The following is a 106,813-nucleotide window of genomic DNA, read 5'->3' as shown; positions in this document are numbered from 1 at the left end:
TATCCTCTGATCAAGGTTTTTCCATGTGGAATTTCTTGAATAACATGTAGAATCTGTACCTATTTATGTCTGAATGACGTCAGAGCGACCCTTTCGATAAAAAACAAACATACTTGAAGAATCATTAAAGAACTGAAAGAGTGGTAACTTTTATGTACTATATGTATGTAAGTATTCAGATGGTGCGACTGAACCTTAGAGTTGTTGGTGTTTATGTGAGTTTACAGTATTTTATATAATTTGAAAAGTTCACAAAGCTACACGTATTTTGTTCGTATATGCGAAATTTTAGTTGGCCGATAAAGTCAAAGTCAAAGTCAAAGTCAAAGTCAAAATCATTTATTAAAATAGGCTAATACGATTAGCACTTTTTAACGTCAAAATTTTACAATGACAGCACCCCCAAAACGCCCCCCTTTCACCACTTCCTAGTGTTATGGCTGGAAAGAAGAAGTGGTGAAGAACAAACTTCCCAGCAACACAGCTGTCTATTACAATTTAATTATTATTAATTTATTTTACAATTATACAATTCTATTTTATCAATTATTAATTTAAAACACCGAAAAATACAAAATAAAATAAAGCACTTTTGTTCCACTTCAGAGCTGCCATCTGCGTTTATCTGTGAAATAATCATTAACATTATAATATGCCTTTTTAACAAGAATTTCTTTGATTTTATTTTTAAAAGAACTGTCCGTTAATTCCAAGAGATGAACCGGAATCCTGTTATAAATGCGTACACAAAGCCCCACAAATGAACCGTGCACCTTATGTAGACGATAATTAGGTGCGGTTAACTTATGTTTATTTCTAGTATTAAAATGATGTACGTCGCTGTTTTTACTATATGAATCTAGGTTTTGCCTTACGTATATTATATTGGCATAAATGTATTGAGACGCCACAGTCAGAATACCAATATCCTTAAACCTTTCCCTAAGGGAGACTCTAGCACCAAGTTTGTATATAGCACGGACAGCGCGCTTCTGTAGTACGAAAACATTCTCGATATCGGCAGCATTGCCCCACATAAGAATTCCGTAGGACATGATGCAGTGAAAATAGCTAAAGTACACTAGACGCGCCGTGGCTACATCGGTGAGAGCTCTTACTTTCCTGACAGCGTACGCAGCAGAGATAATTTGATAGGGCTCATAAATCCGTACCTATGGAGATAAATGAGATCAGGTATCCGGAGGATACAGACCTCTTAAAAAGTTTGAGTTGATGGACTTCAAAATCTGTCAATCTAAGCCAAATCTTGCCCAACTAAGAAATTTTAATCTGTGGTGTGCTCTTAAAACATTAACAAGGAAATATGATATCTTTTAATCCTTTTTGTCTCGAAAACATGATGGATTACAAGATATTTTTTGTAACCTTTTCTAAGTAAAACCTGTCTGTATAATCTTGTTCTCGTTTGGGTCTAAAAGCTTTTAATTTTACCTACGTATAAAGAGAAGTACCTATGTGTGCCTATTCTTCATCATCTGCTTAGTCTTTTCCCATCTACATTGAGTTCGGCTTCCAAAAAAAAACTGCCTATCTGATCTCCTCAACCCAATTACCCGGGCAACCCAATACCCATAGGTAAGACTGGGTGTCTGACTAACTGGCTTCTGAATAACCGTAACGACTGCCAAAGATGTTCAATGACAGCCTGGACCTACAGTTTAACGTGCCCTCCGAATCACGGAATGCTGCGTCCCGTGTGAACTACTGTACGTAACGGGATAAAATATAGCCTTTATTACTCAGGAAAAGTGTAGCTTTCCAAAAGTGAAAGAATTTTTAAAATTGGTTCAGTAGTTTCGGAGCCTTTAAGGTACAAACAAACAAACAAAGTGTTACAAAAGACTAAACCCAAGGCCACTCGGAAGTTACATAATAAAATAACATTGAAAACTATACCTCTAAGATTGTAACGGTTCAATTTTGTTTTGATTATTATTATTAGTTCCTAGTTTACCTTGAGCAATGAATATTGATTAATTTATTTACCTTTAGAGGTTAAATAAGATTTGCAATCTATATCAATAGAATGTCGTTGTCACAGCCGAAAAACGTCCACTGCTGGACTGCTGTCTTTTCCCAAGGATTACAAATGACTAGCGGAGATGCCATAACGGAAAATCTCCTAAGAAAGTAACGCGCCAACATGCGGGTGTTCGGGGAACGAGAAACTTCGCAATTTGACGTCTTCTTTGGAACCAGCCCATTCATTGTAATATGTATCAAAAATCTTCACACAAAAACCGAATGCTTCGTTAGTTCACTCGTAACTGCTCGTTTTGGTAATGCCCACCATATGTACCTATTTGAGCTACAAGAACGTGCCTGCCCTATCTCATCTCATCCTTCCTTAGGTACTCCGTGGTTTGTCCCCTTTATAGTGAAAGGATTGTTAAAAAAATGGGGTACCGACCCCGACCAGACTGCATATTCAACGAATAGGATATTTCATTGATTCACCTGCATAGTGTAGTTGTTCATTTCACAAGTGTAAGGCCTATTAGTAGTAATAATTACAAGAAACTGGTTCGGTTAACTAGATTAGTTATTATCTAGTTCAAGCTATTATTCGGACTGAAAATCAATCTTTTGTAGGCCAACAATTTGTTATGAATTTGATAGAAATACTTACCAGTTATTTGATGAACGTTCTAAATAAATTATGTATATAAGTACATCTGAATAGTCTTTTCCCAAATTAACGCTCGACTTTCAGTCGTAACCAGAAACCAGTGTTTTAAATGGAGCGTGTATTTCAATAGTTATAAGAAGACATTTAAATGCTCCCATTAAATAAACAACACTATCGTAGTAACTTCAATTTTACTTCAATCTATTTACTAATAGGAAGCCGACCCCAACATAGTTGGGAAAAAGGCTCGGAGGATGATGACTATTCGCTAATATTCTACTAGTAGCGACATCTGTGAAACAATTTTGTAACATGAACATAGGTTTCACACAAATGTCAATAGATGTCGCTGCTTGTTATTTAATTATTTTTTACAATATTGTTGATTAAAATAAAAAATAATTTAGTACGTCAATATTACCTACACATGTTTTGGTTCGAAGCAGTTACTTACTAATCTATACTACTCAAAATATTTGACCCACATCATTCAAGCAAACAAATAAACCTCTTGAGCTAGAGTAAACTTATGTATTTTCCTAGTTTCCTATAATTTAAATAATCCAACATAAATATGTTACTGGGTTAATAACAATGATTTTATGTACTTTTTATGAATAGATCTTTTATATACTTCGTGCTGCAATTCAGTGAAAACTGAATGCCCAATTTTATTGTAAGGTAAAATTACAAGCACAAATCGGACCTTACACCGAGGGTCCCGCATTTTTGAAATCTCTCTGAGCGTCAAAAACTAAACAAGTTTTCGCCGTTACATCCCCATCCTATGGGAACTACTTCGCCAACCCGAACAAATAGTAGCCTTCCTCAATAAATGGGCTATTTAATACCTGAAACAATTTTTCAAATCGGTCGAAAAGATCCTTAGATTTGCTCTTCCTGAAATTTTATATTTTCTTTACGCTAAAATACGTGACCTTCAACACACTCCCATCACCTGGCCAAAAAATTCACCACCCGTTCCCACCCATCAGATTCCATACCTCGCTTAGCTTAACCTGCCCCACCGCAAAAGAAAGTGCCCATAGTCAATAAAAGTCTCAGCACACATTCGCGCCATTCAGTTAACCTTGAACGCGGCCGAAAGGCGGCCATATGTAAAAAAAAAGCAAAAAAGCGGGAAAGAAAAAAACATGGCGTCGAAATTAATATATTTATCGATTCTTTTGCTGTTTTCTACGCAAGTTCAGAGTGTTACTTTGTTAGAAAAAGGCTATGATTATTTTGTGAATTTAGGCAAGAGTTTGGCACCGAATTTGTTGTCCATGTTGGAGTGTGTGGGTCAGAATGAAGCTTGGGAGTGTGCTAGGGAGAAGGCGGGGAAGATGTTAGACGGCTTTGAAGAAGAAGTGGAGAAGGAACGGAGAAGTTGGGAAGGTAAGTTCAGTTATTTATTTGTTTAAAAAAAATGGTGGTTTAGATTTTAACAGATATGAAGTTCAGGATAAAATAGTAATAAAATGGTTTTTGATCTACTATTAAAAAAATAGGCACAATTATAATAGAATTACTTATGCAATAATAAAAGCTAAATATTTTGTACACTATCAAAATGGATATTAAAGATATCTGACCATCATGCATTATTTCGTATATCATAAATATTATTAGATGTCTTTAAATAAGAGTAGGTAACTAAAACTATGTAAACACGCAAATAAGTCACTTATTTCTTGTAGATTTTTACCGGTTTTATTATAAAAATCTAAACATTTTTAGTCTGACAAAACTAATTGAGAATTTCTTTCGTTATTATTTTATTTACTACCTCAGCCCGGACTTTAACGGGCTTCCTAAGCGAACTAATTCCTGTACCTAGATAAAAAGCCTAAAGCCTACATTTGTGGCTATTCTGGAGTATAAGCTAAAATCTATATTACTTCCAAGTTTCATCAAAAGACATACAAACACACATCAACAAACATCCTTAAACTTTCACATTTACAAAATCAGTGAGATACAAGATCAAACTAAGACATCTCCTTTTTTCAAATCGGTTAATTAGGAAAGCTTCACCAATCAGTTAGTAGCACTATTATTTACTTATACATATAGTCAGGCTATCCCTTAAATGGCGAAACGTGAACATTACCTTTCATATACAGGTTGTGGAGAAATTAAAAGGCATGCATTCTTGATGAGAGAAAACTTGTTGGCATATATACAGGGAGTATAAGTTTATTCAGTGCCTATTTTCGATATATCAGGTGTAGGAACTTTTATTTTATGTCGTTTTTCGACGATTTGTAAGGAAAATTAAAAAAGTTGAATAGTTTAAGAAAATATTAATTATTAGTAAATAATCATCAAACCTACTGTCATTGAACATCCTTGGCAGTCGTTAAGGGTGGTCAGAAGCCAATACGTCTGACACCAGTCTAACCAAGGGGTATTGGGTTGCCCGGATAACTGGGTTGAGGAGGTCAGACAGGCAGTCGCTCCTTGTAAAGCACAGTGTAGTCAGCTACATCCGGTTAGACTGGAAGCCGACACCAACATAGTTGGGAAAAAGGCTTGGAGTATGAATAATCTCTACACCATTGAAATTGTCATAAAACTACCGTATGAAGTTTATAACGTAACCATATAGACTAAAATTTCTTTCTCATTAACATAGCTGACATCATTTTTATTACACAAATAAAAAAATTTGAAAAAAACTCTCTCATAATAAAACAATGAACATACCCATAAAAAACTGTCCAAATTATATTATTTACCATAACCACACTGAAAACTGTGAGAAAGAAAAGTGCTAATACTTTGATCAAACAAAAGAAAACCTTACATATTTGTGACTAATATTTAGTAAGAGCGTGTGAAATATTGCAAAATCTCTTATGTATACACTTTCTACATATATGACATTTCTATATTTGCGTAATATTATAAATTTCGCATCTTTTTAAATAAAATTTTAGAAACGTCGCTTGAGACTGATCGCATTTTTGCTTCATAACTTCATTTTCATTAAGTTATTTTTTATGTGACAATGTTCTTCAGTGTAAAAGATAATTGTAGATTTTTTTTAGTAAATAAGTTTGAAGTTTTTTTTAATAGTTTACACCATATAACTATACAAACTTTATTTTTATAACTGAGGAAAAAAATTTGAAGGATCCTTTAATTAACTATTCTGCGACATTCAAAGTATATAAAACACACATAAGACACTTAAAGTATATAATTCTATGCCTATTATGTAATCTGTGCAATTATTTTACAATTAATCATTTAAAGATAGAAATACAAGTTTCCAGTCAAAGACACCTTTTAATACATTAAAGAGTTGTTTATTCCTCTCAATAAAACACCGGAAGTAAACATAGACAATTTCTTAACACAATTTCAACCTTTCTAGCCACAGCCTTGGTGTGTAAGCGCAACGATTTAGCGTTTAGCGCAATTTAGCGCAACGATAGCGTTTAGCGCAGAAGCGTCACAGTTACTTGCTTACAAGACATTCGAGATTTTATTATTAAATATAATATTTATAGGGTTGGCACGAGGTATATTTTAAGGTGTAAAATTAAAAATCTCGGTTCAGTAAGTGTGATACCGCAATAGACAAACAGACATTAAATATTTTCGCTTATAATGGCGTCCACGGCCGATTTCGGCCACGGCGGCTGTTCTCATCTAAGGAGATCAGCCAGTTGCGCAGGACATGTTATAGTGCACGAGTATTTGCGCAGACACAGGTGCACTCACTATTCCGTCACTCTCATAGCGCGATGGGACGACAATCCGACACCACCGGAAAGAGATCAGATTCATCAGATTGCATTCGTATTGACGAGACTTTATACCGAAATATGTTATGACTACCATTCAGACAATGAAGGCAAAGTGCAGTTTACTTAATTCCTTAACGGTTGATAGAATCTAGTTTGTGTTTTTGCACATTTTATTTACCTATATATTCGTAACGACTTTCCATAGTTATGGGTTACAGCTGCCACTGTGGGTTTTAAACATATTATAGGCCCAAAAACTGAAAAGCGAAAACGTTATAAAGTTTTATACAAAAAAATAGAAACCGACTTCACAAAACACTGAAAAGGACTTCAAAAACATCGAGAGACCAAAAAAACTACAATTACAAATTACTTTAAAATAAATTTTGTAGGTATGTACTTCCGTAATCTATCTATCTTCTATATAAATAAAAATGAATTGTTGTTCGTTAGTCTGATTAAAACTCGAGAACGGCTTTAAATTTTTTTTTTAATGTTTGTAGAGGTCCAGGGAAGGTTTGAACGAACGCGGAATAAGCTAGTCAATAATAAAAATGATTAAATAAAGTTACATCCTCTATACAAACTTTTATATTTTTTATTAGCCTACGCTGTCCCACTACTGGGCAAAGGCCTCCCCCATAGCCTTCCACTTTTCTCTATCCATCGCTGTTTGTGGCCAATCCGCGAGGATACCAACTTCAATGTGCTAAAAAACAAACAAACACTTATTATAGATATAACAAAATATATAAAATTATTAGTGTTTGCTAACCCTAACACTAAAGAGAAGCATCATAACAGTAACTCTTCGGTATCGTAACCGCAACTCTCGGGTTCCGTGTCAGGAACCGGGTTCGAACCCAACACGATATGAAAGTGATAAGACTAACCGATGCGCTGGTGTCGCTTGTGAGATACTTATTTGTATTAATTTGAAGGGAGGTGTTAAACACTATTTTTGTTTTTGCATTAGTATAAATAACTAAAAAAGGTTTTTGTAATTTTAATAAAAGGTTCATTAAAATTATAAAAAACTTTCAAAGGGTATTACAAGCTTCATTAGAAGCTACTGAAATAAATGATCATATGAATTATTCCCTATAGTGAAACGGTTTCAATGAAACTTGGTAGGTACGCAAATAGTCACGAGCGAGAGAAAAGACATAGGCTACGTTTTATCCAGGTGCGTGAAGTTGTAACTCCTGAACAACTAGATTAAAGTTATAAAAAGGGTTGAGAAATAAATGCCTCCTATGTATAAATGTAGTACTTATACAACATGAAATATTTTGTCTATCTAATTATAAACTGCACTTACAAGTCCTTCGCCGCGTCTCTCTGTCTATTCTTGATAATCTTAAAAAAACCAGATATTCATTCCTTAAAACTAAAATCTTTTCGTGGTCTGGGTGTTACAATTGTGTTAGCACCCATAACACAAGTTAATTAATAACTTACCATGGGGCTAACCGGCCGTGTGTGAAAAGGTGTCCCGACATTATTTATTTATTTATCTTTTGAATCAGTCTGTCAGATGTTTCTCACAGTAACACGAAAGCTTAATCATTTAATCAGTGTGTAATTTCTACTGCACACCTACTTAATTACTAGATTCTAGTAATTATCTCCACATTTGTAACGCTCTGGTTATCTGTTTAATTAACTAAAATAGTAACACTTAGAAGTAGATTTGACATTCACTTGGAAATAAAAAGTTGTTTCGCTTTTTTCCTTAAAATAAACTATTTAACGAATAATTTAGGTATTTACCCTAAAGGCTCCTAAACTATTGTACTGATTTGAAAAATTCTTTCACAGTTGAAAAGCTACACTCTTCACGAGTAACATAGGCTATATTTTATACCGATGCGGGCAGTAGTTCCCATGGGACACGAGTGAAAACGGCTAGTGATTTAATAAAAGTGAATTATTCGAATTATGATAAAGTTGAAATCAATATTTGCAAAGATCTTTTTGAAAGTTTTTGAACATCTTTATTGGTGGCTTACCTTTCATTTTCAAGGAAAAATTAATGGTACGTAAATTTGAGTAAACAGTTACTGTTACGGCCTTTTTATCGTCCCACTGCTGGGCTGCGGCCTCCTCTCACACGGAGAAGGATTGAGCATTAATCACCACGCTTGCTCAGGCCCGCCGTAAGCGGGCGTGCAGCGCGTGCACCGCACGCGGGCGGCACGTCCTAGGGGGCGGCAAATCGAGCGAGTTATCACGTAATATTTAAAAAAATACAATATCTTTTTACCAATGATTTGATTTGCAAATGCCCCGGGCGGCATTATTTAGGGGGCGGCCAAATTAAACCATAATTACGTAATAAAAATATTTTTTTATAAAATTAGATGAGTAGATTAGCAATAAAAGTTCAGAAAAAGCCGCCCCTGCTTTGGTCATGTCCTGTCAATTTTGACGGGTTCACCCTTTGCATCCCCAAAAAAATTCGCGCTCGCTGCGCTCGCGGCTCCATGTCAGGTGTCACAAATTGTTTTTGTTTAATTGTTGAGACATTCTATTCCGAAAAAACATGTGCGCGAAAAATGTTTTTTGTTATGGCTTTTTGTTCACTTTGGCTTTTTATGACATGTTTCATGAAAACTCTAAGGAAAAAATCGCGCTCGCTTCGCTCGCGGCTTCGTATTCATTTACACTTCGTTTCTGTGCATATCTCACTATTTGACATTGCTTTGTTCATTTACACTCGTTTTTATTTGTTTTGTGTCCTTAGACTGAAAAATTTTCGCGCTCGCTTCGCTCGCGCTTTCTTACATGTGAATTGTGTCTTTTGCGTTGACTTTTTCAACGAGAAACCCACCAAAAACCATAAATAAACTATTTTACTCAATTTAAACATTGTTATAGATACATATCGTTAGTTTGAGTTACCCATAATCTGTTCACTTTGATTTACATATGTTGGTACCTGTTAATCAAATTTTTCAATACATAGGGGCCACTTGGGTAATGATTGCATAAGGGCGCTACATAAGCTGATTTACGGACATTGGCAAGGGATACCATTGGCTCCAATTACTTTTGCAGACCATAAACTATAAAATTTGCGCGCTCGCTCCGCTCGCGCTTATTTACGATTGCGTCTCTTTTCTTGCATCGCACCAGGCGCACTACACAGAAGAGCCAAGTTTTTGTAATGATTATGTGGCTTAGTTTTACGCTTCAGTAAACAAATATAATTATTGTACCTAATTAAAATACATATTTTATAATCATAACGATTTTTTCTTGTTTTGACAATACCCAGTATAATATGTAGTCGTAGGGCGGCATAATCAGTTTTGCACGCGGGCGAACTAACAGCTAGCGGCGGGCCTGCGCTTGTTCAATGCGGGTTGGTGATTTCAGACTTTATAGTCCAGGTTTCCTCAAGATGTTTTCCTTCACCTTTTTATCAGCCAGTGGTGTCCAAGATATAATAAGAAAGAGGATAGATTGTAACTAGTTTTTAAAGTACACGATGTCAGATGACTAAGTAATCTTTTCGTGACTAAGCGAATCTTAAAACTGACCTGACTTAAACTTTCACGGTCGAATAAAACTAGTTTCCGATCTAACGATAATCTCAAAATTCACGCTTTTACTTTTTGTCCAATTAGAATTTTGCATTTTCACTTTTTATTTTGGAAGATTTGTTGGACTATTTTATTGATGAAGTCACGAAATATTTTTAGGATGGCATTACAGTGATCAAATTAATGCTAGCTGTTCCCTGTGTCCTGAGTGAGCTATGTACTTCTAACACTAGGATTAAAAGTAGCCTATGTCCTTTTTCAAGCCTTAGACTATCTGTGTACTGAATTTCATTTGAATCGGTTCAGTACTTTGAGTGTGGAGACAGATCGACAGAGTAACTTTTTTATTATACATCATACCTGTAATTAGTAAGGGTCTTGGAAAAAAATGCATATGTAACTTATGTATATAAAAGTTGACATTATGTAACATAGGATAGTTTGCAGATGTTTTGATTTAAATGACATTATTATTTTATGTAATCTCAATGTTTCGAGTACCTATGTACTAACTAACTATTTGATGATGTCGCCAAGTGATCAAAAATTAATCATGTGAAAGTTATTTTACAAGTGCAATATCACTATTACTTACTGGGCCATTTTATATATTATCTAATATACTAAATAAGGAATTTAAACCACACAAAATAAATTCCGAAACTTTCCATTTTTATTTTTATTGTTATTTCCTACTTTCACGTGCACGTACTCATATAAACATTAAATTAATTGATTCCTGTGGTCAGTTTATGGCCATATATCTAGTTATTTTTATTACAGCTCATAATTCTTAAAAACCTAATAATTTGGTGTATCGTTTCTACTTTTACTATTAGGTATATCTTCACTTCCTCATATGATTTGACTAGCCTTTTCCCAATTATGTTGGGTCGGCCTCCAGTCTAACTGGATGCAGCTGAGTAGGTACTAGTGTGACAAATAGCAACAAAATACCTCTTGTTTAAGACTGGTTGTCAGACTTACTGGCTTCTGACTACTCGTAACGACTGCCAAAGCTCTTCAATGACAGCCGGCACCTACAGTTTAACGTGCCATCCGATATACTTTGGATTATTTATTTGTTGTGTAATGTAGCATCTTATTTTTTCGTCTTTTTTGGGGTTCTACGTGATCTTCGCATTCTATAATTGTACTACCTGTGATTTTCTGACTTCTGACTACCTGTAACGACTGCAAAATAACAATCAATCGATTGACACGTGCCTCTCGTTTTTCTAAAAAGTTATGTCAACTTAGTACTAATACGACACAAAATGTATAATAACACAATTGTCCTAAAATTTCTCACGATACAGCGAAAGTTATACCTGCGTAGTATGTTCTTAGATTTAATGTTACCGACAGATACCTAAGTCAAATATTTTCCCATAATACAATGTGCTATTTTCAATGGTATACGATAGACATTTTCTACTCTCAAGTTGCAATTGGTTTCCCATGATTTCATTGATAGACATTCCCAGATAAAGATTATGGATAACTCATTAAGTAAAATTATAGGTTTAGTGTTATTGTCAAGATAATAATTGTCTTATACAAACGAAGTTATAAAGCTGAAAGTGTTTCTTTCAATTAATCTCCTAAACGTATTAATAGTTTATTTTCAGTAATTACAAACTTGAATATTTACAAGATATTTACAAACTTAAACTACTTTACTAAATTTAAATACTATATACAAAAAAACGTATTAACGAATTTCGATGAAACTAGTGGCAAGTAATGATAACAAAATACTTGACTTAAATAACATAGTATTGTTACTTTAATTTCAGATATATAACCCACTTCTATTCGTATTTGAATTTTTATTTACTTTCTTTGGAAAATCTCTTGGGAATTTATCAACTGGATTTCCAAAAAGTAGCAGCTTTCATAACCGTTTTCATCATCTCTTTCCCCAGTATATTTAGAAGATGTTTTTTAAGACATTTTATTCACACACTTCTTGCCGAAAAAAACATCAACGACACATATTTTTCTTCTATCCATAGCACAAATCCGTTCCAAATCTCTAATACTGCACATAATACCTCAATTTTCACACTTACTTGAGAACTGCCGCCGTAGCCTATAATACGGCTAGGATTACATACAGCAACAACAACTAAAACGTTAGGAAAATACGGAGTGGATGTAAGACATAACAAGACCATTTTAATAATATTTTTCCTAACATTTTATGTCATGGATTTCCGCAAAGTAACGCCTGATACCATAATTTAACATCACTAAGTCTTTCTCCTATGTTATACCTACTTACCTATTAATTCGTCTTCTTCTTCCACAGAGGCAGCTGATGCTGAGATCAGGACTTCAGGGCGCTCCCTGGAGGAGATGCCTTCAGCGATCGGCCGAGAGATCACCGACTCCATAGGCAGCGTGTTGGGACGAGGGATGGCCAGGTAATAACTACTTATCTAATCTTATAATTATAAAATATAATCCTTACCAATGCGTTCTACATAGGGACGGTTTTTTTATTAATTCGTTGTCATTTATTGTATAATTAAATTAGGTTATATATAATATATATAGTAATCTTAAACTTTGTAAATAAGGGTAACTTAAAAAATGCAAAAATAACATTGTCCATTGAGCTCTCACACCAAAAATACAGATAGGCACGTGGTACACCTAACACTCCTTGTATATTGGTATACCCTAGAACCCGATAAAGAAAATAGTTAACTTTAAGTACCTAGTTCCATTTGGACGCTGGTGGTTCGTATCTGTAATATTCTTCAAGGCATTTTGAAAAAATAATCAGTTTGTTGATCGTTTCACAAATTACATACCCACTGGTCAAACTCATTTCTCACAACACCCATTTCTCACACTCGGGTAACTCCTCCAAATAACTAGGAATACATATACATAAAAAACATTTAGCCCCACATTGTCTTAAGCAATTTGCATGATCGAAGTAGGGCAGTGAAAGTGCCAGCTTTGATGTCCGGTCGACACACGTGCTTTGAATCATTTCACTTCCGATACATCGATTCTGTTGTGGTATAAATTTTTATGGGTTTACACTCGTTTTTTTTTTTAAATTTAAAAGAAAACTTCCTTTAGTTAGACTACGAATATGTACCCATCCATCATCATCATCATCATCATCTCAGCCATAGGACGTCCACTGCTGAACATAGGCCTCCCCCTTAGATCTCCACAGATCTCTCACCCATCCATGAAGGTATACAAATATTATAAAGCTGAATGAAGAATCAGTTTTTTTGTTTGAACATGCTAATCTACGGAATTACTGCACCGATTTTATTAATTCTTACCATGTAAGATAGCTATATCGATTTCGCTAATATGAACTGCTTTAGAGTTCAAGAAGTTTTCCTAAGGGACGCGGGAAATATCGCGACCGTAATATAGTCTGCTTATAGAAGGTCAAATGCTACGGTCTTTAGGTTAAGACAGCAATAAAAAAGTTACAAAATGTCGACGTTAAATAAGGTTAATGACCTGCAAGGTAATCGTCGCCGCGGTCAAAACATGAACGTGAATTTGTTTGTATATTTATTTGACTAGCTTCTGCCAGCGGTTTCACCCGCATCCCGGGGGAACCTCTGCACGAACCCGGATAAAAAGTAGCCTATAGCCTTCCTCGATAAATGGGCTATCTAACACTGAAAGAAATTTTCAAATCGGACCAGTAGTTCCTGAGATTAGCTCGTTCAAACAAACAAACCATATGTTAAGGCGAGGAAGTGGTCAACAATAATTCCATAACCGGCACGCGCATCTAAGGCGCCAAAAGGGGTCGGAGCGTCTGAGCGGGGCGAGGATAACAATACGCGCGCTAGCTTATAACTAAAAGTCGTAAGCGACAAAATGGTTTTGTAATTTTATTATTTAGAAATGATAATTTGATAAAAAATCCTACTACAATTTTAAAGAGTATGTATATACTCAACTACTAAAAAAGTTAAGAGGCTTTAATCGGTCCCGTTTGGCCATAATATGTGAATCTCTTTTTAAAAAGAGGTATGTTTGATATATTTTTCTCTGTTATAAAAGTTACCTAATCATGTTTCTACAACTAACAAAATAAGGTTTATATCATGAACTTTCAGGTAACCAAGTTGTATTTTGATCCGTTTTGTATTTACTGAGAAAAATTGACATCCTTGGCGCCAAAAATTCCAATTCGTCCTCTTAAGGTGTGTTCTTAACTTTAAATCAGGGTGTGGCAACCTTCTATGGCTTCAATGAATATTTTATTTGTATTTCGGAAATGAGCTTTTATTTTAAATTAGATAACAAGTACAAAGGGGTGGCAGGAGTAGTCAAGAAAATCAGAAGCAAAAAAGGATAAAAACGTTTATTTCAAAGAAAAAATAGCGGAATGCCACATACGCTTCAAACCCTTCAGCTTTATAATATTAGTATAGATAGGCACTGTAAACCGTTGGAAACAGTTAGCTCATTACAAACTTCTTTTAAGTAGAATTCTAAAGAAATTAATTTATTTGAGTGCAATAAGTATTTCAGCCCATAAGAGAAACCGCTGTAAATACCTAGTATATTATACTATTATATGTAAATATAGGTAATTGCATAAATAAATAAAAAAAAATTATTGCGCTCCATCTACCATAAACCAATATTGAAAAGTAAATAGTTATTTAAAGTTAAATCGAATAAATTCATGCGAGATTTTATTCGATTAAATCCCATAATTATTCGATTGAAGTCTCGGATGTTGGTTGTGCGAGAAAATCAATGCTTTCTCTGTATCTGGTTAGTTTTCTCTTGACAAATATTGGCTGATTCACAGTTGTTTCACATGTTTTGTAGGTAACCAATAGTTAATGATTACTTAGAAACAATCAGGTAAAGTGAATATCGAATTACTCTTAAGCCTATTTTCAATGACAGCAATAAACTTCCAGTCTTAAAACAACTGTTTACTGTTTAATACTGTTATTAATTGAATGTGAAAAGTCTGTGAACTTGAGTGTTAGTTGTATTGGATTGTAGTGGTCCATTCCAAAAGAACTGTAGATTATAGATACATTAACTGAATACTATATTAAATACATAAAATAAATTGTCGTTAAGTTATGAGACAATTTAGTTTCTTGTCCATATAGAGTCTATATATGTAGTGCAATTTGCGGTGTAAGAGCATGTTGGAATGAAGTATCTGCCTACATTCTAATTTAAAGTTCCCGGAGAAAAGGTAGCTTTAGTCTTCCTCGATAAATAGGCTATCCAACACAATCAAATTGGTCCAGTAGCTCCTGAGATTAGCACGCAAAGAAACTCTTCAGCTTTTATAATAGCAGTTACGGACTGTCATGTCCTCATTTGGGAAATACATACCTACTATCAACTTTGATGTTCAATTTCAACCATTTCTTCGCAGGGCACTCGGCAAAAAACACGACAGCGGCGGCGGCATAGACAGCATCACAATCTCAACAGGCGGAGACAAAAAGAAAATGAAGAAGAAGAAGACCAAACCACCTAAGATCCACCTCATCCATCCAGTCATGATGCCTCTTCGGAAGGCTCCGAAAGAAGAGAAAGGTCGTTCCTTCGGCCCTGGAGTGCAATCCTGGGTGATAGGCGAAAGGGCGTTACCAGTGCCGGAGAATGCAACAGAAGTGGCGCGAAGCATGGTGGATGATGTGTGGGCTGTGGGAGAGAAGGCCCTGGATTCTTTGGCTGAGCATGTCATGAAGAATGAGGAGTTAGAGAACGGGGTTAAGGATAGGAGCTCGGTTGAAGGTTGGTTGTGGTCGTAGTTTGTATGCGGAGGTAGAATTTTTGTTCTTTTAGTGATTTGCTGAGTACAGAAGGCTTTGGTAGGCCCTTTGTAGTATAGATATTTTTTTAATGTTTATTATAAGACAAGTGAAGGTCGTGCCTAAGTAACAACCCCAGGCGTGGTAGATCCTTGGATAGGTCACAATCCTGTCAAGACGTTGAAGGATGATAAGGTTAAGCCATCCTTAGCGTGGTTGGTTCGTAGGTATGTACCTATATGGGTGACCATCTATGCCATAAGGTGTTCCTCCGTGTTTCTGGAGGCACGTTAAATTAATGGATCCTGGCTGTCATTTAAACATCTTTGGCAGTCGTTTCGAGTACCTAGTCAGAAGCCAGAAAGTCTGACGACCAGTCTAAAAAAGAAGCTAGGGTTGCTCAAGTAACTGGGTTGAGGAGATCAGATAGGCAGTCGCGCCATGTGGCACACTGGTACTGAGCTGCATTTGTTGCGACATAAGAAAAAGCGAGACAGGTGGTAAATAAGACCTCATTTCTTAAACCAAAATTCATTTATTTATATTTTCTGACATCATTGATCCTTAAAACTCGTATACCATATATAAATAAGTAAAACAGAGAAAGTTAAACACGAGAAAGTTTATCAATTGCAATTTACGGTAAGAACAACATGAATTTGCAAAAAAAACCGGTACAACATGATTTTACTTGGACGTAAATGATGAATCGGAAAAAGATACGGTTTTTTGAAGTATCACCATGATTTTGCTGTGTTTAAAGAAAACTTATTATAGGGACCGTTAGATTTGTAATTTATCTATTGAAGACAAGTTGGCGAGTAAGCAAGCGCGAGCGAGGTAACTATTTCCTGCATCTGGCTAAAAGTACCCTATATTATTCTTATGTAGGTATGAGCTGTATTACTGCCAACTTTCATCAAAATCCGTAGACCCGTTAGAGCATGATAAAAGCACATATGTATATTCAAGTTCACATTAATATATTGATATTAGTAACATTTTCTCTCCCTTTTTTAACCGACTTCCCAAAATTGTTCCGTGTTCCGACGAATTGATAACCTCCTGTTATCAATTCGTCGGAATACTTTAATTGTTTTTATTAAAAGTCCGATTATAATTTTCCTATGTTCATTTGGTATTTTCAATTAATGTTACAGGATACATGATTTTCAATGACTAGGTAAAATAATCATAAGTTTGTTATAATAAGCATTTTGTACGCATGGATTTTTTTCATATATTTAAGTTTTTGAAATAAGCACGGAGCATGCTATTATAAGCATGAAAATACGAAACGTAATATTTTTGTAGAAAAGCATGATTTGTTAAATATCCCATTTTTTAATGAATGTGCATAAAATATTTTAATTTTTTATATTTTGAAAATGAGCACGAGAATTTTGTAGCATTATATTTTTTTATATCAGAAAGAGAGCATGATATTTTTTTTTCTATATATTTTTTACTCCGGATTTCAATAACCTACCCATTGGACATTAGTTATTTATGTGTAGCTAATTTCAAAATTCAAACTCTAATCTTAAAATAACGTAAGGATGGGTTATTAAAATCCGCAGTTAATCTTCTGTATTTTTCTAACTTGTTCTTTAAACTTCTAGAACAAAGAGGCAAGAAGAAGAAGAAAAAGAAGGCTATCCTGAAACTGTTGATCCTGGGAGCTGTTCTTAAAGCCAAGATCGGAACCTTGCTGCAAATTCTTACTTTCAAATTGCAGGTGAGTTTGTTAAAGCTTTTAAATTAAATTACTCTCCTAGTATTCTTTTAAAATAATAATGCAAAATATACTTTTGAAGAGAAAATAAAAAATATAGAGAAAATAATTATGTAAATTAATAAAGTATATTAAACTTAAAATACTGTTAGTAACACAAACGCATTTTTGGTATTCAAATCATTATCTTCACCATCTCCCGAGCCTTTTCCCAACTATGGGGTCGGCTTCCGGTCTAACTGCATGCAGCTGAGTACCAGTGTGCCACAAGGAGCGACTGCCTATCTGACCTCCACAACCCAGTCGGGTCTCTCAACTAACTCGGGCAACCTGATACCCCTTAGCTAAACTGGTGTCAGACTTACTGGCTTCTACCCGTTACGACTGCCAAAGATGTTCAATAAATTATTGTGAAAAATATTATAATTTCAGGTGAAATTCTTCATAGTGGCTGTGTTAGGCTTGGCCATCAACTTGGCTAGACTCTGGATAGACTTGAAGAACAAGCATAGCCAGCAACCACAGAAGGTAAGAACCACTTTTTATTACCCGACTGTTAAGAACGGTATATGTTTTTCTCACGTATCTTGTATACGAGTTTGTGGGCCCAGTAATAGGTACAGTCAACTTCAGGTCAGTGGTAACAGTTTTATAGGAAAATCGTACTAATTACTATTGAGTTAAGGTGCATGACAGTTACCACTGATGTGCAGTCTATCGTACCTATTCTTTATTAGCTTACATCTTCGAAACAGATTATAAAACTAAATTAATGCAATTCAGACAGAAAACTAATTATACATTAAATACAAAAATATCGTATTCGGGAAAAGAAGTAAAACTAACCCCATCTACAAAATTTCTTGGAGTTCACATTGACAGCAATTTAAAATGGCAAACTCATATTGATTTTATATGCAAAAAAATATCACAATCCTCTTACAGCCTTTACCTCCTCTCCAAGAAAGTAAGCCTCCCCACTCTTCTGGTTGCATACCATGGATATGTTGTTTCCAGATTAAAATATGCAATAATCTTTTGGGGCAACGATACTAATTGGGAAAGAGTTTTTAAATGTCAAAAGAAATGCATTCGTGCCATGTGTGGTTTGAAAAAGACAGACAGTTGTAAAGAATACTTTAAGAAATTAAACTTACTTACTGTTCCATCAATATATATATTAGAATTGGCTCTATTTATAAAACAAAATCCTACATTATTTACTTTACAATCTGGATCACGCAATAGAAGTAGATTATATAATAACGTCAGCAGAACATTCAAGACAACTCTGTATGAAAAAAGTGTGTTTATTATGGCAACTAAAGTATATAACAATTTACCTAAAGATATAAGGGATTGTGATAATGTTAACATTTTTAAACATAAATTGTCCAACTTTTTGATAACCAACTGTTATTATTGTATTAATGATTTTCTATCAAAATAATTAGTGCTTATTATCATAGATATTTAGAATTTGTAACATGCTTATGTAATTAGGATAAATCTATACAATTATAGTTAGCTAGTAAGTACCATATTTGTATGCCCCATGTGGCTGATCACGGCATGAACAATTGTATATATTTCTTTTTTTAAGATCTTTGTACCATACCCGTGTTTCACAAATAAACCATTTGATTTGATTTGATTTGATTTGATTTGATTAATGAATAACGATAATCACGGTATCACGGAGATTTTTAAGTCATATATGGAAAACCGTAAACAAATAGTAAAAATTGGTAACTACGAAAGCAATCCATGTGTCCTGAATTTTGGTGTCCCCCAGGGATCAATACTCGGTCCCCTAATGTTCCTTATTTATATTAACAGTATTAGTGGATTGGGTCTCAAAGGAGATATCTCCCTATATGCAGATGATACGAGTCTCTTTTACTTTGGATGCTCAGTCGAAGCCATGATAGCTGACGCTCAAAATGATCTTAATCTATTAAATGAGTGGTTTCAGTCAAATCTTTTAACTATTAATATTTCAAAAACTAATTATGTTATCTTTGCGGCAAAAAATAAAAAGATAAATAATAATTTCGAACTTAAAATTAATGACCAACTACTTGAACAAAAACCTAAAGAAAAATATCTTGGACTAATCTTAGATAGTAACCTAACCTGGAAGCCACATCTAGAAAAAATTCAACTGAAACTAAGAACACTAACAGGGGTCCTACGCAATATAACAAATTGTCTTCCTCGAAAAGTACGATATCTTATCTATAACTCTCTGGTGAAGCCTCATATCGATTATCTCGTCGAAATTTGGGGTACTGCAACGAAAACTAATTTGGATCCAATTCAATTAGGTCAAAATAAATTGATTAAAATTTTATTCAACTATAAATTTCGGACATCTACTAAAAAGGTATACGAAGAAACAAAAATAATGAATATTAAACAAACGTACATATACTACACGTGTATTCTAATACGTAAAATATTAAATAAGGAAATCCACTCTAACATAAAATTCGTTACTAAACAACAAACCCGAAAGATCAACCTAAGACGTGCTAGTTACTTAGTTACCCGTCCACCTAGAACTAACTATGGGAAAAGAAACTTGGAGTTTGAGGGTGTTACAATTTACATATAATAAATTACCATCAGAAATAAAAAAAGAAAAAAAATATGTCCGATTTAAAAAACTACTAAAAAGTCACATAGTTAATTCATACAAATAATTTACATAAACTAGATAAAAATGAAACACACATGTAAAGATACATAGATTACTTATTACTACATATATAGATAATATATTACATCACTAAATATTATTTGTAATTACTTAATTAAACCAATCAAGAAACTAATAACTCAAAAAAAAAAAAGGGAAACATAAATATATATATATATATACATAAAATATAAAGTAAACTAAAGACTTAATAAAACCATACTATACAAACATAAGAGAAAAATAACATAATACTAATATGCCATCAATGCCACATCCAGTGTCTGCAAACCTGCTTCATGCATCTATGTTGTGATTTGGTTCAAAAAGTTGTGTGTTGAGTTTACTGTCAATCTACCCACATTTTTGTATTTATTTCTTTTTGTTTGTGTTATTTCTTTATAGAAGTACCTACCTTTGTGCGCTCGAATCATTTATGTTAGTTTAAAATATTGTTTCTCAGTAAGTGAATTATGTAATTCTTTATGAGAAATAAAGTTGTTCTTAAACCTAATTACACAAGACATTGCTCTTATTCTTGTTTTGTTCATGCGACTTATAGTTATCGGCACGGATATTGAGCCCTGACCTTCACCTGCGCAGAAGTGATTTATTGGTTTATTGCCTTATGTGTACAGTGCGCAAAGCGATCCCCACTCTTCCACCGAGAGCTCAATATCCGTGCCGGTATCTATAAATAACTTTTTATTTACTTAATTGACATAAATATTCTCGTAATTGAACTTATCTACGCATACCATACATACTATTTTCGGTTACTGTTGAAAATCAAAACGCCGTATCCAACATTACTATTTTGTGAATAGTTTGACAATATAAACTTTCCCACTTTATTACTACGCATAATACATACTTACGAATACTACATATTTACGAAAAACTTATAATTTTACAAATTTTCAATTAATATCAAACCATGCTCTGTTAAAAATATCATGTAGGTGGTCGATTATAAAACGCATATTTTAATCTTAGCTCTAAGTATGTCAAAGAAAAGACGCATTAGTCTATATATTTAACATACATAATCATTCTATTTGTGTTAGTGAAAGTGCTCAAACGTATTCATAGCATTAACTAATTAGTAAATCTTTTAGTAGTAAAGCTGTATAAATTATACCCAAAGATTTCTGTAGAATGAAAAAATATTAATACAAATAGATAAGATAGGTTGCGGGATTGTTCGCGCGAGTTACCGCGGCGCTGGTACATACAGGGCTTAAGAAGGAACATGATGGGGTTTAGTCAGAAAGAGTCTGACACTCCCTCCACTGTGCCCACAGCGGGAGTCGTCATTTAATGATTTCTCACCAAAAAAGGAAAGACTAGCTATTTCCATTCCTTTTGAAGATTCGTAAGCCTGAACATATTACATTCCGCCAGTCGATACCAAATTCCACCTCGTCCCGTGGAACGTATGTACCTAATTCATTCACACACAAATAATCTCACAAATCGGACCAGTGATTCCTGAGATTAGCAACTAAACAAACAAACTTCTTAACTTTATAGACTACCCACTTACAGAGCTACAATAGAAGAAAGGCTTAGTCTATAAATGCCTCATTCATATTAATTCATTCACTCAATGAATGAAAGTGAGTGTTATAGCACTTTCACTACGAACAATGTAAGGATTAAACTATTAATCACTTAAAGCGTACAATAACCTGCTTAACAGTGTAACTTAAGGTATAGTTGTACCACGTCTAACTCTTTTAAGCCTTTGTAGAGTTAGTATTTTAATTTTGTCATAGGTATTTCAGAAAAAAATTATGATATCGTCCAGTGGCTGAGAAATAAAACCGACTTCCATAATGCACCTAAAACCTTCTCTGTGTGAAAAACAATATAGGTATACTGAAAACCACATCAAATCGGCTCAGCCAAACGTAACATAATCGCGCACAAATATACCTACATACATACAAGTCAATTTTTTTTTTTTTAATTTAAAATACTCTAAGTAAACAAAGTTCAAGGACCAATTTTTTGAGATGATGCCCTAAATACCAAAGATTAGTGTTAGATACCTATAGATCTTTAAGGTTAAAAAAACTTTTTGCAGTTTCCTCACAGTATACAAATCTATGGGAAATAACACCATCATATCATGGTACAGAGGCTTAATATGTTATGTTTCGAATCCCACCTCTTTGTGGTAGGGAAAACCAGATCTTAAATTGAGGTTAAACCATGCATTGATCTAGTTATTGAACATCCAATGAACCAGTTCGTTGTACCTGCATTTAAACACGAAAAAACTGTTTTGTTTGTTACGCTTTTTACTTTTTAGGGTTCCGTACACGTAGGGTAAAACGGGACCCTATTGTAGACTAGACCCTAGAGACTGAAAAAACACGTGAAAATGCGAAAAATAGTACATTTGTAGGTACAGGAAAAATATTGTGTTTTATCAACGATTTTTTGCTTGTATGGTAGATTCTCTTATGATAGATTCAAGATCTCTGAAGATACTGAATGTAAGTATAACAGGTAAATATAAAATAGAAAGATAAAATATAAAGAAAAATAGAAAGTAAAAACTATTATATACTCGATAAGCTATCTAAATAACACTGAATATTAACCGATGACCCTAGGCAACTAGAAAAAAGTGTTACTTTTTATTACAGTAAGTACTAGAAAGTCAAATACTTAGTCAGATTCTAAAACCGCACTAAATTAATTACTACATTTACTTTATAATACTTCCGAAGCAATCGTAATTATCGTGTCAGCAACTTTGAAAGCATAAACCCGTTATTTGTGATGTCGGCTAAATATTTCAAATGTATGTAATTTCACATTTTTTACGACCGAGTAAAAGTTGTTTGTGGTTCTAGTATGATTCACTAAAATTGTTTGAAGAAATACCTAGACTTATGTACGTTTACTAAACATCTATTAAAGTCAGAATTCATTTAAATCTAGTTTTAGTACGTGTATAAAATCTTTACATTATTATCTTTAAAATTAATATCAATACTTATTCTTATCTGTTGTACTTTCACCATGATGGTAAATGGTCTAAATATTTATAAATAGAAATCTGTCAAGGATATATTTATTCAGCTACTTAAGATATTTCTCATATCACAATAAAATTATGGCTTCAAATAGTTTATAAACTAGGTATTTCTTCGCGCAGCGTAATAAAATTAACTCAAAATTATAAAGTCAAAGTCAAATCATTTTATTATCTTTACTTATGAACATCAAAAATATAAAAAACCGGCCAAGTGCGAGTCGGAATCGCGCACGGAGGGTTCCGTATCATTATTTTGAAAATGAGCAAAAAAATCACGTTTGTTGTATGGGAGCCCCCCAAAATATTTATTGTATTCTAGTTTTCAGTATTTGTTGTTATAGCGGCAACAAAAATACATCATCTGTGAAAATTTCAACTTTCTTACTACCACATTTCATGAGATACAGCCTGGTGATAGACTGACGGACGGACGGAGGGACAGAGGAGCGAAAACAATAGGGTGACGTTTTACTCTTTTGGTAAGGAACCCTAAAAAGAAGCTATAGGTCACCTACTTACGATGAAATCTTAAAATATTACACATAAGATAGACGATATTCATACATAATATACTAACATAACAGTTATTTTCTCTTAAACTGACCACAACTACAACCCGGTATGCGACAGTTTACTACATACAGTACCTACATAACTACATTCCGCCTGTCTATCACATAAGAATAAAGTGTCAGTGTTACAAGTTAACTGTCACATACATAAGACAACAAAAATATACAGAAGTTCTACTGCGATCAAATTAAATCTGATGCAATTCTAGTTATGGATATTACTGTCTTTGTTTTTTGAAAATTTTATAACATTATAATTTGTGATTGAGTTGTTTGATAACATTGTAATAAGTTTGAAAACATGTAGACAGTTTTTACATGACGATGTCACAGTCAAGTTCACATTCTCATTTTCAATGCCTACAAGAGAGTTAGAGAGTATACAATATTATGCAAGTTAATGATTGCAAATGCACTTTCGCTCATATTTATAACGTTAGAATTATTAGCTTCCTATTTTCACTGGCACTTGTGATTAATATTAATGCATCAACTGTCTACCTTAATGCATAATAAAGACCTTTAATACTTAGTCACTGAGCGTGAGTATTGTTCTTATCAAATTACTTTTCCACTCTTTAGATGAACTAGAAGACAGCCTAACTTAAATCTAAGTTTTATTTATTTAACCACACGAAATCACTTAAACTTAAAATATCCTAAGCCCTTTACTTTGTAATACTCAAAACTTAAAAAATAAACCAATTTCAATAAAGTACCCAAAAGTAACGGTCAAACTGAGAGTTCTCCTTTTTTGAGGCGGTTAAAAATACAGTGGAACTTCTGTATTTCCTATACATTTGTCCACAAACGATGAGTTTCGAATGTAATCGAATGTATTGAGGTATTTAGTGCGTGCGTGTCTCAATGTTCAGTTGTCACTCTGCGTATCAAATATTAATGAGAATACCCGCTTGATAATATAATTGATCAGCACTCAATCTTTTTTGAACTGTAGTAAAAAAATAATGATAGGCGAATTAAAATGTCAGTTACTTACTACGTTTTTGTTGTTCAGAGACAACGATTGAAGATAATTTTTGTGTAATTTTTTTAAGGTTAAAATGATGATGAGAATTTTTGTGTAAATTTTTAAAGTTGGTTACTGTGTTTTAGCGGCAATCGTGATTACTATTGAAAGGTTGGGAGTTCGGGTCGAACATTTTTCAGGGTTTTCCGTGAGATCTATTATGGAATTCGGTACGATTTATGTAATTTTTATGTAAAAGAAAAACAATATTTCGCCTGTGACTTCGCCCGCTTCCCAAAAAATACATTCGAGGCCAGATTTTGCACCAAGTTAGTTCTCCAGCTTCCTCTGTTACAAATTTCGTCTTAATTGGTTTATCCGGTGTAACGTTAAGTGGAACAAACATACAATTTAATATTAGTGAGATAAGTTTAAATTAAATACTTAGAGTTGGATTATTTTCTCTCACTCTTTGTTCTCAACAAATGAACTAAATAATGTAATTTAATAAGAGTAATGAAGAACAATTACTTAACAACTGTTGAGATACCAGGGCAGCATGAAGTTGAGATGATCCAAAAAGAGATTTGTTTGTCTCGAACGTGCTTTCTCGCCACTCAAACTAGTTATCATTTAGTTAGGGCTGTCAAAGATTAAAACAAAAAGTAGAATTATTATTGGTTTGTAAAATAAAAATTAAAGGTCGTGGTTTCCTAGGGGGTAAAGAACCAACCTCTCAAGTCTCAAGTATGAGTGTGGATTCGATTCCAGGGGCCCGATTCTCCTAAGTTAATATTGTCAAAATCGAATATTTTAATCGCAATAGCAGTTTTAACCTTATCGGGCACTCTGCTACTAATATAAGACCAATCGTATTCCAATGACATTCGATTGGTTTGCGATTGGTCTGCTATTTTGGTGATTTTGGTCTATACGGTAGTTTGCTGTACATTTTGCAATCGTAAATCATTTGCAGACAAAATGATTCATTATGGACCCAATGGACTTTGTCTGAATAAAAACATTTTTATTTTATTATTTATTTATTTATTATTGAATGACAGAAAAGGATAAAAACGTTTATTTCAAAGAAAAAATAGCGGAATGCCACATACGCCTCAATCGTAATCGAGTCGGGATTGGATCTCAGTCGAACCGAGTCGAACGTGAATCGTATGTCGCTTAAGTAAAATTAGGAGAATCGGGCCCCAGCAGAAATTAATTATCAAAAAATCCAAACATCCAAATTGAGAAACTTTTTTGGGAAGTCGGTTTAATGTGTGTTCGCGGTCGAATTTTATACTCCTTCTTTTTGGGAAATCGGTAAAAAAATACACATTTATCTAGCGACAACCCTACATAAGTAATGAATACTGGTAGAGCAACGAGAAATACGTGCGATTAAGGTCATTGCCCTCCGTATGGGTCACAGAGAAAGTGACCTCCGCGGCTGGGGTGCGGGGTTATATCCAACTGGTAAACAGGTGTTTATAGGATGATTGTTTAATTTAATTATATATTTGTAAAGATAGGAAAACCTCGTATTTGTGTATACTACATTTTTTAATGACTCGGTTAAAATAACATATAGACATAAGTCGTCATCGTGTCGGCCGAAAAACATCCACTGCTGGACAAATTTAAGGCAACACGCATCCACTGCACATAAAATAATAATTTAAAAAAATAAAATTATTTTTTGGGACATATAGAGACAATATGAACAACTAAATAAATTGACACAACTGCAAAAGAAAATTGTTCCGCAGTTGCCAAAAGCCATAAAAGTTTTGTGCATTTTAGTCGCTACGGCTATCTTTATGTTCATTTATTCAGGTTTGTGTTAAAGCAGCTCAACTAGTCTCAATGCAATGACGTTCAGAAGGACTTTTCAAACATCTTAGTTTTAATGAAATTCATATTGAATTAAAAGTACTTAGCTAAGTGTGTTTTATCTCCGGTCACCAAAGAAACTACCTAATTTATTTTATCACCAAAATACCTTAAAATAACTTTCCACACTCATTCATTCATATATTCACGAAAAACACGAGAGGCGGAATTAATAAGTTTTCTCCTAAAGGTTCGGAAACCCGTTATTTTCCAATACGGTGTGCATATAATTTAAAAATACCGCGGGTTCACCCGCAACCGGTATCCGGGTGTCACGGTGAAAGTGGTTTAACCCGGTAAATGACTGTTGGCTTAAATGGGTGACAATGTTAACTGAAGTTGGGTAGGAAATATCTTTGTTAGTTTTTTGAGGTCAGAAGGTTGTTTTACTAGGCTCTGTTGGCGGGTTTGTCTTGTTAAGTATGTTGGTTAAGGTTGCCTATGTGTTATTTTGATGTATGAGCTACTTAGCTACGTAAAAACGGTTTTGATGGCGCCCCGAGGGAACTTCGCATAGTTGCACAAATAAAGAAGACTATCCTATATTATTCCTCTATAAACCTAACCTAGAGCATTTTTGGTGAACTCGCTATCACTCAAATTAATTCGGACCTCAGATGAGCGTAATAGACCAGTAGTTCTTGAGATTAGCACGTCCAATTAAACAATCTCTTCTCATACTTATATTAGCACAGTATCATCAAAATCCGTTCAGTAGCTTTTACGTAAAAAAGTAACAGACATACATAGCTACTTCTTATTCCATCCACACAAATAAGTTACAAGTCTGCCATTTGTATTTGAAGGTCAAGGAAAGTGATAGGTAGTGGGTTTTTCCATGTTGCATTTACCTAGTGAGCATCTAAGTAACACAAAGCTTGTATCCGTATTTATTCTATGCGGCAGACTTCTGGCCAAAGGTTACCGACAGCAAAAACGTCAGATTTTCTCAAAATCAACTGTTCACCATGAATTTTTAAGCTTCAATTGTCAAAGTAAACCGTTGTTTTAAGAGAAACTTATTTTTATGTTGTCTGTGAACTTTGGTCTAAGTCTTACCTCTTATTATAAACCGCGGTAGGTATCAAACAAGTATCGGCTTTTGGTTAACACATAAAGGGGCTGCTTCAAACAACTGTTTACTATGATTTTTTCCGTTCAATTTCCAAACCAATTAGTTGTTTAAAAAAAATAAATTAACGGTTATATTGTCGATTACCTTAAACCTAGGATGGATGCGGGCTGCTGAAGACCAAGATGGTTAGTGTTTGTTGGGAAGACGTACGTTCGGCAGTGAACAGCAATTATCTGATATAAACCAGTCGAACCATTGTATCCCAAGCTCTCCACCAATATTTGGCTCTCTGGAAATTCTTGATACTTACCCACAATTTTGACGGACCGGATCTATTGTCTTTCCTATCTATATGTAGCTATAGCTACAACTTTCTTATTGCATTTCATATTCATGTTTGTATGGTCTTGTCTGCAGATAATCTACTACGAGCATGCTCAACACCAGCATCACTACGACCACGAAGAGGAGGAGCACGGCTGGGGACCCTGGTCCAGGAGTATACTGCCGGATGACGAGGTAACTGGCATATAAAGCTTTTCTTTGTTTCTAGCCCTAAGGCTCCGAAACTGAACCGATTTGAAAAAATCTCTCACTGTTGGGAAGCTACACTTACGGGAAGTGATTCTTTCGAGACGAGGGTGTAACCACGGGCATAATCATCGGCAAGGATATTGAGCCCTGACCTTCACCTTGACCCAGAAGTGGTTTATTGCCATAAGTGTACGGTGTGCAAAGCGATCCCCACTCTTCCGCCGAGAGTTCAATATCCGTGCAGAAAACTATACCTCGTCGAGGAGTCATAAGGTGGACGTAAAAATGTAAAACTAGCTCTGTCTATCACTTTTCCACGCTAAGACTACTGAGCCGATTTAAATGAAACTCTGTATCGGACCTGCAATAGGTCAAAAGCTACTCTATATACTGCTACTTATTTATAATGTTTGACGTCCATAAGTTCTTGTAAAAGCCCAAATAAAATAAATGATTTGACTTTACTTATCTTGGTTTTGCATAAACGACTGACTATCTGACCTCAACAACCTGGAACCCTTTAGATAGTCTGAGGTCAAACTTTCAGGTTATTGCAGACCCCAATAGCCGAACAACGCTGGGTCAGCAGTAAATTCGAAAGCAAAACATTACCTCAATATATGCAACTCTAAACATAAAGCCACTTTTCACAACACGTTTTTGTCCTCAGGAAACGGAAGTTGACGCCAGTGAGATCTCACCTTACAAAGCTCAAGAAAGAAACCCGCTGGCCTATCCCCGTCCTTATCTAACGCGAGTGTAAAGTAACTCCATCTCTTTCACTCCAGTCATAGATTAAGAACTTGATATGTAAAATGCGACACTGATTTGAAACTTCATCATCTGGCTGACCTTTTCCCAACTATGTTGGGGTCGGCTTCCAGTCTAACCGAATGCAGCTGAGTACCAGTGTTTTACAAGGAGCAACTGCCTATCTGACCTCCTCAACCCAGTTACCTGGACATCCCAATACGCCCTCGTAAAGACTGGTTGTCAAACTAACTGGCTTCTGATTACCCGTAACGACTGCCACAGATGTTCAATGACAGCCGTTGATAAATAATTATCTAGCCTAGTTACAGTTACAGCCTTTTTATCGTCGTACTGCTGGGCTGCGGCCTCCTCTCACACGGAGAAGGATTGAGCATTAATCACCACGCTTGCTCAATGCGGGTTGCTGATTTCAGACTATATAGTCCAGGTTTTCTCAAGATGTTTTCCTTCACCTTTTTATCAGCTATTGATGTCCAAGTTATACTTAGAAAATCTAGCCTAGTAGCAGTTATGAAAGAAAATAAATTAATACGGCAATAAAAATTGCGTTTTTACCGCGTAATTTTATAGTAGCAACTGTATTAAGCGATATATCAAGAAGTGATTTCTTACTACTCACGGCATTGAAATTGAATTAGTAGAAAGTAATGCTGGTTTTTATAGCATTTTCTCAGAGTAAAGAAACTCATAAATTAGTTCACTGTATATTTTCTTATTTATCAGTTGTTAGTATGTTTTCTTGATTAATTTTAATGCAATATTAATTGACTACTTGTGCTTGCGATCTTGGCATTATACATATTAATATAGGTACCTGCTAGTTGAGCAAAAATTATTTTTTGTCTGCGATTTTACTCATCTGACTTTATTATTTAGACTTTCGTAAAAAAAGGAATTATGAATATTCCTATATGTCTAAAGAAGTATATTGAAGAGTGTTGTTTGTTGTGTAAGGGTCATCTCCAAAATTACTGTTTTCTTAGCTACTACTTATAACTGTTTCTGAGCATAATTTACAGAGTATTTTCTACGCCTATTAATATGCCCTTGAAACTATAGACTTGACTGTACCTAAAAAAATATATGTAGAAATACCTATTTAATTTTCAAAATGATCGCACGCAAGTAGTCAAGTGTTGCCAACAAAAGGTCAGTGTTGCAAGCGTAATAAATACAGTAATACCTAAGAGTTAAGTGTAATTATAAGTAAGGCATTATTAATTAAGTTGAGGCCATAGTATGACTGTTATTTATTGTATGTTTGTGTGTGTATGCCTTTATTTATTTTAATATTATGAATAAAAATATTTTTTTTGTAATTTCATTTGTTTTTCTTTCAATTTCCTATGTACCATGTTATATCGGGTGTGTATTAAATCCTATCACATAAACAAACATTATGATAACATGAGATATTATGGCGAATTGTAAAAAAAAATATCCTAATCCATTCAGTGTTTTTTTCGTTTTCAACACCATGTGTAAAGCAGAGTTAAAGTTAGGAATATCGAATTTTTTGACCAGTTGAGCTGTCAGTTTTTAAGGGAGAATTTTAGTTATTTGTAATTCTCGCACCTTTTTATTCTATTTACTTTGTTTGAAATAATATTTATTTTATTTTTACGTTTTTTTTTTCTTTGTGTACGTTTTTTATTTATATTTACCAGTATATCAACGTATTTCATTTAATGCGATTAGGTACGACACAGTCTGTATATCCATGTTACTCATAATATATCAGGTGAACAAATAAAAACCCAATATTAGAAAAACCAAAAATATATTTTCTCATTAATACATACAGTTAAACAAACAATCATTACATACAGGCACTAAAAACAAAAACCGACGACCGATTACTACGCAACCTAATCATTCACGGAAACGCCCGAACATTGCCGATGTCTCCCGAACTCACCCGAAGTATGCCGAACTCACCCGAGTGCTGATCCCGAGTTTTGAAAGTCAACGCTCTCGATACGTAATTATAAAGCCCCGTATGAATGACAAACATTTGCTTAGAAACAAGAATTTTGCTGGAAACAGGTTGTTTCTAAATTGTTATTTTTCTGCAACAAGCAGTATTCATCATCTCCCGAGCCTTTTCTCAATTATGTTGGGGTCGGCTTCCAGTCTAACCGGATGCAGCTGAGTAGCAGTGTGCCACATGGGGCGACTGCCTATCTGACCTCCTCAACCCAGTTACCCGGGCAACCCGATACCCCTTGGTTAGACTGGTGCAGCGAGCAGTATTGACAGCAACATAGCAACATGTTGATGCAACTTTGTTTATAAACAAAAATTTACCATGAATACGGGGCTAATTCGACTAAAATTACGAGTCGTATGATACATCAAACGATGTGAATATTACATCTTATTCATTTTGTCGGATAATAACGTTTACTTTTTCGTCAGTGAACGCGTTAATAATACGACCAAAAGCCGTTGTCAGCTCTATCAAATAGACAGTTCTAAAATTAAAGCTATGTAAATAAGCTGTATCATAATTTACGTATCGAGAAAGTTGACTTGCAAAACTCACTAGGTAATCCGAACATTGCCGAATTCTCCCGAAGCTTACCGAGGCGAATATTTCGGATTATCAGGCGCATAAGTAAAGCTCCTCAATTCATAGGAGACGCCATTTTGATTCTCATAACCGAATTCCTTTTTCGAATCGTCGTATTCCGAGCTGCCGCCGAAGACGCGGTTCGGTTTGCGATCGGGTGTATTCGGGTCGCGTTCGGCTTTGTTCGGGTCGGATGGCGCGCTGCCATTGGTCGGGAGAGGGCGGAATATGGCGGAGTGGGCGGTCGCTGTGTCGAGATCGGCTTTTCTTGATACGATGATACGTATGTCGGTGTGTAGATACAGTTTTCCGGATTTCGATGTCATAAATCTGGAATAGAGAAAAATATGATTATTTTTCAGTAACAGATAAAATGCTAAAGTAAAGCATGGCTTTTTGGTACTATTTCACTGATTGATTCTGTGCCTTCAATTTAAGGACGAGAAAAATATGACTGCGATATTTCTCGTTCAAGTACATTATATGTTATTTTTTGATTTCCAATTATTTTTTGACGTTGACACAAAATAAGACATTGATAAAGTTCTGGGCTGTAGTATGTAGTATAACATGCACAGAAAACGTCAACAATAGGCTCTAAGTATGAATTAAAAGCGATAGAATTTTTAATTAGGAGCATTTAAATCATATTGAAGGCTAGCTTAAGTTATCCTTTCAGAGAAGGCTGTACTCTTATAAATGAAATTCGGTATAGAAATAAAATAAAAGTCTTCATCGCAGAATTTCAAAATTATTTGGAGCTAACTATAAGACTATAAAATTAAAATAACATTTAGCCCCTCACCTGAGATGTATAAGATACCGCAGCCACTTATGCGGAGCCACAGGCGGGTTAGCCCCTCCATGCACCGGGTGAGACGGGTCCGTCGGCATATACAACGTGCGTTGGCGCAGAAAAGTCCTGGCCCCGGGCGGCATCCGGGACAGTTCGTATAGGACCACGAACATCTTGACCAGGGTCCCATGAGGGTTGAAGAGTGAGAGCTGAATGGTGCCTGAACGGGCTACTCGGTAGCCACCTGGTCCTAGGTTTATGTGGCCCTGTGGAGAGAAAGATTGGTTTGTTAGCAATTAGTTATTTTAAAAAAATGCGGTTAATATTGATTGGTGAATAGTATAGAACCATTTTTACAACAGAAATAAAAAGTCAACCAACAAACATAAACGTCAGTTTTTTTTTAAATAACTGTAATTGAAAATTCATAGTAAATAGTTGTTTTATGGAAACCAACGTTTTTGTTGTCAGTGAATATGGACCTAACAAAATCCTGATAAGACATGGTTTTAGTTTTAATTTGAATCTAATTTCTATAAAAAATCATATCATTTAACATCAATATCAATACAATATCAATTAATATTGTTAAGTACCTAAACAAATGAGATATATATAGAAGTACCTAAACAAATGAGACATATGTAGATTACTTGATCAAAGACTAATGATAGAACAGTTTTTGGAAAACTAGATGGCAGATGTGTTTCCGTACATATGTTTTCCCTACTTTTCGTCACCTTTTTTCCTGCCTTTTTTCCCGATTTTATTTGGGATTGGCGTCTATTATATATTTCGCTTCCATTCCTCTCTTTCCAGTAGTTGGTGCCATTTTCTCTTTTTTTTGTTCATGTTATTTTTTAGGCAATCCATAATCATTACTTAGATTTTCCTCTTCACCTATCTATATTCATACTTCACACACACTTCCACACACAATTTTTTCAGTTTCGTCAATAAGTGTGTCTCCCCTCACCATATAAGGCGCATTAGTCCCTCCTGGCGCGTAAAAGAACACGGTGACCGGCAGGCGCCGGTGCGGCGGGCAGAACGCGCCGTACGCGCCCAGCTCGGCTGTGAACCCGGCTACTGTCGCTACAGGCTCCAGCCGGCCTTTCAGAGCTGATTCTTCGAAACTGCCTGTGGGAAGGGAAAGGAAGAATATATTAATAAAATGTCGCTAAATAGATGGTAGGTGAGGAACGTCAATGTTTAGAATCCTTTAAGATCTCATACTGTTGTATTTCAATAAAAACTTTACAAATATTATAAGTAAATGTATTATTATAAATGCTGCTCTTTCATGAAAAATCGACTGGATAGATTTTTAATGAAATTTGATAGTGATATAGCTTATGTATTAGAAAAAATATATAGGCTGCTTTTTATCCTAGCATAAAAAGTAAGTTAAAGCGAGTTTCTGAATGAGGTCGCTGACAGAAGCTAGCATTTTATAACGAAATTTTGTTGTATTCAAATGAAAATATCATGGAACCGTTCCATAAAAATAGGTACCGAAAATTTTTATAACAAAAAAAAACTTTTCCTGTGATTTTCTAAAAGCTAAGCAGTTACTCCTTCCTTATTCCTTCTTCCATCACATATTTACTGTGTACGTAAATATAAACTGTGGCGGTGAGGGAGTGTCAGACTCTTACTGACTAAAAATCGTCGTGTTCCGTCATAGGCCTTTTATGTACCAGGGCCGCGGTATCTCTTTCGAACAACCCGCAGCCCCGGCAGGCCCTGGCCCTACTGGGCCCCGCTGGACAAAAATATAAGCTTACCCAGTAACCCCGAGCTAGGCCGCATGCGTATCTTGGGGCTAGTCGTAGTGGCCGGCGCAGGCGCAGACGCAGTGGCAGCCGTGGCGGGCGCGGCGCGGGGCGCGGGGGGAGGCGATGCGGGGGAGGCGGGCGACGCGGGGGTTGAGATCGGGTGGAAGAGGGCGCTGGAAAACAGTAAATGTTGGAGATTATTTTAAAGTTTCAGTTAGCAAAACATTAGTTTGTCTTTATTGTAAGAAGAACATTTATGGAAGGAAAATTATAAACATCAAATATTACACTCAAAAGGTTCGTACTGTTTGGCAGTGAAAGGCATATAAAAATTGGTCTATATGAATTTATGTAAAAAGAAAAAACTAAAATTGGTATCATGAAAGCAGACCTTTACTATATTGTCTATTAAACATACCTGCAATTTTAGGAATTCCACAATATAGATTGACCAAGTACATAGATGGATTTTAATGAAACTTGACAGAAATCTAGCTATATATGAAAAAAAAATGTCTACTTTTATCAATATTCTAAAGGCAGTAGCGTCATTCAGCGACCATAGTCCATAATATTTTATGTTTTTTTCTAGAATACATAAAACCAATAAGTTAAAAAGTTTTAAACCGTTGTACCACAAAAGCTTTTAAACGTCTGTTGAACACTTGTCAAACAAAATCTGATTATGACGTTGAAGTAAAGTCCGTTTTGCAGCCATACTTTTTTAAAACAAGTGTTCAACAGATGTTTAAGTTTTTGTAGTAAGGCTGAAAAAGTTCACTCACCTCTTAATACCAGAAATGCCATTAATTGAATCATCGAAATCGAAGCAGTTATTTCCCCTTCTCAGAGGAGCAGGGCTCGAAGTCAGCGGCAGACCAGTCTTCGTATGAAAGACCATAGACGCCGCAGAATCGAACCGCCAACGAAACCTATCCATCTCCGTCGGAGAAGGCACCTGGTTATCCACCTTCCGAGGATCAGGGAACTTAAAACCTTCCGAAGAACCTTTGGGGGAATCACCCCCCTCCCCACTCTCACTACACTGGTCAAAGGTCCCGTAATCACACTTTTCATACAAAACATAATCTTCATCACTTATAGAGAACGTCTTCTGACGCTTAGAGTCTCTCGGACGAGAGAAGACCGTATCTTCCTTCTCTAGTTGCAACTCCTCTATATCCTTATCTCTTTGCGCGAATCTGTCCGTAACAATCTTCTCGATTTTGTCCACAATAGGAAAAAATCTTCTCAATTTAGGTCGTTTTATTATGTCACTATTATCACTAATACTACGATTATTATCACAAAATGTATCACATTTATGCTTTTTAATCTTCTTATCGTCTTCTTTCGTAATACCATCGCTCGCTGACGCTAAGTTATAATTGCCTTCCGATCTGACCATCCCTCTGTCGTTACAATTTTCGCATTTCATCTGAAGTACACTGCCGCACTGACATGACAACTCCTCGGTCTGTGTGGACACTGTATTGGTCTTCTTGAACTCAGCTGGTGGTGGTACATCTGTGTCAATGAACGGTGATTTGGTCTCGATCCTGGTCGCCGGGAGCGTCAGATATGTTTGATTTCTATAGCACCCTATAGCCCGAAACCTATCGAACCTCGAAGCTTGTAAAATCGGTATTGACGTGTGAGGTTCTTTGCTCTTCTGTAAACTATCTCCTTCGGACGATGTGCTATCGTGGAGTTTTTTAATCTTACACTCTTTGCGAAGCCTGCGTTTGTATTTAGCGATCTCTTTGAGGCGTCTGTCGTCGAGTTTCTTGGGTCGATCCTTGCCGTCAGACTCGTCATCACAGCTGCACTTGTGTTTACCACTCTCGCTGCAAGGAGTCAGCATTCTGTCGTCCACAACATTTGAGTTATCAAACTTATTTCCTATAGTGAGATCATTGAGTTTGCCGACGATTTCTTCGTGTATATTAGGCGGAATATCCTTGCTGGACTTTCGTTTTTGGCAGGTGCACTTTATATGAGGGATATCGTCCAGTCTGGGTAAGCTTTCTAGTATGATATTGAGGTATAGGTTGTTGCCAATGTCAGTTACTGGGAATTTATGGTCGTTAGGAGGTCGGGCGAAGTCGGATTTCTGGTAGCTGTCCTGAGATATCTTGATGGAGTAAACAACGTTTAGTTTGCGATCCGTGTCGTCGTCACAGTTGGCTTCTATCTTCTTGAAGTTGCATGTTTCGCGGCTTAGCTTGCGTCTGTGGACAAAAAAAAATCATTTTTTATGTCAAGTTATTAAAATCAAATCATAAAGATTCTCGAAAAGATCACATAACAGAATTGCCAAGAGATCGCCTTACTACAACGATCATATCTACCGATCTCCTTGAAAATGGTAAACCATGGAATGCCTTTTAACCGCGTACAATCCAAAGATATAGAAAGGGCCAACACAGTCTTTTGCCTTCCTTATCTCCTAGTACGTTATAGTAAAAGGTGATCTCTATTACCAATAATACATAGTTTTTTTGTTTGTAAGTTCCGCTACGGGCAGTAGTTTCCAAAAAGTAGGTAAATAATAAAACCGAATGATTTGTGTTGACAGCTGTCAGTTTTCAAATGGATAATAGCGTTGTTTGTACTGACTGATAGCATTTGCCAATTGCACCAGAAAGTACTGGAAATATATGAATTAGATAAATGTATGTATTACCTGCGTTCCGTGGGACTGTCATCACCGCTGGTCTCCTTGATCCTGGCGAGCCACGCGGACAGCTGCGAGAAGTGCAGCTGCGACCGGACCGCGTTCAGCAGCCATTGTGAAGTGCTGAATGCTGGGCTGTGTTCGCCTCTGGAAGATACGGAGAATTTTGATTAGTACGAGTAATTATCAAACGTTATGACCATCACTTTGTAAGGAGTCTAACACAGCTATGTAATAGAGATAAATTATGATGTCCTCCTAGCCGATTATCGGCTACGGTGGTTGTTCTCATATATGGAGATCAGCCAGCTGCGCAGGACATATTATAGTGCACGAGCATTTGCGCAGACACAAGTGCACTGACTATTCCCTCAGTGTCATAGCCTGATGGGACGACAATCCGTCACCACCGGAAAGAGATCAGGCGCAGGACCGACATTTACGTGCTCTCCGATAAATAATAAGGTAATTGGAATGGAAAGACTAGCAAAACAAAGCGAGGGGTTCAGATATCAAAAATATGGTACAAAATTCGCCAAGTCAGCGTCTGACAGAGAGGGCGCAGTACACCTTCTTGTTAGATATGGACTCCTGGTACTTCTGTCATCTTTCACTTATAACTGAAGAAACAATATTTTTTCACGCCACTGCCAAGGAAGATCACCCTCGCGGCACAGCGACGAGTAGCAGTCCTAGCAGTGGCTAGCAGCACCTGCAGTACTACACTCCACTTACTTGTTAACTTGCTGCGCAGTCATAGTCCAGCGCTCGAGCAGCAGTGCCCGGTGCGCGTGCTTGTCGCAGTCACCCTCGCGGCACAGCGACGAGTAGCAGTCCTGGCAGTGGCTAGCAGCACCTGCAGTAACTTCACTTACTTGTTAACTTGCTGCGCAGTCATAGTCCAGCGCTCGAGCAGCAGTGCCCGGTGCGCGTGCTTGTCGCAGTCACCCTCGCGGCACAGCGACGAGTAGCAGTCCTGGCAGTCGGGAGCTAACAGCACCTGGAAATATACGTCAAACTCATTAAAATACCATGAAGACATTGAACATCCTTGGCAGTTGCTACGGGTAGTCAGAAGCCAGTAAGTCTGACACCAGTCTAACCAAGGGGTATTGGGTTGCCCGGATAAATGATTTGAGGAGGTCAGATAGGGCGGTCGCTCCATGTAAAGCACTGGTACTCAGCTGCATACGGTTAGACTGGAAGCCGAGCCCAACATAGTTGGGAAAAAAGGCACGGAGAATGGATGAAAGATATTGAACAAGACATCCAAACTGTTCTCCATGGTTGTAGTATATGGAATGGCAATCCCTTAAAGTAAAAAATCGAAACAAGCGACTGTCGCAAGCTGTGCCTCTCGGAAGGCGGTCCTTAGCCAGAAGAGGTCAGGCTTTGACTCATGGAAAAAGCTTTACTGACCTAAAAAGGCAGAAGTCCTGGAAATTCCTCTAGATAATAGACAAGGACTCGCAAAGACTTGGAGTTTAGGTTATGTAGTTTGACGTAAGATGAATCTATTGTATGAACACGGTTTTTGTTTATTCTCCGCAAACTCAGTGGTATGCTCGAGCGGAGGAATCCTATTGTTTGTTTAAAAACTTCTCCGTTTCTCTTTGGTGACTTATCTGTCTTTATAATTCTTACGAACATGTTGTAAAGCACTGGTACTCAGCTGCATCCGGTTAGACTGGAAGCCGACCCCAACATAGTTGGGAAGAGGAAGATGATGATGTTGAGTGTGCAACTGACCTCAATACAGACGGGGATCTGGTCGTCCCACAGAGCCTGCACGCGCGTGCTGAGCTGAGCCTCGACAGCTGACTGCGGTTCCTCAGTCTCTACTGGCTTCGGTTGGTTCTGGACCTGGAAGTGGAAAATAGAGTAAGATATAGTACTAGGAGACCATGATATCAAAGCAAATTCTTCTACTTCTAGTTTCTCTAATAAGTATAATGTAACAGCGGTTTTTGAACAGGCTTAGTTTTTTTTCCAAGATTCAGGGCTCAGAAGCTTCATAAGAAAGAAGCTTCGAAGTATCAACCGGGAATTTTAAAAAAGTCGCTCACGATGTGCTAGCAAAATACTAGGGCCACATAAAAGCTAGAAAGTATAAGTATCTGTATGAGAGCTGCAAAGTGCGGTACTAGGGAAGGGATTAGCAATAATCCATGTATGCAGTCGATCATGACGTGGTGCCGAACTACTAGGACCGCATAAAAGATAGGAAATACAAGTACCTACGCGGCAGCAGCAAAGTACTAAGGATTAGCAACAATCCACGTATGCAGTCATGATCTGCTGCCAAACTACCAGGTACTAAGTGTTACTAGGGCCACATAAAAGCATAGAAGTACCTGTGTGCTGGTGGAGGGGTTAGCAGCGATCAACTTGGCGTGGATCAGTCGGTCATGGGGGGTGCCGCGGGCCGCAGGGCTAGCGCTCCGCGACCTGATGATGAGCCGTCCTAGTTGCAGCAGGAGGTTTGGCCCGGACGCCGGGGGCGCCGCCGCCGGCACGGGCTCGCAACTATGCATCTGTGGAGAAGGGAAAATTGATAATTAGTCATTTTGCTAAAAAGATGGTCTCCAAAATGGACCCTTGTCGACGCATTTTGAAAATATGGTCCGCAAAACGTACGATTTAGAACAAAGGATTACAAATTGTCAACGCATTTTGAAAATATGATCCGCAAAACGTACAATTTAGAACAAAGGATATTGCTCAGTTTCCCCAAAAATGAGCATTTTGTGAGTGTCTTCACCGATATTTGTTAGGTAAATTGCAGGAGGAATAATTTCGAGGTAAAAAAGATCTTACGAGAACATGCTTTCCAATAAAAATAAAAAAAAGGAATTAATTGGTCGTTTAATAATCATGTAACATGCTGTGTCAAGGAAGAGTTAAGATTTATGTACTGTATGTTGTCTTCACTATACTTATTGTCCTAATCTGTCTCTGTACCTATCAAAATAAAATAAAACAACCAGACTAGGAACACAAAGCATTCTCATTTAATATCGACAGAAACCTCAATATTAAACAACAAACAACAAAAGACCAACTAACACAAATTTGACCACATTTTCTCAAAACCCTTCGAACTGCCAAAAAACTTTTTTACAGCCACCAAAACAACAGAATAAGTAGACAAAGAAATTACGGTACCATTCCAGCGAGCCGGGTCATGAAGACCAACCAGGTCAATAGGAATATAGGTCAGCAGGGGTGGGTTGCAACGGAAACTGGGTCAAGGGTAACCGGGCCTAGAAACTGGGGCTGTGCTACGTAGATTAGAAGCTTGGAACAGACAACTTTTTGGGGATATGTGTCAGCTTTTTAATTTCGGACAAAGGTTGGGTATGTGTTGGTTTTTGGCGTTGTATCTCGTAAATGGATGGAGCGATTTGAATGAGGTTTTCTTTCATTGAAAGGGTGTGAAATGGGGATGGTTTTAAGCTATGATTGAAGAAAATCTGACAATTGGTTCAAAAGTTATGAGCAGTTAAAAATGTTAATGGTATTTTTATGTTTGCTGTTAAAAAATACTAATTATTAACCAAAATCAAAATCGTGTCAATTTCATTATCTACGCTAAGCATTTACAATACATATTGAAATGACTAAATCAAAAATTTACATAAAAAGACGTGACCAACGATAAACATAAAAACTTCATTATTGCACTTGACAACAGTGCGATAAGTTATTGGTTTAGAACTAATGTAAAACGTGTTGCACTCCCCACTACTTGAGCCTAGCTGATTTGAATAGTCGTTGCGCAATAATATGGCTTCCTTGTAATCAGCTGTTTTATTACCACATATGTGTGGCCATTTTATTAATGTGGGTAGGAGTACTAGATGTTAATTCTAAGACAAGGTTAACTTAACAATAGTCTGTGCCTTTCATTAAAATCGGCTCAGCCGTTTGAATTACAAGTCTAGTTTATTCTTTCATATACGTATGATGATTTTGGTATCTTAAATTACTTGCAGTGCAGAGAACGAAAATATTTGTAGATTTGTATGTACGTTCAAGCGTTGAGTCTGGATCAACTAGAGTGATTTCAAAGTTGCTTTCTTGATTAGAAAGCGAAATTATTTATCCCTATAATTAATGATTAAACGCGCATTACCACGTGTATTGCCTAGTTAAAATTAACCCAACGAAAGTTTAGCGTTTAACCTCTATTCTTAACCCAAGGAACGAATATTTTAACTATAAGAGTCCGGTAATACACTTAACACGCATTTTTGGATGAGTTCCAAAAACGTGGACCAAACTACGTGTATTTTGGTTTATTTATTTATTTATACGCAGTATGTCGGAAGTGTTGTACCTATAATATTTTATTATGCTTTTAGACCTTGCGTAGTTTCATCATCATTTACTGCCTGTCAGTTACAGAAGGCATGATAATCACCTTCTGAAAGCAGAAAGATTTCAGATTTTCAAATCCAGGCGTTCACACACTAATTAATGGTTTCCAAGGTCAGACATTCACACATTGACACTTGAAGACATTCATTCTTGGTCAGGAATTCTGATAGGTAATAGTTGAAGCTAAGAGTTGAATGGTTTCACCCAAGAATCATTAAAGAAAATGGGAAACGGCTAGGCAAATTACTAATTATCAAATGATTCGTTTAATTTTGTGCTACAATTCATTCATCATCCTCCGAGCCTTTTTCCCAAACTATGTTGGGGTCGGCTTCCAGTCTAACCGGATTCAGCTGAGTACCAGTGCTTTACAAGAAGCGACTGCCTATCTGACCTCCTCAACCCAGTTACCTGGGCAACCCGATACCCCTGGTTAGACTGGTGTCAGACTTACTGGCTTCTGACTACCCGTAACGACTGCCAAGGATGTTCAATGACAGCCGGGACCTACAGTTTAACGTGCCATCCGAAACACAGTCATTGGTGTCTAAGATATACTTAGAAAGTACATACAAACTTAGAAAAGTTGCATTGGTACTTGCCTGACCTGGAATCGAACCCGCGCCCTCACACTCGAGAGGTTGGTTCTTTGCCCACTAGGATATCCAAGGATATTCAATATTGACCACGAAATTGACCATATAGCTTTTAGAAATATGTACTAGGATAGCAGAAGCCCTAGGATATATATTCAGGTTCATGGCAAATGATGACCACGAAGCGGCAGTGGACGCATGACGACAGCATAGCAGAGACACCGTTTGTGTTGAAACGCAAGCTACAAGCAATCGTCAATTGCCGATTGCTTGCAGTTTTCGTGAATAGGCCTTTTCATATTCAATGTTATTTCTGTCAAGCAATAGGTTTATTATTCTGCACACTGCACATTAATAAATTGGTAATGTATTTCAGAATCGATAGCTTATCACTAACGTTATCGCCGATGGTATCGCAAGGCCGTCTATGTTTGATAACAAATATTTATTTTATTCATGCAACTCAAGCTCAAAAAAATCTTACTATTCTAATACCAGTCCAGCTAAAGTACTAGGGCGACAGAAGCTTCTAAGATATTCAACGTTACTCCAGCACGCTCCTTTTAAAGACATTGTTACGTGTTCCAAATTCAAAATGCAGTGCGAAAAAGAGACGCAGGTATGCAAAATGTATATCTTTATCCTTTTTGCACTCAGGAACGTGGATGTGGAACTTTTGTATAGAAAACAGACTTTAGTTTTGACCGTACCTACCAAGGCCTCATAAGTTTAAAGAAGATAACGTAAAAAACAGCTGATTTGCACGTGTCAGTTCATTTATCTACGGAGTCATTTCGATTGGTTATCTTTGTATGGAAACGATACATGCACATTTATCTTAGATCGCACGTTTGAATATAGTGGAGAAGATAAGATATTTTTGTAGATAGAATCTCTAGGTAAAATGCAGTATACCAGTATACCGACGGCATCTGAGGGCACGGCAGTGCCCCAGCCAAGACTCGAGCAAAGCGGGCACGGCCGTACCATCTTTTCTCGAAGCGTTTCGCGGCTATTTCAGCCCCCTGTATCTTCCATGTGAACAAAACTAGGAGTTTAGGTTTTCGATGACCAAGAGTAAGTATTAGAACAAGCTCAGTCCCAAAATTACAAGAAATTTGAATAAATAGTTTACGAGTTATGAGCGATCAAAGTTACACCATTTTGTCACTGACTCACTCACTGACCGATCATCAAAAGTCTAAGGTACTTCTAGCAAACTTAGAAACTTCAAATTTGGCACCAAGATAGGTTATTAGCTACATATAAAGGGAAAATTATAAAAACCTTAAAACTTAATAAAAAAATAGGAAACAAATTTATATTTGCGGTTTTTCAAGAACATTGTGTATGAATTTTGACTGCATTGATAACTTTGTTATTTATTTATGTACAAAATGTTACTATTTGTTTTATTGTTACGTAGTGTGGTATAATGTTATTATGTATTAAATATACATACATATGAATAAAAAAGCTAGGTCAAAATAAAATGAATAATGATAAAATCTTTCATATTAATGCAGTGCGATAAATACTGCATGCTCGCTCGATAGATGGCGTTGTCCTGGTCTAAATCGCGCTACGGTTTTTAGTTAAAAAAAAAAAAAACAATTTCATGTGATAGCGCCATCTACCTCTGAAATAAATCTCTTTTGTTCTAAAAGATATTTGATTCAAAAATTCGACAATTTCGAAAATTATTAGTTTATTTTAAAAAAATGTTGTTTACGTGCTAGTTTAGGTCTACATATTTAGTTTGTTATATATTTAGTTAGTTGCATGTAAGTTAATTTAATTTGTTATATTTACTTAGAGAAGAAGGAGACCTACAAAAAATAAATAAGATCCCACCAAAAACATTAAATGTAAAAAAAGCCAATCCTCTACGCAATTCCTCCACCGTAATAAGTTTTGAGATCGCATAGAAGCCAAGTCCTGTTCAACTTTATTTGTAATAATAAATCAATATTTTGTGACTATATCAATAGTTTTGTTCACATTACAATAATATTGTCTTGGCCATGAGCACAAGTTAATAGTCGCTCCCTGAAATAATGTGTAAATACCATTGAATTGATACATTCTATATGGACATGATTTTACGATTGGACTGATTGGAATTTGAGATCACCATGGACCAAACATGCGCCATAGTAAATGTGCAGTTCATGATTTTGGATGATACTGACTGTCGGTCATTTAGTAACAATTGAAAAAACTAAAAGTATTTAATTCTGTGATATTAAACTTCATGATTGACTTTCACCTCTCCAAGATATGCTGTATTATATTTGTAGTTTATTGTGCTCATGGCCAAGTCAATATTATTGTAAAGTGAACGAAACTATTGATATGGTCACAAAATATTGATTTATTATTACAAATAAAGTTGAACAGGACTTGGCTTCTATGCGATCTCAAAACTTTTTACGGTGGAGGAATTGCGTAGAGGATTGGCTTTTTTTACATTTAATGTTTTTGGTGGGATATAATTATTGTAGGTAACTAGTTAGTTACAATAATTTGATTTTCTGATGAGTCATAGCCCTGGTTAGAGGATAGTTTTCCTAGGAAATTACTCAGTGGCAGCCCGAACTTTGGCTTTGTGGCCATAGGCTACTTCGTAATTCGTATTGATAAATTATTCGAACAATTCGGAGTACATAGATAGACCAAATTTCACTATGATGTTCAGGTACTAGGGTAACAAGAAGAATAGAATACCATCATGTCTAGGAAAAAGGAAAAAAAAACTTGGAACATGAGGCAGAGGAAGTAACAAAACAAACATGGATTACTGAAAAAAGGATTTAAATTGTTTCAAAAAAATCTAATCTAATCGAAAGGAATATAATAGAAATACTTTCTGTGAAAACCCTAAACAATTTTAAAATTAAAATGGTAATCTCCACCAGCAAGGTACTAGGGCACCAGAAAACGTAGGATAACACTGGAACACCGCATTACATCATCATGCCCATATGATATGGCAAGTCAATACCCCATCTGCGCAGTACACAAAAATACGCAACACCTCGATATAGGAAAACTTGTTTATTTATAATTCAATCAACGTATATTTTTTTGTATTTCCAACGCAATACCCGAAAAATAGGTCGCTGTACTCATTACAACACTTACTATAGGGCCAAGCTTATACACATGTTTTTTAAAACGTAAATAAAAATACATAGTAAGTACAGATTTTATTTTCAATTTCAGTACAGCTGATGTTCGAACAAAGAATTGGGCATTGTTCGGACGGACGATATTTATATCCTCAAGGATAAATGACGAATTCTTACGTTTTATGACAGCCTAGTACTTGTGTTACGATTAAAAGTGAGAACAAAGAAAGATAGAATGAGAAGTTTTCCTAACTTTTTCAGATGTTTTCAGGCTATTCCAAATGTCAGATTGTAGGTATTTTATTTAATTTGAAGTACAGTAAGTATTTTATGTTTATATATATTTTGTATATATAAACATAAAGTTTTCTTTTCTAAGTTTGTATGTACTTTCTAAGTATATCTTAGACACCAATGACTGTGTTTCGGATGGCACGTTAAACTGTAGGTCCCGGCTGTCATTGAACATCCTTGGCAGTCGTTACGGGTAGTCAGAAGCCAGTAAGTCTGACACCAGTCTAACCAAGGGGTATTGGGTTGCCCGGGTAACTGGGTTGAGGGGGTCAGATAGGCAGTCGCTCCTTGTAAAGCACTGGTACTCAGCTACATCCGGTTAGACTGGAAGCCGACCCCAACGTAGTTTGGGAAAAAGGCTCGGAGAATGATGATATATTTTGTATATAGTAATTTATTTTTAGTTTTGTATAAAGATAAGTAGTTTAAGTTTGTATATATGTATAGTGTGTACATTGTAGAAATAAATAAAACTAAAGACAATAAAAAGTTGATTTGAAGTTATTTATGGAATGTTTCATCCATTACAGGAAAGTTGTCTATTTTCTAAAACAGGAAATGAGTTATTTATGTAGGTACATATCGTCCAAATAATAAGTACCAATGTGATACATTTTGCTAAAAACAATTTTATTTTTATTCGCACCTCTACATAACAAAGGCCTTTGACCAGCAAAACAAATAACAGACCTCTATTATTATTTATCATTCACAAAACCCCGATAACACTTTTCCCTGTAAACAATTTACTACTAACCTATATAAAACGATAAAAGTGATACACTAATTTACACTTTTATCTAAACCCCGCGGAAACACTATATCTAAAAATACACTCCTACATGTTGACAAACATTCTGTCATCTCTTTCTAACATACGAGTTTATATCACCCATCTCTTTCCCACGTAGTCACAACACTGATGTGATAATTTTTCAGCAGTGGGGTTCCTATATTGTTGTTTGACGGTCAGTTTCAATATTTGATCTATCTGCTGTTTTAGATCTATTATTGGAAGTAGCTGTTAGCAGTTTGTTACCAACCTAATGTTGTTTTTTCTGTTGTTTTTGTACGTTAATCTATGTGTGATTAATATAATTAGGTGGTCGTTTTTATATGAACTGTCATTTCTTTTCATATCGGAATAAAGTTCAATGACTAGTAGTACCTAACTTTTTGTACTTCCCCAAACTCGTGTTTGTAATCTAGTTTTACAAGTTCCGTTTATAGAAATGAGCTAGGTATAAACATATGTAGAACAATAGTGATAAGACTAATTTAGTTTAAGACTATAATCTATGTTTGTAAGATTATTTCTAGCTCTCGATGGTTCTATCTCTGTTACTTAGCAGCTGACTGAATCTAAAGTTACACAAATCCATCCATGGTTTCTTTGGTCGTCCCTTTCTACTTATCCATACATCATCTGCCGAGCCTTTTCCCAACTATGTTAGGGTCGGCTTCCAGGCTAACCGGATGCAGCTGAGTACCAGTGCTTTACAAGAAGCGACTGCCTATCTGACCTGCTCAATCCAGTTACCCGATATTGTTGCAAAATTAAAAAATGTGGAGTTTCGAGCTTAACCTAGTGCAGTATTTTACCGTGGAAAGTAACAAGACCACATATAGATATACTTGTTGACATAATAAATAATGATTTCTGAGAACTTGACGTAGGAAATACATACGTCTATTATATAAGAAGAAAGTATGGTCTGATACCATGCCAAATGCGAGTTGCTATGGTGATCCGGGCTTGACGCCAGAGAGCTGTCTTTGAGCAAAATATTATGATCTGAGATCAGTCGCAGTTTTCACCCGCGTGTCGTGAATACTACTTGCCGTAGTCGGATAAAATATAGCGGTGCCGTACTCGGGGATAATGTAGCTTCCCAACTGTGAAAGAATTTTCAAATCGGCTAGGAAGTTTCGGAGACTTTTGAGTACAAACAAAAAAGTGTTTCCTCTTTACTATATTAGTATGGAGAGACAGAAAAATGTGGAAAAAGACCCCCAAATAATAAATTGGGATACGGCCAGTGATATGATGATGATGACAGTTTTCTGAAATTCTGAGCACAAATTCGCGGGCTGAAGCCTAAATATGGTTGACGACAAAAAGTTTGGTGACATCTAACCACAAACGCTGACTCTTCAAACTAAGCACGTGTTAAACAAGTGATAATAAAACCCACGCCACAGGTGTTAGTAAACCGAACATTATGTAACTGCGCACTAAAGTACTAGGCGAGCAGGAAGTAAAGAAGTTGGACTATACTCATTTGAATAAACCTTCGGATAACGCTGCGGAGGAAAACCGACTTTACAACGCTTGAAATAACGTACCAATTTGAATGCATGGCTGTTGATTACCAAAAGCGACTGGAATAAATTAGATTTTAATTTTTGAAGCTACTCGTTCCAGTTCTTATTTCAAAAATAAAATTATGAATTTAAAAAAACCCCCGACCCAAAAAAAGTACGCAATAATTATGACAAATGGTTAAAAACGCTAAACTCTATAAAAAGCAAAAAATAACTTTTAACACTACGTAAACTAAATTTTGTCGTGTCGGGGGACCGCTCTAATTCATTAGTTTAGATACGTGTTTTTTTTAAACGAATGTTGTAATTAGGTAGGTATCATTTGATTTATGTAAGTATTTATGAAGGTAAGAAGCGGTCCCCCGACACGTCAAAATTTAGTTTACGTAGTGTTAAAAGTTATTTTTTGCTTTTTATAGAGTTTAGCGTTTTTAACCATTTGTCATAATTATTGCGTACTTTTTTTGGGTCGGGGGTTTTTTTAAATTCATAATTTTATTTTATTTCATGCTTTTTAAAGGAGCTCCTTAATTTTTCCTTCTTTCATTTAATTTATTTTATCTTAAGATGGGGTCGCTATATGCGATCTCGGCCAAAGGAAGCTGTTTAACAATCCTCATGACAAACTGGCTCTGGGAGAATTGCACAGATTCAGAAACAATAAAGATTAACCTTTGGACATTCTAGATTTTCAGCAAAAATATAAATCGGTTTATCCGTTTCATTCCGGCATTCCAGGGTTTCATCCACCACATCCCATTTCCAGCATCAGGTTCTCGTCAATCAGAAATATGAAGAGAACTCGTCAAGACAAATTCAACGAGCCCAAACTCGATGGGTTTACTAAAAGGCAGTTCAGGGTTACGTCTCCTACCTTCGTGCCCTAACAGCAGACCAGCTCAGTGGTTCCAAAAGACATTAGTGTTTCAAATTTCAGATCCCACATATGCTTGCAAGTAAACTGAGCGTGTAACATTCCTATCACATCTAGCAAACGAGCTGATGACCTTGAAGACCTGAACCGATTTCCACCAAACATAGCTAAGAACACTCCCGACTGACATACCTTTTAAACAAAAAAAACCGCATTACAATCGGATCATCCGTTTGGGAGCTACGATGCCACATACACACACACACACACACACACACACACACACACAGACACGTCAAACTTATAACACCCCGTCGTTTTTGCGTCGGGGGTTAAAAATGTGCGTAATTTACTGAGGATTGCTACAATTTATCCATCGTTTGTTTTGCGATTGAGAGACATAATTTATACGGAAAATTCAATCTCTGGTTGAAATCAACGAAAAGATGGACAGGTTACAGAAATCTATTTTTATTTTTAGTAACAAAATAACATTCCAGCATTTTCGTTGATCGTTTATTTACAAACATAAACTTATTTTGGAGGCAACTTAATTGTTTTGGAATTCAATTTATTATTGTTTATCTTATTGAGTTGTTTTCAATATTTTGGTTTGGCTATCGATGAGTTTGGTAGTTATTTTATCAACATTTTGCAATAGTAAAAACGGTTTTTAGATGAAATTATTGGAGCACATATTGGGGTCAAAAAACAGAAGAAACCAAAACAATTTGTATCAAAAAATGATCTGGTAAGGTGACTAAATAGGTACGGCATGTATTTAACGCGGCGACTAAGTAAAACGAATATAGGTTTTAAAAAATAATAGAGTGGGTACCATTTATAATGGGTTGGCAGCTAAAAAGGAGTATCATAATAAGTAAAAGGTAGCATATTAATATATCAGTTATGAGGTCCGTTTTAATTTAAACTAGCATCAAGTTTTTCTTTTGGCGACTGAATTAATATCTAAGCGAAAACTTAATGATGACAATAAAATAGAAAATGGGCATTCATAAATAATACAAATCAGGTTCTATTTAAAATTGTTTGGATGAAGAATAAATATAAACTAGCTCATATTATAAATATATTGTGCGACTTTTTAATAGCTTTAAATAAAGTCTAAAATGGCATGAAGAAAAAATATTTTGCGGCTGTTATTTTCAAAATTATAGGTGAATAGCATGGAAGTAAGCATGCAACATGCAGCAAGCATGGCTTCTGTCACGGCTCCGTCGCTGCGGGGCTACGGCGGTCCTATGCGAGCTTATAGTCGCAGATGGTTTCCACCACCGCAGCTTCGGCTTGCTGGCCGGCAGGGCCGGCCAGCCTCAGCCGCGGCGGCGAGCGTTAAAACTACCTGCGCCTCAGCTCGCAGGCCGCCTCGCCCCTCCGCGCCTACGCGGTTTTGAATTGCACTCTAGGGGTAGGGCAGACAAGACTACGTGGAGTCGGTTTTGCAGCGATTCGTTTTCGTCACTAACTTCAATTTTTAATACAATGTTTTTTTAATTGAAGGTTATAAATGGCAATATGCTAAATAAAATGAATCCAAATTAAATTCTACCATCTTCATAGTGCGCCAAGTGAGATAATACCACCGCACCTTCCGCCGTTTTCATGAAATTATGATACACAATATTAATAATTAACTCTTATTCCTTTTTATTGTACTCCTTTTAATATTTAGAGCTATCCACAAAGCGAAGCCTGAAACTGGGTTTTTAGTCGGCACGAAATAGTTGGTAACATATTATCTTTGCCATCCAACTAACATTATTACGCAGCTTCGGCTTGCTGGCCGGCAGGGCCGGCCAGCCTCAGCCGCGGCGGCGAGCGTTAAAACTACCTGCGCCTCAGCTCGCAGGCCGCCTCGCCCCTCCGCGCCTACGCGGTTTTGAATTGCACTCTAGGGGTAGGGCAGACAAGACTACGTGGAGTCGGTTTTGCAGCGATTCGTTTTCGTCACTAACTTCAATTTTTAATACAATGTTTTTTTAATTGAAGGTTATAAATGGCAATATGCTAAATAAAATGAATCCAAATTAAATTCTACCATCTTCATAGTGCGCCAAGTGAGATAATACCACCGCACCTTCCGCCGTTTTCATGAAATTATGATACACAATATTAATAATTAACTCTTATTCCTTTTTATTGTACTCCTTTTAATATTTAGAGCTATCCACAAAGCGAAGCCTGAAACTGGGTTTTTAGTCGGCACGAAATAGTTGGTAACATATTATCTTTGCCATCCAACTAACATTATTAGTCGCCAAGTCATTATAAATAGCTCCTCACCTAATATTTCAATTGACTGGTATAGTTTATTTGCTACCCAAACGCAGCTGCTAGTTTTTAGTTTTTATAACACCCTTAATTTTGAACCTTACATATTATAATAGTCGCGAAAATATTTAATCGCTGGCAAGTTATTTTATTTGTTGCCAACATTTGTCGACTTTTAAGTTATTAGTCACCAGGAATATAATAAGCCAATAGGTACTAGGCAATCATATCCTTGAAGAGCTAGGCTATGAAAATATTTTCTCTAAGAAATTAAGCCTAATATTGAAGAAGCTGCACTCCAAAAGATTTTGAAAGTATAAAATGCATTATAGACACGCCCATACCAAAATGACCCGGTAACCTATTTACCTAGATTTTAGGATCAAAAGTAGGCAGCTTCGCAGGTACATTGTTGTTTTTCTAGTTTTTGGAAAGCTTAGATAATTTTTGGGTATTTGAAATAGTTTTTTGGGGATATTGACCTGCAAGAGAATTTGGAAAACTGGGACTGATCTTAAAATAGATTTTTTGAATTTTCTTAGGCTTACCGATGCGGGAAAAATACTTACAAATAAAATAGTAAAGAATGATGAACAAATCAGTAAATCTAATATCGCGCTTCGCCGATCACACGATGACAAAGTACTAGGTGCACATAACGTTAAAAGAGCTTTTGTATGTTAATAAGACCTTCATAACATGCCAACATAACGCAATAGGCGAGCCCATTCAAAACCAAACCTAATCATAAGCACATAAGATTCAATTTAACTATTAAAATAAACGATTTATACGACCTTTGTATAGTAAAATAGAAGCAAGGTAATTCGTTATTAAATCGGGAAATTTTATTTTCATCTTTATACGTATGGTATAGGGTTAATTTTAGTTTGATCGAGGTTTGTACATACGTCGTTTTTGGACTGAGGTCCAATGTTCGAATGCACTATGACGTCACATCTCCCCGAGCCCTTCTGACCTAGATAAGTTGTCGTCAAGCGGAAAATATCACACCGTTGCAGCGGAAAGCGCTTTGCAGCGCTGAGCGTCTAGTGGAACAAAAAAATGCGGGAAACGAGCAATTTGTAAATAAAGCGATTGAAGCTAACAGCCGTTTAATAATAGAATTGTAGTGACGCGCTGCATTCGCTGAATGGTCAGTCGGATTTAAAATATGGCGTCGTTAGGTCTAGACTTATTACTAGTGATGGGCGTTCGAGTAATCGATTAACTAAATAATCGTTCTAGTTTCGATTACATTGTTAGTGATCTAGTTTTTTATGTTGGAGAAAACTCAATCTGTACACACTTTCACTTGGCGATCGGGGGAAGTTGATAAAATTTTACTCTACAGGAGAGTAACCACTATTCAACAAAGTAAGGTTTTTGATGTGTCAAATAACATTTTTTATATCGTAGTATGTATACGTTCTTGTCATTTATCTTTCAATGTGAATTGTGGTTATCCAGAAGCCTAGGTATGAAATATTGTGTATTTTGCAACGATTTTCATGTTTCCGCCAACCCATTTCTCTCACTTTCTCAGATAACTGAAGTATAAAGCTACAATTGGAATTTAATTTCAATCAGAATCCTACTCCTATTAAAAACTAGTGTGCCTATTGACCTAAAAAACTTAAAAGCTACCACCCACGGCTTAGAAACAGGCTATTTTCTGCTTAAAACCCTCTTTATGCTACACTTTCATATTCCCCCGACAATGGGATAAAAATAGACTTTCTATTTCAGGCTTTTCTCTGAGCTTTATTAATCCTCCGATATGGATTTTAATCTGAGTGACTGAAATTGCAACTCCCACACTTAGATTCTAGCTATAGTATTTTATATTGACTTTTATCTGTCGAATCTAACTTTATCAGGCATTGATAGACATTGACATAAAAATCGAAAAGTTATCTATGCATTTAAATTGGTTATCTATGTATGTGTATAATACTAATGAAACTGAAGAGTTAGTTTGATCCTGCAAATCTCAGGAACTACAGATCCGACTGAAACAGATGTTTCAGTGTTAGATACTTAGCCCATTTATTGAGAAAAAGCCCATTTATTGAGAAAGTTTGACACATTTGACGTTCAAAAGGTGATGCTAATTTTCACCCCACTAAGCTTTTTTTTTCATATTGAAGGCTATAAACTCCTTTTTGTCCGAGAGCGCGAAGTAGTTCTCTCGTGGTGCGGATGAAAACGCTGGCAGCTGTTTTTGTTTTTTCTAAAGCGTATCAAAACGTAAACACGAATTACATAACAAACTTTCAAACCACTATGAATCGATTCACAACAAAAAAATCGATATAAAAACCATCGCTCACTCCCACCACTAAGAACGCGTGCGTAAAAGGAATTGACGCAACACAGCATCGAACCTTGGCACCGATTATGATATACCGATTACCGATCACGATTCGAATTGAACGCGTGTTCATATCTAGACACACGGCAGTGTGTCCGCCAAGTTCGAGCAAAAAAGGCGACACACCGGCCGTGGGTTATATTACACGAACCATTTCGAGCCAAATTCGACCCCCCTGTAACTCAAAATCTATTTTATTTACGCATATCAAATTTCTAGTATCTGTTGAGACCACCTCACTTATCTAAAATACAAAATTTCATTAATACACCTATTGTAGGTCTTGAGATATTGACGTCAGAAAATCGCTATTTTTACTATACACTCACTGACTGATTCACTGATTCACTGATTCACTGACTCACTCATCAAAAACCTAGACCACTTCCAATGGTCGTATTGACTTGAAATTTGGCATGGAGGTAGGTCTTTATGTCAAGGTAAAGGGAAAAATCTGAAAATGGCCAAGTGTGAGTCGGTTTCAAAATAATGAAGGTGTTTTATACCCGGTGTAAATTTATACCCCTAAGGAACTAAAACGAACTAAATTTATCTATATTTATATAATATATCTTCGAATGGTACAAAGGTTTGTATTTAGTCAAAGTAAAGTAAAAATCTGAAAACGGCCAAGTGTGAATCACTTTCGAAAATAACGAATGTGTAACTTTGATCCACGAACATAATATATGATAACATGTCATGTCAGTCAGTTGGTAAATCTAGTCATAGTTAATCTAGTTCATTTCTTTGTAAGAAACATAGTGCATATTAAAAAATCTAAAAGATAGTATAAATGAGACATTTCTTTAACTAACTTCATCATAAGAAAAAAATAAAATAAACAACCTTACAAAATAAATGAAATCCCACCCAAAACAAAATGTGAAAGACTGCCAAGTTCGATAATATGGGAATGCTTCGCCTATAAAGAAGTGAGATCTGAATAAGTACCAAGTTCCATACACATACCTCAGTTAAAAATAGTTACTTTTTAATGATGATTACTTGGCAAGTTTTAATAGAAAATTAAATACTTGATTCATTGCGTTTAGTAGGTTTATAACAAGGTGTATGAAAACTTGCCAAGTAACATCATTAAAAAGTAACTATTTTTAACTGAGGTATGTGTATGGAACTTGGTACTTATTCAGATCTCACTTCTTTTATAGGCGAAGCATTCCCATATTATCGAACTTGGCAGTCTTTCACATTTTTGTTTTGGGTGGGATTTCGATTAGCGATTCTCGATTAATGCGAGAACAATAATCGATAGTAGACACTTGAAATTAGTTATTGTGAATTGACTTTTAGTTAGAGAACCCGTGGCTAAGTCATAAGGTTAAGCAACGCTTGGCGCTGTCAGTTCGTGGATGGGTGACCATCTTATCATGACGAGTTCTTCCGTGTTTCGGAAGGCACGATAAATTGGTGGGTCCCGTCTGTCATTTGAACATCTTTGGCAGTCGTTACGGGTAGTCAGAAGCCAGTAAGTCGGACAACCAGTCTTACCAAGGGGTTTAAGGCTGCCCGGGTAACTGGGTTGAGGAGTTCAGACATGCAGTCGCTCCTTGTAAAACACTGGCACTCAGTTGCATACGGTTAGACTGGAAGCCAACCCCAACATAGTTGGAAAAAGGCTAGACAGTCGATGACTTTATAATTTCCTGTAATGTATGAAGAAATCGGACAGCAGGTATCCGATTTACGCAAGATAGGTTGCACTGGTATATTTCCAGTCATATAACTTTGCTTCTGAAACTAACTTTCCCCTTTATAATGTAACTAGCTTCCGCCAGCGGTTTCAGCCGCTTCCCAAGTGTTCTACTACCGGTATCCGGATTAAAGTAGCCTATATAATATTCTGAGTATTATAGACTATACTAGCTTCCGCCCGCGGCTTCGCCCGCGTCAAGTTCGCTTATATCGCGTTTTCAAGAGAACTCTTCAAAAGTCCGGGATAAAAACTATCCTATGTTCTTTCTTAAGTTCAACTCTATCTCTGTACCAAATTTTATTAAAATCAGTTCAGTGGTTTAGACGTGAAAGCGAAGCAGACAGGCAGACATACAGACAGAGTTACTTTAGCATTTAATATATTACCAGGGATATAGGTACGTAATTGCCAAGTTTTATCAAAATCCGTTCAGCCTTTTGCCCCTTAACAAGGCACAAACATACATACAAACACAAACTTTAGCCTTTCCAATAAGTTCGAGAAAAATATCTGACGATAGAAAACGGGCTTCAATGCATATAATGCAGTGTTATGATGCACAAAAGTGCATTTAACTGTACTTATAGAGAACGGCGAGTGCATAACGGGTAATTGTGTTTTGTGTTCATCAGATCATTGATGCGTAATCATAGGCAATTGTTTTATCTATAGGGTACGTCATCTATACATAGGTACTACTAGCATCATCATCTGCGTAGCCTATTCCCAACTATGTTGGGGTCGGCTTCCAGTCTAACTGGATGCAGCTGAGTACCAGTGTGCCACGTGGAGAGACTGCCTATGTGACCTCCTCAACTCTGGGCATACCGATACCCCTTGGTAAGACTGGGTGTCAGACTTTCTTGCTTCTGAATACTCGTTACTGTTACAGCCTTTTTATCGTCCCACTGCTGGGCTGCGGTCTCCTCTCACACGGAGAAGGATTGAGCATTAATCACCACGCTTGCTCAATCCGGGTTGGTGATTACAGACTTTATAGTCCAGGTTTCCTCGAGATGTTTTCCTTCACCTTTTTATCAGCCATTGATTTCCGAGATATACTTAGAAAGTGCATACAAACTTAGAAAAATTGCATTGGTACTTGCCTGACCTGGAATCGAACCCACACCCTAATACTCGAGAGGGTGGTTCTTTACCCACTATGCCACCACGACTTTTACCTCTTTAAGCTATATTTTACATGGGTGTACGATATTAAGGTCTCCCATTTGTCCTACATCACATGAAAAATGTAGTTAGTTACAATTATAGTATGTACATATCACAATGATAAAAATACATAGCAATGGTAAACTTATCGTATCGGGACGGTCATGTTAACAATTTGACCGCAACCGCAGAAATATATCATTTATTTTTATTGATAGACTATTAATTAAGTACATTGATATTACACAGAACAGAATATACTAGCTACCCACATACATTTTTTTCATCATCCTCCGAGCCTTGTTCCCAACTATGTTGGAGTCGGCTTCCAGTCTAACCGGATTCAGCTGAGTACCAGTGCTTTACAAGGAGCGACTGCCTATCTGACCTCCTCAACCCAATTACCCGGGCAACCCGATACCCGTTGGTTAGACTGGCGTCAGACTTACTGACTTCTGACTACCCATGTCTGTAGGCCAGATAATCGGCCGATTTTTTGTTAGAAGTTCTTACTAGGACTTTCGGATTTTGAGAACTAGAATTAAAAATATATTTTAGTGGCTTTCATACAGTGGTCAGCAGCCAGTTAATCTACAATTGGATACTTTCACAAAATGTCTGGTATGCACTTATTTTGACCTTGCTTTTTGAAAGGCAGAAAGAGGTATACATATTTTGCAATCTTTGTTAATTATGAAATTTAATAAGCTTTTAAGTGGCCCAGGTAACGGCCTTGAGCCACGTAGTTTTAAAGCTAGACTCAAAAATATTAAGGTAGGTCATAGTAAGTCAAAAGAAAATTTTAAGTAAAAGCATTTAAGCCTTTATTACAAAAAATCCCTAAGCAGCTATAAAACGTACTAATCCTTTGCACTTAAAAATGTAAGTAAGATTTCACCCGAGTCGGTAATCAAACCCAAACCCTAATCTCTGTCTAGACTTAAAAATCCAGACTGAAAATCAGTTATCCTAATCCTCCCCTTTTAATATCAGTCTTCGAAGTACTAGGAGTTCATAAATTGGTAGGAGATCAACTCACGCTTTCCAATTTCTCATCGTCACAGCTATCGAACACGTTCGCACACTCACCTGTAAATAAAGAAAAAAACAATTTAATATTTCGACAATTTAAATTAGGTATTTCGATTTTATGATCGCCTGGTACCTAATTCGGTTGAAGGTTAAACATTTATTAATGAAAATAAAGTTTTGAATAGTTTATCATGAAATTAGTCTGATTTTTGACATAATTAAGTCGATTTACGAGTCTGACTAGATTTAGTATTTCAGTATTTTACTTTTATTTGACCTCCAACACAAATACTGGATATTACCAGTTAAGACCAGTATATAGTCTAAAATATTACACTATTCTAATGTTCAGTATTTGTTGTTATAGCGGAAACAGAAATCTAAGAAAACTTCTAAAACTCTCACACTACATGAGAGCCTAGTGACAGAAGATAGAGAAGTCATACGCCGCATGTCCGATAATCGGTCACCGATTTTTTGTAGGAGAAAAATAGAACGCACTGATAGCAACAGTGCAAAGCACAAAAGTCGGACGGAACATCCTACAAAATATCGGTCCGATTTATCTGTCCTACAGAAAGTCTGACGTGGGCTGCCTAATAGGGTCCCGTTTTACCCTTGGTATACCTGAGCTTAAAAAGTACGGAAAATATCCAAACAAAACTTAGCTAAACATAGAAGTAGCTACAGTTTTATATTTAAAAGGGCCTAAGGGCCCGCCTCACCACGCCAGTGAACACTTGATGAGCCGGAACGATATCAATTAGTTATAGTCTTCATCAATTTTAGCGTAGGTTTTACAAGCCAAAAGTTTATGTCCCTTGGCCATTCATTTCTTATTTATTTATTTATTTGGCTTTATTAACAAAATAAACCCTTATATAAGACTCAATTTTTTTTTAAGGCGTCGTTAACAAAAGACAGCCCCCAAAACGCCCACCCTTCACCACTTCCTAATCTATGTTTTTGACAGAAATTTCATTTGGAGTATTTTTTTCTAACACAAATAGGGGTAGTATTTAAACGCATATCAAAAAATATCCTTTTTCTATGCAATAAGATTCCGAATTCCCATCAAAATTACTGATTGCACAGCAAAATATTCAACTCAAAATATCACTAAACACACTACAATTTATTTTCCCAGCGTACAGCGATTTTTCCTAAAGCAAACGCTTTTTCATAAATGCACAGCTAACAATCTTAATGCACATTATACATGTTAACTCTTTTTCTTTTAAATATAGCTTCTATTTTTATATTATTTACAGCAGTTTTTCTGAATAAAACAGCATTTTATTAGTCACAGTCATCTTATTATTTATTAATTACCACATAATGAGATCAGAAAAAAAATATAAAATTAAATACAAAATTTTAATTTATTGAATTATTAATAAGCGTCCACATTTCCTTTTTTGCCCAATAGGCACATTTTTAGCTTCTGCAGGTGGCACCACGTACTTGAGTCGGATCGCAAGTCCGATGATATGCTTGCTTGCACATACATATAGTTCTTTAAAAAGTGGGGCAGGTGCATTTTCAGTCATTGTCAGTATTTCCTTTTGGCATACATTTCATATAAGTAGTCATTAAAAGGCTACTATTATAATATCATATTTCAGAATGTTTATAGTCAGAATCATCTTTTGGCAAAAGTAGTTTTGGAATTTTTATTTCCCTGTGAGAAGCATGCAAACAAGCCTGAAGCATGCAAGCAGGCATGCAGCATGTAAGCAGGCATGCAACATGGAAGTAAGCATGCAACATGCAGCAAGCATGGCTTCTGTCACGGCTCCGGCGCTTCGTGGCTCCGGCGGTCCCATGCGAGCTTATCGTCGCAGATGGTTTTCACGCTCACCACCGCAGCTTCGGCTTACTGGCCGGCAGAGCCGGCCAGCCTCAACCGCGGCGGCGAGCGTTAAAACTACCTGCTCCTCAGCTCGCAGGCCGCCTCGCCCCTCCGCGCCTACGCGGTTTTAAATTGCACTCTAGGGGTAGGGCAAACAAGACTACGTGGAGTCGGTTTTGCAGCGATTCGTTTTCGTTACTAGCTTCAATTTTTAATACAATGTTTTTTAATTGAACTCTATCTGACTCGCTCGCGCCACTCTACACTCCAGTGACGAAAAAGCGCGGGAAACCGCGAACCTTTTTCAGTTAATTTGTTCTGTTTTTAGAAATAATGCAATGTGACAGAATTTTTTTGTTATAATAATCATTAAACTTGCCGAGCATGGCTTCTTGAAAATTAAGATAAATATGATGAACAGGTTTTGTTATACTTACTGGATAATATGCGACTGGGATAGTTATTTTACTATGAAAAATGGAAAATTTGCTGTGCAGTCAGTATTAATGCTATGTATGTAGTATTTTTGTACAAGAATAAATTTAACTGTATTGCATTATAATAAAAAAAGCAATGTCATATTGATGTATAATTTCGAATTATTTGCAGTTTGAGTTTTGTTAAACATTTAGTTTATTTGTAGTGAAGTAAGTTATTTGATGTAAAAAAGAATATAAATGATGAGTATTTATTGATAGGCGATTATTTATTTGATATGCAATTTATAATATCCCCACAAATAGCTATATTCAAGTTAACAAAAATATTATCCTGCATTTAAGATTAGAATTCTCTAAAATATAGATCTCATAGAAGTCGCAAATTATTTTCTAAATACTCAAAAAATGAAAGTTGCATAAGAAACACAGATTTGCTAAAAGTAAGCTGACATTGCACTCATTACAAAGACCAGACCTTATTTATCATACAAAAAACTTCCCATATAAAATTCACCTGTTTTTTCAAAAACTAATAACATGCTATTTATCCCTAAAAACCATATTGAAAGTTGGGAATCACAAATTTCAATATCATTTCTCCCCAAAATTGAATGCGCTAGGGTGTAAGTCTAGACTGGGTCTAGACAGACCTAACCTAGGTCAACGTTCAGACGACAAAGGGTCTGAAAGCGTTCACCTGTACTCATATGTGTGTTTGTATGCGAGTTATGAACTAGGAAACTGTAGAGTTTTGGATGCAAAATGAATCTGTAAAAATTTTAATTTCTGCTCGCGGTTTCACCCGCTTACCGAGGTAACTTTTTTCCGGAAATGGATAAAATGTAATTTATCAATTATTCTGATATATGAGCTATATTATAGTCAAGTTACATCAAAATCCATAAAGTAGTTTTTGCGTGAAAGAGGAACAAACTTTCACGTTCATATTATTAGTAGGATTACGGATTCTTACGATGTAAGAAATACCATTTTTTACCACTAGAGTACAGGCGGCTCATCAATGATATATGCTTCTTAATGAAGATAGCGAATGGATCGATTGACTGTTCTGAGCTCGTTTCAAAACTTGAATTTAAAACTAACCTTATTGGATTGCGATGGAGACCATTACTGAGTGTGCCTTCCACCTCCACTAATTATAGGCGTAATGCTTACCTTATTAGAAGCGCTCGTTGCTTTAATGAATTATCTCGTGAGCATGATATTGACTTATTTTGCACTAAGACGAAAGTAGCAAGGAAACTTTTAGCTAAATCATTTTTTCAGAATGAAGCACTGTCTGATGGTACTCAAATACACACGTAGCAAATAAATAATATTAATAATTAAAAAAAAAAAAAAAAACACATTCAGGCATTATAATAGTTCATCGTTAATATCATATATCTGTGGAGGCTTGTTATTAGCAACTGGAAAATATATTTTTGTTACATATTATGTTATTAGTCTGTAAGCCTTCTTAAAATAAATAAAATAAAATAAAAATAAAATAAAATTACATAGGATCATTTTCATCATAGTTCTAAAATAAGTAATCTTTCATAAATAAAGAAAAAATCCTGATGAATTGAGAACCTTCTCTTTTATGGGAAGTCGGTTAAAAACACCATAATATTGCAAGAAACAAACTCATAAAGTACCTTGAAACTTGAAAAACAGTGAGCCCGTAAGTCGTAAATACATATTTATGAAACGAGCCATATACCGGGAGTATCCATGACCTTTTGTCACATTTGCAACTTAAATCATGTTATTATTCCCACACAAAAGTACAAAACAAACTTGCACTTTATATGTACACAATTCTCTTTAAATATGTAACTTTACTACTTACAGACTCTACTATAATCCACATACTCTGCCGAGCCTTTGCCCAACTATGTTGGGGTCGGCTTCCAGTCTAACCGGAAGCAGCTGAGTACCAGAGTTTTACAAGAAGCGACTGCCTATCTGATCTCCTCAACCCAGTTACCCTGGCAACCCGATACCCCTTGGTAAGACTGGTATCAGACTTACTGGCTTCTGACTAACCAGTAAAGACTGCAAAAGATGTTCAAATGACAGCCGAAACCCACCAATTTAACGTGCCTTCCGAAACACGGAAGAACTCATCATGACAAGATGCTCACCCATCCACAGACTGACCGCGCCAAGCCTTGCTTTCGCTTTGAGTACCAGGAGTGCAGAAATGAAAGGTGATTTTGTAATCATAGGCAAGCTTTGACTGTAGTTGTTAAGCTTCGGTCATCTATGATATCTTAGTATTTGAAGAATGTAATTTGTATTAAACGAACTCATTGTATGTGTTATGTATTTAATTTTTATGTACAAGTATTCTTTGTTTTGTAACCACAGACCTTGGTTCTTAGTTTATAACAAAGCGCTTTGACCTTTCAGCCAGTTGTTCTAACTGTAATTGTAAAGTTCCAGCTATCATTTGAACATCATTGGCAGTCGTTACAGGAAGTCAGAAGCCAGTCAAAAATCAAAAGTCATTTATTCAAAGTAGGCTGAAAATCAGCACTTTTTGAACGTCAAATCTACAAAAGAGAGCCCCCAAAACTCCCGCCCTTCACCACTTCCTATGTGTTTTTTCTGTCAAGTGTCAAGTTTTGTGTCAAGTGTTAGTATGTCTGACACCCAGTTTTGCCCAAGAGGTATCGGATTGCCCGGTCATCCTAGCTTGAGGAAGTCAGATAGGCAGTCGCTCCATATAAAACACTGGTACTCAGCTGCATTCGATAACACTGGAAGCCGACCCCAACATAGTTTAGAAAAGGCTGGGCATATGATCATCAATGTAAACACGCGAAACCCACAATGATCAATGGAGTACCATAAAATACCATGGCTTTTACTGATTCTATGAGTACCATGCCCAATCCACATTGAGCGCACGTGGTGATTAAAACGCTCATTCCTTCTCTATATGAGAAGACGCCTATGCCCTTTTTTTTCCGACGTCAAAAATCATCAAATGACCCCTCCCGCTGTGGGTTAGCAGCGGTGAGGGAGTGTCAGACTCTTACTGACTAAAAACCGTCGTGTTCCGTCATAGGCCTTTTATGTACCAGGGCCGCGGTATCTCTTTCGAACAACCCGCAGACGCCTATGCCCTGCAGTGGGACAAGGAAAAGGCTGATGATGATTAAAACAAAAACGACCCTGAAGGTACCTATTGTATGTAAACATACTCCTTTTGCTAAAAATGGAGCAATTCTCAACAACAGAAGAAGATTTGAAAGTGATACTTCCTCTTAGCTTTTCAATAATAATATCTATACACGTGGTAATAGAGTTCCAAATAAAGTATTTTGTTTGAGAAACCTAAATGGGATATCGTTAGTATTTTTAGTAGCATTCGAAATGGAAGCGACAACAGCAACAGGTGTTGATATGCTGAACAAAATCGTAAATAGAAAACTTTCCAAATAGATATAAACAAAAAATAGAAATATGTTTTTGGTGAAATCCGACACGACCGGAGAGAGATCAGGCGCAGGACCGACATTTACGTGCTCTCCGATGCACGGGTGTATCAATCACCAACTTCGAGACTCTAGGCTACTTTATTAAAGTTTTTTAAAACCCGATTTCGGCTCGATCCCGGAAGCGAATACACGACCCCGTGCACAGCAATGTTAGAAAAATAATTATTTATTTAATAAGAATATACTCATAAAATACTTACTAGCTCCAAACAAGCAAAACATAACTTAACTCTAACTATCACAGATACAAAAAAAAACTTATCACAGACCACGTATACGTCTAAAACTTTCAAATAACGAAAGCGCGATACGTCCGCTCAGCGCGGCGTCTGAGCGCAAACTGACAATATTATTGCAAATATTTTTGTCAAACTACCTACAGGTTGTCTAGACGGGAGGGTGGGTATCAGGTATCAGGTCTATGCACTTTTGGAAAAAGATTTTTCGTCCAATCAACGTGAACAAAGAGAGGTCAACTAAGTTTGTTTGAAATCTCAAGTTTGGTATATAAATGATTGTTTTATTAGGTACTTTTGAATTTATAATGTAGCTAGCTTTTATTATGAGAATTTTATAGTGTCTTATAAGATTTTATTTTTTAGGGGTCCGTAAGCAAAGGGTAAAACAGGATCCTTTTAATATGTCTTTATCATCATTGCAAGCTGTTTCTAATGCGACAGACAGACTGAAAACAAAGGGATCCTATGAAGGTTTCGGTTTTCCTTTCAAAGTGGGGAACCCTGAATATTGAAGAGATAAAGAAAAACAGGATATGTATCACCATCCTTTTTGCATTAAAATTAAATCATCAACTAGATAATAAACCCCATATACCTATTATAAAAACAGACCCAACATTATTTTATTTATTGATTCATTAACCAACTGCAAAAAAGGAGGTTCACAGTTTGACCTGTCTCACAATTATCTCACTTAATCTCGATTTTGATGCAATTTTCAGCATAGTATTTGTCAGACTTTTAAGACGGTTTCAGGTATACATTGAAATCGTTTTTTTTTTTTCAAAAATCTCTCAATTACATATTTAATTAACAACAAAAAAAAAACCAGAGGCCACATAATAATAATAACTACAAGCATATATACATTGTTATAAGTCAACAGTTGAAAGCCGGACCAAGCCGACCATTGTTAAAACTAACTGTACTTTAACCAGCGGGTTACAAAAACCTCGATCGGTTGCTATAGAACTGGTTATTTTCACACAAAACTACTCATCGTTGATGTAAGTACGAATAAGTTTCATTTTAAAATCAATTTGAGTAGACAGATATTAGTACATTTAATGTATGGTTTGTTTCAGAACTTATCTATACTAATATTCCGGCAATATTCCTATTTTATCATACCTATGTGTACATCTTTTATTGGAGACCCTAAATCAAAATCAAAATCAAAAGTCATTTATTGCACTTTTTGAACGTCAAATCTACAAAAGACAGCCCCCAAAACGCCCGACCTTCACCACTTCCTATGTGTTTTTGCTGGGAAGAAGAAGTGGTGGAACAAACTCCCCAGCAACACAATCTGTCTGTGTGGTTTGAAGAACCGTATACAAAAAAAAAATATATAAAAATATCACTCAAATCTAAAATCCTAAATCATCATCCTCCTGCCCTTATCCCAATTTTTATTTGTGGTCGGCGCAGCATGTTTTCTCCTTCCATACTCTTCTATCTGCCGTCATCTCACAAGTAACATTCTTTCTTACCATATCTACTTTCACACAATCTATCCATTGTTTCTTTGGTCTTCCTCTTCCACTATATCCGTCCACGTTCATACTCATCACCTTCCTCACAACATGACTCTCATCCCTCCGCATCACATGCCCATACTATGACAAATAAAATAAATATTATAAAGCTGAAGACATTGTTTGTTAGAACGCGCTAAGTTCAGGAACTACTGGTCCGATTTGATAAGATATTTCAGTGTTATATTGTCCATTTATAAAGGAGCGCAATGGGCTATTTTTATCCGATAACGCGGAATGGTTCCCACGGATAGCGAAACCGAGGACGGAAATTAGGGATTCCATTAACTATCTATTAAAACTATATCAGCCTTACTACAAAAACGTAAACACTTGACTAAAAAAGTGTGGCTGCAAAACAGATCTTATTTCAACGTCATAATCTGTTATTTTTTTAGACGGGTGTCCAACAGACGTTTAAAAGTTTTTGTGGTACGACGGCAAATTTTTAAGACCCGTAAATAGATATTTTGCGTGTGTAAAATGTCTGCTATTATGACAAGAAAATTAATACACTTAAACAAATATTTTCCAAGCCAATTCCCAGAGCAAAAGCTGACAAATGAAAGGCAAAAAAACACATAAACTGCAAAATTAGTTTCCACAGTAATATTAATTAAGTGTGTAATCAACTTCACTGACCTACCCCAACGTGAACTCAATTATAGTAAGTGATATTTCAGTACTTTGAACTTACGTTATTAATGCTTACTTAAATCAGTGTTAAGTTTAACACTGATATACATTACTTAGTGCAGTAGTTTCAAATTCATAAAGAATGTACCAAATGTACTGCCCGCAGCGGGATAAAATATAGCCTATGTTACTCGCAGATAATATAGCTTTCTAATGGTGAAAGAATATTTAAAATCGGTCCAGTAGTTTTTGAGTTTATCCATTGCAACCAAACAAACAAACAAAGTTTTCCTCTTTATAATATTAGTATAGATATCGTAGTTTTCAGCATTTTTATTAAACGGTTTTATTTAGCTTACCCTGTTTGTTTTATTTATTCTTGGGTCAAATTTAGTAATTCAAATTTAAGTACCTTGCTGTTGTCAGATTGATCTGAAATTTGGTACACACCTTTAATTCCAATGACAATACAATATACTAATATCAATAACATTGTAAATCCAAGATGGCCGCCGGTACAAAATGGCGGATTACATATTTTTTCCATAACCCATTCAATATGGGTATCAAATGAAAGGGCTACTCAAGTAGAATAATGTCAGCAACCCCAGCGGGGCCCAACAGGGCCAAGGCCTGCCTGGGCTGCGGGATTGTCCTGGTACATAAAAGGCCTACGACGAAACACAACGGTTTTTAGTCAGTAAGAGTCTGGCACTCCCTCACCGCTGCTGACCCATATATAGAATGAGGAATATTCGGTAGGCATTTTCATTAAATACTAAAAACTAGAAAATAAAAAATTGGTAAAAAAAACTTTTAAGTTAAACGGTTTTATCTTCTGTGCACTGAAAACTAGAAAATAAAAAAAACTGTTACTTACCTATAAACCTACGTAGGTGGTCCCTGTCATATTAGACTAAAATAAAAACGTGGGGCCCTCTGAAATCCTACCTATGGCAAAGCATAGCTTTATACTTTGGTAGATCGTGAGCTCGGCGTTCGCTGGTGAAGCCGCTACGGCTGATTATTGATTGTCAAAATCTCCAGTTACGAGTAAAGTAAGTAGAAATCCACACCTATTACTCCTTTAGAAGAAAGTATTACAGCAATAGTTAGGTAATGGGCCCCACGTTTTTATTTTAGTCTAATATGACAGGGACCACCTACGTAGGTTTATAGGTAAGTAACAGTTTTTTTTTTATTTTCTAGTTTTCAGTGCACAGAAGATAAAACCGTTTAACTTAAAAGTTTTTTTTACCAATTTTTGGCAAAAGAAATACATCCCCCGTAAAAAATTCATTCTACTCCGGGCACCCTGATAAAACGTAGCCTATAGATAGGGTACAGGTATGGAGAACAAAACTCCGTGACTACGTTGCTTCTATGGACTATCAAGGGCTATCTAACACTGAAAGGAGTTTTCAAATCCGGTCCTATACCTATTTCCTAAGATTCTGCAAGTTCAAACAAACAAATTCTTCAGCTTTATATTAGTAAGTATATCTACATTTGCGTCACATGATTTTAATCAACCTTTAGCCCTAAAATTCTTCATTAAACGAATTCCATTGAGAATATATTGTTCCATTTCATTTGGCAGTAATAAAACTCGGTAAGCACCCGACCTGTTTGACCTAAGGTCAAAGGTCAGGTCACCTCATCAAGATTTGACATTTGTCGAAAAAGTTGAGCAACGAACTTTTGTTTTTCTATACACAACTAGTTCGATAAATAGAGATTTGTTAATTTTGATGTATTTATTGCTTTTCAGAAAATATAGACTAACCCGCATTGAGCAAGCGTGGTGATTAACGCTTAATCCTTCACTGTGTGAGAGGAGGTCTGTGCCCAGCAGTGGGACGATAAAAAGGCTGTAACAGTAATATTTTTAGAAGCTGTAATTTAGTCACATTGGAAGACTACTTACTTGTAAGGTTACATGCGTAAATCTATGCACGAGTACGTACGTAACTCTCTCACAAAAACCACTGAACGGATTATGGCGAAACTTGACAGTATTATAGCTTAAACAGTGGAAGTAATACATGACATATATTGGCAATTTTATATCCCTACAGTTTCAATACTCAATACTCAATACTTTTATTGCTTTCCACATGTATTCTTAGGTGGTAGTACTTATAAATAGTTCACATGGACCCTGTCGGGCACAGCAAAATAAGTGGGATAGAATAGTTTCTTCAAGACACATGCAAAAACGGATCAAGACAGTATCAAATACAATTTTTTCAACACTTTCCACAAACATGTCTTCACATCCTGTATTTCTAAATGACCCACACAGTGCAAGCCACGTGCCAAACAGCAGTGGTTCAGAGGTCAACCCGTTTGAAACTGGGTCAAGCGACCCACTTCAATTTGAACTTTGTCCTGACACAATACGGAACAGGACAGGACATATGTTAGTACGGAAATGTGGTTAATTTAATTTTGTTGGTACTGAAGGTTGACGGTGGCTCATGGCTAAGTAGTAGCCACGGGTGGACTGTTCAGAGGTGGTAAAAGTAATAATATTGGTGTCCAGATAGATTGTCAGGCGCAAACACATAAAGAGTTACCGCGGTCCTGGTACATAAAAGGCCTACGACGGAACACGACGGTTTTTAGTCAGTAAGAGTCTGACACTCCCTCACTGCCGCTAACCCACAACGGGACGGACCATTTGATGATTTTTGATGTCGTTAAAAAACACACATAGTTCTAATCTACAAACAGACATGTGTTGCTGGGGAGTTTGTTGCGCCACTTCTTCCCAGCAAACACACATAGGAAGTGGTGAAGGGTGGGCGTTTTGGGGGCTGTCTTTTGTTAATTTTTGACGTTCAAAAAGTGCCGTTTTGCAGCCAAGTTACACCACTACTAACAACCAGACTTACTAAAGTATCGTATTACCAGGTAACTGAGTTGAAAAGGTCCTTATATTCAATAAGTATTTGACCAAAAAAATAATTTTAATTTTCCAAGCTTTCAGTTTTGAGGAAAATTTTGAAGAAAATATTTTTTACAATTACCTACATAATTTGCTTCTGTAAAGAATTTCAGGCAATTGTAAAGTAGTCTGTTATTTGAGAAACCGTATAAATTACAAACTCTATTAGCAAAAGTTATTACAATTTCGAGCCCTTTCTTAATCGAAATTTCGATCCGGTACTTAAAAAAGTGTAATTTTGGCAAGGTTCGTTTTGTCTAAAAAAAAATCGTTTGCCAAATCAACTGGTAAAATGGAGTACTTAAGCAGGCGGTACATACTTATTTTGGTAACATGCGCAAATCCGGGAGTAGTTTACAAAAAAATATACACGCCAAACATGACCAAGATTCGATTCCCATTCAGAACTTTCCCATAAGACCTATCTCCCAACTATGTTAGGGTCGGCTTCCAGTCTAACCAGCTACACCTAAGTACCAATATACCACAAGGAGCGATTGTCTATCTGACCTCCACAACCCTCATACGCGGGCAAACCCCATATCACTTGGTAAGACTGGCGTAAGCCTTACTGGCTTCTAACTACCCGTAACGACTGTCAAGGATGTTCAATGACAGCCGGGACCTACAGTTTAACGTAACCCAGTAAACTTGGCAACATTATACCTTCAGAAAGGTGTTAATTACATACTCAAAGATAAAAATTGACCGTCATCGTCCTTTTCCAAGTTCACGGTCAGCCGTCAGTTTTTTGTCATAGTTTTTTGGCTGCAAAACTAATTGGGGAGTCAATGTATCTGTGAGCCGCCTACACAGGTATGACGGGCAAAGATCTTGGTATATGTGAGAGGGAAACACTTATGCTTACTCATGAAGTAATTTGTGTGGTGACAAACTGTCTGTCTGTCAAGGAAAAAACGGCTGAAGATAGATTGAAAGTTGAGGTGGGGTGTGACATTTTTACAACATTCAGGAAGTATTTTTGTTGAAATAGAGAGAAACCACTTTATCAAGTCAATTTGTCGATATTTAAGACTAGATTTCACCAGCGATTTGACCGAAGTCTCAAGAGAATGACTCCGCGTACCTAGATTAAAGTCCCTGTCACCTTTTTCGATAAATAGACTATTTGAGACCGAAAGATGTCTTCAAATCAGTCCAATAGTTCCTGAGATTACCAGGTTCGTGCAAACAAACTACCAAACCATCTGGTCATCATCATGAAGCAAAAAAACTGCAGTCATTGCCTCAGGAAGGCGTTGCCAGGATACAAACAAAGTCACCAACCGAACCAAGGCCGTGAGATCAACGCACCTTATGCCAATACCCTGTAGCATGGAGAACAAAATGACTAGCGGAGGTGCCATAACGGAAAATCTCCTTTAAAAGTAGCCCGCCAGAATACGGGTGTGGGGGGGGACGAGGAACGTTACAGTCTCCGCCCTTATACGCCTTCTGTGGGACCCGCCTATTTTTCTTAATACCAAAAAATAGTTGATAGATATCCCAAAGAATCCGAACGCCTAGTTAGTTCACTCGTAACTGATCTTTTTAGTCACGTTTTTGACCTAGAAGGTGCCTGACCTGCCTACCTAATGGCACCTCCGCTCTTTCGTTACTCCGTGCCTTCGAATGCGCTTACGCATCGGCCGGCTAATAATAGGCTCGTGTGGCTGGTCCTATGACTTTCAGGAGCCAGGTGGTCAGGAACTTGGGGATTTGACATCTGGAGTTATCAAAGTTCAACCTATGGTTCAACTGGGTATGGGTATGGTTGGTAAACAAAAAAAGACTGGAGTTTGTAGGTCCTGAATTATTGTTTCGGAGGACAGTTTATATTGGGATTTGTTTATATGTAGATATCACTGATGTTACTAAAATATGATGCTGAGATCCTCAAACGGAATCTACAGTTATAGTATATAGCTTGTTCGGATGCGCTAATCTTAGCACCTTTTTTTTTAACGACGTCAAAAATCATCAAATGACCCCTCCCGCTGTGGTTTAGCAGCGGTGAGGGAGTGTCAGACTTTTACTGACTAAAAACCGTCGTGTTCCGTCATGGGCCTTTTATGTACCAGGGCCGCGGTAACTCTTTCGAACAACCCGCAGCTAATCTTAGCACCTACTGATCCAATTTGAAACATTCTTTCAGAGTTAAGTAGCCCATTTATTGAGGAAGACAACAGGCATACTTTTCAACCTTATTCACCAAGTAGGTCCTAAATAACACGGGTAAATAGACCAGTATACAAATCCTGGGTAGAGATGATGTAACCCACCCCTTGCCACCGTAACCTACCCCCATATAAATAGAATAGCACTTTATTTACGTAAACACAGAACGAACACATAACTCGATTATGTAAAACAGATTATGTAATACGTCATCATTACGTTTTTGTAATAAGATTTGTGTAAACTCAGCTGTCATTTGAACATCTGTGGCAGTCGTTACGAGTAGTCAAAAGAAAGGAAGTCTGACAAACAGTCTAACCAAGGGGTAACGGATGGCCAGAGTAACTGGGTTGAGGAGGTCAGATAGACAGTCGCTCCATGTGGCACATTGGTACTCAGCTGCATCCGGTTAGACTGGAAGCCGACCCCAACATAGTTGGGAAAAGACTCGGCAGATGATAGGAGATACGTATGAATGCGATTGTTTGTCACTCATACATTTACCCATATCTATGCTCTTCTTTTCATCCGTTTAATAGAAGTAGTTCTTTCGGTACACGGACAAAAATGCATACAACAGTTAGTAGCAGAAATAACTAAACTTAAATCGCATTCAAAATAACTTTTCTTTAAAGACAGCTCTCGAAGCCAGTGCGTCTGCGCTTCTCATTGTTCAACCAATGAAACAATAACGACATCAGTGTGTGTCCACACACACATTCATAAAATATCTCGTGTGTTTACAAACAGACAGCAATCGGACCCCGACAGATTGTCTGACGTAATACTATGTAGTATTTGTTTATGTTTTTGTGTTTAAGAAACAAAAGATAGGAAGCTAAAGAGTCCATTTGCCACATCATTCATCATCATCATCATCATTGCCCTTTTATCGTCCCACTGCTGGGCACAGGCCTCCTCTCACAAAGAGAAGGATTGAGCGTTAATCACCACGCGCACGAGATGCGGGTGATTTCAGACTTTATAGTCCATATTTCCTCGAGATGTTTTCCTTTCAACTTTCATCAGTCATTGGTATCTAAGATATATTAAAAAAAGTACATACACTCAGAAAAAGTTGCATTGATATACTACATATGTTGGAGTCGGCTTCCAGTCTAACTGAATGCAGCTGAGTACCAGTGTTTTACATGGAGCGACTGCCTATCTGACCTCCTCAACCCAGTTACCCGGGCAACCCAATAGGTAAGACTGGTTGTCAGACACGTCTGCCAAAGACTACAGGAAAATATAGCCGTAGGATATAATTTTGAGCCTTTATTTCAAACCAGTTCAATGGAACCACAAAAAACCATAGCAACACGTTTATTCCTAGAAGGTTTGTTGTAGCAAAAACACAAACAATACACGACCACTGAACTTTGATACTTTATTATATGAATCGTATTATAATATTTTAATATAATATTTATTATTTTCTGCGGTTAGTGGTAAATACAGTTCTCGTAATAAAACATAAAGCAGCCCGGAGTCTAAAAGTTGGTGATTGATACACCCGTGCATTGGAGAGCACGTAAATGTCGGTCCTGCGCCTGATCTCTCTCCGGTGGTGTCGGATTGCCGTCCCATCGCGCTATGAGAGTGAAGGAATAGTGAGTGCACTTGTGTGTGCGCAAATGCTTGTGCACTAGAGTATGTCCTGCGTAGCTGGCTGATCTCCTTAAAGAGAATATTGGTTTTCCTACAAGCCTTCTCTAGTATTCAGGAGTTTTTTTTTTTTCAATCTATTTTCACGAACAAGTATCAAGTTATAGTAGTCGTACTGCACCATAGGACATTAGCGCGGGCATTACATAAAAAATGGCTGCTTACGTCATGTAGTTTTGTCGCTCAACAGTTCATAATATTATTGATTTGTCTTTCTCGTTGTGAAAAACACACGTTTTTCAGATGCCAACAAAAATAATTTTCAGCTTTATCCTGCAGTTTTACTTGCCACCCGAGGGTTTTCAAGTAGCAGGAAAGCATAGCTACCCAGCTGTATTACATATTCTAAACCAAATAATAAGTAGGTACGGCAATCCGACACGACCGGAGAGAGATCAGGCGCAGGACCGACATTAACGTGCTCTCCGATGCACGGGTGTATCAATCACCAACTTCCAGACTTTGGACTGCTTTACCAAAACCCACATAGCGAATTTTTTCCGACCCGGAGATTGAACTTGAGACCCAGCGGGTTTCCTTAGAACCTCACAAAGGACTCCAGAAGAAACATGGTGGGTTTTAGTCAGTAAGAGTCTACGTTCAATGAGGCAGTCGACTAACGACCAATGAATGGAGAAAGGTAGAAGATGAGTGATGACGGTATAAGACAGCATCATCATCATCCCATTTCTATCCTATCCATTTTCAGCCCAGTTTATTTATAAAACAAGACAATAGATATGAAATGAGCCACGTTTGAATCGCAAAAACTACCAGGAGCACATGACTGCATAGGAATAAATGTAAAACGCATTTGTTACTAACTTAGTAGAGACACGTGTATCGATTTTATCAATAGGCAATATAATTACGTATAGTTACCGCAAAGTTCTGATTTCCTAGTATTCTTGTGTTGAAACTATAAACCCACATGACATTGTTAACCGACTTCCCTAAAAGAAGGTTCTGAATTTGGATATTTTATAATTTTCTTGATTGCTACCTTGGACAAATAGCAATTGCATTGCAGTCTAGGATTCATCATCATCATCTCCCGAGCCTTTTCCCAGCTATGTCGGGGTCGGCTTCCAGTTTAATCGGATGCAGCTGAGTACCAGTGCTTTACAAGGAGCGACTGCCTATCTGACCTCCTCAACCCAGTTACCCGGCCAACCCAATACCATTTGGTAAGACTGGTTGTCAGACTTACTGGCTCCTGACTACCCGTAACGAATACCAAAGATGTTCAATGACAGCGGGGCAACCTAGCAATAGATGTGACCTTAATTCTGAGAGAATGCGAAAAAAATTGGGACTATATCAAAAATAAACCTTAAAAATACATTTCCGAAAGCTTAATTATTGAAATAAAAACATCAACATATACAAAAGAGGTTGCCAAAGTGAAATTCGCGGAACAGAGTTGAAAAAACTGCGCTCAGGTCACAGACCCGAGTAGGGTTGTGACACATATGCAGTTTCAATTACGGTAGGGACGCGCCGCGGTCGATAAAGTGCGCTCGTGAATTATCGATGAAAGTTGTTCATACCGGTTTTTTTATTTTTTTTGTCTTCAACGTATGTTGTATGTAAAAGGTTTTTCTTTGGATTTAAATTATAAGGGATTGATTTGAAACAAAAATTGGCGTTGAATAAAAGCACAGTATTTAGCTTTTCAATACTTTACTTATACAGGATTGCGTATTCAATCTAATACAGCTAGTCTACAGCTGTGAACTAATGATTAATAGTTTTTATTCACTGGAAAATAACGTAATCACCACCGTTCAATTATTGTTTTTATAAAAATCCAGTTTCTATGAACACTGAGCGCATTTAAAGCTGTTTTTTATACATGAGATCTCTATCGGGTACCGTAATATTACATCATCATAATAAATAGTGTGTGGAGCCACAACAATAGTGTTTTTTAAGAAATAAACGAGTGGGGTATTCCATGGTTAATACTGGACTTTTATTAATTCAGTATAGACAGGAAACTTTAAAAAATACTAGGTTCAGCCCGCGGTTTCACCCACGAATGGTGACTAAATCCTAAGTCCTAAGTTACTTCCCTTCTTATTTTCAGCTTAAACGGTTCAGCCATTTTTCAGTTAAAAGCTGTGTAAATAACTTTATAATGGAGTTGCAATAAGACGAAGAAAAAAAAGGTATCATATTTGAAAATGAGGAAAAAATTATTCATGTAGACGTCTTATCTCCGAAATCTATTTAGGTTTTATTTTCAAAATGCAGACAACATTTAGTTTATTAAACAAACCCAGTTTCTTTACATTAGAAAGCGGAAAAACACTGGATATATTAATTTATTCTGCGCATGCGTGCTAGACTATGTTTCCTTAATTCAACACGTTATGTAATACATAATAGAACGGTATGTTTACTGTGTAAGATGACGTAGATTAAAACATAATAATTGTATACATACAGTTCAAATAATGTGGTGTCGTTCATGTTTTATATTATGTAAATGCAATTTAAAAACCTTCCTACATTAAAAGATTAAAGAATTTGCATGCAATATTTTTATCTCCTCGTGTAAACGGATAAAATATAAATAGACTACACTCAAAAATAACGTAGCTTCCTTTAGTCTAAGAATTTTTAAAATTGGTTCTGTAAGTTCAGAGATTACTTTGATCCATACAACGTCACGAGCTCACAAACTTTGTTTCGTTATGATACCTATTATTATAGTAATATTGATAAAACATATTATTAGATTTACATGGGAAATGAGAGGATTGATGAACAGTTTTCATCTTCATGAATTATTTCAAATCTATCTACAAGGATTTTCTAAATATTTTCTAAATATATCTATCTAAACCCACTTACTGGCCCACATTTGTTGACTCCAAAACGAATACAAAAAGAAACAAATGGGATTTCCCTAAAAAAATCCCATACAATGCAAATATATATTCTTTTGGGTATACCCTACTGTTATGGGATTTTATTTTAACCCATGGAATAAAAAAAATAAGCGAAGCCTAATCTACCGTTGTTGTCATGGTCCATTTATTTTTAAAACCTTGTCATTTGTATGATAATCTTGCTAAGTACAGGATTATGCAGTTCTTTAAGCTTACTGGAAACAGTAAAATTCTTCTTACTGTGTTTATCTACTAGAAATGAAGTTTTTGCATTCCATATTTTAGCAAAATTTATATGCGAAGATCCCAAATAAAAAAAATGGGATAACGACAGGAGGATTGTGATTTTATAATTATTTCAGTGTCTTAAAAGTCAGTCTTTATCGTCCAAAAGCTAATCCGAAGAAAACAAACTAGAGATTATACAACTCCCTTATTTTAAAACCTTGCATGAAAAAAGAATAACAGTTACATAGTACATAATACTGCATTCAAAAACGTCAAAAATTCACAATCCATTCAAAATGCCGGGTCACTATGACACATCAAACCCAAACTCCCGGAAAGATGAGTCATGGAGCGATAGCAGAAATTATCGCGAAAGCTAAATAAAAAGACCCGAATGACTGTTTTGTCTGAAGATTCCTCAAACACTTGAATACTCGTAGCATCCGGGGATATTAGTCAGCTTTAAATATCTGACTTCTGACTACCAGTAACGGTCGGATTGCCGTCCCATCGGGCTTTGAGAGTGAAGGAATAGTGAGTGCACCTGTGTCTGCGCAAATGCTCGTGCACGACTATGTCCTGCGCAGCTGGCTGATCTCCTTATGTGAGAACAGACGCCATGAATTTTATTCCAGCTTTGACTTGTGAAAGGTTTTGGGGGTGCTGTACTTTTGCAATTTTGACGTGAAAAAGTGCTGATCTAAATAGCCTTCTTTCAGTAACGTTTTTGACTTGGGCCTCGACTGGTTTATCTACCTACATGACTGTTCTTCAGCCTCCATTCAACAGACAAACAAGCCGTTATTTTCAAACCGAATACCAAGGTATTTGACCCAAAGTATCCTGTCGGGTTCGTATAACAAAACACCGGTACTCTTAAGGCATGCGATATGCCTCGTGCCTTATATGTACCACAACGTGACAGCACTAAGAATGCAAGGACTGTACCAAGGTCATGGAAAACAAAATAACTAGCGGAGGTGCTATAACGGAAAATGTCCCAAGAAAGTAGCACGCCAAAATAAGTGTTCGTGGCACGAGGAACGATACTGTCTCCGCCCTTATATGCCTTTTGGACCCGACCATTTTGTGTAACACCAAATATCGTTGACAGATGTCTCAAAGAACTTGAACTTCTCGTTAGTTCACTCTTAACTGATCGTTTTGGTCATGCCCACCGTACGTATTTGAGCTAGAAGAAGGCGTCTGACCTGCATTATGGTATCTCCGCTCATCTTTCTTACTCAGTTTTCAAGGTGGTATGAAGGACGTTATTATGAAGGAAATAGTTATTACTGACAGTTAAAGACTCTGACCTTTGCAAGACCTCGACATTTGAAAAGGTAGGCTGGTATGGAGTTTGTAAAATGTTGCAAGATTTGCATTTCTTTTGCAAGGTCCTTTACGTACCTGCCGGGGCTGCGGGTTGTTCGAAAGAGTTACCGCGGCCCTGGTATATAAAAGGCCTACGACGGAACATGACGGTTTTTAGTCAGTAAGAGTCTGACACTCCCTCACCGCTGCTAACCCACAGCGGGAGGGGTCATTTGATGATTTTTGACGTCGTTAAAAAAAAGGTCCTTTACGTAAACCTTACTCCTACCTTATTTATCTGGATATTTTTTATAATACAACAAGACTAACTCGATACTTGATGAAAGGTAAAAGTGAAAAAAAACTTGTTTTGACGTTCCAAAAACTTGTTAATAGTCAATAAAACATATTTTTTAAGGTCAATCAAATGCTAATTACATTAACGGCTAGACAGTTCTTGTGTAACTCAAAAGACCATTTTGGTACCATTGCCCTTACTAATATGATAGATGAAAAATGGGAAAGTTACTCTCCAAGTCATGAGAACATAATATGGTCTCCCATACGTACAGCTTTACATGCAGCGACTGCCTATCTGACCTCCTCAACCCAGTTACACAAACAACCCAATACTCCTAGGTAAGACTGGTTGTCTTTACTGGCTTCTGACTACCCGTAACGACTGCCAAAGATGTTCAAGTGACAGCCGGGACCTACAGTTTATCGTGCTTTCCGAAACGGAAGAACTCGTCACGACAAGAGATCACCCATCCACGGACCGACTGTACCAAGCGTTGCTTAACCTTACGATCGGAACTTCAGCTGTTAGTTACCCACGAGGTTGAATCTAGAAAACAGCTAGGTACAATAATTATAATTAAACAAGACGTAATTGACACACAAGATTACAGTTCACACAAAGATCCTTTGTGCACACGCCTACAACTGCGCCGTTTAATATATTATCATTAATTTGCATTTTGTTTCCATACTCTTATAGTATTGTAGTAACATCTGTTAGTTAGCTTACATTGTTATTTTTCCACTGGCTGTTGCCTGCGGTTTCACTCACGGCTCGGAAGAACCAACCTTCCACAACTGGGTTTAAAGTAGCCTATGTATAGTCTGGCGGTTACACACTTTCCTTTATGGGAAATCATCAAATGACGGCTCTCGCTGTGGGTGCAGCGTGAGGGAGTGACAGACTCTTACTGACTAAAACCCACCATGCTCCTTCTTAAGCCCTTTATGTACCAGCGCCGCGGTAACTCGCGCGAACAATCCCGCAGCCCCGGCAGTAGATCATGACGTTATTCTTTCAGATTGAGAATTGATGAAACTACAACCGATCAATATACTGAAGACAAAACATACAAATACAAGTAATTAGTCCGCATCTAGATAACTTTGTAATAGCTATTAATAACCCTTAATCAATCAGAGGCACAGTCCATGAGATAGTAACGTACAATATTACAATATGTTTGAGATACTAATGACTTATTTATTGAAAGACGCAGTAAACTAGGGTTCGTGCAGATGAGCGATTTCTATAACCTATCCCTTGATTTTGAAATTAGCTCGTTATATAAATTATGTCAAGCAATCTCTAATATCTAAAACAACTTAATGATAGGTTATAGAAGTCTTTACTAATATTATAAAGCTAAAAAAATTGATTGTTTGTCTGCTTGCTTGAACGTGCTATTTTCAGGAACTACTGGTCCGATTTGAAAAATTATTTCAAAGTTAGATAGCCCATTTATTGAGGAAGGCTATGGACTACTTTTTATACGGATTCCTGTCGAAACTTTGCTTGGGATGCCGGTGAAACTGCTGACAGAAGCTAGTGAACATGCATATACAGGAACGCTCGATCCAACGCATGTACCTGCATTTCGCTACGTGTACATACAAAACGTCTATTCTGAACAAACCCTTATATATTTATACTGATATCTAATAGCACACGTTGGGTTATTGTCATACAGGAGTCAAGGCAAAGAAAGTGCGTTTACACCTCTTCAATTGTCGAAGATAGTACCTCTATATCTGTCATTGTTCTCAGTTCAATAGGTATTGTTAATATACTAGCTAGTTTATAGATGGGATCACTATTGGTACAGATTTTTGGTATACAGTAAGTACGTTATAGTCGGACAGTCCTAAAATTGTTTGACATTCACTATCTAAAAGTAACTGAAAAACTAGCCAAGTGCAAGTCGGACTCGCGCACGAAGGGTTCCGTACAAAAATGAGCAAAAAAATCACATTTGTTGTATCGGAGCCCCCCAAAATATTTATTTTATTCTAGTTTTCAGTATTTGTTGTTATAGCGGTAACAGAAATACATCATCTGTGAAAATTTCAACTCTCTAACTATCAGGGTTTATGAGATACAGCCTGGTGACAGATGGACAGACGGACGGACGGACAGACGGACGGACGGACAGAGGAGCGAAAACAATAGGGGGGTTTTCCCTTTGGGTACGGAACCCTAAAAAATGACTCAACAAGCTCCCCAGCAACACTTTCCTATAACAAGTAACTATTAAGTAATCTGTGCCTTTGATATGTACATTTGAAGACTAGGTATTTTCCATAGTTTCCCTCGCACCCTAAGAGGAAGTAGGTAGTCCCTCGCACCTGGATAAAAAGTAGCCTATGTCCTTTCTCAGGGCTGTAGACTGTCATGCACCTTTTCATTTAAATAAGCTAAGCAGTTTTGCCGTGAAAGCGACACCGACCAAGTTTTTAGTAAGGATTATCATCATACATTCACAACTTTCAAAGATATGCCCCACAATTCATTATGAACTCCTGTGCAGCCACAAGTTCTTATCAAAGCCAGGGTCAAAAGTTCTTTCATGCAAAAATAGCCAATTCTAAAAGTATTGATTACACAATATTGCATATAGCGTGGCATTTCCTTGGCTGACCTCAAGCCACGCGTAGGCCGATAAGATATACTTTCAACTTGCATGATAAATGTAGACTAGACGACCCGGATTAAGATTTGTGGATGAGTAATCTGATATCATCATCTGGCTAGCCTTTTCCTAACTATATTGGGGTCGGCTTCCAGTCTAACCAGATGCAGCTGAGTACTAGGTTCTAAATCCTTTGAAAAATGTTGCTTTCTAATCATCATCTGCCGAGCCTTTTTCTCAACTATGTTGGGGTCGGCTTCCAGTCTAAACCGCATGCAGCTGAGTACCAGTGTTTTACAAGGAACGACTGCCTATGTGTCATGTTCAAACCATCAAGGGTATCAGCTTGCCCAGATAGTTATGTGGGCAACCCTTGGCAAGACTGGTTATCAGTCTCTCTGGCTACCTGTAGTCATTGCGAGAGATGTTCAAATGACAGCAGGGACAAGCAACAAACTCCGTAAGACAATTGAAAGCTAGGGACGGCCAAATTATGTCTTTTGTAGCTACAGTAAAAAGTTCTGAATGATTCATCCTTTTCGGATGATTATAAAAACAAAAACTACATGGCTCAGTCTGCTATGAAAATGTACAACAGTACTTTAAAAATATGACATCATCAAGCCCTTTAGACCTTCCTATGTATGTGTGTAAACGTATCTATGACGTAATCACAAAATATTTCTTGTCAAAACGACTTCTCCCACCTTGAAATACTTAAGAGTAATAAGCTAATCATCACTTAAAACATAATTAAGGAAATTGCTAATTAATTAGATAAGGATGTTTGTGTCTGAACGAGTTTATCGATAAATAGTAATTGGGTTGATATTGTTGGCACACTTCGGAGTTTTCGTAGATAACGCTAAGTTTAGGCCCAATGTCTTAGGTACGTCATTTTGACGGTTATATACGACTTATAAAAGCCAGGACACAGTTTTCTTGTTTCTATGCAAGATTTAAGCAATTATTATTTGATTAAAACCAGTGTTCATAGTTTGTATGTGCTTTCTAAGTATATCTTGGACGCTAATGACCGTGTTTCGAACGGCACGATAAGCTGTAGGTCCCGGCTGTCATTTAAAAATCTTTGGCTGTCGTTACGAGTCAGAAGCCAGTAAGTCTGATAACCAGTCTTACCTAGGGTTATTGGCCGGGTAACTGGGTTGAGGATATCAGATAGGCAGTCGCTCCTTGTGGCACACTGGTAGATACTCAGCTGTGTCCGGTTAGACTGGAAGCCGACCCCAACATAGTTGAGAAAAGGCTAGGCCGATGATGAACAAGAGTAGACATGTAGAGGTAGAATATTTGTTTTATGACATTAATATTGATGCTATAAAAAGTGTCTAGACATGAGCTAAACTGATAGTTAACATAATTAAGTATTCTGAGTTTAGATACAATATTTATGTCGCAATTAAATCAAAGCTAATATTAAACCTGTTAGTAGGTTTCAAAGTTATTTTCTAAGCCATTTAAACAAAACAAAAAATGGTTGGTTAATGAATCAAATGGTGTAGAAACAAAGGATATTAGATGACTCACAGTTTTCTGACGTAACATGCGTCTTTGTTGGATGATATTATGATTAATTTAACCAATGAAGAAGGGCAAATAAATAATAAAAACACTGTACGTTTAATCTTTGGCAGTCGTTACGGGTAGTCAGAAGCCAGTAAGTCTGACAACCAATCTTACCTAGGGATTTATTGGATAGCTGGGTTGAGGAGGTCAGCTAGGCAGTCGCTCCTTGTAAAACACTGCATCTTGTAAAATCTTGTTAGACTGGAAGCCGACCCCAGCTTAGTTGAGAAAAGGATAATGATTTTTGTAGCTATACAAAATGGTAGTTTGTGCATCCTATGATAAGAATTATTGAAGTAAAAAAGGCAGACAGACTCAATATTTTAACCTATATTTGGACCTTGACAGACGGTAATCGAGCTATAAATTAACAGTAGCATGTTAAAAGTCAACTAAAAATGCAAATTCGAGCCAAATAATTACGACAGTTACACTTCCTTGAGTCAGTCACGATTTTGAACGAAATCCTACAAACACAAACTACCTAATCCAATAAAAACGTAATAATATTGTCTTTGAATGCAAAAGAAGTCTTAAATACTCAAAACAGCTGTTTATTTAGGAATGGCCGCTGTTTGAGGATTAAGTATGTCATTTCCATATACTTTAGCAAACTATGCCAAGGTGAGGCTTGCAAAGGCTTTAAAGTATTCCAAAACGATTTTTAATGCTCGTATCTCCCGAGCCTAAGGAGTGACTTCCTATCTAACCTCCTCAACCCAGTTTCCTGGGCAACCCAATACCCCTTGGTAACTGGTTGTCAGACTTACTGGCTTCTGACTACCTGTAACGACTGCCAAGGATGTTAAATGTCAGTCAGGTCCTACAGTTTAATGTGCCATCCGAAACACAGTCATTGGTGTCCAAGATAAACTTTGTAAGTACATACTACATTGGTACTTGCTTGACTTGGAATCGAATCCACACTCATACGTGAGAGGTTGGTGCTTTACCCACTACGCCACCACGACTTATGCTCGTATCTGCATCAAAAATCATATTTAGTTCCCAAATCTACCGCTTCGAAACAATGGCGGTAGTGTATTTGATTTTAAATAAGGTTTGTAAACCAATTTGCTTACAATGAACATGTTTTTATGCATTATTTCGCTCCTTTTGTATAGACACAATACCTATTGATAACTGCTTTGAATAATTTACTAATATTTCTCCTATAAACGGTAAACACCGACAATTCTTCAGAGGATAAGTTTAATCGATATTTTTACCGTTACATTTCCGGTAAAGTGTGATGATTCACTTCACTATTGCGGTTCGTGAAACTAGGTTAGGCAGTAAAAGTGAATCGAGTCTCCATTTTTCTCGTAAAATCTATGGATCAATAAAGTTGTCGTTTTTTCTAATTAACACATAAGAAGTCACTAATTGAGGCGTGGTCGTGAACTTTTACAAAAAAAACTTGGCAGCATATGAGCGTACTATCAAGTAAAGGTGAGTTGAGGAGGTCAGATAGGCAGTCGCTCCTTGTAAAACACTGGTACTCAGCTGCCCCCGGTTAGACTGGAAGCTGAGCCCAACATAGTTGAGCAAAGGCTAAAAATTGGTAAGCCTAGTAACAGAATATTACCTATTACACATTACGGACATCTACAATTCATAAAACGATGGACATTGCTTTCAGTGACTTAACTTCTTCTTACAAAACCGAACCTGTGAAAATATTTAAAGCCATTTTCGAGAATGAAAATAACCAGACAGATTAACATCTATTGTTTACACAAAGAACATTCTAGTATCCTGTTGAATTATGTGTTTAACAAAGAGGGTTGCTACAAAAAACCTTCACGAATGGGGATGGGACCAAAATTACGAATTCACCTTGGACAACCTTACTAGACAAAAACTGAAAAAAAAAAAACCTAGAGGAGCCTGTATTTCTGTGGTGTTAAGGCAAAAGGGGATGAGTCAGAAATTGTGAAAAATGAGTTAATTACACAGTTGGGTAGAAAATTTTACGAACTATCATGGTAAAAAGGAGATAAGTGAATATAATGTATTTTATTTCGTGAATCTCCAATAAAAAATACGAGTCTAGTCATAAATAGCAAAACCTAAAAAGTAAAAAGGAGTTTTGTCTAGTTATCTTCTTATTGCATACGTGATCCTTTACTTATAAAATTAGGTATAATGAGATAAGTCGACTTGTGCCTAAATTCATATTCGTCGTTCCGCGTTAGTTGCATTTCGCGCGCGAAGTTGACGTCTTTTTACTAGTGCAACGGTGCAAAAAATCCTAAAATTATGGTTTACGTGGGTAATTTGAGTGTTGAAACCTACAGAAATGAATAGAATTAACAAGTTCGATTTAACGTAAGTATGATGGATTTAAAACCTTTAAATTATGAGCTGATTCGGATCTGGAGGACTACCAGTATGGTTTCCGTAAAGGGCGTTCAACAGTTGACGCTATACTGCTTCCTCCACGCATGCGCGTGAGGGTCCTGGCGGTCCTGGCGGAGGAAGCAGTCGACCGGGGCGAGGTGGTTTTGGCGGTGTCGCATGACATTGCTAACGCGTTCATCACCCTGCCCTGGAATATCATAAAGGAGGCGCTCCGTTATCATGGAGTGCCAGGGTACCTCCGTCGCATAATCGGGGCCTATTTATCCGAAAGAGCTGTCGTGTACCCGGGTCGAGAAGGATGGGGTCGTCAGAACATCTCTTCCTCAGGGGTCGGTTCTCGGCCCTCTCCTATGGAACATTGGCTACGATTGGGTCTTGCGCGGTGCGCTTCTCCACGGCGTCAGCGTGATATGCTACGCTGACGACACGCTAGTCACAGCACATGGGTAGACGTACCGGCAGGCGGCCATTCGGGCCACAGCCAGTGTCGCGCAGGTCGTGGGTAGGTCTTGGCCTCGAAGTGGCCTTGCACAAATCCGAGGCCCTTTGCTTCCATGGGCCAAGGAAGAAGCCACCTCCGGGGTCCAGTATCGTGGTGGGAGGGATTACCATCGCTGTGGAGCCGACAATGAAATACCTGGGACTCGTTCTCGAAAGTCGTTGGGACTTCGGGCCACACTTCCAGCGGCTCGCTCCTCGGTTGTTGGTCGCAGCTTCAGCGCTCTCACGCTTGTTGCCCAACCTCAGGTGACCCAATACCTCCTGCTGGAGGCTCTATATGGGGATTGTGCGGGCGATGGCGCTTTACGCCGAACACCCTGACGGCACGCAACCTTGCAGTGCTGCGAAGACCACAGCGAGCGATGGCCATCAGGGTTATAAGAGGATACCGCACGATCTCCTTCGAAGCTGCATGCCTCCTAGCCGGATCGCGAGACTTCGAGACCGACAGCCCTCGCGTCACTCTATACATGGCGCGAGGAAGCGGTGGGGCGGGCCGAGCGCCTCGTGCCTCAGCAAGTTGAGGTGCGCAGGGCAGAGCTCCGCCAAGACCCTCATTGCGGAATGGGAGCAGCGACTTGCGCGACCCACGGCAGGGCACGCCGCTCTCGCGGCGGTAAGGCCCATACTGAAGGAGTGGCTGGAGGGACGCCACGGCGCCCTCAGCTTACGGCTGACACAGGTCCTTACCGGACATGGGTGTTTCGGAAAGTTCCTGTGTCGCATCGGTCGGGAGCCTACGCCCGAATGCCACCACTGTGGCATCTGGGGCAACGCAGCGCCGTGACCTAGCGGCAGCAGTAGACGCTGCGGGCTGTCGTGTCCTGCATGGTCGGCAGCGAAGATGGATGGAACGCCGTCGCCTCCTTTTGTGAGGATGTGATGGAAAGGAGGCGGCGGAAAGGGAGAGAGAAGCTGCTTCCTCTCTCCCCGCCCGCAGCAGACGTGGAGGACGTCGCAGGCTGACTGATCTCCGGCCACCATAGGGCGCGGCCTGCGGTCGACAGACTAGGGGCGTCTTCGTCCGATCAGAAGCAGGCCTCGAAACGGTGGCGTTGTGTTGCGAGCGCCTCTTTTAGTGGAGCTTGCTGTGGCCGCTGGGTGACGGCCACAGCGGATGACGGGGCCCGCCTTTGAACATCTGGGGGGCCAATACCTGTCGGGGGTGCGGAAGAATGCTTTGGCGATACCCGTGCCCTCGACAATAGGTAATTGAAGGCAACACTGGGTGGGTTTTTAGCCGGTAAGAGTTCGGCACACCCCCTCCACCGACCACAGGTGGAGGGAAGTCCATGAGGATTTCCCCCCTGCCAAAAAAAAGGTATATAACGTAAATAATAATAGCAAATAAAGAGACGAGTCGTTCTAGGATTTTTTTTAAATTTGTACCGTGTTATGGAAAAAGGAGATATGTCAGTTATTTTAATAATTAAGAAATAAAAATAATTTTCGGGTACATAGAAAAGACGACTAAATTAATAAATGAAAATTAAAACAGAGTTGTGTTAATTATTTCTATACACTTTTGATTAAACTGCATTTTTATTACAAAACAAACACGCATTTTTTTGATTAGCCCCTGGTGAAAAGTTGTGTTTTTTGACTCATCCCCTTTTGCCTTAACACCACAGATTTAATCTCAGGTTCAAAAATACACATAGTTACTAATATTATAAAAAGCTAAGGTAAGTGTGTCACGAACATAATAAAAAAAAAATTAGTAAGTCCAGAGATGGACTATCTAAATTAATTTTGAAATTCCTAATACTAATAAAAAGATACGTTATTTTTGAGTGTCATATGTTCGTAAGTTATATTTTATCCTGATTCCGGTAGTGGTAAGTTCAGAACGCGGGTGAAACCGCGAGAAATACCTAGTGAAACAATAAAATCATAAAATATGGAAACTAAGCGTCGACTAAGTTAGTTTTTTTCCTATACATACAGAGCACTAAAAGTAGAAAGTACAGAACGCCGTATGTTTACACGCGAACGTGGTGTGAAAGTGAATTTTTTGATGCGGCAACACGACAGAGTTTTCCGTTACATCCAAAACCAAGATTATACTCGAATTTAACATGGGCTCTAAATAAATCCTTGCCCTGGTACAAGGTGACACAACATACCTATTTTATGAAAAAAGTATAGTTAATATAACCTACCTATTTCTACACAATTCATAGACACATGGTGAATACAGGTACCTGCAATTTACTGATTTCGCTCCTCAGTTTAATAACATTTAATGATTATCACAATAAATGATGAAGAAAATCAATCATTGTGGCAAAACGTGGTATTTTTTTGTAGTTCTGGGTACTGCAATACTTTAAAATAACGTAGCTCTATTTTATTTCCTTTGAATGTTTCATGATTGACATTCTTAAGCATTTTCAACACAGTTTGTTTAAAAAAAACAAAACATGTGTATAAAAAAATAATTTAAATAACAACCTCCCATTGGGTAAACAATGGACACTACTTACCATACTAAATCGTTTACTATTCTATTGAATATGTTAAATTCCTCATTAAAAAAACATGACCACAGTTTTATCATAGTAAAACCCCGTCAAAACGGTCAAAACAACAATGAATGACGTAATTTTACACGCATTGTTAATTAAACTACTCAATTAGCCTAATTTAACCTAATCTAATTTTATTGCACCAATTTTTGACCAGAACAAAGAAAAAAATCGAAAAAAAAGTATCGATATGTGAACATCGACTACTGCACTTCACTAACGGGACAGGCCGGACCCGAAACGACCTGAGACCCGTTTCAACTTGTTTAAAAAAAACATGGCCCTTACCATACGCTCACAAAGAAAACAGCTGATTTTTATTATTATTTTTCTTTAACAACTACTTAACAATACAATGTAAACTTAAATTGAAACATTACATTGCTTTCGTGAACTTATTTACGCAATATAGTACAACTTGAGTTAACACAGCCGATTTGAAAAACCACTTTTCACTACGTAAAAATTGTGTTATGCCAGCCACCATTATTGTACCGCGTTATACATGAAACTACATGTCAAATTAACTTTCTAAATCGCAGGATTACGATACCAGTGTACGGTACAGGAAAAAAGAAATACAGAAACATATGTTACGAGTATTTAAAATAGACTTACCTTGTATGGCCACAAACTATGTCGTTCAACCCCACTGGAAAACACCTGGGCTATAATATAACACTCCGGTGATCGTTTCTTTTTCTCTTAAAATACATTATTACACTGTTTAATCAATGTCCGGACGCGAAAACGCAGTCCAAATTGAGATTTTTTAATGCAAATTCGGCTGTCGCAAGAGCGAGCGTCTGAATTCCGCTCGCCACAATAGCACACTAAGATGCACAGAACATATATACCTAAGATGTCAGCTGGGTTTAGTGCGTTCTCATTGGTAAATCGATTGAAAATCTGTGTAGCACACTAGAATTTGTATCGCTGCCTCTTTCACTCATTCGCCTTCTCGCTCAGAAGCTAACGACCTTGATAAGATTTTACAGCTATCCAAGCGATATTTTTTGGAAAATTCTAGTCTAATATCCATTTTTTGGGCGTATCTTTCAGTGGGTCATGATTTTTAAACCTGAAATGGTCGGATTTTCTCAATCTCAATCATATGGGAAACAAAGCAATGTGTCAACAAGTATATGTATGTGTGTGTGCATGTAACAAAGAAAACGTATTGACAATACGAGGGGCCATCCTGATTGGCTGGCGCACAGCTGTTTTTGACACGAGGGATAGTTGTGTTAATTCTTACGCAACAACACTAGATGGCAGCATATTCTGATTAACACCAAACAATACAGCTTTTATAGAGTTTATTTATCATTTCGACAATTAATAACTCTTTTAATAAACTTCAATAACATATAAGGGTATCTTGTAACGTTGTAACTAAGCTATATTCAAATAAAAAGTATGAAACTTGAGCTCATTTTATGAAAGAGAGTACTTTGTTTGATCAAATGCAACACGTAACCATAGCAACCGAGTTTATTTGATGACATTATAACTCGACCAAATTCGAAAGGTGTTTTCGTCATTACAAAACACAATATATTGACGACTTCTTAAAATGCTATCAGTATTAAATGTTTGCTGTCATTATACAAAAACCTTATCGTTCAAGTTAAAAATAAAATAATAAAATGGATTCTATAGACTTGTTAGCTCGTGAGGATGAGTTCAAGAAACTTAACAAACAACTTGAGAAGAAAACAGAAAGTTTAATGAAAGAAATTGAAAATGCTATGGTAGGTTATATCCTGATGTCCTGATATATTTTTTTACTTGTTGATCTTGAGTTTTTAAAAGTCTTTTCATGATTTAGGGATAAACAGTAATCAGCTTAGTAACATTAGACAGTCTGTTATGGATAAAACTACTGCTTACCGAATAAGTTACAAACTTTTTCTGTTAGCATTATTATAAATAAATCTGGGTTTTAAATTATATTAGAACTGCTTGCCTAGCAACTCTTTAATCCCTAAAGATAGACTAAAGAAGCGACACTGAAATTGTCAACATTAGCTCTGCCATAAGACATCTTCTGCTGAACCTAAGCCTTCCCCATTGAGTTCCAAAAATACTAGTTTCAACTATTTTCTTTCTTGTATATCTATAAACAAGTTAATTTTATCTTTAGTTTGCTCCTTATTATGTAACATAATATTATATTCCCAATCAATCATTTATACTATTAATTTTAATATTTACTGGCATGCTGACTATTTTTCTTTTTTTTAATTAATATTCAATGTACTAAAATGACTCCTCTACAGATTTATTGTATGTCCTCATCATTAAATACATACATGAATTTGTTAGTTACAAATTGCATAAAGCATAGAGACTTTTAATTGTTTATAATCATATATCTATCAAAAAATTATAATCATTTCTTTTCTAAATTTCAGCAAAAACAAGATTTCTTCGCGGAATTCTCACCCAACCTAACATTATCACCGGTGCATACAATAAAAAAACATAGTTGTGAATCCCATAGGCCAAGACCAGTTTCACCTCCACCGCCCAAATCTATACTGAAGAAGAAAAAACTTTTTCAATCTCCCGCCTTAAACCAATTGAGCGGGAAACTTGAAAATGGAACGCAGAACTCTGACACCACAAACAATGAGGTTGAAGTAAAAAGTTTGAATGTATGTAACTGTTGTGCCAATGACAAGCAAAGAGGTAGTAGGGTTGGTGGGGACGAGGAGTTTTTATATGCATTTGTTTCGGTTAATGTTAAAGATAATGTGTTGCCGCAGTCTTTTTTGAAAGGTAATTTTTTCCTAGCTGTTAAACTCTGATTAAAATTTGCCTAAATGTTATTCTGATGTAAAAGTTAAGTACATTATATCTGCCACTTCTCATTATATTCTGCCCAGTATTACCTGCATCAAAGTATTCATACAAGTTCATCATGTGAATTTATTTGCCCACCTTCCCCAACTATGTTTTTATAGGCTCCCAGTGTATCAGTAGTAGCATCTGAGTACCAATTGTTAAAACAAAATAATATAATGTTAAACTAAATAGGTAATGCAGAAAAAATAAAAGAAAGACTAGTTTTGCAAAAAAAAAACGTAAAATATTTTAACTGTGTATTCCTAATTTTTTTCAGACAGACCTACAGTAGAAAATGTATGTAAGTTTTTATCGTCTAAGGTGAAATTGATGCAGGAACAAATTGATAGACTACAGGGAATGCTGGATAAAAGGGTATGTAATTATTCCTGTAGTCAGAATTTATTTAGTATGTTTTTGAAACAATGCACAGGTACTTTTATATAAATCAGCGCCATCTGTCGATGTAAATAGTAAAGTAGTGGTGTAACTTCTGGATTAGCTCCATTTGCACAGGTACTTTTATATAAATCAGCGCCATCTGTCGATGTAAATAGTAAAGTAGTGGTGTAACTTCTGGATTAGCTCCATTTGCACAGGTACTTTTATATAAATCAGCGCCATCTGTCGATGTAAATAGTAAAGTAGTGGTGTAACTTCTGGATTAGCTCCATTTGCACAGGTACTTTTATGTAAATCAGCGCCATCTGTCGATGTAAATAGTAAAGTAGTGGTGTAACTTCTGGATTAGCTCCATTTAAAGTTAAAAATATTGTATAGTAAGTTCAACTCAGTCGTGCGCGCGGCCTTATGTGTGGGTAACCCTTGTACATATTCAGTGACTTTGTGTGCGTGACAAGAGGTACAGTCGGGTACAATACAGTTATTTAGGGGTTATATACGGGTGTTTAAAGAAAAACAGTTATTACGTAATTTTATGTTTATTTATTTATAATGATTATGAATCGCTACTTGAAAAATCAAATGATGAATTTTCGGATTCGCTACTCTCCAAGGTGAAATTATAAATTCTGACTCCATGTCAATTATTCTTCTTTTTTCTTTTGTACATGTCGACAAGTAGGTATTACCCCACATCCCTTCATCAATTTGACTTAAACGTTCATTTATGAGTGTCATTACTTCCGTCTTATTTTGGTCGACATTATGCGAAGCAATAAAATTTTTTAAAATTCCCCACACATTTTGTTTACATTATTATACTAGATTATACCTCTTTTTACATTCTTAGTCCCCACTTTTATTTATTGTCCGCGTACCCCGAGCTAGAAAATATGTAAGGAGTATTTAATTCTTAGATACTGTAAATGTCAATTTGAAAAGACGTATGAGAAAATAATGAAAAACTATATTTAATAATAAAAAGCTTTGAATGTTGTTTCATTTTTTTTTACCTGACTCCTTAATAATTTCTCCGTGAATACCTAACTAGTATTTTCGTAAACGACTGTACCCATAACAAAAAGCGATAAGAACACGTCATGCTCGGACGACGTCACTGTCACACGAATGAAAGTTGTATATTTACAAGCCGACGCACACATAGGGCCGCGCGCAAATCTGAGTTGAACTATCTATACAATGTGTTTTGATATATGATTAACTCTTATTAACTAAAGTCCACCCAAACTTGTATTTTTTATTTTATTGTAAACCCTCTCTAAATTAGGGTTCATCAAGATAGGTACTAGGCTTTGCCTAGTTTACGGCTTATGATAATGTAATCTTTTGAACAGTAAATTATTCCTATCTTTTCTATATTTCAGGCGTCACAATGCGACGGCCACCTGCGACAGTTAGCCGAGCTAGAAGGAGAGCGAATGAGTCTGATGACCAAAACTAACAATATGAAAGCTATCACTGCTGATATGAAAGCCAAGAACATGCTGTTAGATGCTAAACTTAATGTAAATAAGGCATACCAGGATTTCTTTAGAAGCATTATCCCTACAAATATTATAAATGGGAAAGTAACTCTGTCTGTCTGTCTGTCTGTTACGCTTTCACGTCTAAACCACTGAACTGATTTTAACAAAATTTGGTACAGAGATAGAGTTGACCTTGAGAGAGAATATAGGATAGTTTTTATCCCGGACTTTTTAAGAATTCTCTTGGAAAAACCGAACTCTACGCGGACGAAGTCGCAGGCAAAAGCTAGTAATAATAATCCTTTTTTTCACAGGAAAAAGAGCGACAATACAAAGAACAGCGTAACGAGACAGACAGGCTATCGTGCGAGCTGAAGAGATGTCAGATAAAGTGCAACAGCGTGGAAGCGAAGAGCGCGGCCCAGCAGGAGACTATCGACAACCTGAGGCAGCAGATTGATATACTTAAACGATCTGAAAAGGTACATAAATCTAATCATCATCATCCTCCTGGGGCCCGATTCTCCTAATTTTACTTAAGCGACCTTCGATTGACGTTCGACTCGATTCGACTGAGATCCAATCCCGACTCGATTACGATTGAAGCGTATGTGGCATTCCGCTATGTTTTCTTTGAAATAAACGTTTTTATCCTTTTCTGTCATTCAATAATGAATCATTTTGTCTGCAAATGATTTACGATTGCAAAATGATTGTACAGCAAACTACCGTATAGACCAAAATCATCAAAATAGCAGACCAATCGCACACCAATCAAATGTCAATCGAATACGATTGGTCTTTTATTAGTAGCAGAATGCCCGATATGGTTAAAACTGCTATTACGATCATATTGCGATTCGATTTCTATTCGATTTTGACATTATTAACTTAGGAGAATCGGGGCCCTGCCCTTATCCCAATTTTATTTGTAGTCGGCGCAGCATGTTTTCTCCTTCCATACTCTCCTATCTGCCGTCATCTCACAAGTAACATTCTTTCTAAAATCATCCCCATCGCTGCCAAATACCATCAAGTAGCCACCAAAATAGAGTAGCCACGTAGGTAGCTAGAGTAGCCACATAATTGGTTACCGTCAGGCCATGAGGAGGTTCTCATACTCTCTCTTGTATGTATGTCTGTGCGCGATTATCTCAGGTTTTTCATCATCCTCCGAGCCTTTTTCCCAACCATGTTGGGGTCGGGTACCAGTGTAACCGGACTTAGCTGAGTACCAGTGTTTTACAAGAAGCGACTGCCTATCTGACCTCAACCCAGCTACCCGTGCAACCCAATAGATACCCCCTGGCTCACGCCCTTGGGCCCTTGGGATTATCTCACGTTTTTCTGAACCGATTTTGATGTGGTTTTTATCATAGTATTTGTCATTCTTAGTTCTCCTAAGGTTCTTCGTTTTTTTACCTTTTTTACAACATACAAACTTTCTTCCAGGATTTCCGCGAATCCTCCCGCAGTCTGTCAGCGTCCCACCAGGGCGCCATCTCTCGGCTGGAGGCGCACATCAAGCAGCTGAACACGCGCAGCGACCGACAGATGGCGCTGATCGACAACTTGAGGAGACAACACGTTCTGCTCACCACTGAGGCCGCGCTGAAGAGCTTGGAGAAGGACTACTGTCATTATTTGAATCAGGAGTTTGAATAAATGTTTTTGAAAATAATATTTTTGTGTATTATTCATATTAAGAGCTCTGTCTCATTAAGATGCCATGGCGATGTCACCGACTACGTTTCCAAGCAGTTAATATTGAAATGTATGGAACCTAACTCACTTGGCGACCTTTTGGTGACGCGACGTCGCCATATTGGAAGCGGGCCACGAGCTACAGTTCTAAAGACTGGCTTTAAATTGTGGCGTTGCTTGCATTAGGAGGGGCTTTTACCCAGCAGGTACAATTATCCCATTCATGGCGATTTACAAGAGAATTCGTCACTGATTGTTTTCAATACTTATCTTTACCTACTAATTTTAATGAAAAAAGCTACTTTATCATTTTTTGGGCAATACAAACTTAATTATCATTAGCAGTCTCTCGGCGTCCCACCAGGGCGCCATCTCTCGGCTAGAGGCGCACATCAAGCAGCTGAACACGCGCAGCGACCGACAGATGGCGCTGATCGACAACTTGAGGAGACAACACGTTCTGCTCACCACTGAGGCCGCTCTCAAGTGCTTGGAGAAGGACTACTGTGATTATTTGAATCAGGAGGATTGATTAAATGTTTTAAAAACCGGCCAAGTGCGAGTCGGACTCGTGCACGAAGGGTTCCGTAAATTACAGTTAAATCAACCTATCTCAAAAACTATAAGAGATACTTTGATCAAACCAAAAATCGTTGAAAGAGTTAATTAGCATGCATCACCTCTATTTTTTTTAGAATTTTATACCCCGTAGTTATAAAAATAGAGGGGGGGGGGCATACTTTTTACGACTTTGAGAGCTGATATCTCAAAAACCGTTCACTTTAAGAAAAATGTTTTTTAGAAAACTTTATATCATTTTAAAAGACCTTTCCATTGATACCCCACACGGGTATGTACATCGAAAAAAAAAATTTCATCCCTCAGTTACATGTATGGGGGGCCCCACCCCCAATTCTTTTTTTTACTATTTAGTGTCATATTTTTGTAGCGGTTCATACAACACATATTCCCATCAAATTTCATCACTGTAGTACTTATAGTTTCCGAGTAAATCGGCTGTGACAGACGGACAGACGGACAGACGGACATGACGAAACTATAAGGGTTCCGTTTTTGCCATTTTGGCTACGGAACCCTAATAAAAAGTGATATTTTTGGTAATTTATTTGAAAATTAGCTCTAACTGGCAAAACACAACAAAACTTGCTACTGTTATGTAGATTAAGTAAATTAAAAGGGACTTTTTGACCAGTTCTAGTTGCAAGGCGGTTACATTATGCTAATTTAGATAAGAGTTAATCACTGATTGTTTTCAATACTTAAGTAGGTACTTAACATCACTAAGAGAAAGTAACTGTATCTATGATGCGCAACGGCTGACCCGACTGTAATGATGAAAATTTACCACAGAGACAGGTAGAAGAGAGACTAATTTTGTATCCAATTGTTCCCCCATTAAAAACTGGTAAAACCGCTTGACGGAACTTTACTCCTTCAAGAGTAGGCACTTATAAACAATCTTGAAAAGACTTTTTATGTAACTGCAAAATATTATTTTATTTACATTGATTTTTAGATGTATTTTATGGCTAATCTGAGCTTTTATATATGTATTCAATATATAATAGTTACAACTTTACAAGTGAAGCTAATACAAGCGTGTTAAAAAGTCATCAAGGTTGCATATCCTTAATTAGTTAAAAGCAAATGCAACAGCTCCTTAAATAAAGTTACAAAATAAAACGCCAACTACCCTCTAAAACAATTTAATGATAGAAATAATCCTGCACATATATGCCTATATCGTAGCTCAATCCTCTGCCCCTCTCACTCTTCAGCCGAAGGTTCACGTAGGAGTAGCCCACTCCACCAGCCGTGATGTTGATAGACGCCTTACTGTGGAGAGTGTCCAGAGCTTGGATGCCCTGGAAGATGAGAAAATATAGTATATTAGTAATGGCGCCAAAGATATTGCAGGCCACGGCAGCTATTCTCATATAACGAGGTTAGCTAACTGCGCAGGGCCCCGATTCTCCTAAGTTAATAATGTCAAAATCGAATAGAAATCGAATCGCAATATGATCGTAATAGCAGTTTTAACCATATCGGGCATTCTGCTACTAATAAAAGACCAATAGTATTCGATTGACATTCGATTGGTGTGCGATTGGTCTGCTATTTTGATGATTTTGGTCTATACGGTAGTTTGCTGTACAATCATTTTGCAATCGTAAATCATTTGCAGACAAAATGATTCATTATTTAATGACAGAAAAGGATAAAAACGTTTGAAAAAATAGCGGAATGCCACATACGCTTCAATCGTAATCGAGTCGGGATCGGATCTCAGTCGAATCGAGTCGAACGTGAATCGTATGTTGCTTAAGTAAAATTAGGAGAATCGGGCCCCTGTTCTCATGTAAGGAGATCAGCCAACTGCGCAAGACATATTATGCATTACCAAGCATTTGCGCAGACACAGGTGCACTCAATATTCTTTTACTCTCATAGCGCGATGAGACGGCAATCCGACACCACCGGAGAGAGATCAGGCGCAGAACCGACATTTACGTGCTCTCCGATGCACGGATGGATGAGTCATTAACCTCCAGGCTCTGCTCTTCCAGCTGCTTTTTTTAAAGATTCTTAAGCCCACAAAGCTATTTTGAGCCGACCCGGGAATCGAACCCGAGACCTCGTGCGCTGATGTGCCGACCGGCTTGCGACAGCTAGACGAACGAGGCAGTTATAATAATTAACCGTCAAATCCGTAGCGGACCCCAATCGGGGTCTGAACATCAATGTCACCGTAAGCTCGGTTTAGACCCCAATTGGGGTCTGCGAATCAGTCATACACTTTCCTAATTATTTACGCTCATATTTATTTTCTTTCCAATCAAACCACATTTGTGAGTACTAAATAAAATAACTAAATAAATTTAAATTATTTTTACGCATTCAAACCTTTCATATTTAGCATCCCGTTAGAAATATACCTTTTTAAAATCCAATCGTAATTACCGGGAATTCTGATCAAACTCGCCATGTTGGTTTACATTAGTTGTTTTTTTAAATTTGAAGACGCATAGACAAGATGGCGACGGTGATAGAAGTTTTGCATCGAATGATCCGATTCGTTAAAATAAAGAATCGATTTAATAATTTTATATTATTTGATATTATAATATTACTAAATTGCACTTTTGTATACGGTACCATAATCTGAAAATAAATTGGGAAAAGTAAAATGACTTAATTTATTTTGAAAAAAAATGCTAGAAAATCAGTGGTAGAAAATACGTTGTAGCCGGAATAAAAAAAATCTTCGGTTTTTAGGGTTTCCGAAGACGGCAAATGAAGACTTATTTATTTCTTCGGGTGTTTTATGTGCAGGATTCCTGTAGACCTGCCAAACTTAATGGCGATTCGTTACTTCCAACTTTTTAACTGTGCCGCAAAGCTATTTGACGAGAGCCGTAGTTAGGTGTAGTTATCGCAAAATTTTATGACGAGTTTATTGTTTGAAAGGGCAAATAGTTCGCTGTTCATCGAAAGCTGGTCCAAGATGGAAAGATGGCCGCCGCCGACTTATTTTTAACCTACTTCCCAAAAAGCGGAGGTTCTCAATTCGACCGTTTTTTTTGTATGTTTGTTACGCGATTACTCAGCCATTTATTTATCGATTTTGATGATTATTTTTTTGTTTGATAGCGTATACTTCCGAGGTGGTCTCATTATCATCAGGTCAGGATCTGATGATGGAACCTTGAGAAATCCAGGGCGACTTTCGAAAGTTGCAGAAATACATAGGTTGAAATCTTATCACTCAGGTGTTTGCCTGGTAGCACTATTCAACAGTGAAGGCTTTGAGCTGACCTGATGATGGAGAGCAGTGAAGGTCGAGGGAACTCGACAACTGAATATTTAAACTTTCTCGTGTTTGTGCTTATATTATTCGTATTTACGAGGCCTCTGCAACAGTGAAGGAGATGGAGACGAGAGAAGTTCGGTTGTCGAGTTCCCTCGACCTTCTCTGGTCTCCATCATCAGGTCAGCTCCAAACCTTTACTTTTTCATAGTGTTATCAGACATAAATCTGAGTGTCAAGTTATAACCTTATCTATGCTTACAATTTTTGAGAGTTGCCCTCGATTTCTCAAGGTTTCCATCATCAGATCCTGGACCTAATAACAAATATGGGGAATATAGCCCTTCGACCAAAAACAAACATCCAAATTGAGAACCACCTCCTTTTTAGGATTCGGTTAAAAATATTTGGTGACTTTAAAATCAATCAATTATTATTATTGTTTCTCATCATCAAATAAGTACATTACTTTGGTAGTTACAAATTGCATTATATTTCAGAACACCAGGCTTACCCTCCGCCGAAACAAAAATCTTAGAATTGTTGAGAAATAATATAAGAATAAATTAACATTCTGTAATAGGTAATAAAAATTCAATTAAAGTTAAAATTATTACGAATGACGCAACACCAAAATAAATAATACATATAAAAATTTAATACTAAAATCTTTCATAAAACTTTCTTTTTTCTTAACAACAAAAACAAATTGAACCTATAATTTCAAATTAATAAATAAAATTGAAACAAGTTGCTATTAAAAAATAGGTATATATAAAATTGGTATTCGATTATTTATAATAAATATCCGATTTAGGTATCGAATGCACACCGCTGATTGAAAAAAAAAAATACTCCATTCCAAACTCTACTTACTTCTTGTCTGTGACTTTGATCTTGTAAATTGTTCATTTTTATTGTGTATTTTATGTGCTGATTTTTTAGTTATTGAACATAAATAAGTGCACGAAATGTATTGCAACGGATTGAAAATGTTATAAATATGACGTTTGTGTTGTGTTTGAGAAAGTGATGTGATTATTTATTGGTAAGTTTTCACCAAATTTGAAATGCCTAACTTTTCGATAGACTTAAAAACACCGTAATTATTATCTTTTTCTGAATTAACTGACCCCATTTAGCCTTTGCACGTTGTTGTCAAATAAGTGAGCTCTAAAGTTATACTTAAAATACTTCTGATCAGGCATTACGGACTTAGAATTCATGTGTTGAAAGTTAGTACAAATTTTTGACTTCCATGTCGCGATTCAAAATATCCCGCCGAATCAACGGTAAAGTCATATGTCAAAATCTTGTCGAGCAGAGGGGTTAACTTACACAAAACTTGCTCCTCTTATGTATATTTGATTTATTTTGGCCAGTTTATTTAGGGCCCCTAATTATACCAATTTAGAAAATATGTAATTAATAATGTTTTCAGTACTTACCTACTAATCCTTAGGTACTACTAATTGAAAATGGGAATGAAACTGTGTCTATGCGCAATGGCTGAACCAACTGTAATGAAATTTGCCACATAGATAGGTAGGAAAGAGACTAATTTTTATGGATCCAAGGATGGATGTGGATTCAAGAATTCCCTCATGAAAAGCGGGTCAAACCACCTAACAGAACTTTACAAGAGTAAGCACCTGATAAACTTTAACTTTAAGGTAGAATTCCGTGGATAGCGGCTACGACAGCCGCGCGCGGCTTACGACAGTCGTCGGCCGCGCGCGACAATAGTCAACCTATGAAAATGTATGGCACCGCTGCCGAGGCTCGCGACAGTCGCGCGCGGCCGACGAATTTCGTAAGCCGCGCGCGGCCGTATGCATCTCAACATGGTCTAGCGCTTAGTAACATCTATATAATTTTAGTAAAACCAGAATTTAATTGTTTTTTATTTAGTCGGCAAAACTTCCTTTTGTTTTCATTACAATACAAATGCTTTTGAATCAGTATTGGGTAGTATCCTTCATCATTTCTACTTTTTAAAAATAGGGTCGATTCGTAATCTATTTTCATAATACAGCCACAGCAATACGTCATCCTCTTCTTCTTCAAGGATATCAATTAGCACTTCGACTATAGGGAACGGACGAACAAAATCTACTAATTTCAACACAATGCCGCGCGCGGCCGACGAATTTCGTAAGCCGCGCGCGACTGTCGCGAGCCTCGGCAGCGGCGCCATACATTTTCATAGGCTGACTATTGTCGCGCGCGGCCGACGATTGTCGTAAGCCGCGCGCGGCTGCGTAAGCCGCGACCCACGGAATTCTACCTTTATAGACTTTCTATGTACATACGTAAAGGGTATGATTTAAGCTGTCGCCAATTTAATTCATTTTGTGTTTCTTAAATAATAGGCTTTGCCCTCAAAATAGTAGATTTGTCACCAAAATGTATCACCAAACAATATAAAATCAATTCCACAATAAATTACCGAAAATCATGGAGATATGGGGTCAAGTACCAAATAAATGGTTTTGTATTGTATTATAATAGGTTTGTCCTAATAGTATTTAAGCAAACTAATTTAAAGAGATCACCAATAAATCATATATTATTTCACTAGAAAATTTCATGAAGGTCTAAAAATGTAGGGTAGTCGTCATCATCCTTTGAACCAAAAGAGTCTAGGGTAAAGGCGGGATAGATGCCGCAGTGGGATAGATGCCCCATTTTTAAAAAACCTTACTTCCCATGCTCGCGATTAAGAAACAATCGTTTAACTTGAAGCCACAAGCACCCCGCACTTAAATTAGCCACGCGCCATCGAGGGGTGTGGTCGCGTTTCGCTCGTGTGTGAATTCATCTCCGCGGCGAACTTACAGCGAGCGTAAAATTTTTAAAGGTGAGTATTTGCTGTTGTATAACTTTATAAGTAGATATTAATTCCATCAATTTTTTTATTACGTATGTATATTGTTTCATGGAGTATACATTTTGATGTAAATAGTTGCTCTATTGTATTTATTTATTTAAAAAAATACTAGGGCATCTAACCCTGTCAAAAAGGATAGTTGCCCTGATTTTTTACGGTATAGGTGCCCCTAGGGGCATCTATCCCTCCATACACCACGTGTACCCTGAATGTATTATAAGTGCTATGAATATATATTTTTTATATTTTTCACGTGTTTATGTATAGGTATTTACACTTTTATTGATTACGAATGATTTACAGTTCAAACAGTGAAGATGAAGACAATTCACCTAAGAACAAAGTTAAGGAATAGAATACTAAGGGTTTGTCGGTGAAGAAGACAAAAAGAGATTAAGAGAGAAAGAGAGACAGGATGAGCCTAAAGATACAAATAAAAATAACTGCATAGAATGCTTCGAAAACTATGAACAAACAAAGTCTAAATCCGACTGGATTCAATGTGTAATGTGTACACTGTACACTTTCAGAAATTTTTGCTCGAGATGTAGAAAACTTAAAGCACTGTCCGGTTAAATATTATGATGCTAAGTATATTGTGTTATTTTAGTTTTTAAGAAAGAATGATTTTTATGATTTTGCATGTTGAAACTAAATAATTAATATTTTATAATAAGGGTTTAAAATATAAAATACATTATTTTTGTTGAACAAATACTTTTAGAAATTTTATTGTGTTAATTTTAATTAATCTAATATATAATGAATATAAAAAGATTTTAAAAACTGCAAAATACTTTTCATTTCAAATAAATTAAAGTCGAAAAATATATAAATATTATTAATATAATATACTTAAACAGTATGAAGGGCATCTATCCCGCACCGTAGGCATCTATCCTCGCTAGTATTTTCAAGGTGGGGCATCTATCCATAGGGGTAGGCATCTATCCCCAAAAATTGAGGTCTACAAAAATCTAAAATCTGCAAAACGTGTAGTATATAGGTCCAAAAAGACAAATCACAAATAAACATAAAGGATTAAACTAGTTACATTCATAGGTGTTATTAATGTAGAACCAATATTTATTAAATTATAAGCATATTTCAAAAAGTGGGGCATCTATCCCGCCTTTACCCTACTACTTAACTGGCCATGTGCCTCCCCCAAGGGTCTTAATTTCCACAGGTAGTATAAATATATTTAAATTAAATTTCTAGCTGAATAGTAAATAAAACACTTAATTAAAGTCAAAATAATCAATATTTTATTGTTAAAAATAACAATCACTGAATAATCAGCGCTGGTTTGGATTTTGAAGGGCGCCCCCTTTTTCTTTTCTGGCCAATAAGTACATTTTTTGCTTCCGGTGGGGGGCTAATAAAATGCACCCACAACAATGAACGTAATCTTGCATCTCGCTGCCCGCGCCGTGCATCGTACAACCAACCTACAACCCATTCTTTGAGGCCCGAAACGCGCCAATTTGTCTCCCTTCCCTTGCTCTTCCCTTTGAACATGTTTTCATTAAAATTATAAACTGATGTATTAAATTGGTAACGAATAGGTACATGATTTTAATAACTGAACGAAATAAAATGTAACTACTGTATTGGTGACAAAATAACAAATAAAAAGGAGTCGCAGTCAGGGATCGATTAATCGATTTATTTGGTGACAGATCTACCATTCTGAGCACCAAGCTATTATTTAAGTAACAAAACTATTATTATAAGAACGAAGTTTATATGCATGTAATGCACTTCAATTTTATTGGTAATCCATCTCATATTTTACACATTATATTTACAATAATTTGGTAATTCATACCTGGGAACACTCTTTGTTTATCTGAGAACGAAAATATTTCGTGGCGATAGATCTATTTATTAGGTGATACAACTTGATGACAAATATAAATTTTGGTGACAAAAAATATAGTTCCCATACATAAAGTACCTACTGCCAAATATTATTTTATTTACATTAATTTTAAATGCATTTTATTTTCAAACTGAGCTTTTATGTAAAAAATCATATCATAGATTGCATATCTTTAATTAGTTGCATGCAAATGCAATAGGTACCTTTTATTGTAAATAAATAAACTGTAAAGGTACCTAAGTAAACTTATAAATAATTAAATAAAACGCCAACAACCCTCTTTCAACACTTTAATGATAGAAATAATCCTGCACATATATGCCTATATCGTAGCTCAGTCCTCTGCCCCTCTCACTCTTCAGCCGAAGGTTCACGTAGGAGTAGCCCACTCCACCAGCCGTGATGTTGATAGACGCCTTACTGTGAAGAGTGTCCAGAGCTTGGATACCCTGGAAGATGAGAAAATATAGTATATTAGTAATGGCGCCAAAGATATTGCAGGCCACGGCAGCTATTCTCATATAACGAGGTTAGCTAACTGCGCAGGACGTATTGCAGTGCACAAGCATTTGCGCAGACACAGGTGCACTCCCTATTCCTTCACTCTCATAGCCCGAGGCTGGAGAGATCTGGGGCCCGATTCTCCTAATTTTACTTAAGCAACATACGATTCACATTCGACTGCGATCCAATCACGACTCGATTACGATTGAAGCGTATGTGGCATTCCGCTATTTTTTCTTTGAAATAAACGTTTTTATCCTTTTCTGTCATTCAATAATGAATCATTTTGTCTACAAATGATATACGATTGCAATAATATATGATTGTAGAGCAAACTACCGTATAGACCAAAATAGCAGACCAATCGCAAACCAATCGAATGTCGTTGGAATACGATTGGTCTTATATTAGTAGCAGAATGCCCGATATGGTTAAAACTGGGGCCCGATTCTCCTAAGTTAATAATGTCAAAATCGAATAGAAATTAAATCGCAATATGATCGCAATAGCAGTTTTACACACAACAAACACACGTTTTGTTAGCCCCATGGTAAGTTATTATTTGTGTTATGGGAATTAACACAACTCATAAACTTCATTTATTATGGCTACATGTATACATATTCATAAATACATAACACCCATTCACAGCTAACAAGCATACTCATCACACAAATGTTGTCTGTACCCGGAATCAAGCCCGGGACTTCAGGTTCACCAGTCCGGTATGCTGACCATTGCGCCAACGGGGTTAGCAATCTCATGTCAAAGTCAAAATACTATCACTAGTAAGAAAATTAACATCATGGTTAAAGTTGGAGATGGCTGAAGCGTACCACCTGCTTGGAACCCCATCATAGAATCTATTAAATCAAAATCCAAGCCAAACACTGCTAGACCTAAGGATACAGTGAGCTCGTTCTGAATCAATAATCAACAAGATGTAGGGTAGCTGTTTGTAACTAAAATATCAAGTCGACCAACACCTTAGGCCGGCAGCACACATCCGGTTTCCGGATACGGATTCCTGATCAGGAATTCCTATTCGGGATTCCGTGACACTAGCGCACACATTCGGTTTTTTTCATTCTGAATTTACATGGCCAGTACGTATAGAGCCACTTAAGTGAAAACACGCATCATGGAGGATGACGAGTTAATTGCGATTGCACTCTTACTTTCGTTAAAAAAGAAAAAAATTAAACGGCGTTACTGGGAACACCCGTTAAATACACGAAGATTGGCCGAAAGTCAATTCTACATTAAAAGAGCCATGTTACGGGCGTACCCCGAAGAATTTTTTAAATACTATCGGATGTCCATCAAATCATTTGATGAACTCCATCAAGCCATTCGAGATAAAATAATAAAGAACAATTTTTAAAGCACTTTTTCGTATGAAGGTGTAAAAAATTAAGTTAGAGAGTACATAATATAAGTACCATATTGTTTTTAAAATTTTTATCTTTTTTCTGAGATACGTCACTTTGTTATAGGACATGGGGCAATTTTGTATGGATTGTGATCCGCCTTCTTTAAACTATTTATCTTTTATGTATGCAAATATGTATATACTAGCTTCTGCCAGCGGTTTCACCCGCATCCCGTGGGAACTACTTCCCGTACTGGGATAAAAAGCCGATAAGTAGCCTATAGCCTTCCTCGATAAATGGGCTATCTAACACTGAAAGAAATTTTCAAATCGGACCAGTAGTACCTGAGATTGGCGCGTTCAAACAAACAAACAAACTCTTCAGCTTTATAATATTAGTATAGATTTGCTAATTGTTTAATAAACTGGATTTCATCTCTCAAAAAAATATATATATACAAAAATAAAAACAAATATAAAAAAGCAAGTGACAAGCGGGCTCTGATACACGTCCATTCGGAACAGGGCTACCTTGATTCAGAATGAAAATTTCCGTATGTGTGCGGCGGTCCAACCAAATTGTTCGCGAGCGCTGCGTTCGGAATGACGTCATCAGGTTTTATTCCGTTCTGAGTACCAGAACGCACGGAGAAAATTTTAAACCGGATGTCAGGTTTTTTTCCGTCCGGAAAAAGTAAGAACGTGTGCGCTCTTGTGAACATTTTGTATGAAAAAAGAGCATTCCGGTTTCCGGATCAGGATTCCTGATCAGGAAACCGGATCAGGAAACCGGATGTGTGCTGCCGGCCTTAGTCTGGCCGTGACCATGGATGCTGTAAAGGATCCGAAACGTCGGGATTAAATAATATTAATACAACCGCGAGAAAATCCGTTGAAAATAGTTTTACATTATTATTTTTAAATTCGCGTAAGTGTTAAAAAGATGTTTTTTTTTCATGGTTATTTACATGGATATTTACAACACAACAACGTACATAAGTGTCATAAATCAACATATCTTATAGCCTTCTTCGAACAATTAGAAATATTTTTTTAAGTTATAGAGAGACTAGCTTTTGCCCGCAACTTCGTTCGCGTGGAATAGTGACTACCAGCAGATTTTTGATTTGACCAATAGATGGCGCTATATGACCGGAATAATTTTATTTTTATTTTTTTGTAATATTAGTTTGGATTAGCGCGTTAAACGAAATAAATTCTTTTTCATCCCACCATCTCGGAAAGAGTAGTTTTACCCTTTGATATCTGAGCGCAAAAGCCGTTTTTATCCTCTAGAGCGGCAAAGTGATTTGAATTAAGAACATCGTGTGTAATACTCCATTTGTGACAATCTTGATAAGATTTTTCAAACAAATACATATTAAACAAATAAAATACTGCTTAAATTAATTATTCAATTAATTAAGTAATTATTATTTTTGTTTTTGCATAGATTTTTGACCTCGTTTCATTTTTAAACTGAGTTTTCAATTAAATGAACTTTAATAGGAACTTCTTTAAAATTTGATACTCGTATGTGCGCGCCATTTTGTTTTTTTGCATTTAGTAATTTCCTCGATGAGGTGGGATGAAAAGTTACGTGTTGCACTCGAGTGCAAAGATTTTTCACCTTGAGCTCTTTTGATTCCCTCGCTATCGCTCAGGATTCTAATTATTGAAACACTCGCTACGCTCGTGTTTCAATTTTAGAATCCTTCGCTTGCTCGGTCATCAAAATTGAGCTCGCGGTTAAAAAGCAACTTTGCACTCTTGTATAACAAATAACTATTTCAAGTTATAGAGAGATTAGGGCATTCAACCAAACAAAATCTTCAACTTTACGATGTGAGAATAGAATAACTTAATTTTGTCTACAAAATTGTTACAATTCATTCAAGTTTATCGCTTTTCAAGTACAAAGCAAGTTTATCATAGTGGTGACAAAGATTGTGGGGGTCACGGGCACAGTTTTGTGAAGTAAGTCAGTGTGTTCTAATAATTGGGCCATTTTTACTGGAACTAACGTTTATATCAAAAGTAATTAGACTTTTACGAAAAGACAGCTGAATTGATTAATGTGAATCCTGGTGAAGTATTAACTTATTTGGACATGGAAAATAATCCTGAAATGGTTGGATAGATTTTCACATTTCACATCACTTAGGTGCTTTGCACATAGAGAGATAATAAATACAATCCATATGATATCCATAGAAACCTTTCAAAAAGATAATAGTTTTTTCAACTAAAGTAGCTCCTTGTGCAAAGCGAGTCCTTTTTATCCGGGTGCGAAAAGAACTTCCTTTTGTAGGTGTGTGAAACAGCTAGTCTAGGTCGGTACCTACATAATAAACACGTTAAATAACTACACATCACACAAATATAGACACACACACATTAGTAGAGTTATAAACAGAACTGACTCACCTGTATCAACCGATTATCCGTCTGCGAATAGAAGAAATATTTCACCCTCTTCATAAACGGAATAGCATTATATTCTACCTTAGTCTGGTTAGCCAAAACAACTCTATTAGACACATTCCCTACGATCAAATGATCCGCGTAAACGGCCACGAAAAGACACACTGTTAGGATGATTAAATACCTCATTCTGTTTAAAGTTGTTTGTACTTATAAGACGACTGTAGTCGGTCAGCGTGAGAGTGATTATGACGGTAAGATCATATGAGTTATCTGTGTTATTGTTGAACTGATTGGGTGCTGCAGTTATAGTGCGGTTTCGGATGTTAAACATAATGCCTAATTACTGATATCTTTTGACGAAACGAATTTAACCGTCAAATCCGTAGCGGACCCCAATCGGGGTCTGAACATCAATGTCACCGTAAGCTCGGTTTAGACCCCAATTGGGGTCTGCGAATCAGTCATATGCTTTCCTAATTATTTACGCTCAAATTTATTTTCTTTCCAATCAAACCACATTTGTGAGTACTAAATAAAATAACTAAATAAATTTAAATTATTTTTACGCATTCAAACCTTTCATATTTAGCATCCCGTTAGAAATATACCTTTTTAAAATCCAATCGTAATTACCGGGAATTCTGATCGAACTCGCCATGTTTGTTTACATTAGTTGTTTTTTTAAATTTGAAGACGCATAGACAAGATGGCGACGGTGATAGAAGTTTTGCATCGAATGATCCGATTCGTTAAAATAAAGAATCGATTTAATAATTTTATATTATTTGATATTATAATATTACTAAATTGCACTTTTGTATACTTACCTAATCTGAAAATAAATTAGGAAAAGTAAATTTATTTTGAAAAAAATGCTAGAAAATCAGTGGTAAAGGTATATTTCTTCGGGTGTTTTATGTGCAGGATTCCTGTAGACCTGCCAAACTTAATGGCGATTCGTTACTTCCAACTTTTTAACTGAGCGGCAAAGCAATTTGACGAGAGCCGTAGTTAGGTGTAGTTATCGCAAAATTTTATGACG

At 36.8% G+C, this 106,813-nt stretch overlaps 3 protein-coding genes and 1 long non-coding RNA gene across 5 annotated transcripts; 2 read left to right on the top strand and 2 right to left on the bottom strand.

Moving 5' to 3' along the window:
• The first annotated feature begins 3,721 nt into the window (after positions 1–3,721).
• On the top strand, positions 3,722–30,365 carry LOC110376191 (uncharacterized). The gene is made up of 7 exons (XM_049845370.2): positions 3,722–4,048; positions 12,271–12,385; positions 15,364–15,728; positions 17,368–17,483; positions 17,913–18,008; positions 28,161–28,262; positions 28,948–30,365. Exons 1-7 carry the CDS (start codon positions 3,805–3,807, stop codon positions 29,038–29,040), a joined length of 1,131 nt encoding a protein of 376 aa, XP_049701327.2. The 5' UTR covers positions 3,722–3,804; the 3' UTR covers positions 29,041–30,365.
• Positions 30,366–30,814: 449 nt separating this feature from the next.
• LOC110376173 (atos homolog protein A) lies at positions 30,815–63,100 on the bottom strand. 2 transcript variants are annotated; one of them, XM_049845030.2, is made up of 11 exons: positions 63,064–63,100; positions 57,067–57,116; positions 39,229–39,408; positions 38,624–38,737; positions 37,750–37,874; positions 36,884–37,021; positions 34,983–36,428; positions 34,207–34,370; positions 33,396–33,559; positions 32,429–32,685; positions 30,815–31,953 (listed from the first exon to the last, which is right to left on the bottom strand). In XM_049845030.2, exons 1-11 carry the CDS (start codon positions 63,083–63,085, stop codon positions 31,632–31,634), a joined length of 2,982 nt encoding a protein of 993 aa, XP_049700987.2. In that variant the 5' UTR covers positions 63,086–63,100; the 3' UTR covers positions 30,815–31,631. The 2 variants fall into 2 exon arrangements, with proteins under 2 accessions (XP_049700987.2, XP_063898053.1); XM_064041983.1 differs by lacking the exons at positions 38,624–38,737; positions 39,229–39,408; positions 57,067–57,116; positions 63,064–63,100 and having other exon boundaries at positions 37,610–37,757.
• A 24,911-nt stretch (positions 63,101–88,011) lies between these two features.
• On the top strand, positions 88,012–92,831 carry LOC110376189 (testis-expressed protein 9). Its single transcript, XM_064042178.1, has 6 exons — positions 88,012–88,175; positions 88,839–89,205; positions 89,549–89,646; positions 91,059–91,199; positions 91,475–91,642; positions 92,613–92,831. The coding sequence occupies exons 1-6, from the start codon at positions 88,071–88,073 to the stop codon at positions 92,823–92,825; spliced, it is 1,092 nt and encodes a 363-aa protein (XP_063898248.1). The 5' UTR covers positions 88,012–88,070; the 3' UTR covers positions 92,826–92,831.
• A 1,744-nt stretch (positions 92,832–94,575) lies between these two features.
• On the bottom strand, positions 94,576–105,913 carry LOC110376184 (uncharacterized). Its single transcript, XR_010277876.1, has 2 exons — positions 105,772–105,913; positions 94,576–94,750 (listed from the first exon to the last, which is right to left on the bottom strand). It is a non-coding gene; the product is annotated as an uncharacterized LOC110376184 (long non-coding RNA).
• Positions 105,914–106,813: the final 900 nt, after the last annotated feature.

Source organism: Helicoverpa armigera, chromosome 27 (assembly GCF_030705265.1).
Source record: "Helicoverpa armigera isolate CAAS_96S chromosome 27, ASM3070526v1, whole genome shotgun sequence".
Taxonomy (NCBI): domain Eukaryota; kingdom Metazoa; phylum Arthropoda; class Insecta; order Lepidoptera; family Noctuidae; genus Helicoverpa; species Helicoverpa armigera.
Note: the sequence above shows the minus strand (reverse complement) of the source record. Positions and strands in the feature narration are given on the sequence as shown.

Excerpts from the sequence above, each read along its gene's own strand:
- LOC110376191 (XM_049845370.2), top strand. The coding sequence starts at position 3,805 with ATGGCGTCGAAATTAATATATTTATCGATTCTTTTGCTGTTTTCTACG. Across the intron at positions 4,049-12,270 it reads GGAACGGAGAAGTTGGGAAG|AGGCAGCTGATGCTGAGATC; the intron begins GTAAGTTCAGTT and ends CTTCTTCCACAG. Across the intron at positions 15,729-17,367 it reads GGATAGGAGCTCGGTTGAAG|AACAAAGAGGCAAGAAGAAG; the intron begins GTTGGTTGTGGT and ends TTAAACTTCTAG.
- LOC110376173 (XM_049845030.2), bottom strand. The coding sequence starts at position 63,085 with ATGTTTTGCTTGTTTGGAGCTA. Across the intron at positions 38,738-39,228 it reads ACCCCTCCACCAGCACACAG|GTCCAGAACCAACCGAAGCC; the intron begins GTACTTCTATGC and ends TTCCACTTCCAG. Across the intron at positions 31,954-32,428 it reads CGGTATCTTATACATCTCAG|ATTTATGACATCGAAATCCG; the intron begins GTGAGGGGCTAA and ends TCTCTATTCCAG.
- LOC110376189 (XM_064042178.1), top strand. The coding sequence starts at position 88,071 with ATGGATTCTATAGACTTGTTAGCTCGTGAGGATGAGTTCAAGAAACTT. Across the intron at positions 89,206-89,548 it reads GCCGCAGTCTTTTTTGAAAG|ACAGACCTACAGTAGAAAAT; the intron begins GTAATTTTTTCC and ends AATTTTTTTCAG. Across the intron at positions 91,643-92,612 it reads TACTTAAACGATCTGAAAAG|GATTTCCGCGAATCCTCCCG; the intron begins GTACATAAATCT and ends ACTTTCTTCCAG.